General features: G+C 38.8%; 4 protein-coding genes and 2 long non-coding RNA genes across 9 annotated transcripts; 3 read left to right on the top strand and 3 right to left on the bottom strand.

Annotated features, from left to right (window-relative positions):
- Positions 1–28,753: 28,753 nt before the first annotated feature.
- On the bottom strand, positions 28,754–60,791 carry AP3S1 (adaptor related protein complex 3 subunit sigma 1). Of its 3 annotated transcripts, none has more exons than XM_064641154.1 (7): positions 60,498–60,790; positions 59,257–59,293; positions 57,860–57,951; positions 55,355–55,466; positions 47,293–47,364; positions 39,165–39,272; positions 28,754–30,053 (listed from the first exon to the last, which is right to left on the bottom strand). In XM_064641154.1, the coding sequence occupies exons 2-7, from the start codon at positions 59,272–59,274 to the stop codon at positions 29,925–29,927; spliced, it is 531 nt and encodes a 176-aa protein (XP_064497224.1). In that variant the 5' UTR covers positions 59,275–59,293; positions 60,498–60,790; the 3' UTR covers positions 28,754–29,924. The 3 variants fall into 3 exon arrangements, with proteins under 3 accessions (XP_064497224.1, XP_064497227.1, XP_064497225.1); XM_064641155.1 differs by lacking the exon at positions 59,257–59,293 and adding an exon at positions 36,255–36,296 and having other exon boundaries at positions 29,939–30,053; positions 60,498–60,791; XM_064641157.1 differs by lacking the exon at positions 59,257–59,293 and having other exon boundaries at positions 60,498–60,788.
- A 38-nt stretch (positions 60,792–60,829) lies between these two features.
- Positions 60,830–63,522, top strand: ATG12 (autophagy related 12). Its single transcript, XM_064641158.1, has 4 exons — positions 60,830–61,028; positions 61,172–61,308; positions 62,677–62,739; positions 63,092–63,522. The coding sequence occupies exons 1-4, from the start codon at positions 60,854–60,856 to the stop codon at positions 63,149–63,151; spliced, it is 435 nt and encodes a 144-aa protein (XP_064497228.1). The 5' UTR covers positions 60,830–60,853; the 3' UTR covers positions 63,152–63,522.
- An 8,737-nt stretch (positions 63,523–72,259) lies between these two features.
- CDO1 (cysteine dioxygenase type 1) lies at positions 72,260–82,059 on the top strand. The gene is made up of 5 exons (XM_064641153.1): positions 72,260–72,523; positions 74,774–74,851; positions 76,323–76,480; positions 78,926–79,095; positions 81,306–82,059. Exons 1-5 carry the CDS (start codon positions 72,345–72,347, stop codon positions 81,333–81,335), a joined length of 615 nt encoding a protein of 204 aa, XP_064497223.1. The 5' UTR covers positions 72,260–72,344; the 3' UTR covers positions 81,336–82,059.
- A 5,601-nt stretch (positions 82,060–87,660) lies between these two features.
- On the bottom strand, positions 87,661–109,263 carry LOC135406751 (uncharacterized). 2 transcript variants are annotated; one of them, XR_010426458.1, is made up of 6 exons: positions 107,441–109,263; positions 98,847–98,944; positions 93,297–93,409; positions 90,250–90,351; positions 89,464–89,597; positions 87,661–88,075 (listed from the first exon to the last, which is right to left on the bottom strand). It is a non-coding gene; the product is annotated as an uncharacterized LOC135406751 (long non-coding RNA). The 2 variants fall into 2 exon arrangements; XR_010426459.1 differs by lacking the exon at positions 98,847–98,944 and having other exon boundaries at positions 107,441–109,261.
- Positions 109,264–112,617: 3,354 nt separating this feature from the next.
- Positions 112,618–118,532, bottom strand: LOC135406752 (uncharacterized). The gene is made up of 3 exons (XR_010426460.1): positions 117,554–118,532; positions 115,833–115,953; positions 112,618–115,263 (listed from the first exon to the last, which is right to left on the bottom strand). It is a non-coding gene; the product is annotated as an uncharacterized LOC135406752 (long non-coding RNA).
- Positions 118,533–118,608: 76 nt separating this feature from the next.
- TMED7 (transmembrane p24 trafficking protein 7) lies at positions 118,609–126,433 on the top strand. Its single transcript, XM_064641152.1, has 3 exons — positions 118,609–118,925; positions 121,148–121,393; positions 123,509–126,433. The coding sequence occupies exons 1-3, from the start codon at positions 118,758–118,760 to the stop codon at positions 123,743–123,745; spliced, it is 651 nt and encodes a 216-aa protein (XP_064497222.1). The 5' UTR covers positions 118,609–118,757; the 3' UTR covers positions 123,746–126,433.
- The last annotated feature ends 3,650 nt before the right edge of the window (positions 126,434–130,083 follow it).

The following is a 130,083-nucleotide window of genomic DNA, read 5'->3' as shown; positions in this document are numbered from 1 at the left end:
AATATTAAAACCAAGGCATTTCATTCCATGCCTGTGAAAACAAGCAGAATCACTCAGTGATAAGCCTGTAAGTAGTGCAGACCCCATGGAAAGGTTGCCCTTATTAACAGTGCAGGATATGTTTTAAAGTTTACAGTTCATATCTATAAAACAGTTTATTTTCTCTTGTTTTCAATGGAGAATTCAAACTTGCTCCTTTCCTCCAATAACACACAATAAACCCACAATAGTTATAACTTAGAATAAATGTTTTAAGAAGTGTTGTTTAACTACTTTTTCCCATAAAATAATTTATATCTCACAAAGTAACTGATGGGTGAAGGCATCCTTCTCCTGGTTGTAACATACATACCAGGAAATGTTAGACATGGGAAAATAGTTTGCATCCAGTACTAAATGTGAGTAGCTTCTAATGCAAATATTACAGTTCATCCCTTCTGCTGAACTTAGTTGCAAAGTTAAGACATCTGAATGACATGCTCCTGGAGATGAAGAGGCAGGAGGTCCTGGGCCGGGACAGGTACCCTGGCCACAGAAAGTCAGGCACAATTTTTATTCGGGCCATAGCACAGATAAAATCCTGACCTTGGACAGAAAGAGGAGGCTTGTATCTAAGTCAGAAGAAGGCTCTGGTACATATATGATGGTAGAAACAAATCACCTGTTATAAAAGAAGTCAGACAGCTCTGTTGCTTTGAAGGACACCAAAGCATCTGGCAAACTTTATTATCTTGGTATAGGCAATGGGGTCTGCCATACTCACTAGTTGTTCAAAGTCCTATTGATGTCCACTAAATTTTGAACAATAGAAAAAGATTACGTATGGCAGCATGGGATCTACTATCCATTCAGGTGCAGTGAGGTAAACAGCACTTCATGTAGCAGCTGGCCAGGAAGTTTGACATGATATTTCAAAGAGCAAAATATTATAGTAACCCTTCTTTAAACTTTTTCAAGATTTTTCAGGTTAATAGTATTGCTTTCATTAAAAATATTGTGATATCATCATAAATCATACGTATTGAATGCCAAGAAAAAGGAAAATAATGTGTTTAAGCCATGCAAAGTAATTTTTATGTTGAAAGATGTTTCCCTAAATCACATTACTAGTCATTTGTTCAATCTAATTTGAGAAGTTCTGAGTGATAGCACGTATAGCAATTCCAGCAATCAGTCAAGCATTCCTGAAACTTTGTTTACAACTCCTATAGAATTGTCAGTGGATTTAAAGTTTACAAGCTATCATAGTAACAACTGAATATGGATCTGGACTTGTATTGACATGACTGTTCTAACTGGCCAGTACAGGGCAATACAGAAAGGCAATGTGGATAAGACTTCCAATTTAAAATGGCCAAATTTGACTAAACATTGGAATATCATCAAAAAGCATGATATTGAAAACTCAGATTAACAGTTTGGAGTGAGATGTCATTGCGTGGTGGTCACTGTGTGAGCAAATAAAGTGCTTTCACCATAGCAAGTTCTGCATCTAATTAAAAAGTTGTATGTAGGGAAGCCTGCTTGAAATGTTACCATTACTGTTAATGATGTCTGATCTATAATTGAATATATATATATATATATATACATAAAAATGAATATTTTTCACCTGTGCTTTAATTAAAGCATGTTCCTTGGTGTTTCAGACTGACAGGCCACTTATAATCCTCTGTCTGGAAGGCAAGGAAATCATGCACAAATTTGTTTGTAAATTTTGCTCTGGTTTGATGGACCAGCTGTGAGCTGTTTGCCATGGCCTCGCTGACTGCCTCTGTGGAGCTGTGATCAATGCAATGGTACAGCAAGAGGTAGGTAGCAGCAACAGCTCTCACCACTGGAGAAAACACAGCAACTGGGACAAAACAAAGCTATTTTTTTGAGTACTTCTGCTTGTGAAAGATAACAGAGTAGTCCCTAAATGGTATGGGTAAAATGGAAGAGTGATTAATCATAAAACTTGGGGTTAACAAAATGATCAGTGAGCACAGAGCTGCTGAAGACTCCCTCCAAAGAGGGAGCAAAGAAGCTAAAGCAGCCTGCAGCCCTGTTTGAAGGTATGGTATGTGGGATAACCACCTCCTTCTCAGGGATGGTCAGGAAAGCATCTCCAGGGAACATGAGAAGATCCACAGAACAGTATGAAAACTAACCAAGAATTAAGCACATCAGACATGAAAACCAGTAACCAGAATATGAGCAGGAGATGACAGTCAAGGAGGCTGCAGTTTTATAAGAAATATTTTGTATAGTGGGTAATTCTATCAGTTGACTTTGAAGCTGTGGCAGGTAAATAGGACTGATAAACTAAGTCTTGCTACTGAGGACGTGTGGGAAATAAATGTATCACATTTTCACCAGTTTGCTTAGCAAGAAAAAACCCTACTGTAACAATGCACTCTTAATTGGCATGAAGTTTTGAAAGAAAATTTTTGAGGATTTAATAAGAAAAGGATGAATGTAGGCATTTGCACAGAACAAAACTTTGCTCTAGACATCATTTTACTTTTTCTCTTGTGAAATTACATGTTTTCTGATTGTTACTACACTTAAAACAACTTAAATATCAGCTTTTTCCAAATATGCCAACATTTTTAGGCTTGTGCTCAATCGGGCTGTATGGAAGTGGTTAGTAGACATTTTCAAAGCTGTTGGCCCTCTTTATTATGTGTTTTACAAGCTTTCAGATACCTATCATTTTTCTGAGAGTTTCACTGAAATTAACCAGGAATGCAGAATTTGTCTCCTGAGTGCTTTTCATACTGAGAATTATCAGCTCTCTAGGAGGAATATCAAGTAAAAGTTTGAAGAATTCATGTATGGAGATACTGTAAACTTTTTCTCACCCATAGAGTTGGACCAACAGAGTTGGATCAAGGATCTCCTCTCATTTCATCTGATTTTTTTGCAAGTAGGGCTCTTGGATGGTATGCAAACCTAAGATTGCAACAGCCAAGTACAGGAAATGCTTCACAAAGCTTACTTCAGCCCTAGAGGGGCGCTGAAAGGGAAATAACCTTTGTGCATCCAGCTTGCTCTCCTGTTACCATGAGAAGGATAGCAGAAGAGAAAGCAATGGCTTTTCCTGCTGGAAGTAACCTCCTCATCTGCACTAGGCAGGTGCCAGCCAGCCCAGCTGCCCAGAGCAGTGGGCAGTGCTCAGTCTTAGTCAGGACTTTTGAAGCCAGGGGCACCTTGTGCACTCCAACCACTGATGGGCATTCAGTCCAGGACACCAGAAGAGAGAGGTCCAGGGCACTACAGCTATTCCAAAATTAAATCCCTGGAAATGCACATGCTTTGAGGACTGGGCCCTCTGTATCAACTCCTTTGCTCAACAGATCCACTTCTTTAGGGTCACTATATCTGTAAATCCCAACTTAATCTTTCTTGGTCAGCTGTCCTAGGAAACTGCCAGCTTTTTCTGTGCTGGGAGTTAGCTCTGCAACAGAGCATTATTATTGCATATCTACAGCAAGCTCAACTGGATCATCATCTTAAAAAAAAATAATTATACTTCACATACTGAAATATTGTTTTGTCTGTCCTCTTAGTTCATAAACTATTTGCCACATTTTATGATGTGTCAGATTTTCAAAAATTACTGAGAAATGAGGACAGTTGTTTCCTCACATTTTTTTTCCTATTCAAATCTTCATTAAACTAGTCAGACTACTAGCTGAAGACTGCTGGTGAGAATTCACATGCTGGTAGAGACCTAAACACTCAAGACTTCAACAGATTTAAAGCTTACAGGTTGTCTTTATCCCTAGATTCTGGGTATCATATTTTGCAAGATATACTTCTTGAAGAAGTTCACAAAACACTCTCCACTTCCTTACTGGTCCAACAAACCTGTGTTTCACTGAAGAATGTGGCTACATGTCAACTTGTGATCAAATTGGCCAGAGCTCTGTACATCCCTGCAGACCTTAGACAGCCTGTCTTCCAGGGCCTCTTTCTGGCAGCCCTTTGGCAGAAATGTACTACAGTTTGAGCCTGATTTATTAATAGAATAAAACAGGTCTCTAGTTTAACCCTCTAGTATCTTGTTCTAGCACCTCAGAACATAGTACCCATTTAGAATTCTTGTCTTGGTGCAGCTTGCAATCCCAGTACAGTTCTCCATTTCTACTTCCCAGGTTTGCTCTGACAAACCCTAAATCTGATCTCATCTCCAAATGCTCTGATCCAATCAGACGATTAAAAAAAAAGGAAAAGAAAAAACCCCAAACTTTTCTGAAGCCTGCATGATTAGCTGCAAAAGAGTTTCAGTATTTTTGGCAAATCTCTGTACTTTGACATGTAACTTGTCTTAAGAAAACATGTATCATGGTCATGGAAGTGTCTCAAAATATATGAATTATAATTCATAAATCTTTTGTGTGGATGGACCCATGGAGGGAATGTACCCTGTGCTCTCATCCAAATCAGTTTTCTACAAAGAATGTGACGTAGAATAGGAAATAGGATGTCCCTACTCACAACAGGATAGGAATACATTTTTCACTTAAAATGAATGTGTGTAAAATAATAATGCCGCTGGCTACTAGACCCTGTCTTTAGTGCAGAAAAGATCATAACAGAATAAAGGATGTGGATGAGCCTCTGAATGGCTCCTTCTATTAATGAAAAAAACAACCAACCAACCAAAAAAGTCCCAAACCAAACAAATAAAAAACCCCAACACAACACTTCTGTTCATTTGTATGCGTTTGAAAAGCTACAGTTACAAAAGCCAGATGTTCTTGCAGGACTAATGACATAGTAGATGCCTCTGAGGATAGCTCAGTGACAATAATATAGTGGGGAAAATATTTCTGATCTTTCTTTTTCTAGAGTTGCGTGGGACTGCAGGCTGATCCATGTCACCAGTGCCTAAGTGTGCTGTGATGGTTTTTTGAGGTGATACGGGAAAAGTCTTAGGAGAGCACAGTCAGGATGCACTTCTGAGGAAGATGGCAATACTGATACAAGGAACAGTGAGAGGACGACTCCCAGCTGATGGCAAGGTGAAGAAATGGCAGAAAGCCACAGGGCCTAGAAGGCAACAGGCTGTACCATTAGTTTATTCAGGGGATAATTTCTGACTGATTGAAGTTAAGTTGCCGGAATGCTAGTTTTATGTCAAAGTCAAGATGGGGAACTTGTGCCATTATGGTAAATCTAAGCCATGAAATTACCAAATCTCTATGAGGGACAGAGGGACACGTCACCAAATTCTTCATGTCTGCTACAGGGGTGATAGAAGCAGAGTCTCCATGCCAAAAAAATACCACAACTGAGACATGACTGAAAACTAAGGCAAGTTCAACCTGAGAAAGTTTGAGTGCACACAACGTATGTTACTAGTTTGACATCAATAAAGTAGATTGACATCAATAAAGTAGAGAAATGGGCTGCTAGCCACATTCTTCACTGAAATTAGCAAATCTAGCTTCGAGGTAAGAAAAGAGGGAAGCGTAGCAGGTAGATAAACAAAAACAAATACCAAGGAAAAAGCAAGAGGATCCTGGAAAAGCATTTAAAGCTTCAGGCTATGAGAAGCTCGATGCTGACATTGGAGAAGAGCTTGGTTTTGTAGTGTCAGCCACTCAAAAGAAGGGGGGCCCTGCAATTCTTCCTTCCCACTGCCTGGCAAGCATTTGAGATGAACTGCTGTGATGACTGGACCTCACACAGTGAGCCATTCAGACAGGTTTTAGAAAATTTTGTTCTTCGACTTGGCATAGAGAAACAGAAGCTGTTCCACAACAAACTGAACAAGCCACCTGTCTTTCTCTCCCACATCTGTCTACATCATGCCCCAGTATTACTTGTTAAATTGCCAGCTAGTGACTTCTGGGAAATCACATAATCCACTCAGCTACTTGGACAGAAAAATGCTTGATGTATTTTTGATGAACTTTAGTCCTTAAGACTCTTGTCCCGTAGTTGTCCCAAACTGGTTTCATTCATATCTTGAAGGAATTCTTTGGCTCACTATACTTCCTTTACCACTCTGGTTCATATTGACTCAGAGTCATCTTTAAATACCAGCACATCACTAGACCTCACTTTTTCCCATGGATTCATTGCTAGCATCATGCACCACCCTTATCCTTACATCAGTCACACCTGGTTCTGGATGGACAACTGCACAGATCATGTATTTTCTTACAGTTTGAGAAGATCATGTTCTCTCCCAACAGCATCACTCTAATACCTAGATCTAGCAAAGTACAAGGCAAAATTAAGAGGATGGATGGAGGCCTTTCCAGGGAGGCTCCAGTACTGTGACAAAAGAAAGGGCTCTTGCATAAGAACAATAATGGACAACAATAGGACATATGCACATATTTTCAGTTCCTTTCCCTAACATTATGAATGGGTCTTAATTGTCTTCCCTGGGGTCACTTCTCATAGGAATGAAGGAAGTATGATCACAACTGCAATTTTAATCAGAACTTAAAACCTGAACCCCACAAGATCCATGTTCTACTCCCTGCAGAAGAAATAAACCTCAAAGCCCAAGCAGATGTCCAGCATATCTGGATTATCATGGGCTCACTTACAAAAGGGAAATTTTAAATAACTTTTGTTCTAGGAACCTCATGGGAAGCTACTGGAAGTTTTTCAAGCAAGCTCAGCTTTTATTACCAAACCCACACCCATTTTACGCATGTTCCAAATAGTGTCCAGGATGAACAGTCTATGCTTTGTAGCGTTTCCTCTTCTGAAGTAACAAACCCTCCTGGTTTTGATTACTCCTTTCAAGCACCTCTTCAATCCATCAACTCATTTAATATTCCCTCAGTCCCTCATTGCATGACTTCTTCCCTTACCATGTGCACAAAATAGTGTATAAGCCAACAAAATATGAACTCTGAAGTGTTTCTTTCTGTAATAGAACAAAGTGTTCCCTTTTCCTTTCAGTTGACTACTGTTCCATACTCTCCTTCAGCTGATGCCACCTCAGAAGTTATAAACAGACACTTCTCAGCAAAGGTTCTCAATAAAGATGAAGCCCAGCATAGACAGTACATGGAACATCTTGAGTTTATAGCTACCTTGAGCCTTGGTAGGGTATTTTTCCATAAATCAAGGCATTTCAAAATACAGAGAAATGAGTAACAAGGAAAGCAAAAGTACAAAAACACAGAATAATTTCAGCATGAATGATGGAAGTCAAGAGAATAATTCCAGGGCTGTCAAAAAATGACACTAGCACTGGACTTCTACTGCAGCAAACTTTGGAAACCACTGTGTAGTGTAATATTACACACATTTTGCTGATTCCCCTTTTACTTTCTCTGCATCTTGATTAGACAGAGATAACATATTTCAAATGACACACAGCATGTAATTGGGACGACCTTATTTTGCATGGATTACATTAAAGCATATTCAGCAAACATTTCCCCCAGCTATGGCAAAAGTGAAGGCTGAGACATCTCACCTATATTGAACAAAGAGACCTTTTTTTTCTTACGTTCATTTAGTATATCCCATTTACTCCATCAGATTAACTTCTGTTCTTTACTGATAGGCAAGAACAGTATGGACTTTGTAAAGGATGAAGAAGCACTGGTCAAAATAATCACTTCAAGTTCTATTCATCCCTTTTGTCCACCACTTTTCTCACTTTAGCATGCTGCTAACATGGAGTTAGGCCCTGAGAACTTGTTTAGGCAGACAGCTCATTATGAACACTTCATAGGCACCATTTGGGATTCACAAAACTCATAGCTGGAGCTGACGAATCATGATAACATCATCCAGAAGACATACTCTGAAAAACTCTGTTTTCCTTTTCTGGTTTCCTTCACTGGTGTGATACAGGGTGGACTAGCCATTATAAACGTTTCTTGAACTCCCAGGATGGTTGACTTTGCAAAACATAAATAACTCCAAATACAAACTTTGACCCTTCTAACAGATCTGGTTCTATTCTCCTTCATTCTTACTCCTCTTTTCATGTTTTTGTTGTTTAGGCTGTGAGTAGTTTCTTAAAGTTGGATACAAACAACAATACAGTAGAACCTAAACCTTCACAACAATCTGTCCAATCTAATTCAAAATAAACAGAAACCTCACATGTTGAACCCTATCATCCTGTCTTCATTAAGATTTGGGAAGCACAAAAGGCAGATCTCTTATCAATGAGTCCTTTATGCAGGTCTCTGGATCATAATTCCTGTTTGATGCTGTCATAAGATGCAGAGTGGGTGCAGGCCAGTCAGGAAATTAGTATGGACAGCAATGTGATTAATTTGGTGTTATATGGGTGTACAGTAATTAACTACTACTTCTCTGGGCCAGAAAGGTGCTGTCAAGTATAAAAAGCAACTCAGAGTACAGTGGACAACACACCTTCCAAAGAAAGAGCTGTCTCATCTTACGCCTTCCATTACCTCTTCAGTACCTGCCTCTCCTGATATGTCTTCTCTCCCTTTAGTAAAGCAAACTTAGTGATTAAGTTCCCCTTAAATTCTTTAATGAACACCACATTACAGTTGTTTAGTCCATTCTCAGTTTCTTTATGTCCTCATGATCACATTTGGTACGTTATGGGATTAATCCTATTGCTACAGAATCTTCTACAATAATAATTAGTTTTTCAAAGGAATATTAGGGGAAATATCCCAAAATAAATTTGTTGAACCAAATGCAGCTACTCAGGACTCCATCTCAAAACCAGAATATATTCACTGCATATATTCACTTTTTGGGGGGGTTATGTCTCAAACTGGGAATATTTTCAAAGTTTGTTAACACAACGGTATTTATTAAAAAAATCAAGTGAGCCAAATCCCTGGCATTATGCCACTTTTGTTATACTGCGTAATCATTCTTTTCCTTCTCTCACATAATAGATACTTCAGTTGCATAAATGTATTTTATTGTATCATAAAATGGCAGTCTGGGATTGCTTCAAATATCTTAATGATTCCTTGTTGCGGGTCGTATGTAGCAGAAATAATAAAGTTTGGAGTGTATCCCAGGAATTATCTCAGCACTCTTCCCAAACTCATTGTGTCAACCCTAAACAAAGTGATGTGATCATAATAGGCAAAAGCTAAAGATTTCACCATGGGGAACAGTGACTTCATTTAATATCATGACTGTCCTTCTGAAACTAGCAGACAAGCTAACTTTTGCCAAATAATTGTGTTTATTGTTAATGCCATCTCTCTTGCTGTGCTGTATCCCTTACTACCATTAGAAAGGGTTGATTCAAGAAGGTTGCCAATACCCCAGCACATACAGCTCAATTAATCCACTGCTACCACTGCACAGGAAAGATAGGGCCAAGCTGTAAATTCTCCTAGAGGAGACATCTTCCACAGCCATCAGTTTTCCTTGCCTGAACTCTCATTAGAGTGTTGTTGATACACCCAGTACCAAAAAGCAGCTCAAAATTTTTATCATCAAAGTATCTACCTAGCAACTGTGAAATAATGATACTAACCAGCAGCCTGAAGGAAACGACAGGTCACAGAAACCAAAGTGAGCCTATTGCCCCATGAACCATTAAACCTGCCAGATGCAAATGCCTCACATGCAGAAATCTGAGGGCACCCAGTATGGCTGGTGTAGTGGTTTGTCACACCAACACTGCCACTGCCACAACTGTTGTGTCAAACAAAGAAGCATTCCTGAAATCAGCAGAAGGTGAAAGAGACACTGTGGTGGGAACTGACTAAGAAATTCAGATTTCAAAAGAAGTATGGGATGAAGGCATAGCAAAGTATGAACGTTATATGGCAAAGGAAGGCATCCACATATCTCTAATTGAGGAATGTCATAGATATTGCCAACTGAGACAGCACAAATTTCTGACGACCCCTTTTCAAAAGTTTGGCATCACACTGCTGTAAGTATATATACATTGTTACTTCTCTGCTGGCTGATACTGAAATAGATCTTATGATAGCTTTAAAAAATGTCACATCTTTTGCACAAACTTTACTATTAGAAAAAATATTGAATGTGAACATACACAGCTGGTTACAGGCAGTTACAGATTCTCTTATTCTGTATTGTAAGTACTGTCAGCAAAGTGATTTTGTTTGCAATTGAGAAGAAAGATGCAGACAAGCAGCACAACATTTCTGGAATTTGTAAGTTAAAAACAATAATTCAAGGAATGGTCCAAATAATCAGAGAGCTGGAACAATAGAGTTCCAAAAGGAGGGGTAGAAATAAAAGAGGAAATTCTGAACATCTGCTTGCTTACTTATATGTTTTAATGTTTGTAGAAAGATTGATGCCTCAAAACCAAAAGAGAAACCAGCAAAGGTCTAATGTTACATCTTTTACAGTAAAGGTTTCATGTAAATACACACATCTCTAGTTAAACTAGAAAGTCTTTGTGGTTGTTTCCAAAAGTATCTTTTGTCTAAAATTGATTACAACAAAATGACTGCAGTAACAGAAAATGCACAAATAGAGCTAAGTAAGCACCCAGCCATACAGAAAGGACCAGCCCCTTCAACAGCCTCAGGAATCAGATCTCGACCATGCAATTCACTGGAACCATCTGATGAAAAGAAGAAAAGCTGTGCAAGAGGACAAATTGCTGCAGTTCAGCATAATAGGTAAGTACCAAACAACCCAGCAACAGAGATTGCAAATAGCAAAATAATACCAGAGCCTTACATCCAGCATGCTGGTATCATAGCTGCTTCTTCTTGTCTATTTTTTTTTAATTCAGTTGTTTCTTTACTTACTCTCAAGAGCCTCTCAAAACTGAGATGGTATACTCAAGGCTGAATCTTCAGCTTTACTCTCACCCACTGTAGATAAAAGTTCATGGGTACTGCTGTTAGTCAGCACACTTACTAAGGCAAATCTTTCTACATAGCAGTGGTAGAATATGTGTATATCTTCAGTGACAAAGAGGAAATATAAATTTTGGTGAAAAATATGAAAGCAACACGAGTTAATATGAAGCAAAACATTGCAAAAGTATCAGACTGTATAATTTCAAAATCATTTTAATTTTTAAGTGTGTTTTTAATGCTCACATTTTAATTTTATATAGTCATATTATCTGATATAATATCAATTATGAAACAGTGAACAACAATTAAATACCTGAACATAATTTCCTAACTCCTGAAATTAATTTACTGAGTAAAATTTAATATACTTATTATCAAAATATCTACAGTAATTCTAATAAAATAATTTTGAACAGTTATATAATAAAATGATTACTTAAAATATATATACTATAAAGATAAGGAAAAATATCTAAAAAGCTCTAAATTCAAAGTGAAGCATTTAGAGTTCAGCAAAGACCCTTCAACTAAAGTGAAAAGAAAAATATGTAGAAATGCTGGAAATTTTTCACAAATTGGATTTCTTGCTGCAGCTTATTCCATGCTTTCTGGGGATGTGAGACACACAAGCAAGAATGTCACTGTGTGACTTCTGGTACATTAGCAAATCTTCAGCTCTGTGGAAGGTGCAATTTCATCTTACATGTCTCTAGTGGCAGAACTGTTTTTAAAATTTCATGTCTTCCTTCAGTCTTGACTATTTATTCCTGCCTCCATACAGCTGTGCACCCCCTCCTGCGCTGAGCCAAAGTTCTGGTCTGTGAGAGCAAAAGGAAAGAACATGAACCCCCCTCTGTCTCCTTAAAGAGGAAATACAGAGAGTGGAAGAAGGGAAGCAGCGATGAAGTAGTAATTGCCTCCCACTCATATTTAATGAATTACCTGCTTCTCTAAAGTCCATGTAAATATTGTCAATGCCTGTGCAGCATCATTTTCTGAGTAACAGTATAGCATGGTACTCTTCCCACTTAAAATCCAGACCTTCAAGGGCTGACAGGCTAGAGCAAACCCTAGGTTAGCATAACAAAACTGGATTCTTAACACAAATATTGGGATAAAGCCAAATTACTGCAAATGATACAATTTTGCCTTCTAAATTTTGTGTTTAGATTCTTTTAAATTAATGAATTAATGATGTGCATGGAAGCTACACCCATTTCTAGGCAGCATCGACTGAAGTAGGCACTTGTCTGTTATAAAAACATTAAAACAAAGAAAGCATCCTCAGAGGAGCCAATGGGAAAGGCACCAAATCACCTTTTTCTCAGTCACATCAATATTACAATTCCTTCTAAGCCCAGAAAAGTCAAGAGAAAAATACTATCCCCCACCTTTGAGGTTTTTGGCTGGAGGAACACCCCATAAATTATCATTGATTCTCAACTTATTGTACGCTCTTGCAGACCCTACAATGAATACTTCATGTCAAAGAGGTTTATATAGTCCTAAGATTTCTAAGGCAAAGGTAATAAGCGTTAAGACCTCTCCTCAGACCCTTTCTCAACTGAAGAAACATGGTGTAATGGAAGGATGTTTATTTTTCAATTGAAGTCACTGTAAGATAAAAAACTTTATCCCATTGCAGATATAACAGAGAATGGAAAATGTAAACCATCTGTATGTGGAAAAAATGGAAAGGATTTATGGAACTGTTGGAAAGGCTTCTGCACAATCTATAGGCCATAGCAAGCTTTTGTTTTTGATTGAGAGACAGGATATAGTGAAACAGCCACAGACTCTCTCTGTGCTTGAAAACACTTGGTCCCAGAACTATACTTTTTAGTGTTTTACCACTTTAGCATTTATCATCTTAAGCTGTTTAACAGAGAGAACTTCACCCAGTCTTAGTTACATTTAAATAAACCAGCTGCATGCCCAAACTTCTCAGAAAGATTATACAGCATATACTGCCACAGGAGCATCCCAAATGGCCCATTGTTTGGCTCTCTACATATTAAATTGTTGTTGCTTAAAACAGACATCAGCCCATTTCTAAATGTGAAGACTTAGAAAACACCTGAAAATTGTTCCAGTAAAATATGTGATATAGTTCATCAGGTTCATTCAGCTGTCATACCAAGAAAGACAGGAGGTCCCTTTGGGTTTAGTGATCCCACAGTTAATTTATCTTGGTTTGACAAGTGAGAGTAAGATGTGGTCTTAGCTGTAGGAGCTTTGGCAAACAGGGTACCGTGGGAATAGAGAGCTTTGGAGAGAAAGCTTAGTCCAAGATTTGCAATCTTTTATTGTTATTCAGTAACCAATAAAGCCAAACACATCAAAACATAGTTAAGCTACACAGTTATAGGGCACAGGCCAGCAATTCTTTTCTATGCTTAAAGGTCATGGAAAAGCAGAGATACTGTTTGAGGATGTATTGGCATGCTTCAAATCCTATAAAAAGCTGAGAAGCAGCACAAGGTTGTTGTCTTAAATTACCCTTTCACACTTTCTATACTGCACCTGTTGCTGCAACTCCTCTCAGGAGGCTCTTTTTGTTTCCACTTCATCTTGTGGCTTATCTGTCTTACACTTGCCCTTTTTAATGGATTGCTGAGACAGGAGAAGGGAGGCAGGAGACTTTAGCACAATCAGTCAGCACAGAATCTCAGACTTGTGAGCAATCTGAAAGTCCATCATGCACGAATGACAAAACCTAGGTGTAGACTTTATAAAGGAGTAATGTCATGTTATGGTAAAATCTATCTGTTCTGAAGAGCATTTTATGACACAGACAGAGGCAGTAGCTGCCTCTCTCCAGGCAGGTAAGGAAAGGTAATTATGAGTAGGAACAATAGCTAAAGGCTACTAAAACTACTGAAAAATAATGAGTAGAAGTAACAACTAGAGACTACCAAAACTACAAACTACTAAAGGCTACTAAAATGGCACAGTGGACATGGATGGTCCATTAATTTTTCAAAGACAGATGAACTTTTTGTATTTGATACAAAAGGGAAGAGAGTAAAATGGAGGGGCTGAGGATCAGGAAAAACAAACAGAATTTTTCACCTGCACACAGTAGCAGACTTTGCTGTAGTCTTATTCAGAGAGTGAATCAAGTATTTTAGTTGAAATAAGTAGATACTTAATTTTCTTCAAAATAAATAGATAGATATTTAATTCTGCATAATTTTGAACTTCTTTGATGGCAAAGGGCTGTCTATATAAGTAACTTTGTCATCAAAAATGGTAAGCAACTGAATCAGAAACACATTTTATCTATACCAGCTGTATCATCAATTATTAAGTCATTTTGTGAGCTGTAAGAAAAGCATAATTTTTAATCTTTTGAGTTAGTTATTTTTATGTTTACATTATATGGAACTTACTTCTACTGAATAATTTATACTCTCGGATCCAGTTAAAATAGCCACTTTTCAAAGCATACAGTCTTGTTTCTTGAAATTTTAATATAATTGCCTTAGTCACATGAAGAGAGCTCTCCCAATGTGATCAACATGAAAAGACCTCCTGAGAGTAATCAAGTCACAGCACTTACAGTGATGTGGATTATATAAAGCATACAAGTAAAGTTTTAAGTCCTAGCAAGAAACAGTAGAAAGGACCTAAAATGAACCATTGCCTTATATGAGAATCCAAAGCGAAAGAAAAATTACAGATGATGGGAGTAAATAAATTCATATAAGAAGTATCAGGATTAGTATTCATGTAAGGGTTAAAATACACTTCTCTTTTTCCTCTGTAGATGAAGATCTCATGATAATAACATATTCAATGTGGTTATGGCATCAGAACTCCCATAAACGCAATCTATTAGAATTTTAAAAAAAAATTACTTCAATGTTCATTTATTAAAATACAGTTGGCACGGCTGAGTGAAGCAAACAAATAAAACTTCCCAAACACTAAATACGTTTATCCAATTCTAAATAATAGTCTTCTGGGAAGTCAGAAAGATTTGGTTACTCTATTAAACAGTTCAAAATTTTTGAGAAAAAAGCCTGTAGAGCTTGAATTTTGTTCTTTATACATCATATAATTAAGACTAAGGAACTAAGAGCAGACACTGAGTCCATTTACCAATTTATAGATGAACCCTCCAGTTCAATGACATGAGGTGGTAGTCTTTTGGCTTTTATGCTAAACTTCATACCTATTGAATTGCCATTGAAAAACTCTACTAGATTAATATTTTTTTGAATTTATTTGAGTTTCTATACCACAATCATTACATGCCATCTAGATGTTTCAAATAGCTAATGTTATATTTTTCAGTGCTAAATGGCAGATATTCCTACTAGTATTATCCAGCATATCTGTCCTTGGGAGAAAGATTTTTCAGTTTCTCCTTCTCACTTTTGAATAAGTTGATCCATTTCAGCCTGCATGACAAAACCAGACATCTCAAAGATATTTAAATATCCACATTATGTATCTACAGAGAGAGAAAATAGAATCCAGTATTCTTGCCGACAGAACTGCTATACCCTTTGGCATGGGGTGGCAGGCCATCCATCCCATGTGCTTTGACTGGCCCCTTGGCATGTGGCACTGCCTGGCTCATTAGCTCATTCCAAACTGTAGCTCGTATTTCTCCCCTTACCTCAGACACAGGGGATGGAAAAAGAGCCAAGAATATAGAGGTGAGTCTGAACTGGAAACGCTGTTAGCACAGGAAGATCTCAAGTTACTGAGATGCATATCTCATGGGATAGTGGAAGGGAAATTGGCTTATTCCAGGGAGTGGTGTTGGATAGCAGAGTGCACAGATTTGAAGGAAATCAGGCTTCACTAGTTCTGCTGCTCATGGAATAACTTGTCTTTCCTACTGTTTTACTTGTCATGTTTCAGCAAGCGTATGGAACGTCACTACTCTAATAGCATTTTCAGAACTGGTAAAATATTTCGGAACTGCATTCTAATATAGGTTGTCTTCTTCTATAGACTGAATACTGCTGCTCAAAAGTGATGCTTTGCTAAATGCTTGGATAAGAATGGGTGATCATTCCAGTTCCAGGAGGCAATACACATGTCCAGCTGTGTGGGAAGTAGGAGGCAAACACATTTACAAATCCCAAATAAGGAAGGCTTCAGCTGAAAAAAATGTCACTGTTGCAGCATGTAAGTGCCTCCCCACTACTAAAAAACCCCAAAGAGATAATTTCTCTCTTTTGCAGTCATTCATTTACTTCTATTTAACAGGAAAACTAAGATTATTGTGCACCTGTCTGCATCCCTCTTGCAACTAGAATAAATTGTTTTAGATTTATTCATATTAATTTAGGACTAGAAATACCAGTACACCTTTACCCTGCTCAAAATCCAATGTACTCACATGACACTCTGATCAACCTACGTTTTTTTGCCTTCACAACTGTCAGTCAGCTTGGCAAGGGAACAAACCTCAAGTCAGGATGCTTAGGGAACCCTGAAAAGCACCAGGTAGTAGCTGCCTCAGGGTATGCAGCACCTTCAAGAATCACTTGTTTTGGTCTTGCCAGTGAGTGGTTAACAAGGGTATACTCAGCCATGTGATATGCTCAGGAAAACACATTCACCCAGGCATTGGTTGCTGGGCTTTTTTTTAACACTTAATCCTTGTTTCTTTCCTCAGCATTCTCTAGTGATTATCTTCCCATGCATTATCTTGCTTTGGTGGATAGACTTTCAGAAGCCTGGCTCTCTAAATTCACTGGAGAAACTGGGCCATGAAATCCAGGTGGCAGAAAGGCACACCAAACCTCTCTCCTTGTTTTAAATCATGTTTGACATTTTGTTTTTTCTGAACTCTGGAAACAATCCAAGTAAGTAGGTGGATGGAGCGCTGCAGTTCCTTACATTAAGGCAGAGCCTATCGTTATTTCATTTATCTACAGCTGGGCAGATTACACACAGGGATTTTTCTTTGTGTGAAGGAAAGAATTTCAATTTAGATTGCTTCTCTGAGACCTTTACTGTTTGGAAACAAACTGCTCCCAGAAAAAATATCACCAAAAGCAGAAGTCCAAAGCTATTTAATGAACCTTGGCTTATGACAACAGTATTTAGGTGTTCAAATGGCTTTTAAATATGGTCTTATGGACCTTCTTGTCTTTGCACACACAGCCATATTTTGAACCACTTAGGAATGTTATGATTTGTGGTTTGATATGGTCTGTGGTTTCAAAATGATGCTGAGCTTGTCATTGAGGTTACCCTGGAGAGACAGACAGATATGTTTAGATCATTCTTCACCAGTCTTTGCTAATCTTTGCACTTTTTAGAGGAGTTTGTGCAAACTGTAACATCTAAGAGGCTTCCAGAATCACAGAGGTCTCAAAAGAATACTAAAAAGTAAAAAAATGCATGGAACAACACTGGTAAATTTGATCATGGGATTCAGCCCCTTATCCTGCTTTTGAGACCCTTCATGAAACTTGCATAACCCCTTACTCAGTCAAAAAATTACTCAGTTAAATAAAGCCTCACAGCAAGATCTAGCTTTTAGTTTCCATTGTTCCTGTCACAGTCCTATGCACTGAGGTGCAAGAATGTCAAGGAAGCTGGTTTTTGCTCAGCCTTAGAAACATAATTTGCAGGTTTATTGGTTTCTTTCCCAATGTGCAGCTATACAGACTTATGGCTTCCACTGATTCTAAGTGGAGCCCCAAATGGGAAAAGTTCAGCTCTATATTTTGTTAAAACTAGAGTGATTTTTTTGAAACACGCATTCTCTCTGGATTTCCTGATCCCGCCATTTCCTGGTACCAAGGACTAAGGAAGAAAAAACCGCAGATTGTATAAAGTGGCAAAATCAATAGTCTGGCTTGTAACCTCTCCCTACAACCCTCATAACTTAATTTAAGTTGAAGGGATATGAAGAATAATATAAAGATATGTTTTAGATAAACAAATAATGGTAACTATAAATACAGGTACCTTTCTCCCTGTATAACATTAACTGCCACCTGAAATAATCTTCTCTACCTTTTGAAAATATTAAATTTTTGCTATTGCATTATAAAGAAAATAAAAATATTCCATTTCTATTAGTTTGAGATGTTAAATACAGAAAAAAAATCATCTTCTATAGAGGTTTAAATACAAGTTAGATGAATGTGTTGGATGTTGCATGTTTTCAAACAGAGAAAAACCGTGCAAATTAAGTAAAGGTCAAATTTCTTGTGGTTGAACCCATGAAGTAAACACAGAACATATTTTGTTTGTTTGGATCTTGGGGGAACAAACTGTTTTTATGGTGGAGTAGTTATATTACACTAAAGTAAGCACTGTAATGTATTGCATTTCAAAATCACATATTTATAAAATAGGGAATGTACTGACAACCAACATAATCAGTCTCAATCACAATCACAAAAACTGGAAAAAAATTTGAAGAGTGAAAACTTGAAAAAAACACACCTTTATTTTCTAAATACTAACATACAAGGAAATAATATATAACAAGGAAAAACCTTCACTATGGGCTGATGTGAATCATTAGGATCTAATAGTGAAAAATTGTTTATCATACATAAGTCTGATTCAGACTGTTCATTCAAAATGGCTACATTTGAAACATCTTGTCTTGCTAAACCCCAGTAACCTCCTCATGATCCAGGTCTTAATGATGCCGTATTTTACCTTAACTCCTGCATTTGCCTTTTCCTAGGAAAATGTATGATAAAAATAAACATTGTAAGTCATCTTTAGTGAATACAACTTGGCAGGTATTGTCTAAGTTTTACTACTAAAATTAAGGAAGATAGTATCAAGACAACTGCAGTTCAGAAGTGTTTAAGAGGAGTGCCTGCAAACTTTTCCAACTTTGAAAACTGTTCCTGTTCCATTCAAGGAGAAACACAAGATTTTTCAAGAGTTCCTGCAAAGAAACAGGGAGTGAGAAGTTCAGAGTACAGAATAACATTTTGTTATTAGAACTACTGCTTGAGTGCAGGACATCACCTGTCCATGCACCAGTGGTGCTTTGGTAGTTCCTTTGGTTTTAAGCAATAATTGCATGCAGTGAAAACTGTCAGCAAAAATTCCTGTCAACTCTGATTCACTCCTTAACAGCTTTGGTCACAACTAAGCACCTCTTTACAAAACTCTTATTTTATAAAACTCTTATTTTGCAAAATTCATAATCTGTTGAATCGACACTGCTCTCTCCAGATAAACAAACTGCTCTGTATTGATTTACAAGTGGTTACATTTGGGAATTACTACGTGGTAGGTCATTGTGACATTTCTAAGTAAACAATGATGTCGAGCATGAAAATACTAGCCTCTGATTGTAATCCACTGAAACATGAGATGGACCTTAATATTCCTAAAGGAGGAGCAACTTAAGCTGATTAGTTGTAGGGATACAAATAAACACAGTGTGTTTCTAATTACATCAGTGAGTCACAATAGAGTTGAGGTTAATAAGATAGTTTTGTGCGCCTGAAGTTCTACAACCTCTTCAAAAAACAGTTGCTTGTTGTTCTTCCTTTCCCCAAGCACAGCCGATCACAGAGCAGCATTCGCTGATCAGCACAGCTGGGATAGTTCAGGTCACAATCCTGAATGTCTCTTACATGAGGACATTTACACTGTCACTGCAAAGCACTACCCAAGGAAGTAACACAGTCCTTGCTGGATGTGCCAAGGGGTATGACTGCTTGACTGTGGCAGAGCTTAACAAGTATACTACTAAATAAGTAGATCTGAAAACATCCCACCTGCTCAGATCACCTTAAACTCAAAAATATTTAAAAATTTTTTCAAGGCTATTGTCATAACGAAAAGGACAGACAAGAGAACATATTTAAATAAAACCAAAACTTTAAAACAGAAACCCGAGGGATTTAAGTATAATGGTCTTTGCTACCTCTTATGGGTGGATTTTTTGCATGCTATTACTTCTTCATTAGGCGTAAATGAATTTTCAGACTAGAAATGCACTTTAGACAGCAAGAACTCTAACTTTCTGAGTGCCTTACTTTTGTAAGATTCTGTTCAGTAAAAAATACAGGAAAGAGAAGAGAGGTTACTTAAATTAGAAGTTTTGTGGAGGTACTTTTTTTTTTTTTACAGGCATGAGGAGGGGTTGTTGCTTTAAGATGCAGAGAAATGATGATAAATTAATTACGACAGTTGGGATTATTCCTAGGTCACCATGCAATGGTACTCTATGTTTACACTGCAGAGGTGCCTTGATGAAACTGCCAGGTAAGGCTATAATTTATTCATCTTGAAAAAAGTACTTTTTCACAGTTATAAAAAGAGTTTAGAGAAGTAGTAGAAAAAGTAATTACTGTACTTCTATCTATCTATCGATCTAACTAATCTCCCTCTTAAATCCATTCCTCCACACTTAGAGACAACTGAGAAATGCCACAAGTTAATGAATTTCCAGTATACATCCAAACCCATTTTCCTCCATATGCATCAGCAATAACTCCTAGAGCCCTTCTTTGATTCACATTCCTCTCTCTGCTAGTCCCTCCACCCAAGAAGTTTCATAACCAGAAAGGCATATGCAATACCATTTAACTGTAAGTTTATACTAAAACAATGCACAAATAAAAACAACACAATTTTTACATATTCACTCCAAGGCTAAGAAGCTTTATAGCTCCCATTTGGACATGTATACTTTGGCAAATACGCTAGCATAACTCATGCAAATTCTCTAACATGAATAAAATTGATTTTATTCTATGGCAATTACTTTGTTCACAAAACAGAATAAATGTGTGTTTGGTATTAAGATTTCATTTGTGGTGGAAAAGTCTATCCACCTGGAGAAGACATTTCAGAGCGGTCTGAAAATTTTCCCCATAATTTTCCCGAGGGGCTTGATAGGATCCATATTGTTCATCCAGTCAAATGACTCTGCAGCAAAGTCACAGCCCTTCCTGAATTTCTCATCTAGCAGTCCTCTAACAAACTTCACCTCATGCCACAAAGTCTTACAGCAGCATTTTTATTCCTACCCTCCCATCCTACATTTGTGAGTCATCTGGTTTTTTTCTTCCCTTCCTGTCCTTGTCAAGAAACTCCCCTTTTCAGTTTCTACTCCAATCCTGAAGTTTACTATTTCTTTCATTTGAATCCATTAAACTAATGGATTGTGTCAAAAATAAACTCTTGTCTGATTCCCAGGCAAGGAAGCTCAATGGTTCTCATGCAGAAACACTGGAGTTACAGTTGCCTCTCCAGCTAAAGCTGGATGAGAGCTGCAGCTCCCCATGTGTGCTGTGAGCCAGTGACTCAGAGGGTCTTCCCACACGTGAAGCTGTGGACCCTAGCTGTCCATTGGACCACCTATAAACCAATGCCTCACTTGAACTGCCTCCCCCAAACCCTCATCTGCTAAATCTATAATAACAATAATACTGATCATAATGCTGCTGCCGCTGATAGTAATCCTATCTCTACAAAAACCCTGAATGAGGGAATAGATTTTTTTTTTATATATACTGAAACTAAGAAGGGGAAAAGAGAACAATTTTGTTAAGGCAAAGGAAATACATAGTGTAATAATTAACTTGGGGACAAAACAAAATCATATTATACTGCATTTGCACTGGGCCCATGCTGAAACTCTATGTGCTGAACAGATCTTTGTTTGGCCATTAAATGTCACTGAAACTCCCAAACCTTTGGCACAATATTTAAATGTAATAAAAAGACTAAATAAGTGAAAAGCCACTAGCATGTCTTCTGGTGATGGACTGTCTCCCTTTTCTTTACTGTTCTCTGTAACTTGAAACATCCTGCATTCAGCCTCCCTGCTGCTGTCTAGACACAGCCCTGCTTTTGCCATCCACTGTGGGGTGGGTCTGCAGCCAGAAGCAACAGTAGCACATCCTCAGCCCTTGCAGGACTCTCATACACATGAATGTTGAAGGGCTCATTGGAGACTGCAGTTTCTTTAGCTCTTCTAAACAATTCAGGTGCTAATGTTCCACTTATCTCCAGCTAATGAAGATACAATCCACAGGACTAGCCTGGGAGGAAGTGAGTGAAGTGCCTCCACTTTGAAAATTCACTTATAATTCTTGTCATCTCCATTAGCAATTACAGCCCTTTTGAATGGTGCAATCTTCCCAACATATCTGAATTGCTATTTGGAATTTCGTTGATAAAAAGTGATGAGGAAGAAATGATGAGTGGAAAGAACAAGGAGAGACATTTGGAATTATGGAAGCGTGTCCTCCTAAGAACAGGTATGACTGCCACAGTGTACATCAAACAGTGAGTGGATGTTATACACCACTACAGTCAAGCTCAGAGAAGAAGATATAACAGATGAATTGCTAAATACACCTCTGAAGTATGAAACAACTGGTTATTCTCATTTTTGCTTTCTATCAAAAGGCTTTGTGTTGCTTATATTCTTAGAAATCTAAATAATATCTAAAAATTTGAAAAAAATGGATGCCAAGCAAACTAAATGACTGTGGAATATTATTCATTCTTTTGGTGAGCAGGAGAGAAATTTTCTGAAAAGGAAGCATCGCTTTGGAATTCCAGATTCCTGGCACTGAAATTAACATACATGCTGAAGGAATCCAACCCTCTGCTCCTTTTAGCCTGTCATTTACTTAATAGGTAGTACTGCTAGAATGGGGCTAGGAGAAAGGGGTGACTATTACCATCACACACCTTGAATATTCACTCCACCAGCAGCCCTATTACTGTTTTGCATAAGAAAGTGCACAAACAAATACTTTCTTATGTTCACAAACACTGCTATGTGTATATATATATACTACATAGCACTTACTAAGAAACAGCAAGTCTTCTCTTTTCTCATATTCAAATCCATTTGCTTTTTGTCTTTCTTTGTTAGTGATTCCTCATGACCCACGCTGCCTTTAGATAAATGTTTGTCAGAAAAGTAAAATTAGACTAACCAGCACTGTCAGAAAAAACACACATATTTTAGCAGTTTAAAACTCACTGCCTTTGACTTTACCCCAAAAAAGATCTGTTTTTGCAATGGCTTGTCTGTTTTCATGTAAGTATCAGTTAACTCAATAAATTATTTCTCAATTCTGTCACATTTTTATCCTCAGATTATAAAACTACCTGTTTAGCTTCTTCTTTTACAACCTCCCTTATACTTTGTTTTCCTTACAGCTCTTCTCTTGGGTAGCATCCTTTTTAAGCTGCTCTGCAAACTACCAATTTCTTTTGCCCAAGCCCTCTCCACAATATTTCTCTCATGGAAAACCTAAGTGAGATTTAGCAGGAAGCCTTTCACTATGCATAGTTAGGAATGAATTTAAAATAATTACTTCATGCATGATGCAAAGTCCTATTGAGTTACTATCCTACTACCTTGTCTTCTCTCATCCTACTAACTCTCTTACTATTTTCTGGGGTTTGGTTGGGATAGACTTGATTTTCTTCATGGTAGCACATATGGTGCCATGTTTTAGCAAACAAAACCACATACCCTTGTTTCAGCTATTGCTGAGCAGTGCTGCCACAGCACCAAGCAAGGTCTTTTCTAACACCCCACTTTTCTGATACCACCCCACTTCCAGCAGGCTGGGAGTGCCCAAGGGACTGGGAGGGGACACAGCCAGGCCATGTGTTAATTCATACTGTGCTAACCCACAGAGTTTGGATATAAATATTCTAGTAAACTGCAACCTAACAAACTGAAAAGATATATAATGGCATTAAACTACTTAAGCGAGCTGTAACAGATTCCACAGAACTTAAAATTTCCTGAGCCAAGGAGGCTCATTTAATGGGTAATACTTGGAAGCTTCTTGGAATCTGTTGCACTGATGCCAGGAGGGAAAGGATGACTACTATTTCTTAGCTTGCTTCTGATTTCCTGCGTGACTCTAAATTGTAAAATGCTCTCTCTGTTCTTACCTGCTGATTTTTTTCCTAAAGATCATCTCAGTAATAACACCTCTTACCGAAGAGCTGCAATTCAGGCCTTTTGTGTAGCCTCACACGACCTAGGACAATTGTAACACCTCAAGAGGCTTCCTCAGATTTTCAGTCCTATACTACAAACTCAAGCTTATCCATTGGCAAGAGGCTCTTGCACTAACTTTCTTTCTCCTTCCTTTGCCTGCACTATGACTCCAGCAAACAGGTCCACATAAGGCCTTGTCTCTAACCAACAGTCACCTGTCCTTGATTTTAAAGGACCAAGGGAAATCTGAGCCAGGATGCAGATGCCTGTATATACATAGTTGTATACAGCAACATATTCACAGAATCATAGAATGGTTGGGGTTGGAAGGGACCATAAAGATCATCTATTTCCAACCCTCCTGCCATGGGCAGGGACACCTTTCACTAAACCAGATTGCTCAGAGCTCCATCCAAGCTGGCCTTAAACACTTCCAGGGATGGGGCATCCACAACTTCTCTGGGAAACTTGTTTCAGTGCCTCACCACCCTCACAGCACAGAATTTTTTCCTAATATGTAATCTAAACCTACTGTCTTTCAGTTTGAATCTATATGTTGCGAGGGCAAGCACATCCTAAATGAGTGCTCAATCCTTTGAAGAGGGACAGCAGCCAGGATGTGCCCTGCTGGACTTTGCTGGAGGTATCTGTGATGATACCCACCCTGAAAACACACAAAAGACAGACACACAGACAGCCCTCGCTGTTGCAACAGACTTTGTACAGAGATGCAGGCAGGCAATGACACGAGATGTCAGAGTGTCTCAGGAATAAAAGGAATTATGAGTTTTGTCCTAGGGTGATCCAAACAATTTCGGACATGAGTTGAAACAGCACCTAACTTGGGAATGGGATGGCCTTTGCTTGTAGGGATTTCTAATATGGGAAAACAGCAAGAAATGGACATTGTCACTCTGGTGGGAAGGAAGCCATAAGAAAAGTAAGGAGAAGCAGTTCTGTAGGGCAGAAAGAGGAACTCAAACAAAGAATGAAAGGAACTAATGTTGCCAATAGGTAAAAATGTTATAATATTGTAGCTAGCAGCAAGGACACATGGCCTGAATGAACAATTACAGTCAACTGCGTAAAAGGTATAAAAAGCTTACTGAAATAATTAATAAATGTCTTTGGTCTCACCATCATGTGAAGTCCACGTCCCTAATCACCACGTTTGCTACTCTGACACATATCAGCAAAGCAAATGCCTTTACAATAATAAAGGCTATTTCAAGTTTTGCTTCTCTCTTTTGCAGATGGCTTGGTCAAACTTGTTTGGATGAGACTTTAGTGGAGATGCAGGTGTCACGTGCCATGGCTACACCAATGGCAGAAGTTTTTTAGGTGCACACACAGACTACTGATCATGCAGATACACTACCAAACACCCGGGTTATGCAGTTAACCCTGCAATCATCTGAAGCTGTGAAATTCAACTTGTGTCCCACAGCAACTCTGCTGGCCGAGTGCTGAAAATGCTCAGAGAAGAGGGCCTGTGGATTGGTCTGTGAAATCTAACAGAAAACAGTGAGACCACAGACTTGTCCATCAAGAAGCTCATCACAGTCATCATTACTGGCCTGTTTTTATATCCAGATCTGGTAAAATGCTTATAGCCCTGTTCAGAAAGAATCTGGAGAGGAATTTGCTCCACTCTTTCTGCAGTCCTGGCTGGCTGGACAGCAGAGCCAGCTCAGAACAGGACACCAAAGGCCTGGTGTGCTGCTCAGTTTCAGAAGATCCAAACTGGGCAGGAAACCAGTGGAATATGTTCACAAGTGTGCCTGTCAATCTGCCTCATGGGATCAATGCTGGATCAACTCAAATGTCCCCAGACTCCAGTCACAGGCATAAAAAGAGAGGTTGTCTCAACCTCCACTTCCTCCCAAGTCAGACCACACTCCTACTGTGTCACAAGGCCAAAACCTCTGCAGACAAGAAATTTGGCTGCTAAACTGACATTGCAGTGAGACTACCTTTGTGTTTTCACCCACAGGTTGGAAGCAAAACCATTACCACAGTATTTTGAGGTAATCACTGAACACCAAAAACTGCAGGGACAGATCATTTCCCTTAATGGAGAAAGGAAGAGAGATTTATGATTTATTATGATAATCATAACTGTAAATAACAAAGGATTATTTTTTGTGAAATTACTTGTTCACCTTTAGTCAAGTTTTGGCAGTACTTGGCTGCTTTTCTTCCTCCCAGTAAAAAACTACGAATACTCTCTGCAAAAATTGAGAAGTATATTTTCTGCAAGACTTAGGCTCTGTTTAATAGCTACAAACAGACAATTATTTGATGTTAATTGACAATTTAATTTCCAGTTCCTTCAGTACACCCTACTAGCCAAGTTCCCATTCAGCTATTAGAGGCCTAAGTAAAACTCAGGACTAATTTTAGCATTTATTGGAATGTGCTACTAGAAAGAAAAGGTCAAATGTGTACTCACAGTAAAGCAGCACCAATTCCTGTCAAGCAGAATGAATCACAGCAGCAACATCTGTTTAAGAGGGAGAATTTTGTATACACTTGCAACGTAAAATATTCCCTTTTCCTAAAATATATTCAAAACAGTGGTTCACTATCCAGGGAGGAGAGGAGACACAGCACCTGTACTGTCTGTGCTGCTGATACCACAGACAGCATTCCCTGCCAACATGAAACACTTACCCTTTAACAAAAAAAGAGTCAAAAGATTTTTTCAGCAGTACTTACTGCCCCTGCCCCAGTAGGAAAACTAGCTGTTCTGTTTCAAGTCTATGGAGGCAGATGAGATGCCTACTCACCCTACTGAAATTTTATCCTTTCTGCTGTTTCTATTTGTTCAGAAAAATCCATCTTGCAGTTCTAAGAGATGCCTAGAGTTAGGAAAAAATGGCTTTCAGTGATTCATTTACACATGCAGGTACCCTGATAACCACCATTTAAAAGGCAGCCTCTATGGAAGTAGAGTATTGCAAATTAGTTGCTTGTCTTCTGCAGCTGAAATATGACCCAAGATGACCTTTTCTCCTTTTAAACAACATCCAGTGCAAATGACTGATGTTATATATATCTACATACATATCATATATGTATATACACACACAAATACATACATGCTAAGCATGTTTTTTTTCTTTTATAAAAGCACTAAAAATATCTAAATTTATAATCAAGAGCTTAATTATTTAGAGCCCACAGCATATTTCCATTTTAAAAACTAGCAGTAGATAAGAGGAAACTGATGAAATAGGAGAAAGAATTCAAAAGGCACATCATTCTCATGTAGGTGAAGAACAAAAGCAGATCAGCATTGTGGCAAGCCTATAAATATTTGAATATAACACAAGACAAGCCCTAAAAGATAAAGAATACCATTTTCATAATTTTTATCAATCAAGTATCTCATCTTCCTCTGTTAGGCTTTATTTCAAGGCCCAGCAGTGTCAAATGACATGGTAAGAGGACAATATCTCTCCTGTCAGACTAACGACACTCCCCCGGCACAGGTTCAGATACACTCAGGAAGCCCAAACTGTCATATCATCTCTGTTTACCTAGGGAAAAAGTGCTTTTTACCTAAGGAAAAGAGGTTTTCTGTATGGTGCACCTCTTCTGAGGGTGAGAGAGAGTTTCACTTTGAAAGGAGTGCTATTTTACTGTGAAAAATCTGATAAAGCATTTCTTCCCATGCAAGGATTTTCTTAGTAAGGAAGCAACAGCTGTAAGCTACAGCCTCACAATTAAATACTTGCTGGCTTGTCACAAACAGAGAAGCTCCTTGAAAAGTTCTGTGTAGATGGAAGGGATGTCCAGAGAAGAATCTTTTCTGGCAGAAGACGTGTCAGGTTGGAGAAAAGTAGCACAGACAACAGTAACAAACCCCACAAAACTAAAACAAAAGAGTTTAAAGTGGTCATGTAATTGTTAAAAGCAAAGACCCAGTTCTCTAAAATGAATGACAGCCTGGCCATTGACACATGAGAAGTGAGAAATTAACCTGAAACATGCTTCATGTCAAGATGCAGACATATTTTCTTTAAGACTTTGGAAGTTTGATTCAAATAAAACCAGAAAATATTTCTCTACAAGGAATGTAAAATGTCTAAAATACATAAGCTTACAAATTTGAAAATGAACCAGAGGGAAAAAAGTGAGACAAAAAAATTGAGGACTTCGAAGACTTTCCAAAATTGTGAGGTCCTTTCACGAATAGCCCAAAGAACATTCTGTAGGTCAGAGCACCAAATGTTTCAAAATTTCCCATTTATCCTTTGGCAGTAGAACTAACTAAATCCTCACACAGGGAACAATGAGGAAAATTTTCAACATCTTTACTTTGAATGTCACATGGTCCATGCATTAACAAGAAAAACAAAACTTGGCAAAAGCAGGTGAAATTATAACTTCCAGATTTGTACTAGGTAAGCTGTCTAACTTGGGAATAGTAAATACCTCATAGCTGAAAAAAAAAAGGCTGTGTGTTTAGTTCTCTCAATTTCTTCAGCAGAAATGATAGAGGCAGTTTATTAATTATACCCCACCTGAATTGTCTGAAGCTTCAAACTAAGAAAGCTGACACAGAAGAATAAATATTCATTTCAAGAGGTATGGAAAGAGCAACTCTGTTTTCAAAAACATTTTAAAAACAGTTTGTTTTTATATGTTACTTGATGCATTCTAAATGCAATACAAAGAATACATAAGAAGTTGTTCCCCACCACCACCCCTGCCTTAAGAAAAACATTAAAATTCCTTGGATTGTATCATATTTTCTAATTAAAAAATAATTTTTCTTTCTTTTTCTCTGTCAAATGCTCCCAAAGGGCACCAATGTTAGTTACTATGTGATTCATAGTGATGTGATTCAAAGTTTATCTCATGGTCTTTGTCTTAACATTCAACTGAAAAGAACACTTGGTTACATCAAATCCAAATTTCTGAAGTTATGCAAGACTTCTCAGACTAGTCCTGAAATGTGTAGTCCTTGATACAATATTACTGTATTTTTATATACAGTATTAATGGAATACTTTTTTTGAGGAAAAAAAAGGCTTTAGAGGAATTCTTAAATATCCCAATGATACTTTTATTATTATTTTAAACAGACTTGTACATCACACAGAGCTTAAGAGCATGATTATAAAAAACAATCACTATCCCCCTTTATGTTTTTTAAATCACAGAAGAGTTTAAGAGCTGAGTAACTTACACAGAGGTGATAGCACTTAGATTTCTCTGAGGTCTTCACAATACTATGTATCTCATAAATCTAATTCGTGAAGTAGAGAATCACAAAGGTCACCAGGCAGAGAAGCCTTAATAAAGTATCCCCATTTATCTTTCCAAAGTGCCTTTCCTTATCCCATTATTTGACAGACTCACATTTACAGATCTGAGCTGCCCAATCTCTTCAGCCCATTCTGTGCTTCTCAAAACACACAGAGCAACCACAGAGGCCCTTTTTCCCAAAACAAAGTAAGACCATCAGGGAAAGTCTATCAGACTGTGTAAGTATCAACATCTATATGTAAACAGAAGTAATTAGATCTTCAGTAAAGGCAGTTTCTTCCTTCAGAATAATAACAAACAGCTTTTGTGAGAAATGTAAAGAGCCAATATGTTCAACTCAATACCCCTGTGTAAGCCCTTCAGAGATAAACTACAACATTAATGCCTGCTACAACAGTATTTATATATAGGCAATTGGCTCCATGAAAAGGAAATATGTGTTTTATTGCAAACAGTAGACTTCAGACAAATAGGTATTTAGAAGTCCAGTTTGTTATGATTTTATTTAAACAAAACATGACTTTAACGTTTTCATGCAACATTTGCACTTAAGTCTTAAATAATCATGACAAACAGAAGTAGTTAAAGAATGCACTAATTATAGACCTTGGTGAATATACAAAAAAACCTCAGTATTATAGGTTATACAAAGTAAAGAACATCTTGAATACTTCCCCAAAATACTGCAGCAGCTGAGACACAGTGATATGCCTTAAAAGGGCATAGGAATGTAATTTAGAAATCACATGAGACCTACCCCTTTCCTTTAATTTTACAAACAAGACAAAAGCAACATTCAACTCCACACACTGATTTTTCAGATTATATCTATGCAGTACCTTGAGTTTTATCCAAATAGTAAAAGTTAGACACATTTATTAGTAAACAATTATGCGGTAAATCTCTATTACATTTCTTCCTTGGTATTACCTGGAATAGTCATGTTATTTAAAAGTGGGCAGGTTTGGTACTTTTATACTGATGTCACCGATATTAATATTTCTTGGGATCTCTGGCAGATTCATATTCTTTACAGCTGAAACAGCCCGGGCTGGAGCTCCTGCTAAACCAGCCTGTATATAAAGTGAGGAAAAATGCAAGTCAGGAAGGTTGGTCACAAGAAGATTCACTAGCAATATAAGTAGACAACTAACTTTTCAAGTAATTCCATGGTAACACAGTTAGAAAGACCAGATGGTAATTGTGTTTGGAATGAAATGGGTTACTTGGAAATATTAAACCAGAAAGAGAAAACAGTTCACATATTCCTTTTTATATGGTAAAACATGTAATGTCAACTTGATGGAAAAGTATGAAGGGGAGGAATAGGAGGCTTAACAAAGCACAATGTAATGTGCACGTTCTAGAACAGACAATCTTGATGTTGGATGTCCAATGTGCTGTCTGCCTCTTACCTATTCTAAAAGTTAACGTTTCACTGTTGACTAACATTGGTTACAGGTTCAGAATATGTGACCTCAAAGTAACAAGGTGCTGAATGTCAGTTGAATCAATGACTATATATATATATATACACACACACAAACACACACACACACATATATACATATGTAAAAGGTATTTCAAAGTGGCTTAGTCAAAGATGAAAAGGATAAACACCCTGTATTTGTGGGTGATAAAAGGCGTGCTGACAGATCATTTCTACAAACCAACTAGAATGATCTGCTGTCCCACAGTATCTAGTTATACACTAAAACATCTGCAGCCCTCAGGCACACTTGAACATTACATAACAACCTGGTTATGCCTGGTTATGCCAGTTAATGAAACTATTAAATTAAATTAAATAGTACTTATTTCTTATTAAATCCCTCTACCATATGTAGTCTCCCTTCATGCAAAGCTAGAGCCTTTCTGTATAAACACGCAAGCTTTACAATATAGAATTATTGACTTCCACTCAGTTCTCTTTCAGATAAAGTCACTGCCAGGTTTACATACTAGCATATCTTACAAAATGCTAACAATTCATAGCTCAGAGGTCTTAAGACATAAAGAAAATTATCCTTCCTTATTGCTTCAGAAGAACACCTCTCCAAAACCTTGTTATTTTAAGCGCTACTAGAAAAAGGCCAAATAGTGTTACTGTATTTGACGTGAAAAAAAGATAATATTAATTTTAAGTATGGAAATGTTTCCCCTACAAGTTTAGATTCTCTGTGCATTTATAATTAGCTGTGTGGTTTTACTTCAGGCTTGCCATAAAAGTGTAAAAATAATTTTTGTTCTTGCAAGAAAAAAGAACCGTGGAAGATTTTAAAAACCAAGCTCTTATTTGCAGAAAAAACAGTATATTCCAAATTATGTGAATATGTAGAAAGAATTAACTTTTATTTTGGTATTTTAAAAGTAGGATTAATAATATTCAAAAAATAATAAAAACCGCAACACGATTTACAGAACTACTACAGTTTTAGAGTGTGGCATCTTGCAGGTCCAGAAAAAGGAGCAATCCACAAGAAACAAAGCAACATGCTAGAAACTGTTAAAAAAAACCAAACTAAACTTGTATAAATGAAAGGTTTTCATTAAAAATTTGTCAGAAACTAAAGAAACCAGTGCATTTGCAGAGAAAATAATTCTGAACAAGAAATACAGCAAAACAAGAAGAAAAACTTAGAGAAGGTTGTGTCATATTTGGTTATTGAAAAGTGTTGGTAGATGGTTACTGCTCAAAGTATAACCTTTTCTGATCCTTGCTTTTCATTGAAATTCATTGGAATTACATGATAAAATTACTGAGGAGTACACTTGACTTCAATGGTGTCCACCTAGACTACTGCTCAGAAGGAGACAAACATCCCATACACTTCTCAGATAACAACTCTACTTTTTGAAGGCTGTCCAAAAAAATATTTTCTTCCTTTTACTGCTCTGAGAAATAAATGTAAGGTCAAGTTGACGTAATATTTCCACTTAAAATCCTACCTACTGTTCTTCTTTCTCCCTTCAAAAACATAACCCATAGTCAAAATAAAACCGATTAAAATTTCTTATTTTGAACTAAACCTTTTGTATCACGTAGAAAGGCTAAAGCATCACAGATCCCTAGATCTTGGTCACAGGAGGATTCCCAGTACCGGGAACAGAGACCAGAAAGCCATGAGTCATCTATTAACAACATCTCCCCTGCCAAACACTCCTCTATGAGACATGCCAAAGTTGCGAAAAGCATGTGGGTGTAGCGGAGAAAGCTCAGGAAACTTACATCTCTAATGTAATCAAATACTCTCACTTTGGCCATGACAGAATCCAAGTTAGCAGTTCTCAGAAGCCCAGACTAAGTTAAACTAAAAAGGTGCAAAAAAGTATTTTCAAAGCCTCTTTTTCCTTGGTTTCCCTTATCGTCATCAAGTCGATCAAGTAGTTCACTTCAGAGACTCTTTCAATTGCAGTATCTTCATGAAGGGGAAAATCTGGCCCTAACAGAAGTAGTATTAAGAAATACAAGTATCCAAAACCTGTATCCCTGAACCTGCAATATCTTATAGGAGCAGTATTAGATATTGCAATTTCTTGCTATTTATTAAAAAACAGTGCAGAAGGCATGAAGCTGCTCAACACTGTCCTTTCATATTTGAGAACTTGAAAATACTAACTTCAAATCAAGATGTAACTACCAGTGAAGTTTTATTAGATAAAACAATAAATGCTTTTAATCTTTTAAATTCTATATTCAGTAACTGGAGAAAAGTTATTTAAGCAAAATCAAAAGTGGGGCAATGTAAACTGTTTTCCATTGAGAAGATGAAAATACTAATAAAAAGCAATGAATTATACAATTTATAACTGAAACAATGGGAAATCGGAAAAATATCATAAGTGATGGACATGGTCCACACAAACAGGCATGGTTGGCAACTCAAAAGAGAGATGCCTTCTGGGTGACTAGGATGGAGATTCCTTACCCTAATTTAATGAAAGTTATTTATTCTTAATAGACAAATAACAGTTTTAGTATAACTGGTCATCATTTTTACCTACCTGCAGCTATCCTCTTTATACAGACTTACAGTCCCTGCCTCCTGCCCCAATGGCATAGGATACAATGGAGACACAATTGAGAATTATTTAAAATACCACAATTGACATGACCATTGCCCTTCCACCCCCCTATACAGTCACAACTTCCAATAGTCATTTTTCATGAGGACCATTCTGGAACAGGATCAGCATACATCCCTGCCAAAACTGCTACAAGTGTCAGATTACCTCTTTCTTTGACAGTAAGATTGTCTTTCACTATCATATGCTGGAGTAAAGATTTTCAAACTATTACATTCTCTTCTCTTGTACTTCTCTGTATTAAGTGAGTATGTAGAACAGTGTATATATAATATGCACAGCAGAATGCTATTTAGCACAATTAATACAACCCTGTCAAACACAATACAGTATTTCCAAGAGAGAGCAAACAGTTCATAAAAAATGTCTAATGGATAAAAAGACTGAAAAGTACTTGCACTCCCAAGATGGATAACTAATACAATTCAAATGCTACTTTATCTGAACTCCTTAGCATTCCTTTTTAGCCTGTCTAACAGTGAACTAGTATGCAGTTCTTCCATTTACTTATCATTTCTTGTACACAAAGTGAACTGTATTTACAAACACAAGTGTACTACAAGAAGTACTTCCAGCCCTCTGTGCCTTCTAAGAGTTTTCTAGAGGTACCTGATTAAAAGAGTTCACTGTTAACACTGAACTCAACAAGCTTCAACTGTCTTTCTTAACACATAATTCAGCAGGTAAGTTGGTAAGGTGTAAAGAAAAAAATCTGTTTCACTTGAATAAAACCAAAACATGTAGCAAGCTTTAAACGTGCAGTGAATGTCACAGAGAGCAAATGACTGAAGCAAGTGAAAATGAAACTTCTTAACACATATTAATGAAATTTCAGAAATACAAAACAAATTGCATACAGCTGGTATTACAATAAGCCAATACATCACATTTTTGCTGCAGCTGCTTTGTACTCTCAATTTAATTTGTTAGTGAAGGTTGTGCTTTTATGTTGAAATGCTGCACGTTAAAATGTCAAGTTCCATTACTGCAAAAAACGCTTGTAAACATGTTCATACACTTTTAAAGTGAAAAAGCAATAACATATACGCAAAAAATGATGCCATTTTATAGACTGAAACAGACATATTTAATAACAGAACTTTTACTATACTGGTCCTGGGCTATCAAGTGAGCTGTCATTAATTTACTTAGTTCATTGTTAATCACTATAGAAATCAATTTTCTTTGTTCTTATCATCATCCTTTCTCATAACGTCCCACAGATAACTTCATATAAAAGTGAACCCAGCAACCTTGTTTTACTCTTTAAAAATAAATTCAGGTCATTTGGGAAAAGTATTGCACATCACAAACACTGTTAATATGCACATACAAATTAAAAAAAATATTCAAACTGTCATCCCAAATAACTCTACACAAAGCTAGCTATCACTAATATATAAGAATACACAGCCTACTGGAAAACAAAATAATGAAGGCTAACACTTTGCACAACAAGCCACCCTTTTCCAGACATTTTGGAGGTACCAGGACCTCTCTGCTGCTGATGCTTCAGAGCAATGCTTCTTTTCAGAACAAGTATGACTTCAAAGCAGCAGGGTTATGAAATCATGAAAGGATGCAATACATAATATAAAGGAATGATCATGTCCCCTGCTTATGAGGTTAAATAAATGAACATAATTAGAGAAAAACCAAAATGAAGTCTGCAAGTATATCAAAATGAGGCCAAACAGATAAGAAGACTTAAGACATACTCTTAGAAATTTTAAGCACTTGAATCACAAAAAGAGTAATGGATGGGAATGATTAATTATTTCTTTGTTTGTTTTTCATTGCCAGACCCAAAAATAAAACCAGAATATGTGTGAGCAAAACAGAAAAAGAAAACTAGCTTTGCACAAAGAAAAAAAAACAAAAAAGAAACCAAACCAAAATCTTGGAATCAAGCTCCCTAGTGTTACCAACGAAATACAGACTATATGTTAGAAGTGTTGATGTATTAGGCAAAAAAAGATCACGTGCTTGATTTTCTTCATGTGCTGTAGCATACTTCAAAATTATGCTGTAGCGTACTACCCAAAACTACTTTTAACTAATGCTTTTACAACTCAGTGTCACTAAATCCAATTACAGAATTATATTTGTTGAATTTTAAAGGTATTTCAGTACTTTATCCTAAAAAGATCACATAAAAAGTAAAGAGCAAAGCTATTCATAAATTACATAAACTTCATCTGCTTAAGATTCCACCTATTTAAAATACCTGCAGTTTGAATACACATATACTTAAAATGAGTGGAAATTAATTTTGAAGTACTGCCATTAACACTGACTGACATTCAAACTGTTGAGCTGAACTTAATGTTTCAAACAACAAAGGACAAATGACAATGACCATAAACTGAACTTCAAACATATATTTTCCTCCTTTTTATGTTCCTTGTTAATATTCATGTTCATGACTACAGTTACCAAGATATCTTGGAGCAAAATCCAGTGATTCAGCTTATAACAACAGCAAATGTACATCTGAAGTTGAGTACATGCTGACGGTTGTTCTCATTATGTTTGATACACTTAAGGTTGGATAATCAACTTTGGTATGTCTATGTCATCTTTACAAATTGCACTGATAATTTTATTCTCTATGTATAAAACTATTGGGTTTGTTGGTTTTGGGGAGGTAAGGGTTAATGTTTCCTTCATTTGAAGGTTATTCTGAAACTTCTCTTTGCAAGCAGGTAAAAGTTCTTTGTTTTCACTTGGAAATACTAAATGGTTAAGCAAAAGAGTTCACATTATTTATTTTAGATTATCAGTGACAAGACTGTCCCAATGACAAAGCTATGTCATCGTATCATAATTTTGTTATTTGTGTGTTCAATTTTTATTGAGATTAATTTTGCAGGGTTTTTGGTTAATATTCACACAAGTTCATACTCCTTTGTTTCTTAAACAATGATACAAAGAAAAGTTAAATTCTAAAATGCAGGAAGAGAAACAAAATAAAAAATATGATGTCAATGGAAAGCTAGTAAAATACACTATAGCCAATAAAAAGATGAGGGAACTACAAGAAACTAGCACAAAAAGTAGGCTACAAGGACTAATATGGGTATTTTTACACATAATTTTTGAGTCTGGCCTACATAATTTATTGCCTTTGACATCATTTTGCTTTCCCTTTTTGTTAAAAGTACATTTTTTCTAAAAGTCAGCAATACCTTTGTCTACCTGTCCTGTCTGGGAGACTGAAAGATAAAGGTCTGTAAGAGAGAAGAATGGAAAGAGCTAGAAAAGATCAGGAGGTTCGGAAAAAATGAGGCCCAACTTAAAAGTCTAAATCACACACGGTTGAATACTCCAAATAGAGAAGAGGTAGCCCAGGTTTACCTACAATACTTCCAGAAGCTCTGAATAAAATCCCAATGACCCCTCTCCCAAAAAATTCCCTCCCTTTACACAACAATCCTTTGGTTCTAGAAGGATTGACCAGAAACCCATTCAGAGATAAATACTAAACTGAAAGGCAGGGAAATGCAATTAAGACAAGATTTCTCAGGGCAGAAATAGTTTCCTTTGTAGCCCATCCAAGCAATATAAGAGCTGAATCACAAATCAAAGCTAGGGACTCCCTTATAGTGGTTTAAATAATTAATCTCTGTTGAAAACATTAACAAATTCTTTGAGCTGATAACTTTGCTCAAATATATGTGAATTTATTAAATACATTCAGTCTTCTTCACTAAATTCGAACTGAAAGCCTAATTAGAAATCTAGTGCATAACTAAACAAATACCTAATGTCAAATGGCTAAATTCTGTATATTACTGGAAGCCAGGTGAGCACAATAAAAACTGAAATATTTCTTAAAATGCAACTCAGTTACAACTTTATTAGTTTCATTACTTCAGCTATAAAAGAAAAGGCAAATTACTCTTGAAGTAGCTGCTTTATGAATGCAATAACTATGATGGAGGTCTAAAAGCCAAAGAGACTAAAGCGACAGTTCTGTAGCACAGGAGGCACTCCTATAAACTACAGACTACATCAATAATTTCTAAATTTTAAAAATAATCCGTTTTTTTAAATTAAAGAAAACTAAGAAGATCCACTAGTTTTGATTTCTTAGTGACCAGCATTCAAAATTATTAAGTTATTACTGAGTTTGATTTACATGGATTTACTTGTATCTTGAAAATATGTGTTCAGGAAAGACATACCGGAAAATTTACTATCTTGATCAAAAAGAGAAAAGGAAAAGAAATAGCAATCAGGAAATTTCTGTGGATACATATGAAACAAATGATTAATGATCTGAAGAAATAGTTACCAGGTATTGTGATGTATCTCAGCATTACAGTAACTGTTAAATTTGAAAAGAAACAGTCACTGAACTAAGAAAAAAAAAAGTATTTGTTGTGAGCAGCCTGTGAAATGTTCTACTCCATCCCAGTCACCAAGTGTTTAAATTTATCACTGCTACTTCTTTACCTTCTATAATTCATTGCTGAGTGTAAAAGAACAAGTTGCTATTTGCTTTATATACATTCCGAGTTGAAGATGGTTTTTTTATATCTTGAACCACCTATTTTTATACTAAAAGTATTTTAAAAGAATGACTTACTGATGAATAATAGTAAATAGCAAAGTATTGCAGCTGGCTGCACTGAACTGATGTGTTTCAGATGACCAGTCAGAGACTCGGCTACAGTTGATTTGGTAACAGAATTCACATAATTAAGAGCTTTTGGGTAAAACCAATATGTACATAATACATGGTAGGACATAGCTGCTCAGTGAGTTCAGCTTTTGGGAACACTATGCTACTTTTCCATCAAATAAAAAAAATGTATTCAGAAGTTATTCAAATATAGTACAAATTTATGAGGATAACTCCAAATTTGAAAAAAATATTAAAATGAACATTTTGGACATCTTCAAAAATCTACAGTGCAGTACTTCCAGATGCATATTGTTTTTCGCATATTGTTGTCCTGTTCTTGGATACAATTTGGAAGTTGTGCAAAACAGACAATTAATTGTATGAAAAAAACTTCAGGTGGCACAGTGTGAGACTGCAGAATTAGGAGAACAGTACGCACAGTACCAGAAAAAAAGCTGAAGAATTCATTTCTGTGCTGCATTTCAGTTAAAACTGAAGGAAGTTCTCTGGGTCATCTCCTAAAATGTCATTTAGTTCATATTTATGCCATCTGCAAAATTTCAGTCTACTGAGCTGACTTCAACTTTAGAAACAGTCTCCAATTCAAGCAAAGATTTGTTGAGAAATTTTAATATTATGCTTTGAAAATCTGATGATGTGTTCTTCTGTGGAATTACTCTCATCAATAAGAATCAAACACAGACTTAGCTAAGAGGTACTAGCAGTATTTTGGCTTATAAGGCATGTCTGGTGATGTTAAAGGAACAATAATATTCTGTGTCATAATTAAAGTCATTCTAAAATCCTTTCTTAGTCTAAGTGTCTTTCCTAAACACAGGTTCAACAATTTTTGAATTGAAAAGGGTTTCCCACAACTTACGTGAGCTCCCTCACTCAGACCATTACAGGCATATAGAGAATATAATTTTCTCACTCACTGAACACCAAAGATTCAGACTGCCAAAATTGCAGAATTCGTATTTACTTTAAAGGGTCTAAAACTGGGCTTTAAATTCTATCTAGTCCATTTCGGCCTGATTTACTTTTTTTGTGTTGCAGTATTACCGTTGTCATTTATTTCAGGTGCTCAAAACATACTCGCAGACAGTAGTCTTTGTAGACACTTTGTAGACCTTTATCTAATTTTATTTTGTTAGAGTCAGTAGTCCAGCATAGTATACATGTTGGAAATAAAAGGGTTTCTGCGAGACAACTACAGAAGTATCTCAATAGCAATGGCACACAATGCTATTAGATACAAATAGCAAAAACTAATCAGCAGTGAGTCTAAGCAATTATTACTTATGATGAAAGGTACAACATCCTCAGATACTGCGTAAATTTCTGACATTATAAGCAAGCAGTTTATACTACGTAGTTTGCTAGTGAAGGACAAATAGCATTTTATAGCATGCAGTTACTACAACCACGTTTACAGTTTACAAACTACACAGTGCATCGCTCTTACCTCAGATTTCTCCAGTTTATTTTGAGCATCAATTTGAGTGACAATTTCATTCATGTTGGTCTCCAAAACCATTCCACCCATGACCATTTCAGCCAATATATTATGGACCTAAAAGAGACCAAAAGAGAATTTAAAAATGCAAGACATCCTCCAGATGTTATTCTGGAGAGAATAACATCTCTCCAGATTGTAGATCTCTTCAATCTGGAGAGATGTTATTCAGATTCCTCAATGCAGGAAAACATATATTCTGTAAATCACTTAATTAATGTTAGCAATTAATTTTAAACCATTTGGGAACAAAGCTCACAACTTAATTTTCCTTTCTCCAGTACCTTGTTTGCTCATATCTCTGTTACGGACTCATCTTCTACACCATTTCACTTATCAACGCCAGAAGAAACTTTCACATTCCTCTTTCTTTCAGTTCCTGTTTTCTATCCAATGATTATGGACATAAATTCTAATTAGCATCAATAGCAGTAATACTCCTAGGGAGCAGGTTCTACAAGATTAAATTAATTACTCACAAGTAGAGGCGTAAAAACTACTTCGGGCTACACCTGCAAAAGAAGAGAAATGATGCTCACCCACCATGGGTACCAAGATTAGTCTTGGAAGTAGAACTGACATTCCTGAGCTACACCAGAAATATGGAGACTTCAGCATCTCGGACTAAGACTGACAGCTAGACCTTGAACTGAAGGACCACATAAACCAGCTGAGGACAATAAAGAAATGGGTATGTTCAAATATGGGAACTATTATAAAATATATACACGAAAAAAGGCATTGGTTTTTTCATTAACCAAAAAGTTAACAATAACCACTAATGGCATTTAGAAGACAACACATCTCTACCATTCATGATGGTCACAAAGTTTGGCACAAAGTATCTACAGTAAGTACACGTTATGCATGACGGTTCAGAGAACAACTCTGATGATGTAACCTATCTGATGAATTTTGTTCTATGAGGAGGCACACATAAACTCAAGAAGCAGTCAAGCTTAAGCAATAAAAACTAGATTCAGAGCTCCCTTTCAGTGTAAACTATTCCACGATTCTAAGAATTAAAAATGTGAACTGTAATAATAAAAAAAAGAGGCTTCTTGAGCACATAGACCACAGACAATAAAAGTAAGGTTGCAGCCCAACTGCAACAACAGATCAAGGCAACCACTTCTTGACAACCAAGAGAAAGAATTGGATTTACATGTTCAAGTAAGCATCTCACCAAGGCATCAGTTCCCCTTAGTGTAAACTCTGAAAGAAGTCTGCAACATGCCAGCAAACTACAGATTAAGAAGGAACTGATATGGGAGCACTCTCTGCAGACAAAAAAGGGGTAGAAGGCAAACTTCAGGTTTCCAGCCAGCTGTAGCGCTGATGCCATAACTATATAAAACTGCAGCATACTGTTGTCAACATTCAGCCCTCAGCAGTTATTGATGCTATCCTTATTATGATGGATGCAGTGAAGAAGGAGAACGAATATAATTCTGAATACAGCTTCTCACAAATAAATTTGCTCATAATTGAGACTGCATATGCAGATTTACAAATACTACATGAAAACAACAGCAGGAATATAATTCTTTTTCCTAAAATATACTCCTTCACAGAGGAAATCTTAGTATTTATCTATCAAAACATTAAGAAAATACGCTCCTTAATCTTCTTAGTCATAAAGAAACATTACTGCCTAGCAGTTCTTCTGATATTTCACAGTCTTTCATATTCCAGAAGATATATACCATAACATTTGCCTTTCCATCATCCAAGTTGCTTTAAAAAATGAAAACTGAAATTTCTAATTATGCTTTGAAATTATGAAATTATGCTTGGTTAGGAAAGCCAAAGGACTGATAGAAGTAAATCTGACCAACAAAACCAAGGTTAACAAAAAAAGCTTCTGTAGGTACACTGGTGATAAAAGACAGACTAGGGAAAATGTGGGTACTCTCAGGAAGGATATAGGAGACCTAGTTAGCCAGGATGTAAATGACTTTTTTGCCTCAGTCTTCACCAGCCAATAGTCAAGCCACACAACCCAAGTTGCAGAGAGTGGAAGCAGGGACCAGGAGAATGAAGAACTGCAGACTGCAGGAGAACACTGGATCGAAGAGCATTTAAGGAAACTGAAGGCGCAGAAGTCCATGGGACCTGACAAGATACATCAACAGATCCTGAGGAAACTGGCTAAGACACTATCCATCATATTTGAGAAGTCATGGCAGTCCAGTGAACTTGCCACCAACTGAAAAACGAGAAACTTAACCTCCATTTTCAAGAAGGGAAGTAAGGAAGATCTAGGGAACAGGCCACTCAGTCTTACCTCAGTGCCTGGCAAAACCACGGAGCTGATCCTCCTGGAAACTATGCTAAGGCTCACAGAAAATACCGAGGTGATTGGTGACAGGCTTCACTGATGACAAATCATGCCTGACAAATTTGGTGGCCTTCTATGACAGGATCACAGAGACTGTGGATGAAGAAAGAGTGGCTGACCTCATCTACCTGGACTTGTGCAAGGCATTTGACACTGTCCCACACAACATCCTTGTCTCTAAACCAGAGACACGGAGTTGACATCTGGACCACTCAATGGATACGGAAAAAACTGGAAGCTCACACTCAGAGAGTTGCAGCAGCTCCATGTCCAAGTGGAGACCATTGATGAGAGGCTTCCTTAGAGAACCCTGGGACTGGTGCTGCTAAATATCTTTGTCAGTGACATGGGCAGTGGGATGGAGTGCACCCTCAGCAAGTTCACTGATGACACAAGGCTGTGTGGTGCCATCAACATGCTGGAGGGAAGGGATGATGCTGGAGGGACCTGGACAGGCCTGAGAGGTGGGTCTGAGTGAACCTCATGAAGTTCAACAAGGTCAAGTACAACATCCTGCACCTGGGTCTCGGCAGTCCTGAGCAGAAGTACAGTCTGGGCAGAGAATGGACCAAGACCAGCCCTGGGGACAAGGACTTGGGAGTGTTGATGGATGAGAAGCTTAACAAGAGCCAGCAATGTGCATTTGCAGCCCAGAAAATCAACCCCGTCCTGGGCTGCGTCAAAAGCTGTGTGGCCAGCATGTCAAGGGAAGTGATTCTGACACTCTGCTCTGTTCTTGTGAGACCCCAGTTGAATACTGCATCCAGCTCTGGGGCCCCCAGGACAAGAAAGATGTAGACCTGTTGGAACAAGTCGAGAAGAGTCGCAATGATGATTAGAGGGCTGGAAGACCTCTGCTATGAGGAAAGGCTGAGAGTTGTTCAGCCTGGAGAAGAGAAGGCTCTAGGGAGAACTTCCTGAAGACTTCCACTACCTAGAGGAGTCCCACAAAAAAGCTGAAGAGGGACTTTACACAGAATATATAGCAATAGGACAAGAAGGAATGGCTTTTAGACAAGAGAAGGCAGATAGGATATCTGGAGAAAATTCTTTACTGTGAAGATGATGAGGCACTGGGACAGGTTGCCCAAAGAAGTTGTGAGTGCCCTGGCTCTGGAAGTATTCAGATTTGTGTGTGCAGATTTGAGCAACTTGGTCTAGTGGAAGGTGTCCCTGTCCATGGCAGGGGGGTTAGAACTATTGGATCTTAAAGGTCCATTCCAACTGAAACCATTCTATGATTCTATGATTATGCATACTAGAAAAACTTTATTCTAGTTTATTATCTATTTTCAGTGATTCACCAGTGGAGACTTAAAAAAAATCTTAACAGTAGTACTTATCCTATACAAATTCTCTGCTTCCAAATATCTCCAACTTAAGGATTTCTGAAACACAGACTGCTTGCTGCTTCTTGGTATAGTACTGCATTTTATAACTTCAGTTAGAATTTTTTCTTTGGTTAACATATCTAATTACCTTTGAATCTACTTAAAATATTCTTGGTATCTATGATAAAATGGAACAGTGACATTCTATAATTTAGTTATCAACCACAAAAAAATATTTTCTTTGTTTCAAACTTCCTGAGATTTTATCTGATATCCACTGCTCTTTATTTCTGACACAGTTGTTCATTTTCTTCAGGCTTGTTCTGGCTCTCCAACACCTTTCTTCTACATACTTCTTGCTTCTCTGACTCCAATATCTTGAATATTTAACTTTTTCCTCCATGCAAACTCTTTCATACTTTGGATCATACTTTCCCTATATTTTTTCACACTTTTAGTATGCAATATTGAAGACTAATACATAGTATTTAAAAATGTTTAAAGCATGGATTGCTTTAAAGAAGTTTAACCATTTTCTTTGTATTGCCCCATTTTTCTTTTAAAGGGAGAAGAATGTTTTCTAAATAACAGTATATAATTAATTATATTTGTTAATCTGTATATCACAGCTATGACCAATAATGTTATGTAACTATTGTAATCCTTTGACTTCCTTCTCTTAAATACATAAGTTTGCTCATATATGAGCAGCAGCAAGACAAAAATTTTTAATATTAACTGGTTTTTCTTTATTTTTTCATTGTAAATACATAATTAGCAAATACACATCACTTTCTTTTTTTCTTATTGAAAAAAATCACTAATTATTTTCCTAAACAAAAAAATCTGAACTAAAAAAGCATTAAGTGACAACGAAGTGCAAAATACACTTCAACAGTCTATTCCAAACAGTGTTTAAGTGAAAAACTGAAGGCACAGGGAATAGACCTCATATTACAAAAGAGATCTGACAGTTGAGAACATCAACTTTTCAAAATCTGAAATTGCTCTTTTGTAATAAAAATTTTGAGGTGTTTTTACAAAAATCAAGAGAACTTCCTATTTGTGTTCCACGTATTCTCTAAAACCATAAACACATATTCTAGCAAACAGGGGGCAGGAATGCATCAAGAAAAACTCTCCAGGAAAATTTAGCAAACACATTTTCTTGTCTTCAAGCAATTTGATTCACTGGGTTCACTGTTCTGGTCAGATAATAAACTCTTGGAAGAGATTGCGATACTCCCAGGGATATTTCAATAGACGCCAAAAAACTTGTGGAAAAATAAAAGTATTTCCTTACATCCCTAACTGAATGTATTCTATTATTTTAGTTGTAAAATATTCTTAGGATAGCTTTCTATGGATGCCTTTTCCATCAGAATGCATTGCACTCCTGGACTCAGTGTAGGAATCAGTACAGGACTGAAATAAATGTCCTCCTCCCCTTCTGGAAAATGCCTTGCTCCAGCTATGACAAGTTGGTTTGTTTCCTTGTAATACAGATGATTTTTAAAGACAATCCAAATTGTTTCTATGTGCAAACTACACTCCCCAACACCCCAAATCCTCCTCTGCTATAGCACATTAGAAACACTATCTCATTCCCACCTATATTCCACTCTTCAGATGAACTTCTAGTACTATACCAATATTCCTTGCATAAGCATCTCTCTTGACCCCAGTTTACTACAAGCCATCACTGGATCCTGTACAATGATAAAGGTCTGATGAAGGTAAATGTTTTCTTATAGAAATACCAAATAAAACACTACTAGAGAGGCAACAGCTGTTGAGACTACATAGTTTAACTCTTTCACATGCCACATCATTTTTTTACAGGAAAGGTACTCCTTGGTGTTTAGGCAGCTCTAGCAAGAGAATTGCAAGAAAGCCACCTTCTACAGCTCCATCAAGAACTGAAAACACAGAAAAATTCTTAGCCAAATCAGCTAGCCAATCCTCACCTTTCTCAATACCAGACCACTCAAAACACAAAGATTTGAAAGGTTTCACCCCAAAAAGCTCCCACATTACTCCATTACAAGTAAGATTCTGTCTAGACCAAACATGCAGCAGCATTTGCTGTTTCCCCCCTTTGCACACTTGAAGTACATTAACACTAGGGCACAAATATCTGATGAAAGAAAGTTAATGTGTCGTAACTCAGAAGGCTCAATCAATGCATTTTGCTTCTTGACTGCTTCAGTAGTTTAAAGAAAATTTAATACTATAATTTCATTCTCACACATACATCTTCCTGTTTTGTTCTCAGACCTACAAGAACATTGATGAACTTAAACTAGAGGAAAAAAAAGAAAGCATAGAGACAACATCAGATTAGTTACAACTGCACAACTAATGCTATTGTAGAGCTGGTAGCAGCCTTGCCTTACAACAGATGTTCAGCTCTCTTTATTTTTCACTGTATTCAGTACAGTATTCTTTTGTTGATCTATGATCAAGTAAAAAAATCACTGCCCTGGTTAACGTGATGCTCAAAATTTTTTTAACTCAAGGTTTCAGTGATCCTTTGTTGTGGAATTGGATTACTTTGACTAAAATATCTAACTATTATTTAGGGCTCGCATTTTTCTCAGAGTTTGAAAATTCTAGTCTAAACATTTAATAGGATTCTCAGGCAGATTTTTAGATTTTAGTAAATCAAATTTTTAGTAAAATGAAACCGTTAAAATTCTTCCATTTGACAAATAAAATTTCAAGAAGGAAATACCATCTCACACCCAACAGAAAGTAAAATATTCTTCAAGAAATGTAATATTTTGAAGCACCTAAGTTCTCTATGTTTCTTCTCTAAAATGTAAAAGATCACTGTGTTAAGAAATAATCCTGAATGAAACATGTTACAAAGCAACAGTTTGGAGTACATATCAACCAAAGTATCCTTCAGCTAAAGACTAAACTCTTCCCCACAAAACAACTACAGTATTTTTGTTCTTTAAGCTCCAAGGCTCACATATATAAGCCACCAATAAATTGTTTTGTATTTTAATTTGCCATTTTGGAAATATCCAACATGTTCCAGTCAGACTAGAAATCCTAATGACTTTCCATTAGCGATGTATCAGTTCAAACAGTAACTGAAGGTCACATGCATTTCTCTACCTGGTCAAGGTACAAGTGTTTCTTCCAAAAGGAGTTTCTGATTTTGAAACAGAGTCAGTTTGAAATGGCCATTTCAGACATTTGATTTGGTACAATTTTTATTCTACTTTTTCTATCTTAATTTTCATTGACATCTTTTGCTGTTGATGCAAAAAGATGTTCACAGATGGGGAAAGGTGAATGCACTGAAAGCAATGGCAGGCACAAAATGCAACTGAAAGAATAAATACTATATATTCCATTCTCAGCATTTTAGATATTACACCAAGAGATGTCAAAGTTCTTTTAAATGAAAGATTACTATAGTAACAGCATTTCTCAAAACTAGATTAATAAATAAAACATTCCTTATAGATGGGAACATTCAAATAAGATCTTCCAAATATTTAGAAACAAAGACAAAGTCTGTTTGAGATTTGGAACAGAAAGATCCACACAGCATTTAAGCTACATAATCATAGTATATGAAAGGCAAGCGACAACCTTAACTGGAAAACCTGTAATAACTTCAGTTCTGCATTATGAAATACCTAACCATAAACAAAATAGAATACATTATTTCTTGAAACTAATCCTACTCTAAGAATATTCAGATGTCTTGGATTTTACAACTTAATGTGCAATATTATTATGCAAATCTCCCACATTATTTTATTGTTCCTCAGAAAGACATGTTCCACTGGTTCCACTGCAGCTTTCAAACAATAAAAATAATATTTTAACAGAAATGGTCTAGATTTCACTGATAAATAAATCACAGAATAGTTAAGGTTGGAAAAGATCTCCAAGACCATTGAGTCCAACCTTTGATAGACCACTACCATGTCAAATAAACCACAGCATGAAGTACCACATCCAGTCGTTTCATGAACACCTCCAGGCATGGTGATTGCACCACTTCCCCAGGCAGCCCATTCCAATGCTTGACTACCCTTTCAGTGAAGAAATTCTTCCTCATGTCCAGCCTACACCTCTCCTGCAACAGCTTGAAGCCATTTCCTCTTGTCCTGTCACTTGCTGCCTGGGAGAAGAGGCTGAGCCCCACCTTGCTACAAGCTCCTTTCAGGTAGTAGTAAACAGCAATGAGGTCCCCCCAAGCCTCCTTTTCTCCAGGCTAAACTCCACCCTCCGCAGCTGTTCCTCATAAAACTTACTCTCTAGACCCTTCACCAGCTTCATTGAGATCTCAGGAAAGTATAATCACTGCAGTTTCATACCAAATATCACCTGAACCAAACGTTTTACTTGACAAAAATATTACAGGAGGTCATCACAGTACCTTGTCTACATGGAAAATTAAATCCAGTTCACAGACATTTTCAAAACATTTGTCTAGTGTTTCCACAAATACCTGCAAAGAAAAAAAAAAAGCCAGAGGTCAAGCTTTAACAAAAATTCAATAATTTCATTAAGTATGAGGTTTGAGAAAAGCAAGTACAGAAATTAAACAAAGGTCAGATTTTAAGGCATTAAAAGCATCTAAAGAAATTATGTGGTTAACATTATTATGTCAACAGGATGTTATCTATGTAGAGGTCACAACTGTACACACAAGCCAGTTTATGTTAATACTTTGCTAAAACTCATCCAGTTTTAAAAAAGTTACATCTTGAAAAAACAGTAACATCACCTATTCTACAATTTTCTCAGCTAAGATTCAAAGCACCCTTTTCATTAGAACCCAACTATTAAGCAAAAAAAAAAATAAAAAAATCAGCTTTTCTATTACTGTTACTATTTTTAGCAATTACTACCTTGCAGGCATCTCCCAGTTAACCAGACTACTGCTAACTTTTGCTACACAGCCATGTGCAATGCAAACTGTCAGCATCATGCAAGTTTGTCAACATTACTGCTTCCAGCAGTACAGCAGCTTTCACTTGACTCAGACTCATTGAATTCAGGGTGGACCAAGGAAAAAGGCAGCTGTCTTAATGTCACATCTGCTGATCCTGTCAGGCACAAATTTAGAAAAGTCTAGCAGTTTATAACCCCTCCCTGAATCTATAATATAAGAGGACAAAGCAGAAAAATCAGAGCAGCTGCTGAACTCCAGCCACTGATGTTCCCTGCCAGATATGGACTGTACACTACCTTGCTGTACACTAACAGGTTCTCTGGTACTCATGTTTGCCTGTTCTGACACCAAGAGCACCACAGTATCCAATTAGACCAGATAATGAAATGATGATTGTACATGCATTTCTTAAGCTCTGGAATGCCAATCACCATGTGCTTGTGGTGAGTGCTGACAAAGACTCCAGTCTTAGACAGGTATAAGCACAGCTCCCTTTATGCATGGGATAACTCCTACAGACACAGATGCATTAACCCTCTCTAAGTTTGAGTTCGAGGGCTTAGGGCCTTCAAAGTTAAAAAGAATTTCTGTAAGAATTTACTGACCATTTATTAATGACAAATAGATAAGTTGCAACTTGTTGGAGATTTTAATCTCAGTTTTATATGTTTCAGAACCATTTTCTCACAATAAGCATTTAATATTATTTATTAAGCCGTCACTGTATGCAGGGGTTTTTTTCAATTCTAAACCCAAACCCTAAAGCAGCAATATGGAGGATAAACACCTAATTTTGATTCTTTATTCAACATGATATATTAATCCCATCTTAGTATCTGAGATGAACCAGATTTCAAACTGCCTAGGCCCAGAGAAATAGGAGTGAGAAGCCATGTTCTGACATAGATCACAAATTCATTTAGGTTGGAAACAATCCCTAAGATAAATTAGTCAAACAGTTAATCCAGCACTGCCAAATACAGTTCTAAACCATGTCCCTAAGCACCACCTCTAAATGTTTTTTGAACACTTCCAGTAATGGTGACTCCATCACTTCCCTGAGCAGCCCATTTCCATGCCTGACCACCCCTTCAGGGAAGAAATTTTTCCTAATACCCAACCTAAACCTCCCCTGGCACTATTTGAGGCTGTTTCCTCTTGTCCTATCACTTCTTCCTTGGGAAAAGAAACAGACCTCTCTGTTTCATGTAGTTCTAGAGTTCTAGAGTAATAAGATCTCCCCAATCCTCTTTCTTTTCCATGCTAAACTCACCCAGCTCCCTCAGCAACTCCTCGTAAGACTTGAAGTCCAGACCCTTTGTCATCTCCATTGCCTTTCTGTGGACTTGCTCCAGCACCTCAATGCTCACCTTGTAGTGAGAGGCCAAAACTGAACACAAGATTCCAAGGTGTGGGCTCACCAGTGCCAAGTACAGGGGGACGATCTCTGGGCACACTATTGCTGACCCAAGCCAGCCTTTGGCCTTCTTGGCTACCTGGGCACACTGTTGATTCATGGTCAGCTGCTGTTGGCCAGCACTCCCTGGTCCTTTTCTGCCAGGCAGCTTTCTAGCCACTCTTCCCCCAGTCTGTGGTGCTGCAGGGGAATGTTGTGGTCCAAAGGTAGGATCCAGCACTTGATCTTGGCCCATCAATCCAGCCAGTCCAGACCCCTCTGCAGAGCCTTCCTACCCTCCAGCAGATCAACATTCCCAACCAACTCAGGGTCACCTGCAAACTGGCTGAGCGAGCACTCGATCCCCTCGTCCAGATCACTGAGCCCTGGGGAACACTACTTGTGACCAGATGCCAGTAGGATGTAACTCCATTCAACACCATTCTTTGTGGATAAAGGTCTGTTTCTACAGATATGTATTTATGTCTACAGACCCAGTGAAATGGGTTTACTTGACATAAGCTATTCCCAGCTGTCTACCTGGCATATCCATAAAGATTACTTTTACATCTGAATCCCTAATTCTCAGATCCTGCTTATACTGTAAAAGAGAAGAGGATCACACCCTGCTGTTACTATTACTACTATTATTGATGTCCATTTTAAAGTCAAAGTACATGCATTTAGAAAAAGGACTATTACTTAATATCAAAATACAAATCTGTAATTTAAAACTAGGAACATGGAGCATATTCAGAAGCAGACTCAAGACAATAAGGTTTGCTGACAAGTTAACTAAGTAAATGAGTATGCTTCTGTTAAATTATACTGAAGCTAAGCAAAGCAGATTTTTTCTTAAAGAATTTGTTAATTTGTTGTGGTAATAACAATCTTCGATAAAGAAGGGATGTGAGGAAACAGAAAAACTTATATGTTAAGCAGAACAACTACATATTTGACAACCATGTGCAGCAAGACAAATGAGCAAAGATGTTCTCTTACTTTCCTTGTACCTTAGGAGACTGCAATTACAAGGACAGTGCTGTTTGATATTAGCTGCAAGGAGAAGTATGGAAACAGAGTGTAAATTAAATGCTTCCTCCAGTGGTTTTAGTTACAAGACCTACCAGCTTGACACTATTTTTGAAAGAAAATATTCCTCATATATATCCCCAAGTTTGCACATGAATTCACATACTCTGACTTCAACATCTGTCTAGCTCCTTGGAAAACAAAGGAACATATTAAAAACAAAAACAACTCAGAAGTCCTAAAAAAAGCTCCCCACAGATACCTGTATTTAGTAGCAGCATGCATGCTCACGCATCAACATCACAAAAGTTTTATTTTTCTGACCTTCTTCCAGTAACTAGGGCTTCTATAACAACACTTGATTCATAGTTACAATGGCTACTTTTAAACCTTTACCTATTACATAGCAACACCATCTCATACTGAACGAACTCTCAGATCTCTGCTTGCAATGCATGACCAGCAATGCACAACAAACGCTTTTTAATCTAAGCGAGGAAATCAGCTGGCACTGAGTATTCTTCAGAGAGATTTTTCACTGGCTAAGAATTTCCCATGGAAACTTTGGAAACTCTCTCAATCTTCCATTCAAAATGGAGAGTTCAGAGTAATGCCAGTAGTGACAACGTTTACATCTGTTATGAATAACTGGTCTTTTAAAGTGTTAGTCTGTAAGGTGAAACAGATTTTTTTACACTAACATCCTTGGCCTATTTTAAGATGTCTTCAATTATCAAGACGGTAAATAAAATTAGAGCCACTTTCCTCATAATTTTAGTTGAGTCAAATGAATCGCATGCTATGGCAAGCAGTGATAGAATTTCAGTACTTTAGTAATCACTTCAGATGCTGTAGACTTGTAGATCAATAATCAAAAGAGAAAACATATCAATTGTTCTGGGACACACGTACCTTCCACACACATCAGTTCAGATGCACCTTGTAATGTTATTGGAACGGTAACATAAATAAATGAGTCAAATAGGAAAATAAGGATGCACACACAATGAATTACTAGCTCCCCCTTGTGCTTCATTTTTGAAACTATAATCTTTTACAGTTCAAAGAAAAACTCATGTGCATCTCCATGTAAGTAAACAGAAAAAAAAGGGGAGAAAAAAAAAAAAAGAAAAACCCTACACCAACAAAACACCAAATCGTTATTGGATATATACAAGCCAGGAGTGCTCTCTATTTGGCAATATGTCAAAACATAAAACACCACCTTTACAATAAAGGGCTTGTTTTTATGATAAGTAACACAACAAAGGAATAAAAAATACAATAAAATGGGAAGATAACAAAGCTAGCAGAAAAATCAGAAAATTCAATCAATTAAATGTATCTGGGAATAGAAAATGTCAAATATCAAAAGCAAGTACAAAGGATGAACTAAAAACAACAGGGGTGAATCATATCAAGATTATCCCCTCCTTCTTCCTTAGCTAAACAGAAACGGCAAATTTGAGGACAGAATTAATCCAATCTGCCCATGATGAGTTCTCATCCCAGTCATATGCCTCTCCCTCTTTTATTTAACTAGCACAAAAAGCAGCATATCTGGGCAGGATGCTTTGTCTTTAAGAACTGAGAAAAACATCTTATATGAATTGCACTTCATGCATCTTACTGAACAACATTATTATGCAAGATTCTACAGAAATTTTCACGGAAGACTGATCTCACAGACACTGCTGTTTGTCTTCACAGCCTCATGTCTTCAAAGTACAGCAACTGGCCAAGACACTCAGAAATTCTTAGAGCTGACATAAGTTTTTGGGTCCATAAGATAGTTAGGTAAATGTAATGTAAAAATGTAATAGTAAATGTCCCTCAGTTTTTCCTCATGGCAGTCTACAGCTAGTTATATTTTCCTATGTATTTTATTTCCATGCACTAAAACCTTATACTTCACAGGCTAACACAAAAGAGTCTGAAATAGCTACAACTCATGACATAATTTACACTGACTCCAAAAGACTGCAAAACAAGCATAGCAGAGATGCTGACCTATCTCCCAAACCAATGAAGCAAAAAACAATAAAAAGAAAATTCTGTTTATATTAAAAAAAAACAAAGTAAATGGACAAAAAATAACAATATGAATTTGCCTTATGTGTTCAAACACAGATATACAAGTTGAACACAGTATCAAATCTGAGGCAGTCTATGATTTGTAAGGCATACAGCATATTCATTAAGCCCAAGTCAAGACAACTAACCTGTGAAACAGCTCTGACCTAATGGTGATACAACTGGCCTTCACAGAAGTATCTTAAGTATTACAACTTTATTGAATATTGAAATTATACGAAAATTACTTCATGATGAAAAGAGCTGCAGACTGTCATATGTAGCCTAATCTACTATGGATTTATTCTGTTTACAAGACATAAAACTCTTAAGTGCTATACTGATTTCTAGGTTCATATCACCAGCTTATTTTCCATCACAAACTGGTCCTCTACATATCTACTTATTTAAACAATTCATTATATGTATGATTCATAAAAAAGTCCAGATGTGTTACCTGTGTTGTCTCTGAACTACAATAAACAAAGATGTCCCGACAAAAAACAAACAAAGCTTATTTGCTTGAGTGGATGTGTATGTGTATATACTGCCAGTCTGCATTGCACATGGGGTTGAGATGTAATAATAAACTTTCTGAGGGCACTTTTCCAGTGTAAGATACATTTAATTCTGATGGCTATTGCTAAGAGGATTAAACAGATACTTCTTGTGAGCCAGACTGAAAATTGAAAACGTTTAACTAATCTCTGTATACTTTACCCTATAATTGAATGGTTGAATTACCATGATTTAGGAACACTGAACAGCTACAGGTACTGCAGTGAAACTGTATGATTTATAAACAAAATCATGCAGATTAGAAAAACAAAGTATTTATACAAATAGAAATAGTATTTTTCTTATTTCATCCTGTAGGCAATTATACTGGCATGTAATTAAACACTGGGGCATTTATGGAAAAAATGTGAAATACAAAGACTACAAGATTAAAATCTATCAAAATATTTTTGGCACAATAAGTAATACAGTTTAGAGAAAAGTTTAAATTCTCCCTTATTCAGACAGTTTGAGGGCCATGCAACTATAGGTAGCAGTAAGCACAAGCAATATGTTTCAACACCTAAAAGTACAATTTAGGTTACTCTGTGTATATATGAACATGCCTCTTTTCAATGTTCATAGATATTTTTGCACTTCCAAGAAAGAAGACACTGTTCAACTCTGTATGACAAACTGCTGGGAACAGGTACTGCCACTGAGTACCTTACTTGGCAACTTCGCACTGTTCAGACATTGCAGAATGATCAAAGACGGTACAGAAAAGGTTTCCTTCCCCCCTACCCCCACAGGCACCCTTCTGGATCTATTGTCCAAAAGAACAACACTGGAAAGCTGTTCTGAACACTAATAGGTGACTGTGAGAAGCTATTCAGCTCCAAGAAAGGTCTGCAGAGGGAACTGTGTTAGCCTTTGAGGCTAACAGTAAAGTTATCAATAGACACATGCCCATGTCCCAGAATATCACAGATTTTACTAATGTAATAAATCTATTCTCTTGAAAGGTTTAACAGTAAGTGAACCATACACATAAATAACTGAGACCCATTTGTGTAATGACATACATCACTTCATGCTGTGAAACTATTTTTTGCCACATCTGAGTACACTAACGATCATCACTGAAATTGTTTACATGCAAGTTTTAAGCTGAAAAATTGCTGGTTTAGTCAGAGCTCTCTTGACCTGAGAGTGTTCGTATTACCAGACACAATTTTTCTTACTGATACAGACATATTTAGCAGTTTAAATCATATATGAGAGCTTTGCAGAAGACATTGTATTTGAGGAGTTAGTGATGTTGAACAGCCATGTCTGCTCTACTGGGCCTGTATTTTATTAATGTAATCTATAATATATAATGTCCTTCAGAATGATAAACTCTAGCGGATCAAAGAATGGCATGTATTGATCCTGACCAAGAAACTGTTGCATATTTAAGAGTTAGTGACACACATAACACAACATAAATAGGCACAGGTCTGTCCTGTGCTACACAAATTCCTTGGCTAAGGAATAAACTCAGCCAGTTCACTGTGACAGAGGAGCCTGCAGGCAGCTCCCACTTGGTACCAGTGATCGTGACACTTCAGTGGCCTTGCCTGTACCTCAAAGTGCAGCAAGAAGTTGTCCTGAGAAAATCCTTTAGGAAGAGTTGTTTTCCTGGGAGGAAATTATATAATTGCTCAAAGGTCCAAAAAAGGAAGAGCTTCTCTCCATGCACAGGATCTGCTCGGCAAAGCACACAACTGGAAAATCCACCTGGGCTCCGCTGTGTGCTACCTGAGCACAGAATCCCCAGCATCTGAAGGGGTGTAAGATTTACTATCTACATTCATCTTATTCTGTTTTATTAAGCAATTATTAAGCCATCTGTATCATTGAGCCTTTCTTAGTGAGATACAGAAAGAACCTGTATGAGCCTTCTTTTCCTGATCAACCCCCACTACCCACTTCAAGCCCCCAGTGCAGAACACACACCTAGGGGATCATTTGCACTCCCTTTCCAAGGTGTATCTGCGAAAACCTCATAAGCCACAAGGAAAGTTTCATCCAAAGACATTTTGGATGTGTTTATCCATTATACATTTGTACTGAATATTTATCTATCTATCTGTGCGTGTGTGTGTCTCTGACTGTGTATATACAAACACATATACATATGGGGCTTTATGTATCAAGGTTCTCATAGTCTACACTTGTCTAGCAAATGTTTGATCTGCACCATCAGATGCAGCCAAAACAAGGCCTTGAAAAGCTAAGGTAATAAATAGCTCCTGATTGTGTTCAGCAGGTTCCAAAGTTTTCTTACTTTCTCATCAACCTGGAAAACACCTTTTTCAATGCCCAGAAATCTGCAAATAATCTAAAAGTAATACTCAGCACTTCAGGTATGGTTTAAGTGTGAAAGTGACCTTCACTTCCAAATATTACAAAAAAAGGCATGGCTAAATATTTAAGTTCTAAGGTACTTCAAAGCTAAGAAAAAAAACCCCAAAACCACAAAGCAGCAAAAAACCTTACTTGTATGAGGTCTAAAATACCCAGCTCACTTTCTGAAGAATCCACACAGAAGACAAAGTACAAGGTGGCATAGTGTCGATAAATTAGTTTGTTATCAGATCCACCTATTAATCTAAACAGGAAAGAAAAAAGGAAAGCTGAGTTAGCATCTCAGGATAAGCTGGGCAAATCCTCACAGTTATTTCAGTTAACAGAAGTCCTATTGTTAAAGCCTGGACCATTCCCAAGTCCAACTACATCACAACTACTTTTATTTTGTGATATAATTCCAAACAACAGTTACATTTACCACACAAACACAGTTATTGTTACCCATATGGATAACATAAATATAAGAACCTTTTTATTAAAATCAATTAATGCAGATCATAAACAGGTATTAAATGGACTTCCATTCCACACTAGCAGGCACTGTCCAATGATTAATCTGCTTTACAGATTAACAGAGTGTATGCCTATGAATCTTTCCCTACCCTTCTCAGAGTAGCATCAACAGAAAAAGAAAACTATAATGGAGATTGGCATTTGGATTACAGAAAAAGCCTTAAACTGGGTTTATGATCGACTTAATAACCAAGAACATGTAACACTTGTGCTATAAAATGTTTCATAAGAAATAAGACTGTACTATAACCAATATTTTATGATGCAATGTTACAGCCACAGAAACAATTATGTTTTTATGGACTCACTAACTGTCAAGTCACTGAACAAGAAGAGGTCTTAAAGAGGTATGTTCTTCCACTCTTCTGCTACAGCCTTCCCAAAAAAGGCACTTAAATAGGAGATCTACATCAGTTCACTGACATTTGTTTTGAGCTGTATGAGGCCTGGTCATATAGAAATGAAAACATTTTTTTAGGCTGAACCTACATGGCCATGAACATCATAATTACTCCTTAATTCTGTACCAGAAATGAATCACTGGTACCATAACTCATCCCTTTACTTTCTGTCTCTATCATAGGGAAAGAATATAAATAAATAAATAAAAATAAAATAAAAAGAGCAATAAATCTTACAGATCATTTTGCTTATGCATATTAATGCTTGGCAGGGAGTGGGAGTGGGGGCAATAAAGGGAAGGGAAACCCTTCATTCCTGAAGAGCAGAAACTATGTTTACTTATCAGACAAAAATATTACAAATAAATAGAGAAGTGGAAAGAAATGGCAATTAAAGTTTCCTCTTTTATGACTTATTTACCCAATTCTTTCATATACTTCAGTACACACAGTTCTACATACAAACTGTTGCAGCCTCTGGGTAAACTGCAAACTATAAAGTGATCCCTGTCCCCATAGAAAAAAAAAAAACCCTGAAAAAATATACTGAAATTGTAACCCTAGCATTGAGCAGTAGGAGGAAAGCCAGATCTGTGTTCTGTCTCAGTTTATTTTTGTTGAGCAGCTATGATTTTTTTAAAAAGCTCCAAATGGCTTCTTTCACTTACAGAATTCAAGCCAGCATGTTTCCAACTTGAAATCATCTCCAAGAACCTAATGATAGAGTCACCATATCAATGACTGAATAGTTAGGAAAGAACAATTTCAAACTAGAATCATCTTGATCAAGAAAAAAAGACATCATAGCTGACATGCTACAGCTAAGCATCCAACTGACTCCACACACAGAAAATCTAGGCATCAGCTGACTAACTTTTTGTAACCATAAATTTCCATAACCAGAATATTTAACAGACTATGATAATGTCTGTCACACACTGGAGACCATAAGCTTTCTCCACCAATTGTGACCCCTTTTCCTAGAAGGTGGCTTTTAAACTATTTACTCTTGATGATTAATAAATAACTCAAAATAAAACACATCTTCATTTCAGAATTTCTTCACTTCGACTAAAGCAAGACCACTTTCAAAAAACCACCTAGATGATTCAAGAAGGAATATTTAGTGTCTGTCTTCTAGAAACAGAACACATAAGTCTGGCTTTCCTCCTAGCTTGCTTTTCCTATATTAATTAAAAGTCTTGGTTGAAGTTGTACTAGTTAACACACAGAAAACCTATTTTTTTCTTCCTGGTTTATATAGCAAGCCCAAACACTGATAAAAAGGCTAAGGAACCCTACTATCAGAGGCTGTCCACTCAAATTTTACGAGTTCAAGCCAAATCGCCAGATCCAAAATATTTTCATTTTCTCAGTGGGTATGGCAAAGGCCAATGCCTCTTAAAATGAGACCAGAAATCTCTAGCTTGATTATAGGGAAACATCATCTATTTGTTCCTTCCCCATCTTTGTGTCTGAAACAATCATGGCACTAGATACAGCACTAGAAAAAGAGTATTTTTATTGCCTAACACATTTGGATACATATACCTATGCTTCAGTTACTAAAGAAGATGTACAGCTGGTGCATCAGTCTTTGTGTATTAAAAAATGTGACATGGCATTTACATTACAGCTGTAAAAAGTTATATTACAATCAGCAGTAATAATACTTGAAAGCCAGTAAGTATTGGGTATTTATTTCAAACTTTATACTTACAGTCCTCCTTCTAGAAAATTACAGACATTTTCATCACGTTTCGATACTAAATGGAAAGTTTCTCTGATAATTTGTTGCTGTGTATCTTCACTCTAAGAAAAAAAACATACTTTGCTAAAAAGGATTGACAAGGCACAGCACACGTGGCTAATAAACAGAACACAAAGTGTATCAGCAGCTTCAAGCTATCTACCCCTGAAGGTTCAAATCTGCCAGTTAACAAGTTGCATATTGCTTTTGTCATTTCAACACCAAAAGCCATAGTTACAACTTGCAGAAGAATGTATTACTGAGAAACAACTGTGGAAAAGTGATTGTTTTTAAGAAACTTCCTTAAAAAATTCATCAAAAAGTAGTTTCTTCAAGTAAAATGGAAGCCTTCTCAAGTATTCTGAATTTTTTGTATCTCAGTCTAAGCAGCTACAGACATGCTTTGAAACTACTTTCGCCCATAAACAGAGAGGAAAACAAAGTTTCCAAAGCTTGAAGGGCATGGGGAAGTGAAAAATTCCACAATACAAAACTCTTTCCGAAGTAGCTTAAAATACAAGGGCATCATGAAAAATAGGTTCTCCTAAGACATGAACTTAACTGTCAACAAATCAGAAACATCACTTCTGAGTCGGAGTTGTTCTGACTCTTCAGAAAGTTATTTTTAACTTTGAAATTACAGCCACATGTCTATATTTTGAAAGATAAAATGACGGTACATGTATCTTCCTACTTAACTGCCATAAATTATTATTTTGCTACCTAACTGCAAAATATTATTAACTTAATATCATGCAGTTTCCATTCTCTTATATATCAGGTAAAAGAGTTACACATATTTTATAAGTTTTGGTATCATGAAGTAAACAAATACTTCTTTCACAGATCTGACCAAATAAATCTGTCTAGAAAGCAGGAGACACTTCCACTTGTTGTAAAAAAGTTGAGATTTGCCTCCAATACTGGTTCAATTAACACTAAAGAATGAACAAGTTTAAAAGAGCCATAAATAAATCTGTCTTATTGAAATCACACACAAAAACATAAACAAGACAATTGTACCTGTTTCTGTGCACCACAAAGCTTTAGGGAAATCATTTAATCTCATAATTTCTTAATTTCATTTGCTATTCACATTTTCAAAATTTCAAAGCATTCTGTTTATACAGACACGTTACCCCACTCTAAGCATTTAGAATTTGTTCAAAGCCCACTTATGAAAATAATAGAGCAGAATGGTTTTACAAGAAAAATCTAGTATCCTCTGGCCATTTATTCCTCTCTTCCCCTGCTTCTTCTCCCTTCCTGGTCTTCTGAGTACACAACAGTAACAAAAGACAGAAAGAGGCAATTGCATTCGAATGAAAATGAGAATGGAAATAATTTACATATTAATACAAGTTTACCTTTCCAAAGTCTTTCATCTGTGAATTTAATTGTTAGCTGCACATTGGGGGAGGGGAGGAAGAAGAAAGAAAAGGGGAAAAAAAGAAACTTATTAAGTTACTGTAGCTCTGCAATTGAAGTTATCAAGAACAGAGCAGGGACACAAGAGAATGCTTATCTTTATGTGCAGGTGAGAATATTCCATTCTAATTTTTAAATTAGAAATGGAAAACTAAAGACATCTACTTGGCAACTCAGAAAAAAGAAAATAAGTTCACAAAGCTCTATTAAAATTTCCCAGTATTGGCTAAGAAGAAGGGATCAAATTCAGTCATTAATAGGAATGACCTGTATCAGTTCCTCTCCTTCAATTCAAAGCCTGTGTAAACTGAAGTGAGTCAGTCATAATTTCTGCTCTGAGGTGCAGAAGTAAGATCCATCTGTTCCAAAAAACTGTGACTTCTGCAATAGCCAGAATTGCAAGAAAGTGACCACAAATCCAAGTAATTGCACTACTGAAAAATAATAATTTGCTTATATAACTCTCAGAAGCACCAGTTGTTCTCTTGCGTTTCAATGATCAAGGTCAGACCACGCAGATTTTAGCCTATTTGCAGAATGCTCAAAACACTACCTTAAAATCTCTTATCCTTGAACCAAATCTCTTTTCCTTGAACTAAATCAACAGTTTCCACATTGTTTCTCAGTTCCCTGAGGCTGCACTTTCTTTTTATTCAGATCAAGTGATTTGTGCTGCATTTTCAGAGCTGCTCTGCTACTTACTTTCTCCCACGCAGAAGAATATTATTTTCTATTTTATCACATTTTCGTGTCAACTGTATTATTACAGTATAGTTACACTGAGAGTTTCCAAAGGAAAAGGTTCTGCCTCCTGAACCTGTGAGTCCCAATAAACTCATCTCAGGTTCTGAGCCCTCTGCAACAGCACAGTCCTACAGCACATGAGGCTGAAAACACAGCCGCGTTCAGAACAGCAGCTCAGAGCCAGGTCTGCTGCCGGACTAAACTCCCTCCCTTCATCTTTAGAGCTACTGAAGGGCAATTCCCAGTGGGAACACCACAGGCTAGGGGAACAGCTTTCCTCGAAGCCTCGTTCACCCGGTCTCAGCACCTCCACTTCCCCCTGGCGCTGCCCCGGGCCCAGCGCAGCCAGCAGGGCCGGGCCGGCCCAGGTGTCCCGGTGTGCGATCCCTGCCCGCCCCGCCCCGCCCGGCCCGGCCCTGCCCTGCCCTGCCCGTACATAGCGCTGGTAGAACTTGGAGAGCCGCGGCTTGCCGTGGTTGTTGAAGATGAGGATGGCTTTGATCATGGTGGGGCGGCGGCGGCGGCGGCGGGGGCCGGGCCTGCTGCGCAGTGCTGTGTCCCCCTCCCTTCCTATTCCTCCTCCTCCTCTCCTTCCTTCTTTTTTTCCTCCTCCTTCCTCTTCCCACGTCTCCGTGGGGGGTCGCGCGCACACCACGTGCCGAGCGGGGCGCGGCCGCTGCCGGCGGGACGGCTCGCGCCGCACGTGACGCGCCCGGCGTTCCCACGTGACGGGAAAGGCAGTGGCGTGTCGTCACTTCCCGCCGCCCGCGGAGGCGGAGCTGCGGCCCCATCATGGCGGAAGCGGAGGAGCAGCAGCCGCAGCCTGCCGCGCCGCAGAGCGGCGGCCGCAGTGACGGCGGGGAGGAGGCCGCGGAGGGCGGAGCGGCGGCGGGGGCCGCCGAGCCGGGACCGCCCGCGGCCGGGTCGCCGGGCACCGAGGAGCCCGCGGGCGACGCGAAGAAGAAAAGTAATGGGGCGGGGGGGCTGCCGGCGGGGCGGGCGCGCGCGATGACGGGCGGGCGCGCCAGCCAATAGGCGACGGGGGGCGGGCGGAGCGGGCCAATGGGCGGTGTTGGGGGCGGGCCCTGGTCTGACGCCCCTTCCCCGCAGTTGACGTGCTGCTGAAGGCCGTGGGCGACACCCCCATCATGAAGACCAAGAAGTGGGCGGTGGAACGGACCCGCACCATCCAGGGCCTCGTGGACTTCATCAAGAAGTTCCTCAAGCTGATGGCCTCCGAGCAGCTGGTACGGGCGGGCGCCGGGCGGGAGCTGTCATATCTTGCAGGGACACTGTTGGAATTCCAGGCTGCAGCTTCCAGCAGGAAGCTTTTAGGAGGCACACCAGGAGAACTATCCCAAGTGTAGCACTGAGGGGAGCTGTGGCAGTGCAGCTTGGGTGTGCTCAGCTTCTGCCGGGCAGAGTTGTGTGGCCGCTGGGCAGTGCTGCGTCTCAGGGAAACATTTTTTGTGCACACTGCACCTGTGGAAGTTGGGTACACGGATGTGGTATTTGGGAAAAAGTCCAAAGTGTTTGAGATTAACCTTCTAAATATGAATGTATGTTTCCTTCAAAACTTACATCTCAAACAGTTTAGTTACTGTCATAGGATGATTTGTCTTTTCAAATGGGTAGCTGGGAAGTGCTCACAGATAGGCAGCAGATTGCCAGTATTATGTATGGGTTGCCTCCCATGGAACCCTTCACAAGTTCAAGTGACCTTGTGATAATGTTGGAAGAGCTGGAAATACAATTGCACAACTTTTGTTGTTTTACTCTTAACATTTATAAACTTCAAAGTTTTAATTTAAGATATGAGGTTAAAGCTAGATTCATTAAAGTAGCCAACTAAAGTGTAGATGAAATCATTCTGTTCTTAGTCTGCAGAGTCTTATTTAAGTATATAGCCATAAAGGATTTCACTAGCCTTCTCTTTCACCTGAAAGTCTTGCTGGGTTTCCCTTTCCCAGGGCTTAGTATCTCAGAGAAAAGTGATAGTTCAGGAATTAACTGTTCATGGATATTCTCAACAATTTGATTCAGTAACTGTGATCTCATTTCTTGGGGGGAAAAAAAAAAAAAAAGGAGTACATAGCCTTCCTGTGTGGTTTCAGGAGCAAAGCCATAGGAATTTTATAGCAGTTATTTGGGAATAGCACATGAGGCCTCACTACCCATTGCCACCTCGCACTGCAGAGGATGTTTCTGACACTGTGAAGTCTCTACTATATGTGTAAATGCATTTGGAGTAGGAAGTGAGAAGGATGACCTGAAAAAAGAATAAAATAATTCTAATTGACCAAATCTGGAATAGTGTGAATGGTTTGGATGCTTGAAATAGGAGTAAGAACTAAGCCAATGAGTTCACTTTGTGCTTCTGTATGGGAGGCTAATGGGTCAATTTGCAGGAAAAGGAAGTCAGCATGCTTACTTTGACTTGATCTGGTTGGCCAGACAGAGGTGACTCCTGGAAGTCACATTGCCCCTCCACGCTGAAGTGAAGATACTAATTGGTAGTGTGCTGTAAAGGTTGTAAAAGAATACAGAATGTTTCTTCTGTATTCCCTATGAGATGTATGTGAGATCTCCATCTCTTCTCTTTTGTTTTGTTGCAGTTCATATATGTAAACCAGTCTTTTGCTCCATCTCCAGACCAAGAAGTTGGGACCCTCTATGAGGTGACTTTCATCTTAAATAACCTTTCCAAATATGTTTAGCAAGATTTATCTGTATACTTCTGGCACTTGAAATCTGTTACTGCCCTTAGCAGTAATAGTTTGCATTTAATATAGTGTAGTTGATATTCACAGATCTGTATGAATGCAATCTAAAGAGATGTGGCTTCACACAGCCTCTGGAAATGCATTCTTTCACATGCAGTATGTTGTCATGCCTACTGTTATGATGGAGAGCTTTCTTACCAGTAACAATATTCCATGACACGTTTTACCTGATGGGAGGGGTTTTGCTTCATGTATATGCTAGCCCATGAATAAATGTAACAGCTCATGTTTTTGTGTTTTCTTGCAGTGTTTTGGAAGTGATGGCAAGCTAGTACTGCATTATTGCAAAACTCAGGCATGGGGATGAACAACAGGCAATAGAGTTGTTCAGATATTCTCTTCAAAAATGGAAGAAGGACTGTCTTAAACTCAACCTGTAAACACATGGCAAGAAGGATTTTTGTGTTTATGCCTGTGCCTGTATGATGCAGGTGAATAGCATAAGCAAAGAGCTGCGTTGGCTGTCTGATCATGTGGCTTCTTTCTGATGTGCATCTGAGGTGCAGAAGAAACACCTGCAATCTGTAGAGTAGAGCCAGCTCTCTTGCTGCTGACTTCTTAATTGCTGTATCTGAAGGGAAGCTATTTCAGTTGTCTGGAGGACTGGCTGGATGCCTCTGTATGTATGCTGTACTGAAGATAAAAGTACCTTTTTTATTAAAAGTGATGTCTGTTGTACATATGGCCTGGGATTCAGTTTGCTTCTGACATGTGTGTCTGTTTTGTGCGTTCTGAATATGCATTATCTCGTGTCATTTCAAGACAGTATTTTGATTTTTTTTTCTCATGATGTGTAGGTATTGGTATACAGTCTAACTACTTCACTCTGTGCCTTCATACTGCTGGTAGTGTCAGTACCTTATTTACATGGCACAGGATAAGAATAGGCCTCAAAATACTTTCCTCCCACACAAATTGTGTAGTGATTTATTGAAGCCTGAATGCTTCAGCAGCTGTTAAGGTGTTTCTTCTGATACTGTTTAATGACTTGCATCTTTAGTTAAATGATGCAACTAGCTATTGCATCTTCAGTTCACGGACAAATAGACATGAGGTGCTAAAAACCTACTCTATATATTCTCATTTTGATTGGTGTAATTTTCGTGTTTCACCAGATGCATGGTCCACCAACAAAACAGAGTGCACTTTACATCCTTTTGCTAAGTCATGACAAAGAGGGGTGGTTGGGGGTTTGTGTCATCATGGAGAGGTCTTGGTACCTTGACTAAGGTACTGACCTTTGCTTTTGTTTGTTGGAGGGTTTGGGTATGAGAGATGGGGGTTTTGTGGGTTTATTTTAAATGTCTGTATTACAGTCTTTAATGTTTGTTTAAGCTGAACTAAATTAAATGTTAGTTGTTTTCTTGCATAATGTTCTTATGGTGGATAAGTTTTGGTCCCTGACGTAATCCAGTTCTTCAGCACATACAGACAAAACAGCCTGTCCCAGTTTAAAGGGTGTTTTTACAGTAGTCTTGAACTGTTCACTGCTATTTCATACATATGTGGCTCTGCAACCTGTGTATTGGATTTTTTCTACCCTCAGAGGACTTGGGGAGAACTAATACTCAGCTTACCTTCCCGATGTTGCTGCAGTTTGCGTGCAGCATGCCATGTGTGCCACAGTTACACAGACACATGCCCTGAATCCTTGCTGTGTGAATACCTCAATATATTTTACCATGCTTTAAGTGAAAAACCTGGATTCACTGGGTTAAGCTAACAAGGCAGAATTGGCTGTAAACTTAAAACTTCAAATAATCCATATTTTTGCTTGCTCATCACCTGGATCTCATGAATCTCCATCTATTTAAGAGAATTATTGCAGAGGTAAGCACTCTGATTCTGCCTTGTGGAGGAAATTGCCTGCTCAGGTACTGTAAGGCCAGCACAACCTTGCCGGCCACTAGAGGGTACACAAGGACAAAGGTATTTGCATCGTTTTTCCTAGATTTTTTTGTTTCAATCTTTTTCGTAGCATGTCCACTTGCTGTCCTTACAAATATAAGTAGTCTGTTCTCCCATGTGACCATATGTTTACCTAAGATAAGCTACTAGTCTGGTTCTCTTTGAAGAATGTTCTATTGGTACCTTTCACCTCACTTGATCTTAACAAATGAAACTACTGATAAACTGCAAATTTACTCTTCAGAAGTGATGCAACAAGGTTGGTTTGTGTGTGTGTATTTGGTTGGTTGGTTTGTGTGTATCTAGGGAGGTTGTGTTTTGGTTTGGTTTTAAAATAATAAAAACACATTAAGATCCTGAAATGAAGGCGAACTGTATGTCATTGTATCATGCCAGCTAAAGGTAGAACATTGTGATTTATGTTGAATCTGTAGATAATTTTTATTCTCTGAAGTTGAATAAAAAAAAAATCGTTTACCAGAATTCCTTGAAATGTCATAGTCCAGTAACATGAAAGCCACAGTAATGGTTTGGATTTCTTTTGTTCACCACATGCATTTTTGGACCTGAATAACTTACTCATGAAGATTTGAATTATTCATTTATTTAAGATTCGTCTTGTTCCTCAAGTAATACTTATTTATTACTGTTTGCTCCAGCATTTTTTCTGCTCTTAATTTTTCTCCAATCCCAACTAATTATTTCTTTGCCCCTAGTTTACCAGTATACAGTGTCTAATCCAGCTCTTGCTTTCTGTTTCCTCAATGCTCTTAAGTGGCTGCCTTTATTCTGTTCCTTCTAATGACTACCAGTTTCACTTCTACTAATTTCCCCCATCTAACTTCTGTACCTTCTTTACAGAGACAGTCCTGCTTTTTGCCACTTTTCTGTGTAGTTTTGTACCTTCTTTCATTGGGGAGGTAGTCAGTGCTTGTTTGTGTCTGGTAGCTCTTTAAGGACCATGGGCTCGCTCTGCCTGGACTTAGGGTGTGACTGTTTTAAGTGGCAGAAACTTCTCCTTGTTCATAATTTTAAATAACAGAATAGACTGCAAATATGTCAAGTAGAAAATGTCTTGAGTGAACAAATAAGTGATTCCCAGTAAGTTGCTTGTAGAATTTGCAAAAGACAACAGTTGCAAAATATATGTTAAATCTCACCTTTTAAAAAGTGACATTATAGCATCTAAAATCACAGATGATCCTGAAATTCTTATATCTTTAAAAATAGTATTTCCAGTAAATTGGAAACATGAAAATCTAAAGTAGAACATGAACTGTATCTAGTATGAGCAAAAGTGGTGACTATCCTTTAAGTGATCTCAATTGCTAGAGTGGGAGAAAAATGATATCAAAGTAAGGGCTGACTCTCGGACAAGTCTGTGAGAGTTGTACAAGACAAAAAGAAGTGTAGATTTACTCAGTATAGTGTTCCACCCAAAGATGCTACAGCACTGAACTGCCAATATTTGTAATATAGTTTAATTCACTTGATTTTCTGTAATTGAATTAACAGAAAGGGCAAATTGGGAATATTCAGTAAATAGATTAATTTTTAAAGACTGAGAAGTAAATAAAGTATTGTAGAAGAAAATGTTTATACTGTTTTTAGCAAAGACTTCACAACATCCTGATACTAAATAATAGTGTTATGCAAAATTCAGTTATCCTGTTTCAAGTTAATAATCACCAGGTTCATAGAATAGATTGGGTTGGAAAAGACCTCCGAGATCATCAAGTCCAACCCCTGATCCAACTCCAATTACTATATCATGGCACTAAGGGCCACGTCCAGTCTCTTTTTAAAAACCCCCAGGGACAGTGAATCCACCACCTCTCTGGGTAGACCGTTCCAATGCCTGATAACCCTCTCTGTAGGGTTCAAAGGGTTCAAACCCTTTAAACTGGGAGGCATTATTTATGTGTACTATTGTAATGGTTTAGAGACTAGCATTAATTATAAAATTGTAATTTGTAGCTTGAACTAAAAAGCACATGGAAAATGTGAAGGAGCCGAATGAAACTAAAGTTACCTCAGGAATGAAATGATAAAATACATATGTCACCTATGTACATACTGAGCAAATGTCATCTTTCAAGTCTCCAAAAACTACTGCTAAGACTTTAACAGAGGATATGTCTGTGTTAATTAACCCCACAACATAATCTTGAATGTACTGATCTACGGTAAATTCAAGGTTGTGGGTTGGAAATTCACACATCCATTCTTCAAAACTCCTTCTCAACTCCAAAGTGGCTTCTGTTAACCCATTCTTGCTGTTCATGCTCATTTTGCAGATCAAATTCTGCCATTTTTTGCACAAGTTTTTGGCTTATGTTGTTCTTGACCACCCTGAAGTCAGAGTTACTGTTCAGGGATGTTGTACAAAGATTTTTCAAGGCATTATCATACTACATTTTCATCCTGGAGATGAGAGAAAAAAAGGTGCAAAAATGCCTTGGTTTCATGATGATTATGACTACTACGAGCTTGTATAAAATGCAACATGCATTAAAAGATAAGAAGTGTTTTCAGCATAGTTTTATATTGGATCATCAAGAGAAGAAAAACACTTGACAAGAAAACATGTAAAATATGTTTCTTATTTGCAGAGACCATACTTCAGCTTTGCTAGCACCATATTTAATGTTCCAAGGCTAAACATTGTAAAAATTTACAGATTTTTCTTGTCCCTGCTTTGCTCTTGCTTCAATAGCCATAATGCCATGAGATGTCAGGTGCACCTCACTGTATTTTAGTCAGAAGTCCTTTGAAGCTAAAATATCTAGAGACAAAAACTCATTTAGAGATTGTTTCATCCTAAAATGGAAGGTTAAGAAAGGTTGAATGAATCAGCTGTTGACTTAGGAGAGACCAAAATAAGTATGTTAAAGGCTTAATGTCAAGCCTGTCACACTACATCCATGTCACTAGACTTGGTAGTGCCAGATTTTCTGGGGCACTGTGACTCAGTCATCTGTACAGTTAGTTGTTAGAACAGTTGCTGGCACAGATTTTGGCCTGTGCACAGTTCAAGAGTTGGCAAGGTACCACTTCTGGTGGGCACTTTGGACGTGATCAGCCTGCTGTGGAGCTTAAAAGGTAAATAATGTGGATGTGAACTGTCCTTTGCAAGCTGGCCTCTGTGCCAGGGATCAGTCCTTGGGGTACTTGTTGCTAGGTACACAGTGCTGATTTCAGATGGGATTTGATCCCTGCTATACACATTGAGAAAAATTAAACTTTGGGAAGAAAAACAACTGTCACTCTTAAAACTTCAAGAGCAATCTAGGAACTTTTTTTGAATGGTTCTCCAGTTTTCTTCCATGCAGTTGTCTCTAAATGCCTACCAATAGCTACATTCAGCAATGTTTTTTGTTAAGGATGCAGATTATAGGTGGTGATGAAGCACTACCTGTACATCTCAATTCACTCATACTTTTCTTTATTAAAAGTGGATGATGAACATTATTTAATAAAATTTAAAAAAATAGTGCAAGAGTCTTAGTCACCTTGCTTTGTATCATCCTATGGAATAATTCCACATGCAAATTGTTTATATATGTCTGTGTATCAATTAGACTTGAGACAATACAGTGTTAAAATATAATTCCATTGAGGGCCTAATCTTAAAAAAATGGAGGTCAGAGTTACATATTCCAATTGCAAAAATCCATTGCAAGTATATGACATGAAAGCAAACAAAAATGTCTTTCCCTCAAACTCAGTTTGGTAACAGAACTAATAACCCTAGCAACCCTTGGGAACTAAAACGTTTTAAGAGCCCTTCCACTCTGAAACAGGAAACCTCAAAGGAAAAAAGGGCTCCAAACAGAACTATACGATAAATATTGCCAATGCAGTGAAGGCTAGCCAGCACTTTAAATTTCTCATATAAATATCACAAATTGAAAGAAACAGTAACTTATTTTCAAGTGTTTTTCTCATGGAGAGAAATGTCAATATTTTATATTTTATTTATAGCTGTGCATTGTGCACTAATGTCCCGCCAAAAGTGAATCAAACTGATTTCTTCCAAGAGTCAAGAGTCCTTTCTGTGCTGTGTGGTTTAATACTTTGCAGCTCTTCACTGCATTGTTTGGTTTGTTGTTTTTTATTTTTTTACTTTAGCAGTGCACATGCCTTTTAGTAGTTGTAGGTATTTTCAGTGCATGGCATGAGTTTGTATGTGGTGTCCTCATTTCAGTCATGGATTACTGCATGTTTTTAGTCTGATGATGTTTCACTGCATGCTATTTGATAACGGTTTGTTCTCAAGCTTTTCTTGAGAATTGCTGTGCGTGCAGCAGCTTCTCATGCAAGATCTGTAAAGTGCTGAGGGATCAGTCTCACTTTCCAGGTTATATGACTGAGGAACAGCTGCACTGCTACATTGAATCGTGACTACTCAGAGTCATGTGGCCTCCAACCTTGCACTACAGTGGCTGATCCAGATTTTCTCTTTAAAAAACCGTCCCTACAATCATAAAAAAACTTAGGTGAATGGGGACTAAATAAAGGAATGATTTAGTAAAAGGGTAAAAGCCACTCTATCTGGAGGAGGAGACTTAAATACTCATTATTGGATTGAAGTGCTATTATCTGGCCAGGCTAACAGACCAAAGAGACACGGCATAGTTGCTTGCCGCAAGAGTCTGGTCATTCAGAGACTTTGGATCCCACCTTCAACCAGCCCACAACTTTTGTTTGGAATTACAAGATGTATAATAAAGTCTTCAGTCACAAGCTACATGTTTGGGCCCAATACATGGTGCAAAGTTTTTAATGCTAGGGTTCATTAATTCCATCAATCTTAATTGAAGATTTTCCTCAATAAAGCATGAGAAAAACCTGTTTTTTCTCCTCTCCAATAGGAGATGATGTGCCAGTGTGTGTTTGGGTGCTTCACCTGGGAAGTCTGTCTTGGGGTTAGATGTCATGCCCAATGATTGCTAGATCTGCTTACACCTGTCTTCTGGGTAACGGTGGGGTGGTTTGGCATTTGTACATAAAGCAAAGGTTTTGTAGTTAAAGCCCAAACTCCCATTTTCCAAGACAAGGTTTTAATAGGACAGTTAAGAAATACCTGCAATAGTTAATTTCTACAGGGCTAACAGTATATGATTTCCAGCAATAAAAGTGCATAAAATCCTACAAACTCCTTTATAATGTGAAAATAAGTTCCATGCTGTGTGGATTACAATGCTCTCTTCTTATTTTAAATTTTCAGTGACTGCTGTATGTGCTCAGATCCTTGTGCCATTTCTGTCAATAGGTTATTAGCAAAAACAAAAGCTGGAGAGACATGAATATTGTTCCTTTTGGTGTTCATGCAGTCAAGTAATCAACTCCTATAGAAGTTTTGAGAATCAACAAGTAATGTTGAATGATTCAAAATGAAAACCTAAACACTTTTGAATAGGAGCAAATAACAGTTTCTGTTACTACTAGAGAAATTTGATGTTTTGGTAATCAAGGAAAAAACTTTGACAAATAGTACAGAAGTATAGATGAGCTGTAATAAACAGCATCAGTTTGAAACTGCAATAAGCAGATCCAGCCTGCTCCCTTAGTTGTAACAGCAGAAGATATAAAACGTCCTTTTGCTTTTACAAGTGGTATTTGACAGCATCACTAATGATCCCATCAATGTTGTGGCAAAGGAATTGAAGTACTGAGGCTTCAGGGATTAACAGGAGAGGCATAATTCTCTTTTTCCCCCTGGATCTATGTACCAGGGAAATAGCACCAAGCACATAAGCAGGGATGTATTATAACTCCTGAAAAATAATTTACATCAGAATATCAGAATAAAAAAAATATTTGAAAATGTACCTCACGTTTCATTTCAGAACCCATTTTGGTGATCCTTACAACAACTTACTCTTGTAAGACATTTTATTCCTTTTGAGTGGTGCTTCTGACAACCACCAAAATAATATGAATTCTGCCTTTGAAAAAAATTACATAGGATATTTCACACTAATTCTAACTCTTGGCAAAAAAAGCTGTTTTAATGGTGCTGTATGGGACTACTCAGGCAAGTACTGAAAAACGTGCTACTTGCCAATACAATGTTTTGATACCACCAACCACTAGCTAAATTAGACCTGAGGCAAATTTCACTAAGAAATAAAGGAATCATTCTTAACTGTGGGTTTGAACAAGTTACCAAGGGAGGTGATGCATTTCTTCATTACATCCATTTGTCCCAGGAAGACTGGATGTTTCCTCCTTTAACCACACATTAGCTGCTGAGATCAATTGCAGGGTATCCTGGTTGCTTTTCAGAGATTTTGGGTAGTCTTAGGTTCTCTCAGACCTTTGAAAATTTGCTTGAAATCATCACAGTTGTCTTTCTCTCTCTCTCTCTCTCTCTCACACACACACACCCCCTTATAAGGTGGGGTCTGATTTCTGTGTGCCCGGAGAGGTCCTTGAGTGATAGCTGACAGTGGACCTATTCAGTACATTCAGTCACATTCAGTGTGCTAGATCCCAGCCCCATTTAAAACTGGAAAAGTATTCCTGACTGCAGTGAAGCCAGAAATTCATCCAGCCTCTCATGTTATATCTACTCTATTAATGGTCCTTCTTTTTGTCACACCTACTTCATATACAGGTCAGGGAAAGAGGAGGGAAAACACTAGAAATCCTTCAGTGTAACTGTAAGGGAAATCATGAGCTGCTGGTGTTGTGAGAACCTTTAAGCCTCAGAGCTACAGCAACTCACACCACCAATCTGCTTACTTCCAGCTCCACTATCATCAGGCAGACCTAAAGAGCTGAACCATTTTTTATTTCTTTTTTTTTTTTTATAGAAAGAAAAGATGGATTTTCTTAAAATACAGTTCTATGGTATATAGTGAATTCTGTTGCCCGAATTCGTGACTAACTAACATTCTATTAAGTGGGAAGGAAGATGGCTGGCATGGCATCTGCTTGCTCTGCTGCCAGTATATATGTTTGACAAAGTGAGGAGTGCAAGGACCGTCTGTTGTCTTAGCATGGCCTGTTTCTAGATGTCACTCTGACTGCTAGTGGTCACGGCAGCTCTAAATGTGATTCCAGAGTGCCCTGGCTTTCAAGAAACAGCACTTTCAACGGGCAGGCTCTCTGTGGGAAACCTCCGGCAGCAATTTTCTGTGTGATTCAAATAGCTGTGTGTCTTGTTTTGCTTTTCAATAGAGCTCCTAGATGTATTGTTCAAATCAACCTGTGGTATAAGCAATGGAGGCAGCGGCAGGCTTTGTAAGCCGCAGACCTTGTCGAGAAGGGATGAAGAGGCCTGGCAGGGACAGGGGGAGATGCTTTCCGCCCAGCAGCGACAGCTCTTTCTCCCGTTCCTCCTGCCGGGGACACCGGAGCGCCGGGCGCCCGCCCCGCTCGCTCGGGCAGCACCGCGGGCAGCCACCCCCGGCTGCCCCCGCCCGCCGGGGTCGGCGGCCGCGCTCCCGGGGACGGGCTCGCTGGCCACGGGCCCGCCCGCCGGGGCGGTGTAGGCTCCCGCCGTGCCTCCCGGCGCATAAAGGCAGGCGGCGGGGGCCGGGCAGGGGCAGCGGCTGGCGGCGGCACGGCAGCGACCGGCGGCGATGGAGCAGCCGGTGCAGACCGAGACGTGGAAGGCGCAGAGCCTGGAGGAGCTGGTCCGCATCCTCCACAAGATATTCGCCGAGGACAAAGTCAGCGTGGAGGAGGTGCAGGCGCTGATGGAGTCGTACGAGAGCAACCCCGAGGAGTGGCTGAAATACGCCAAATTCGACCAGTACAGGTACAGAACAGCACGGAACACGGAGACCCCCGGCCGCGCAAGCGGTGCCGGCGGCGGGGCTGAGCCGCGAACGGGCACCGGGGACCGCCGTGACGCAGGGCGCACACCCCCAGCCGACAGCCCCTCCGAGGGGGCGAAGGGCAGAGGCCCCGGGGCGGGGGGCCGGGGGGCACAAGCCGGAGCCGGGAGGCGACGGGGGCGGGGAGCGGGCGGGGCGGCCGCGGCCAATGGCGGCACCGGCGGCACGGCCGGGCGGCGGCACCGGGACCCCGCACCGGGACCCCGCACCGGGCACCCGGCCCTGCACCGGCCCCGGCGGCCCCCGGCCGCGGTTCTGCCCGAGACACCGCCGGGGCGCGGCGCCGCTCCGGCCGCGGGGATGTCCCGAGGGAGAAAGAGAAGCTTGCCTAAGCAACCAAAATAGACGAATAAATATATACATAAATAAAGAGGGGGAAAGAGCCCAGGAGAAGCACATCGGCGGCGCGGGTGTTGCGCGGATGCTGGGGAGGGGGCGCAGTGACCCGCGCAAAGCGGGTGTTGGGTGTCCGTGGCTGCATGTCCTGCCTTACCACGGGGTTGTGCCGCCGGCCCCCGTGCTCCGGTCTCGTCCTTCTGCGGCGTAGTGCAGGTCGAGACTTTTTGCTGCTCGCCGGTAGGAAGGAAAATACACATTAGGGTTTTAACTCGCTCCTGCTTTGTTAACAACTGATTTATTCCTGTCATTGTTGACTTCTCTGTCTTAAACGACAAGATAAATGCATTTTATTCGAGTGTTTCCTTAAAAAAAAGAAGGAACAAAAAAGAAAAAGAAAAAACTATCCAGCAACCAAAAGCCAAACATATCCCCCACACCCCAAAACTTTTTCTTTTTAACCCTGCTATTATGCAAACATCATTCTGGCTTGACTTTTCTTTAGCCTCCTTTCACCTCGTTTTGGCCATCCTCCATTCAGGACAAATCATGAAATTTGTAACAGAACATAGGAAACTAAGCATCAGGAAAATAAAGTGTGTTAACATTAGAAGAATGCATGGTAACCTTTTATTTATTTATTTAGTTATTTATTTATTTATTTAGTTAGTTATTTATTTATAGCCAGCCAGATCTTATGTTCTGACATCATAATAAAAAGATACCTACCTGATACATACACAGATTGTGGATGCAGTGAGAGGCAGCATACAGACATAGATGTTATGCTTTGGAAGTAGTTTATTGTGAGTAAAATAGAGGTGGTCTTATGGGGATGCTAATTTGAAAGCATTCAGCTGACATCAGTGCACTTTCTGTGTGCCCTTGCTTGCATCTTTCAGGAGAGGCTGAGGTGTCCCATCATCCACATAAATATTTTCTTTATTTGGCAAAGTAAAGAGCAAATAGTCAGGACTACAGCCAAATTGAAATTTGAAGGTCCCACGGGGTTACTTGTACCATATCAGCTAGAAGCATCAGCCCCAGATCAAAAGAGCCACACTGTGTAAAGTAATGCATAGAGCAAGATCCCAGTTCTTTATCCAGTGACCTTTTCAATAGAACAAGATGAGCAGCAGCTCAAGGGAGGATTGCAGGAGAGAAAAAAGGAACAAGCATAAGATTTTTTTTTAAAAGAAATTTTGCTATGATAAACTTAGTTTAGAAGTAGATACTGGCAAAAGTTCCCTCACAGGTGCTTTATCCACACAAAAATGCTACAGTACAAGAAAGGGAACTTTCAGGAACAGAGTGAGAGGACCATGTACAGGAAGCCTAACATCTTCATTCTTTGGTTTTTTTGGCTTTGTACAAAAGAGTGCTGTGTAACAGAAGGAAAGCCAAGAATATCGGAAAAGGAGCTGCAGAAGAATGTAACTATGTATTTTTCTTGTTTCATTGCAGTCCTCTGTTTCTAATTATAAGCCAGCTGCTGAAGTGACTTCATTCAATAACTATTTTGATTTGATCCTGTCTACCACTCTAGTCTCAGACTCACAGTTCCCAAACTCCAGTCATCTATGTAATGCAAAAGAAATATAATTCTAAAATATTAGATATCTACTTCTTTCTCCTTCCTAGAAAAACAACGCTTACCAAAAAAAAAAAAAAGTTAGAAATACAATTTCATTTTTTTCTAAATAAAAATTGGATTTCAAGAACAAAAAAGAAAAGGGATTTTTATATGTCACAACCTTCTTTCATAAATTTATTTGTATAATTTTGTCTTTTATAGGCATATCAGTACATTAAAAAGCAAACACTTTGTATTTCAGGTACACAAGAAATCTTGTGGACAATGGAAATGGAAAGTTCAACTTGATGATCTTGTGTTGGGGTGAAGGGCATGGCAGGTTTGTATTCAAAGACTATGGTTTTAGCAAACATATAAATCCACCATGTCTTTCACTGTCATACTTGGCTTTCTTCAGGTTCATATATCCCATCTCCTTCTTCAAAACAGACCATACTGCTGATGTGGCCTCCTGAGTTGTGTACACAGACTGTAACTTGGTTGTGTAGTCCTACACAGTGTGAGGAGGGTCTTTCATGGAGTGTTTGCTAAAGCAAAATAGGGAACAACAAAATTTGTGTGTTTTGACTGGATATTCTTACCTCTAAATAGAAAAACTAAGGAGATGTTGGAACACTTTTTTGTTTGCTGCAATTGAACATTTACAGTATTCTTTAGGGGATGCCATATCGTCATACTCAGAGTGATACAGGAACCGAGCCCACCACCTCTACTCCTTCTGGGCTATTCCCATAAAGCCTGTAATTTGTGTCAAACAGTGTTTGAGTTGGATGAGAATTTGCTAGAGCTAGACCGAGACCATAAATTGTTATTGCTTCCTAAATGAAAAGGATCAGATTTTCTCATGGTCTGTGGAAGGACCACGACAACGTGGCATTTGTAAACTGTTCTGTGCCTAAAGCAAGCTCTGGTCTCTTGGCATCTCAGTTTGTAACAAATGCTGTTGTTTGTTTACCAGAAACAGTAATGTACGAGTACGAGTTTTTGATTGAAACTCATTCCAGGAGGATCAAATTCCCCCTTCTCCCTTGCCCCTGATGACTGATGAGCTCTCCCTTTGTCATAATCCCATTGATTTCTATAACAGTCAGTACAATATTTAAAGAAAAGAAAAGCCAAAACCACACTACATATCTAGTCCTTATATAGTCTCCAAATGCAGTAATTAAAACACAATTCAGAGCAAGAAGACAGATCAAGTAAGCAAACAAAACAGATCCTGTTGGTTTTTCATGTCTTGCCAGGAAAATAAACAGGTCAGTGTAGCTGGTTGTACTTAGTACTATCAGAGTGAGAAGTACCGCATTTTTTTCTTCAGCAATGCCTGTGCACCCCAGCAGTAAAGAGACCATAGAAATTAAGCAGAATTAGCTCATTTCTTCCTGTTTTTGGAGCAAATATCAGGTATACTTGCAAGTTTATACCAGCCTCTGCCTGGAATCATGGTGGACGCATCATTTTGTTTCTTGGTGCAGAAGAGTTTCTGAATTTCTGAAGAAATTTTCTGTCCTACTCCTTCCCTAGACTTTCTTTGTATTTCTCTGTGTCAAAGTCTTGGTTTGATCAATATCTGGCTATTCTTCTAATCCTGCTGTATGCGAGCTTATCTCAATACCTTTCTAAAGTAGCAGTTTTAAGTAGGCATACCTTAATGCATGACTCCTGTGCAATGGAATTTCATTCTAAGGCTTCTGTCTAAGTACAATGTGCTATGTCATCTGTCTTGTTTGTTGTACTGAAATTAAATAAGCATATCACACTGAGTTTGGTTATTCTTTTTACATATATAGCAGCATCCATGATCACACTGACTCACACTGCTTTATGAAGATCCTCCAGGGAAATCTAAAGGAGACTCTGTTTCAATGGCCTGAAAAAAAAGGGAATGGTGAAATGACTAAGAAATCTGAACGGGTTTTGAGGGACAATCAATGTGCCTACATTAATGGTAAGCTATTAAGCTTGTTTTGACAACTACCTACCATGAGTCCTATTCCTAAAAGAAGAGTTCATCTGCTCTCTAGTCTCCTACCTTTAACAGTATAATACTTTCTGAACAGTTTAAGATTGTGACTCTCTAGATTCTTCACAAACCTGTATTTAGATTCAGTAAAACATCCGCAACAAAAATGTTCTTTTAACTCACTCTTAAGACATTGCAGTAATTGCCTGATTCTCTAATATGCTGGATATCTCCTCTAGACAAATCAGCCTTTCAGCACCATGCTTCTAATGACTAAAACTGCTTGTAAACAAAGACCTTGAATAGTATTTTCTAAGATATAAGAGAACCAAAGTTTAGATAGCTTAATCACCTTGCTTTTTTCCAAAGAAATAAACCTCTTGCACAGTCATGGAAAATCTATGTCAATAATGTAAAACCTGTCTATGAAATAAATGGATCAGCCACGAGCAGAGGCCCCCATTCTCAGTGCTACTTCTTGTCCAAATCAACAAAAGACTGAAGTGCAGTGTCAGCAGAATTGAAATTCCCAATCTACAAAAAATTGTCTGATTACACAGGTGTTGAGAATGACGAGGACACCACCAGTAAGACTGCCTAGGTTCCTAAATCCATGCCATCACATGTATCTGTAGCTATTACCACTCTGTGTTATGCTGGAGGTCAACCTGGAGTAGCCATCTGGGTGTAATGTATTCTGGTGCTATGAAAGACACTGCACATCATGCTGAACAGCAATGAGTTTGACAGAACAAAGGTCAAGCACCAGCAAAGTGGGTCATCTGCCTTTTATGTCATGGGTTAAACATTGGAGGACACACCTGGTGGGGCTGAGCTTGGGAACTTCCCAGCTGGAGGAAGCCTCATGTTGGATTATGAAGTTAGCCAGGGTAAGGCACTGGGGAAGAAAGACTGGTGTTCTGCAGCCCTCTGTTGAAGGTATGCCACATTAAGTGGCACAAAATCAATAGGGCAGGAAACACAAAAAGGATCTTGACACATCTGCTGATGTTCCCATTCCAGGGACAGGGGTTCTCAAATGCCATCAGGTTTTCTTACCTATGCAGTTCTTTTCAGTGCAAACAACCGCACACTGAGTGCATCTGATCCAAAACTTCCTTGGTTGTTTTTAAAATTTCATATTCAGTTCTCTAAGGCAGTTTGGATCTCTGCCATGTTTCATAACAGATGTTTTGGTTTAAACATAATGTGTTAAACAAGCAGAAGGAAAATACTGACAGTGTGTTGATCACCATAACTACATCAGTAGTAAATGTCTTCACGTTTCTATTGCATGCTTCTAACTTAAATGTTAGAACTCACTAAACTCTGTTTATTTGGGTTCTGGAATGATGAGCACAGATTTAGGACTTCCCCACACACACACACACTGCATCCTCTATAAATAAAGTATGTTAACAACACTTAGGTCTTACCTTTCAAATGTAGTGTTCAGAGTGTACTCATGACTCTCAGGGTATCATGCCTATGTTGCACAATATAGGTCTAGGTATTACATAAAAAATTCAAGTACAAAAGCCTGAGTTGTTTTTACAGCACGATCATAAACTTAAATTCAAAGTTTCTTTTAAGGAACTCAAAAACTCCACTTCAGTGTAGAATGGACATGGTTTGTTTCATGGATGTGATTTTTCATACCTTACATTTCTATGTAATAGCTTGATTTCTACTCCACCAATGCAGTAACCACACAATATACAGTGCCTTGTTTTGCTATGTCTTCATTTATGTTTACTATTCAGTTATGATTGGAAGTATGGCAGTCACTACTAATTTGTCACCTTATTCAAAAAAAAACAAACAAATTTAAAGATTGTTCTCCAACCCAATAAACTGAGAGGATTAATTAGGAAACAGATGCCTGTAGTAGAAGACAACTATACCCCTGTCCATAAGTCCATGTCGCAAATGCATGCAGCTGATTCTTACTGTGACTGATATTCTTCTTACTTAGGTAAGGATTAGCAATACAAAGGCTTTTTCCCCATAAAATGTCTTCCTAATTTTTAGAAACACAAACCTTCCTGCTTCTGAAGCATCTATATCAACAGCTTTCCTAGGGTAAATGAACTGGAAGTCCCTTGGAAATGAGAGCTAGAAAATTACTGACAGTATGGTCTTCCTTACGCTTCTTGGGATTCCTATTGGCCTTTATCCTGTGATGGATAATCCAGAAATTGTATGAACTGTGGGAGGCAGTAACTCATTTGGAATTATTAGTATATTTAGAAATCTGTGCTAGAGAACAGGAGTCAAATTCCCTGTAGTGAGTTACTTGTTACCCATAAAAGTGCGGGCATGCCTAATTGCTCATGACTTTCAGTTTAGAAAGCATTTTTCCAGGCAATTAAGGTCTCCTTAGATCTTCCTGCTAATACAGTTTCTTGTTCCATGCCCTGGCTGGCGTAGACTCCATCGGCCTGCACCGTGTGGAGAACATAAGCCACACAGAGACTGCTGTTAGCCTGCACTTGTACAGCCCACCCTTTGACACCTGTAACACCTTCGATCAGAGGACTGGACACAAGCACAAAGTCACGATGACTTTCTACAGCCAGTATGGGGAAAGGACTGTCTGTGTAAGTATGAGATAACATGCTATTCATCTAGAACTGGGCTCTGAGCCCCTGCAAGGACAGTGCCAGGGGCTGCCCTCTCGCCTGCACAGGGCAGGGCCCCAGTGCCTCAGGACAGGCAGGATGTCTGGCAGCTCTGCCCTTCCTGGGGGAGCACCATTTAGGACCAGCATAAAATCTGTTTCCAAGTACAGCTTGATTTGTCTATTTGCACTTCTCTTGTGTGTAGTTCTCTGCTTTGTAGCTTACCTCCTCTTCGTCATCAGATCAGTTCTGAGCAGAGAGGAGGATTAATGAGAAGTTTGCTGCTAGCTAAGCATCTTCAGGCAAATGACGGTAAATGCAACCTAGTCAATGGAAAACTGTGAAGTAGCTATGTTGTTTTGGACAGCTTTAGTCAGGTGTAACATTTCCTGACTAAATTGCTCTGCCAAAGGTGAAGCATCACATTTCAAGTCAGAGGTTTTAAATCTGGTAGCTTACTGTAAAGTAAAGAATTCTCTAATAAATTTAATTATTTAAAATCACAGCTTTCACACAGTAAGACTCGTTCTGAAACGGAGAGGAGGCTGGTTTTTGTCTGCATTCTTGGGCAATGGCATGAAATTTTATTTGGATAGGAAAGAAATCTTAAGGTTATTTTTAGGGTGACCAAGCAAGGACATCTGGGAGAGGTTAATAGGATTCCTTTCAGCACTATTCCATGCATTGGGAAATATAACTACTTATATATGGAAAAAGGACTGATTCCTGATGTTCAGCCACAGAGGTTCAAAGACTGTTTTGTTAGATACTGAACACTTTCATCTTCCATTGAATCCAGAAATTCAGGGCTCAGGATCTTCCTAGAGTGAGTCCTTAGTAAGATCCAGTTAAACTTTTATATAGTTAACAAGTATGATGTAATTTATTTCTTTGAAGTCTGTCACATCACCGAACAGCTGAAACACAAATTTTGACCTTCCAGAGTTTGAAAGGTCTTTGAGAAAGTAAACTTGAATTTATAATTCAGATTTTAAAGAGTAATTATTGTGGAAAAATGTTGAACAAAACTAATGCAAGGATTTAGTGTTTGCTTTCTTTTTAAGTCTTTATTGAATACGAAGTATGTAAGATAGTAAGTGAGACTAGGTGTTTTAACTTGGACTGTTTTCCTGCTCTGATCTTAACCCTCTGGCACTGTTTGTACCTTTTGTGGGAAACTGGATCTGGCTTACAGGAAAGAGGTAAATACTAATCATTGAGTCTCTTTCATGAGTTCCTGTAAATGGAATTCCAGTACGGGTGAAAGTGGTAGCAAGGCTGGGCCATGTCACCGCCTGAAATGACTTCATTCTACAAAACTCTTCTAGTCTCAGTTACTTGGTTTCTGGAAAGCTGACTGGAAAAGCAAATTTTCTTCTGATTTTCTTCTGCTTCCCAGATCACAAAAGGATAGAGGAAGACAGAGAGCTTTAAATTAAAAAATACCAGGAGACTAATGTAATGTATATATTGTATAATGTGTAATGTATAATGTGTATCTTTTATGAGTGAGAAGATCTGCCTAACTAAAGCATATTCATTGCTTCCTCTTTGTCTTAATTATTTTGCGGGTAAAACACAAGGGTAAATCCCTAGTGACTTCTGGCCATGATTAAGTCTTGATTAACTAGCTCTCCAGTAAATACATAATAAGTTATATAGGCCTAATAATAAAAATAGTATGTGTGTCAAAGGACTTGCCCAGAGAAGTAACTGCACGATTCAGGTACAAACCATGAGAATACCAATAGGAAAGTTCACTGAGGTACAACTGATTTTGTTGACTTCCATGTCTCAGCACATCAGTCCCTGCTGCCAGGAATTTTGCTGGGGGGAGGTAGTATATCTTTTTGCAACCTGTCTTCCAAGCTGTACATTAAAGCAGTTTCTGTCAAAATGAAGTAGAGTAGACTATCTGGGAGAGAACACAGCCTGAAGGAGGAAGCACTCCTCAGCAGTCCCTTCTGTCCTGGGCTTACTCATGGTCACACAGAGCCAGCCAATGGACAGGGTGATTCTGTCAGGCACATACTGCCTTTCACAAAACTCTGACAAGAAGAACTGAAAATAAATGCTGTAAGTATTTTAAGGTCCTGAGCTACTCTGGAAACAAAGGTCCATGATGAGACTGTGAAATAGGTGGTGACTATCTCTTTCCCTGAAATAACAACCTCTCTCTTTCCTTTTAGGCAACAGCAGTGCCACAGGAGAACAACTGAGAAGCACCAGCATGCATTTGCATAAGACCTGCTGAATCTTTAACCAGGGACAGAAGACTTGCATGGCTAAGGTCGACAGCCAGATATATTTTGATACCTTGTACATTGAAGAGTACAGTAGGGAAGCTTCCAGGCCACCTGCAGTTTCCTCAAGCAAATGCCGATTATGGGACACTAAGCTCACTAGTGCCATAAACTACTTCAGAGGTTAGATGCCTTGTCTTAGGCTCCTGTCAGAATTAAGTAGTTTGTTTTCTAATTCTAGCCTCTTTTTAACTGCACTTTTGATATCACACTGAGAATATCAGAAATAGGATTTTTAAACATCATCTGACACTTCTCAATAGATCTATGGGTATTTATGCTCTCAATGTAATTAGTAACTATATAAACTTCTAAGCTTCCAGTCACTTGTACCTATGTACACTAGATACAACTAACAGTAGCTTTTTGTTTAATTAAGTCTTTTATGTTTTAATGCTCTAGGCCATCTCGATAGTTTTGTGCATATTTTATTTTTATTTTTTACAGTTTAATTTTTCAGATCTTGTTTTAAATAGAAGCAGAGAAGTGCTTCATGCACAGTGATTTTCAAAATTGATTGCACAGAGATTTGGCTTTTAACAAGACTAATCATACTTAGTTCAGCTAATATCCAGTTCCCAAAGTATTCTGTATAGTTAATGAAGAAGAAAACTGAAATAAAACTGGATTTGTGCACAGATTTCAGAGTTTCAGCATTTTTCTCCTGGTGACTAAAATATTTATCACACTTTACCAAAACCCACATTCCTCATGAACATCTAGATCTTTTCCAAGCAAAACACTATTAGAAAATACTTAAAAAAGCTGTGAGTATTTCAACCATGCAAGGAATCCTGATTCCAATTAAATTGGTGGAAGTTCTGCCACTGAGTTTGCTGATGCTTAATTTTATCCTCCAGATTTAGTCAGAAGGAAAGAACCATCTTGAAAGGAGCTAACTCTAGTTAAACAAATCAAAATCAGCAGAGCTGCCTGCACTGAGGCCATCCCATTCCTTTAATGCAGCTAATAGCATGTGGCAAGTAGAGAATTCTTGTAGTCTTATAGGTGACTGCTGGTTACTCAGACAGCACTTTAAATTTTAGCAGTATTGGTTTTAGGTGAATCACCCTTCTGTATTGACAAACCCAGAAAATATTTACTTTATGAGACCCCATTTCCAAGGAGGTTGTGCCAAATTTTCAAGAAATATTTGAGCAGTGTAACTGTTTTGGATGAACCTATGCCTTATTGTGAGAGTGCCACAGCATCAGAGATGAGCTGAGACTGGCAGTCCAGCTCATGCAGGGTTTCTTACAGCAGGTTTCTCAGGACTACATCTAACTGGGCCCTGAGTATCTACAAGGACTGAGGCACTGCAGGCTATTTTGGCAAACCCTTCCAGTGTTTTACCACCGTCTTAGTTAAAAAGCCTTATGTTTAGTTGCCCCCCTTGCCTCTTGTTCTCCTCACCCTTCCCACAGAAAATTAGCAGTTTCATTTAACTAACTTCAAATATAGCATATTCATCAGGTTTTTGCTTACTAGGAAATATTAGAGAACAAACTCAATAGCTTGTAGACCACATGTTCAGTCAGGTGAGGGGCATGGAAAGATGAGAGAGACAGCCAAGAAGCACAGCAGTGATGACTGCAGCTAGCTGTACCATAGATACTAGTATTCCAGCTAGCCACACATACACCTAGCAAGTGAAGCAGAGAAAACACAGGCAGAAATGATAACAAAAATCTACCCAAGTTGTCCCAAACACTGTTTAGCTATTGTAAACATGCATTTCATAGGATAATACAGGAATTTCAGCATTTCAGAAGAAGGTACCTTCCCAGTACTTATGTCCTCCATTCCAGAAACACATGGGGGGTAGCCTGCCCAACATAAAGTGTTCAAATACAGGAAACCTCAAGAGTAATGTCTAATCGGTTCCAGAGTCCACAGAACACCCACCACCTTTGCTACTTCCTATAGGCTAGCCATATGTCATATGCAAGGGAAAGGATGACAACAGGGGCTCCTCAGGAATGGAAATGTTACCCCTGTCTGTGTGGCTGTGAGAAGGACTAGATTCACTGAAATTTTAGGGTGTGTTCTGGGAGGGTTTCACATACATATAACCAGCAAGTCAGTAGCTCTTTTCCTCCACATACTAAGATGTGGGATCTTTAATGTCTTCAACAGGACTTGTTGCTCAGAGAGAGTCCTTTGCTGAATAAACACAGTTTTTTAATGTTCTTGTAGATAATTGAGCCTAGAGTTACTTTGTGTCTAACTCAATATAAAATCTTGGCATGCACAAATCAGTTCAATTTGTTATTTAAGCCTGGGTGACAGCTGAGTCTCTTGATGCATTGTTCATCATCGTCCATTGTCAATGTATAGAGGAACACACCACAATCAAAATCCACCCTATATGTAACTCCTCTTCCATTACAGTTTTTTTTCATCAAACCACAACGATACAAGATGTGCTATTCACTAGCTAATCCCTATAATTATTTTTTCACACTCCTTTCATGACCAAGTGAGAGCTGTTTTGCAAGAATAGAGCCTCTCCGAGGGTAAAAGAGGTGACCTGCCACAGTGACTCTATTTGCAGAGATGAGCAGAACGAATCAAGCAGAAGGTCAGTGCTTTTCAACCATACTATATGCTCTGCTCTTGCCAGTTTAGCTCATGAAAGACTTTGCTGTCCTTGAATGTTAGTCTTATGTTCCGTGAATGGAGAGTAGCTCCATCCGCTCTGTTTGGTAAAGGCAGCAAAAACACCATGGAGCAGCTCTTCGAGACTATTCATGTCACTTGTAGCTCCTATGAAGCTTTTTTCAGTAATTTTATCTCAAATCTTTGAATCCTGTGGGTACTTAATACTATATGGTATTTCTTCAGGGATGAATGGCCACCAAAATAGGGACAGACAAACTCTTGTGATGTAGTTGATCTTTCACATATATCACAGAAGAGACATCTCAGGGTTTTTTTAACAAGTAATGAAACGTCTTGTGCGTTTTCCAGATCTGTTTCGTCTTTGCTTTTACTCTCCAATTCACTAAAAACTTTTGGTACAGACAGATGAGGGCATTATTTTCTCTTAAAACTTAACTTCTTGACATCTAAGGTGTACCTTCTTCCTGTCTCATTGCAGGCTGAGAGGAACACATAATATTAAAATCAACTCTATTTGCGCTTCACTTCCCAGAAGGAAAAATTTCTGTTCTGAACCACCAAGATAAAGTGTATATGCTGTTCACTGACTCCTGCTTAGGTTTATTTTTCATGCCTATTCTACTCTTTCAGGCCCCCGTGCTCTCCCCCAGGTTTAGTTTAGCTAATTGGTTTAGCTATGGCCAGTGGTGGTGCAGAACATTTTAAAACATGATGATTACATGTGAATTATTGTATTTCTTATGAGATGAAACTTCATTAATCTGCTTCTTTAATTCATAAAGATTAGAGGAATGACATAAGAGGATTGTGTGGCACATGCTACTCTTATCTGGCCAGTTTCCCTGAGATTCCCATGAATCTAGCTAGCATGAGAAAAACATATTCCCTGACCAGAAAGCAAAGCTTCTGCTGCAAAAGACAGCTACATCCTGTTCTTTGCTAATAGTCAGAATTCAGATTCAGACCCTCGGTATCTGTGGGTTTTCATTTTTGTTTGTTTTTTTTAAGTCACATTGTGAATGCAAAATGTTTGATTTTCATTGTAAGTCACTTACAAGGCCAGTTCTGAGAGCCACAGCCGGAAAAATAAACTTCCTCTTTTCTCCCCAGCTGAAAAAATGTCCCTGCAACACATTACCTGTTTGCAATGAGCACTTGATCAAATAAGATTGCTGAAAAATGCTTCTTCCCATGTTTAAATCTGAAGGCAGGTATACAGCTTTGCCCTTAAGAGAATTGCAAAACAGTTGTGTGAGTGCTTGGAGCCAGGTGCAGAGACCTCTTGTTGATCACTCTCTCAGTGCCTGGCCCTGAAAGTGCACGTCCCAAGCATAAGGACAGGCGACTCTGAGGAGCAGAAACAGCTCTGGACATTAAAGAACTACTTCTGTAAATGCTGAGGGTCTGTTACTACTGCAAAGATCAAGTTCATTTGAGTTCTGTTTACATGTGGTTATAGAAGGTATGGTTTGAACCTTTCACTGAACTATTGAAAAAAACCTACTGGGAGGCACTCAGACCTATGGCATATAGCTATTCCTCTGTCATAACCAGGGCTCTGAATGGGCCTCGGATTGCTGTTATGAGAATATTTACCAAGCATATTCATAGGGAGAAAACCAGTGTCTGTAAAAGCTTGCTTCGAGGGAAATGTGGACAATTAGTCCTATTTAAACTCAGAGGCTGGAGGAAGCCTTATCATCTTTTTGGGCTAGATCTTTATCTAATATAGGTTGGAACAGCAATGCTGTTGTTAGCCGACTTGCAATGTTTTACACTGGTTGAATCAGCCTTTACTGGTGAGTGCTTGATTCTGGTTACATTTATCACCTGAGACTTCAAGCTGTGTCCCTTCCTAAACATTGTTACTGATGAGTGAAAAGGTACTGCTTGGGAAAAGATTTCACAGCCAGTGTTTCACGTTCAGGAGTCTCCAGACAACAGGCAAGTGTGAGAGGAAAATCTTCATCCTGCATCACTGTATTAGTTAAAACAAACAGCACGCCTCTCTGCTTTTGCACTTCACGTTGTTGCTTCATGCAATATAAACACAGATTAAGGAGGTCCTTTAATTTGTTGTACCTACTTTGGGGGTTTGATGCCTTGCAAAAATAAAAACCTTGGGTTGGCCCCCGCTCTGTTGGCATAAAGCACTTGAAAAAAACCAGCTTAAGTCATCTTAAGTTTAAGACTCCCAAACTTGGCATTTTTGTTGACACAGTAGTTAAAGCATTCTGCAAAGGAGTGCAATACTCCAATTATAAAATTTCTCAAACCAGGTAGGAAAACAACTCAAGGTTCTCTATGAAACTGAATTACATGAAGTACAAAAATGTAAATTATTGTTGCCTTTTCATATGCAATGTCATATGAAATATGAATATCATTCACTCCATTCCTCTATGACTCATGAAAGCATGTTATAGATATTAGAATTTGAATCAGAAAGAATTAGAGAGAATTAGACTGTGAATCATGAAGTGAACTAAATTTTGCCCAAGTAATTTGTATAGCCTCAATTGCTTCAGCATCAGAGCTCCTAAAAATATTTATTCCTACTGTATCAAGTCTATGACAGATGAGTAATATCAAGTCCTTTAATTATAAGGGAACTGAGGCAAAGAGAAATTGGTGACTCTGTCAGACAGGGCAGTTAGCACTACAAAATATTTGAAAGTCCATGCTAGTTTCCCAGTCATTTAGCTCATCTGTATTTCTGTAGCTGCCTGAAAAAAATATCATCTTCCACGGAGAGCTAAAATATAAGGAGAGTAAATGCTCTTAATAGAGCATGCATGTCTATGAAGACAGGCTGAGAAAGTTTGGGCTGTTCAGCCTGGAGAAGAGAAGGTTGCATAGAGACCTCACAGATACCTTCCAGTATCCGAAAAGAGCCTACAGGGAACCTGAAGAGGGACTCTTCATGAGGAATTGTCCTGATAGGACAAGGGAACAGCTTCAAACTGAGAGAAGGTTTAGATTAGAGGAAGAAATTCTTTACTGTGAGGGTGGTGAGGCACTGGCACAAGTTGTCCAGAGATGCTGTGGATGCCCCATTCCTGGCAGTGCTTAAGACCAGGTTGGACAGGGCTTTGAGTAAGCTGGTTTAGTGAGAGACGTCCCTGCCCACAGCAGCAGAGTTGGAAAGAGGTGATCTTTAAAGTCTCTTCCAATCTATGCCATTCTATGATTTTGCAATGTATCATTCAGTTACCTCACACTTCTGTTGTAAGGCTATATAGTTGAACTAAGACCTAAAAATATTAAGTGTGTCTTTATGGGGAAAGCTCTCTTGAAAGAAATAGCATTAGATATTTTGTAGGAATCTTTGACTCTGAAGTCACAACCACCACATCCAATAAAAGCATCTTTCATAATCAAAAAGTCCCAAACTTGTGCAGGTCTTTTCCACAGAGTTGAAAATGATACAAAAAAAATGGAAAATTCTTTCCATAGACTCACAGTAAAATAAAGGTGGGGTTTTGGAAACCAGTTAGTTCTAAACAAAACAAGATCAAATATCAACTTGTCTTTGGAATTCCTTTTTTTACACCTGTAGAACAGCTAGTAACAGGATCCCAAGTATATGGGTGAGTAATGGAGTCACTGTAACATTAAATGTTTACCTTAATTATAAGGCATTTATTTGAAACAGTTGTTGCTCTCTAGCTGTAGGGGATATTCACATTGTCATTTGAAAAAACTCAAGCAATTTGCAAATAAACTGCATTTTCACAGTTATCATTAGCTTGGATTTGCTATCTCTGCTGTGAGCCAGAGATACTATATGACAAAGAGATTTCAAAGCTCAGGCTTTGCAATAGACTGCAGGCTCACTGGGATTAACTGTGTGAAGACATTTGTACAGTTCAGTGAGGAGCAATCAGGACCAAGACTCACCAGTGGTTTAAAATGTACAGGCACAGCAGTTGTTACCTTCAGCTGACCACACACTTTTCAAAGGCTGGAGCCTCAAAGAAGGTTGGAGGTGTTTCTGAGCCACCACAGTCTGCAACTTCGCACAGCAAGGCACACTGAAATTAGTGCCAGATGTGCTACATGAAGATTAATAAATCATCAGAGTTCACGAGGAGCTACACATACTTTTAGCTGTTCTTGCTGCAAGGTAGAAAGTGTGCCAATAAGGTAACACTCCATAAACAGTGAAGCACCAACCATTTCAACTTTCAATCTCCTCCATCTGATTTAGGATGGGAAGAAAGAAAACATTTTGAAGTTGTACTAGGTATACTCACCAACATGACAACTTGGAACTAATAGTGGTTGTTTTAACCCTCTACACAGATGCTATGACTTTGTTGTTAAATAAATACAGGCTTGAAAGCAGCTTCATGACACTAATGAAAAGCAGGAGCACATTAGTTCAGCAAACAGGTATTCCTGTGTACTATGCCATACTCTGGGTTCATGGAAATTATTCTCTGTATTTAAACAAGAGAATTTAAATAGCCCTGCATGAGGGACCATGCAGCAAAGAAGGAAAGATGATGACCTTGGATCAAGCAGTCTTACTGGCAGTAGTCATGAGGTTCTAAGACCAGAGTAGCTTACACAAACCAGATCTCAAATGAATATTTTATAGAAATCTTCAATCAACTCACAGCCTTTGGTTCCTAAGAGAACAAAAGATCTCCATATGCAAGATTCCCTTGAGGACTCTGGTGAAAGATCTGGAATTATTGATTGGTTAAAGGGCAATGATTTAGCAGTTTGAAGCAGTGCTGACTTCTCAGTATTATTACTACTAAGGTATTGTGATGCAAATAGCTTATACCAAACATTAAGAGTGATGAGAAGAGATTTATTTTAGTTTAATAAGTACGTGAAGTTCCTATTAGGGGCCAAAGTACAGGGCCTTGCCTGCTAGGGTGGAGATGTCATAGGTTATAGGAGCAAGTATTGCCATCTTATTTGAATGAATCCTGGGTATATGTGGACTAGTTCTTTTTTGCTGATTGATAGAGACCTGTTGCCGCACGCTCATTGGAGCACTATCCTGGGGTACACGGTGGGGTCTTAGATGCTTTTGGGGTGCTGCAGCTCTGTTGGCATTTGTCCTAAGCAGAGTCTTTACTAGCTACCTGTGTGTTGACACAGGACCTCGCAAGCCAGCTGACTTCTCATGTTACCACTGTCTCTTCCAGATATGTCAGTAGTTTCCATGGTCTCATCCTTTGGCATCACATTTCCAGATGAGGCACAGGGAAGGTAATTAACTTACAGACAATCACGATGGGGAGTCTTTTTGATAGGGTGGGTCTTATAACCCCTTTTTATAGTTCATCAATTAGTAAGAATAATGCCCCAGAGACCCATACAAAAGAAAATATTCTTTTCTGCAAGAATCATTAGACCAGCTAGTACAATTAAGAAAGACGGACAAGTTTCAAGCAGATACTACCTCTTTCTTGTATGGAGATAATAAGCACATAGTATTTGATCTCAGGAGAAATGTATGTCTAGGATGGCAATCCATTGGTTTACAGGAAAATTCTTGATGGGGGTGGAATTCTTTTATAGAAAGGTAATATCACCCTGAAGAAAAAAAAAAATAAAAACAATAAAATGGGATTGATAGAAAATTTGCAAAGTAAGAAAATGTCAATTTTCAGAAAAGCTTTTCAGATCAGTTCTTTTATAATAAATCTTGAGTTTTACTATTGATCCCCACAGAAGTAGAATGGGATTCAGTGGTGTTGATGTCTCTCTATCCCAGTGATGTAATGGTGAGTTTTTGAGGTTGTGCATTTGGAAAGAGCAGCACCAATGCACTAATGTTCTTTATATCTCTTAGATTCCCTTCAGCACAGGCAGCTGTGATTTATAAATTCCTGTGAATTCTCATGAGTCTAACAGGAGACAGACTGTTCTTCCAAGAGGTGCCTAGCACCAGAAGTGTGTGGGCTATCTGGGATCCAAGACTCCGTGACTGTTTTTGTGATGTTCTGGCTCCAAACCCCTTGTTTTCTTTATTTTCCAATTACTTTTCATTGCAGGGCACAATGTTAGTTCATCTCACAGGAATTTGTTTACTGTTTTCCACTATTTCAAGCCTCTTTCCTGGTTAGTTTTCAACTTGGAAATTACCTTTTTCCACACAGACACATTTTTTTCCCCCTAAAGTTCTGATTAGATACTATTTTTTCTCACTTTTTGCCTTACTCCGGTAAGCAACATTAATACTCACCAAAGAACACTAGTTGGCTTGCAGCTGTATTTTTCACTATGGTTCAAGGTCTTCTGAAGTTGAGGGTGTCTTCTTTGCTGGATGCTGGCCAGTAATAACACACTTGAGTAAAAGCAGGGAAAATAACCCAGGCATTTTAAAGCGCACTCTTAATCTGATTTTATTTCCTCCTTTCTGCCCCTCTTTCCATTTTGTTTTTACTCCTTTTTCTTTTCTGTGTTATGTTCTCTCTCGCTCATCCCCACCCCCTCCTGCCCTAATGATATTTTGTATGCATTGTGGGCTACAGTTAGGAGAGGGAATTTGATTTTGTGGTGAAGCTCTAACGAAGCAAGAGTGGGACATTTAAGTGGGTAGGCAAAACAACACATTCAGTATGGAAAATATATAGATGTATAGATTTTTCTTCGACTTCTACCATACTATTTTCAAACATCTTCAAACTATATCTTTTTTTTAGGGCTTAAATGTACAAAATAAATGTACCAAAATTGTAAGATTAATTGTTTTGCCTGTCTCTCCTAGTCCATGGTGCTTACATCAAGGCTAATAGGCATTTGCACATTAGAGGATTCTGTTTCCTTAGTGATCTCATACAAGCATTAAATCTAATTCCTTCCTTTAAGTCAAATAGTTAGGATGCTGAGGTTACAATTGGGGCATTGAAGGAGGAGGATATTGAGACAACAAAGAAGTTGGCATTTCATAATGAAAAGTCACCATAACCTGCAAGATGTTTTCTTGGGAGTCCTTTTAATTCTTACAACCAAAATCTCAAAAGTCTCATATTGCTAAGGGAAAAAAGAAGAAGGAATTCAAGAGCCAGATCTGCTGTCTGTGCAAACAAAATGCCCAGCACCTTCTGGAGGAGCCCTGGGAGAAATGCCGTGCTGTACTGATGATGTATCATCACACTACTATGAGCATGATGGAGTAGAGAAGTGGAACCATGCCCTGCATTGCCAGAACAGCTCCAGGTTAAGTGTAACATAAATCCTAGCAGGCAACAGGAAAGGCTCTGCTGATACCTTGCACAGTAGCAGCTGGAAGACACTACAGTTACAATTGGCTTCTACTCTAAGACTGGTTTTCTTAAGATCTGAGTGCTTCTCTATTTCAGTAGTAAAATATTTTAAATTGTAATACCATTTAAAACAGAGAACATATTATTTCACACTGTAATACGCAATATCCACTCCACAGAAATTTAAAAACTGTTTCATAATATGCATACACTTCAGATTAATTTAACATTTTGCCTTGGCTCTACTAATTTTCTACTTTCTAAGTGTCATTTACTTTCTAAATATATAAACTGGATTAAACTGATTAGTCACAGAGAGGCAAATTGGGAGCATTCTGAGAGGTAATTTTTCCTGTTCTAAGAATATAATCAAATAGCGCATCCCAAAGGAGTGAGAAAGATTCTTTGAATTTTTTTATTTTTTTTTTTTAATAAAGATAATTACAGTGAGAGATGTACTAGTTTAGGACAGGTTGCCATATGCAGCCAACTGTATCTGTGTGTATATAAACCAACCAACTCCCAATAATTGTATCTGAATCTCTGTGTACAGTCTGTGGGAGACGAGAATTACTTGTTCAAGAACTAGATTTAAAATAGCATTTCATGTCTGTCTGCCTTCACAAGATGCACAGAAGGATGGCCAGCACTTGAGCAGGTGTCCTGTGTGCTTCTGCTAGAAGGGTTAGAGTTGCCCTGTACTTCATACCCTGCATTGCTAAGAGAAGAGAGCCTGGGGCTTTAACTCATGCTGTGTGCCAGAGCCTGCACTTCATTCAGTCACATTGCTAAGGGACAGCTAAGACAGAGAGTGGAATGAAAACCATGATGTTCTGTAAGGAGAAAACTCATTGATGTCATGGCAGGCACAGAGGAAGTAGACAGTGCAAAGCAAATTCAAGGCAGTAGGCATCTCAAAAGGGAAAATATTTCTCCCTTTGGTGGAAAAAGGGCTGGAGAACTGTTCTTGTACTTTTTTCTTGGATCCAACAGGAAGTGTTCAGTTCCCAGATTGCTTGCTGTTCTTTAAACTTGTGCACTGTAGTTGAGGTGACATGCTTGACTTAAATCCATCCATCAGTTTCTTCTCCTGCAGCTTTAATGTCTGGTTTCTTAGCATATCTCTTATTCCTTCAGAGGTACTTTCTTGTGCTCAGAATATTTAAGCTACACTTTGATAAATACCTGAGGTTTTTATATTTTGTACAGCAAATCACTGATTTGGTTTCCACTGACCTTCATTTCCTTGGAACGACATTAATTTCAAGTTCTGTATCTTCACTTAAACATGAAATGCATTAGTCGGTGATATGATAGTTTGAGTTCTACTTTATTACACTTAGGTGGAGATGGTGAAATCAAATGGTTATATTGACCTGAGCTCAAGTTTGGATTCAGTTCTGACCTTCGACACACACAGAGTTCCTGCTGATTACAATGAAAGTTAGACATACCTAGCCAAGGCTCAGCATTTGGCCCTCACTCAGAATGTGTATTAGGTTTTGCTTTTCTCTAGATGTAGAGGTAATGTCAAAAACACTGTCTATTTGAAACTTGTTTTCTTCTGGTTGTCTAAAGTGAGGTGTCTTTTCCCATCATCTGATCCCAACCTAAAATCACAAAGCTAACCGCTAGTTTTGCCAGCTGTAGTTCTCCCAGCTTGCCAGTACTTTTGCATCAATGATGAGGACATCACCTCATCAGGTCACATCACCTTGTTGACACAAAGATATGCCTTTGCAATGCAGCCCAGGGATGACACAGGTGACACACTGTTTCACAAGCAGAAGATTACGTCAGTTCTTATAGGAAATTCCCCCTAGCCAGGCACCTCACGAAAAACAGTGGTTTAGCTGTTTAGATGGTACTTAGGTGTGTTTATACAGACACTGTTAAACTAATTTAGCAATAACACATTTCAAACTACCACCTTGCACAATGGAAAAAAAATGCTGAAAACAGCTAAAAGGAATGTTAGTTTGAATGGTCTCAACAGAACTGGCCAAAATTTTTTAGCACTTACTTTAGTGTCATTCCAATAGAGTGCATAGAAAGTTGAAGGTGAACAGAGCTTTCTCATTCCGGTTCCAGTCAAAGACACAGCAAGAAGTTTCCTATACTGGGAGCTTACCGTTTCTGAAGATAAAAAGAGAGAAAACTCTGAGAAAAAGGAAGAGTTACTATATAGTTGCTGAGACAAAAGCCTTAGGCAAAGAAAGAAGAATGACTTGCTCAAAGCTACCAGAGGTTGTGGTGTTCTGAAGACCTTCACTCACTGCTTCTGGACAAAATAGTATTTTTCCACTCAAGTTTTGCTCCTTGGGGTAGCATTTAGCACTGTGCATGGCAGAGTAAAAATACAAATAATAACAAATAGAAGTAGTTCAGATCAGCTTGTGGTTTATGTCTACCCACTGTGTGTCTATGTCTCCCACGATGCAGGTGAAAATAGCTGTCCAGAAGGATAATTTAGATCAACTTTTAAGTAGTTCTAGAAACAGAACTGGAACAGACATGGGAAAGAAGGGAATCACATTTACTGGCAAAAAGAGACTAGGAGAGTTTGGATGAAGTGCTAAGACAGCCTTTCTCACCTGACCACAGCTACTGCTGTGCTGAAAGCACCACAGAAAGGTCCGTGTAACATATTGTAATGCTTGTGACACAACCCACAGTGTGCTGATAAAACAGGTATGCAGTTCTGAAGCCATTTTATGCAGTTTACTATGAATTTTTAAGACTGTTGTACTGAGTTAGGTGGTGTGCTTCTAATGTTAGAATAGTCCTTTCCTGTAGCAACCTAGAAACCAAGTTTTGGAATAGCCTGAATTCCAAAAAATCTTGGGGAAAACTGAAATTGAAAGAATGTTGGTGCTTATACGTAAGGATTTAGATACGTATATATAAGACTTAGATGCATATAAAGTAGAAAGTGAGGATTGTAAGGCACTATCATTTAAGGAGGTAGGGCTGGAAGAAGCTTCCTTGTATATAGAGGGGAAAATTTCCTTTCTGAATTCTTAAGAAGTTTTATGGGGTGGATTTTTTTATTTTGTCTTGGCATACTTCATGTGCACAGGTGTTACCAGAGTGATGACTGCACAACTTCAGGTAAAGTTCTCATTTTATTCTGGTAGGATCATTTTCCTGGTTTTCCTCTGGAAGCAATTAAAACTGTTCTCCTTTATAAGATTTGCTGGTTCAAGTTTGGGCACCCAGAGAACAAAATATCACACAAGTTTTTGTCAAAATGCTGGATTGGAAATCCATATTTATGAGCAGCTTGCTATTCTCTTTTTGCTGCTTCTCTCACCTTTTTACTGTCTTTTTGTCTTTTTTAAAATAATCATGTTTATATTTCTGTCAATTCAATTATTCAACATTTATTTGACGTGTCAGAATATTTGGAAACATTAAATTAGATAAATGGTCTCATACCAAAGAAACAATTGAAATGCTAATGTAGACGTAGATCCTTCAATCCTGATATATTCTTATATGGGAGAATATTAGGGCTGGCTCTGTCTTGCTTGCTGTATGAGCAATAAAAAAGCCCATCTCTGAAATGGAAACACTTCTAAGTATCTTGGCCCATATAAATGCCAAGTTGTTTCCATCTCTTTGAAACACAAAGTCCAGCATGTTTGTCTTGCAATACTCAGGTGAGTGTTTTCATAGAATAACAGAATCATCAAGCCTGGCACTGTCACTGTAACCCCTAAACCACATCATCCAGTGCCAGATCCAGACACATCTTAAACACCTCCAGGGATGGTGACTCTACCACCTCCCTGAACAACCTATTCCAATGTCTGAACACTGCAACAGTGAAATTTTTTTCTAATCTGGATCTCCCTTGTCCCAGCTTAAGGCCATTTCCTCTTGTCCTCTACTGCAGGCACAGTAGAAGAGACCAGCCCCCACCTCACCACAACTTCCTTTCAGGTACTTGTAGAGTGATGAAGTCCCCCCTGAGCCTTCTCAAGATTCACATTTTAAAATGGTAAATTTAAAAATGAAAGCTCAAAATATTAGAAAAAGATAAAAGTTTCACAGAAACCTTGTGCAATTACTTGTAGTAGACAATTCTGTGTAAAAACTGTTTAAAAATGTATTCCTTTTTGTTAGAAGATATAAAACCTAAAATAGGTGCCTACTTTGTCTGGGGTTTTGTCTTGTTTTCTTTTTCTTATATAGAAAACAAGGTCTTACTACCTAACAAGGGATATTTCTTCAACTTTTCTTTTTTTCTACCATAGAATTTTTAAGCTTAAGAACAGCCAGCATTTTTAACTTTGTCCTTCTTTCATTGTTCTTTCATTGAACTGATGTGGGAGGAAACAAAACATCTAGCAGAAACTAACAACCTCTCTGTTAGATGGCATGAGGACGAGAATGGTGGAAATACCTACTCTGAGCGCAAGGGTCAGAGTTGGACTCTGTAGCAATAAACACAAGGAGAGAACTGGAAACAATAATTATTTTTCTTACTTGCCTGGCTTTCTGAGACCCAGTAATCTTTCAACAAAAGACCTTTTAGATATGTAGATATTTGGGATTGAGGGAGAGGTGTTTAATTTCACCATCAGCTCCTTCCAGCCAAAGCTACAATTCAGCGGCTTTCACCATCATGCAGAAGAAGAGTTGTCAACCAGCAGTTAAATACTGACATGAATAGTGCCTTTGTAAATATTTCTGTTCTGCCTTTGAAAGCACACAAGCCAAAACAAAAAAATCTTTTGACAACGTGCGAAAAACAAAACTGAAATGCTTCAACAGCCTTTGGAGCTAGAAAGTTGGCCAAATAAACTCTTAAAAATTGAATGCCCTTTGTCAGGCAGAGGAAAGTTTGTGGTCTGAGAGTTGACCATCAGGCAGTCCAGCAGTGCAGCAGCGTGTCTCAGAAAAGCATTTCTTAGCTGTGTCAGTTCATTGGTTGCATTTTTATTTCCAATCATAAATTTACATTCATTCACAATCATGAAGCATTTGCAGTCATTGTCATATTCATCTTGAGTAGTTTTCCCTATTAAAAGCATTAGCAAGACACTGAGTTTCCAGATCTTCAGTCAGATTTGATACATTCTAAGTTCTGCCAAATAATCCCCAAGTTGAGTGATTTTCTTACCTGGAAGAATAAGGATTTGAGTCTGTGTTGTTTCCTTTTTAAAATTCTGAATGCACTTCGTGTCACAGACTCAGCCTGACTCTTTGGTAGCACCAGAAGAAAGCATTAGGTAAGTCAGGCTTAGATAAAGTATTTTTTTGTGTGATTAAGTTACATAAGCTTATCTCTGACTTTAAATACAGGAAGGTTTTGAACTATTCAAAATTGGTGAAATGCTGGACAGCTTCTGAGATGTTTTGCTTGTTCTCCATGGCTGGTTGCACTGAAGTTGTTAGTCCTGCAGCAAAGTCTTTCCAAGTGTGAAGTGCAGAGAGTAGAGGTGGAGTCAAAGAAAGAGAAGCAGTTTTTCTAAGAGGCAGTAGGAAATCAAGAGCCTCCCTCACATACAGAAAGAAAATATTTTTCATATATGTAAGTTTATAATCATGTGTATTGCATAGTGTCATGGACATGTATTGCAGAAAACATTGCAGGCAGTGATTAACTATAGAGCATTGTGACTGAAGTGGAGCAGTTATCTGGAGATGTACAAACACAGGTGCAAAACTGAATATTCAGACTTCTTTAGATTACAGGGCACATAGGCCAAAGCCGGCAATTTATCTACTGTTTTTATTCTAAATTGTACTAGATTTTAACTTTCAGCAGGGATGGCAGGAAAATTACCTCATCCAGTATCTGGCAGACTCAAGAGCAGCACCACTGCTCAATCTGCTCAGAGGCTGCTGGGAGTCCAAATTCTCTTATGAAAATAAAATCCAAGAGTTTGTGTCCTACCTCTTTGTGGGAAAGTTGGGGGTTTTTTACAGGATAAACTGTGTCATGCTCACATACAACAATCTGGGGATGTTTTTTTTCAGTCATCTCGCATCTTATGCATAATAGTTAATGCTCTTTGGAAGGGCATGTCTATATTAGAATTGTTATGTTTTCAGCAGTTACTTAAAGTTAGATCAATAGTTCCCTCCAGACAGTCATTGCTATGTCATTCTGCACAGATTTACAGCTTAATTAACCTGTGTCTTTATCTGTAGGTCATCCAAGATCAGTTCAGCTGACTGTAATCTTCCACTTACATTTTAAAATTCAACTAGTCCTGGTAAAATTCCACTTTATGTGTACTCAACAATATTTATATTAGAGCAGTACAGTTGCCTGCTTCCAGGTGCTCTTGGTAGGAAGGTCTTCAATTCTTTGGTCACTGGGAAAAGAAAGAAATTCCCTGACATGCCAAGACCTAGCAGCATTGGTAATGCAAGAGAAGGATAGAAGCCAAGGGTCTTTGTAAAATGGGGAACAGGAAAGGCACCTAAGTAACTGCAGGTACGAAGGAGGGATCTCTTTCCCAAACAGAAAGAGATTCTTCCAGGTAGATTCTTTTACAACATAACAACCTTCATTCACTTAGAAATAGGATCTGGAAATCTAAGATACAAATGTGAATCTTTAGATGGAGAACTAGTATGCAGCTTCCGCTGAGGGCAATACTGTTAGTCAGAATGCAGGCTGGGATAAACTTCCTTAAAATTATGAGGTATGACCCATGTTCTCAGTTTAAAGCAGATAAATGCCAGATTCCTTAAACAGGAAGAAGCAAATATAAACTTTGAGGTAGAAATAATTTCCAAATGCTGCCTGAGTTGAGAAGATATGCATGTAGATAGATGGAGGGATACACACAGAAACATCTAGCATCCAAAGGGAAGCCTAAAGTGTAGGGTTCTGGCTCACGTTCTGTGGAGCTCTGTGGGATGAAGCTATTGTTTCCCATGGCACCAGCAATACTTCCAGCCTGCTCTTGTTAATGTAGTGAAATTGGAGGCTTACAATGAAGAGCAGAAAATAACTAGGTGAATCTTGTTATTTATCCTGGTGTAGTATTCTTATTGTGGTCACTAAAAACCTACCTTTAAATTTTGAATTTGCAGTCAGTGCTTATAGCAAAATACATTTTTTTCTAGACTTTCCTCTAGAATGTGTAGTTATTTCGTCCACTAAAGTCAATGAAGTAACAGTGACCTAAGTCATCTGAGCTTTAATCCTGCCTGTGGCTGGAAGCCCAGTGTTTCCCTCCCATGCTTTGCAGTAGCAAAAGAAAAAACATTAGAGAGAAGTTACACTTCTGTTTTGAATTAGAGACCATTTCTTTGTTTTGCTTTGGTGTTTGGTTTTTTCCAATTATTAGTGTATTTATGAATTAGTCAACACCTACCAAAGGTGATATTCCAGCTAAAATGATAACTGAATATCAGAAGATCATTTGGGCTGTGCCTATATTGACAAGTAAGGTAACACAGTAGGAGCGGATCTATAAGATAGAACAATTGATGTTGAGGACTGGGTATTCCACAATATATTAATGTCAGATTGATTCTGGTCTGACCTGTAAACAGAAGACTCATTGGCTGGAGCACTCCAGGGGCATACCTTCTGCGTTAGAGTTACCTGCAGGTAATCCAGATAATATGCTTCAAGGCCTCTCTGCAGCATGGTAAGTGGGAAAAGTCAGGAGGTTTGCTTCAAAGTTTTGCTTCTCAACTCACCTAAAATTCAATGTAGAAAGATGGCTTACCTCTCTCTCCGAAAGACAGGCCATCAGTTTTTCATACTGCAGTAAGTGCAGTCTGGGAATGATCTTGCAAGTTCTTCCCTTGTTAAAAGTCTTCCTACTGGATTATAGGTAAACTTGCTTGCAAAAGAATTGTTTCTGAGCTGAATTAAAGATACCTGTTGTATACCATTGGCTACAGTATTGTCATGGCACTCTACTGAGGCTTGCCAGAGAACAGCTGTTTTCTATTTTTGATGTGTAGTGAAAAGGAGACAGATAAGGCAGAAAAATTCAGAGGGGGCGGTAACAGCTTAGAATTTGTGCTCTCTTCTTCAGGCAAGGTGCCTGATTCACAGAACTTGAAATTGGACCTAGGCAAGCTCCCTGAGGCAATACAGACACAAATGCTAAAGTGATTTGAATTCTCAAAGAACTGACTAATACTTTTTTACCTGGAGAGGAAATTACTGAGATATAAGACTCACTACTGAAGTTTTAAACCTATTGAGTTATATATACATAATCTCATTTTTGATGTGCCCAAATGACCAAGGTCACTTTATTTTTCACAAAGCAATAACTCCACAAATCAGAGGACAGAAAAAAGATATTGATTTGAAGTCATTAAAGCAATTAATCAGTATGTTTATTTGATAATAATGCTTCCTGGAATAAGTCTGAAACCACTGTTAGCATCAGTGTCACAGCTGGGGAAAGCATTTTCCGGAGGGTAGCCAGAGGTGGCCCTGACAACTGCTCTGAATTGTCATGTTGCACATTCCATGGTTTAAACAGTAATTTATTTTGCAATCCCTACATCATCAATTCTGGGATGTTTGTCCATAATGTTTAATGTTTAGAGAGGTCAATATTTAAAGAGATCTGTTTTCAGCAAATAAAACCTCTAGGTTCCCTGAAAGTTAATATGTCACACACTCTGATGGTGATACAGAGCAAGAATTGTCACCGACAAAGTGTCAGTGCCTCTGTGAACACAAGAAATTATGATGCCAAGTGAACCACCAGTGAGAAAGACTATTTAAGACTTCTGACGCAGTTTCTGAGTGTCTTAGTAAAGTTCACCAGAGCATAAAGGAAAGACTCCATTTATTAATCCTATTCAAGACATGCAGGGGAACAAAAAAGTGTGAATAGTACAAAACAGCTACATAGGATTTGCCAACGTGAGGAAATGAACGTCCCTGCTGCTCTGCCTTCTTCTGCAAGCCAGCGTGGGAAAAAACAGCCATGTGTTTTGGCAGACTGTGCAATGCACTGTTCCTCTCAGTAATGCCTGTAAGAGTTTCCACAATATCTTCCTGTAGGATCTCTGCCTTGAAGTAGCATCGTCATGCTTGGCATCGAGGTTCCCAAATTGATGCTGGCACAACCCAAGTAGCAAATTTAAGGGTTGTGTTGCCTACAGGGGAAGATGTTGGCATTAAAAGCTGTTACCGTAGGCACTGAAATCATGGTGTACATGGCTGTATGGTATTACAAGCAAAGAAGTAAAGGGCTGGTGGAATCCTTTCACATGCTGGTGACCTGAGGTTAGCAGGCTTTGCCTCTGCTAACCCTGCTGCCTCTAGATCACCCCCTTTGCCTGACTTTCTGCTTTCTGCTGCAAAGGTCTGTGGCAGCAATGCTGGGAAGCACAAACTGCCCTCCCTCTCCCTCCACGTAGAGTTCTGAGCAAGAGGAGGACTGCTGCCTTAAACAGCAAATAAGTAAAAGACCTCTGAGCAAAATCCATAGTGATCAGAATCACAAAGATACTTTTGCACCTATTCATTGAAACTGTTACAAACACTAGTGAGAGCTTATGAATTCATACCATTCATCATATACATATATATATACACACACACATAAATATATACACATATATAATATTTTAATCTGACTTAGGGAAACTCACACCTACACGCAAAAATAAATTCCTTCCACCAATTTGGAAATGCAGCCTTTAAATCTAAAACTACTTTGGTTGAAGCATCATGTTAAACACCTTGATGTGGTGTATTTGATTTGCATACACAAATTAAACAATAAACAGTCTTATAATTTTAATTTTTCTCACTTTTTAGAAGATGTGACCACTTGTGTCCAGATACTCTAAGCAGTTCTGACATTTCTGGGAAAAGGGGAGATATTAAAAAAATACTGCCTCTTAATAAGGAAGGTTTGTGTTTCAAGCTGAAAAGATAACTCAATTCCTGAAAATCACATCTGATAACAGCTTTCCTAGGTAATAAGTATATACAATTTTTTGTGTGTAAAGAGAGGACAAAATACAGTTTAACACTTCTAAGTACCACTTTTAATGAAATGGAGGTTATGGTTTGTTTCCTCAACCTCACCTTTGGAAGTTAGATCCTCCATAGTCACTCAAGACATTCATAATTTCTTGTAAATAGAAAAGAGAAACAAACACGATTTTTAAAATCTCCTGATTACTCAGGTCTCTACACTCTGTTCCTCTGCTCTCTCTGTCTCCAGACCCAAAAATGCTGTGAAGTCAAGGCAAACCGCCAAGAATTTCACACCCAGTGCTGAACTGGCATAGAGTCAAAGGTTGCTAGTTGCATTTGGATGCCAAAACATTAGCACTGCTCTCACTATTAGCTTTTACATGTCCTTTTACAGAACTAGATACTTTGCAATCTTTGCCTCTTCTATAAGCTTTCATTTCTTGCTTTTCCAAGTTTTGCTTGAGCACTAATCTTGCTGCTGCTAAGAAAGCATCTTATATACCGAAATACTCCTCTTCAGTAGCAATTATTGACGGATGTCTCTCTTCTGCAATAGGAAGCATCAAGTGTTGCCTGCCCTGGATACCTCAGCACTATCAGCTCAATGCTGCTCAAGCCTGTTCTTTGGTCCACATTTGCCAGTCAGCCAAACTGAGTCGATCCCCAAAGCCCAACTGATGGGCTGCCTCAGCCTAAGCTCCACGGGTGTATTTGGAGGGGGACTGACTGCCCTTTCTTAGAGCTCCAAAACACATCCAAACTTCTACTCAGAAATTGAACATGTTAAGTGCAATACTGCCCTGTCAGTGTTACCCCAAGCCTGACCCTCATTAACACTGTATGAATGCACTCAGTGACTAATCACCACAATCAAAACCAAGGCTGTACCAGCTGAGATCTGTCCTTAATCCCTGGTCACAACTAATGTCTACCCTCAGAAGGTACCATACCGGTACAGTAAAAGGTCTGACCCATAACTTGCAAGCATATTTTTGGGACATAGACTTTTATCTATCATATAATCAGACACCAATATGCAACCAATAAATCACAAACTTCACTTGAGGCTCAGAAATGTTCCCACAACTCAGAGGGAGTCATCATCATCATCATGGCTAGGCTTCACATACGAATTAGAGGGAGTATTCATGTGTTAAATGCTTTGGGATCTGTCACACAAGGCTATGAGCTCCCAAATCTGCCTGAAGTCCCTTTCTTTTATGAACACATATGTGTACCAAAGCACCTGAAAAAACAGCAGATTGTCACCCTTACAATATGTGATATTATGACACTTTATTCCAAGGCTCTTTCTCTGGGAAAAGCAAGGACTCCAATCACAGAAAACTTGATGTAACATTATTTTTTGATGGATGTTCAAGTGGCTGGCAGAAGCAACCAGTACAACTGAGCAGATGTCTTCTTGCACCAGGCAGAGTTAACTACAGCATGGGGGGAAAACCACTGCAGCCTATGGGGAAGTATTTAACCTCTGCTCCCCTGTGCAATTCTCAGCAACACAGTAGAAGGAACACACACTACAATTAATGATTCACGTATTTATAACCCAATCCTCTTGACCTTTGTTAGCCAAAACACCTCAGTAAACCAATCTCTACACTTAAATTTCTTGTAACAACTGTGAATATGGCAAATATTTAGAAAAAAATTAGGGCTGGCAGGATATTTGTTTTGGGTTTTTACAGTAACAAAAAGCAGGAATACAGAAATGGTCAGATGAAGTTAAACAATAAGACAGGTGGTAACTGCTAAAAACAGAATGCAAAAAGCTGTTTTGCTTATGTTGCACACTTCAATTTTACAATGATAACAAATTGCTTGTTTATCTCATCCAAGAAACTGTTTCCTCATTTCATGTTACAGCAAAAAGCTGACTAGGTGAAAATGGTTGATCAGTAATTTTGAGGATTATAGCTAAATCATTGCACTGGTTTCAAGTTAATGGTCTGTAAAAGAAATCATTACTTCTGCAGCAAATCTTTGGACAGAACACAGTATTTTTACTATTTCCAATTCTTAAGATGGCAGGCACATCCTAAAGGAATATTTAAAATATATACACAATCTTTTCAATTGCTACTTCTTTTGGCTTTATCCACACATTGAAATGAAGAAAATCTGAAAGTAAATTTTATGCCCTTTAAACAAAGGCAAGGTTCCTTTTCTGAGTATATCCCACTAAATCTGTGAAATCTGTGAAGCTCCTGCAGCTTGTAACTAGCGTTTTGTCTTAAGGCAGCCATTCATACTTCCTATTCTGCAGTAACATGTAGCATATGGATAATTCAGGAGCCTATTTGTGTTAGACTAGCAAGGGAAGCCCATACATAGAAGCAAAGTTACTAGGAAAAATAGTGCATCTCTTACTCTCACGAGCTCAACGCTTTGTTAGTGCCAGTGAAGAAATTTCTGCCTACTCTCAGCATGCTGCTTTACAGGCCGAAAGTAAATCACTATTCATAAGCACTGTGGATTCCTTAAGCTCCACCTATTATCTCTAGCTGTCAGATCAAAGCTTTTAACTGAGTAAACCAATTTATGCTTCTGTATTTGAGTCAAATGTGCTTGATTGTGCATAACCTGCTCACAAAAAAAGGTGCTTAATCAGCATAAATGCATGCTTTGTGCATAAGAGCCCAGCATTTCACTGGACGCAAACGAAACAAAACAGAGTTTTAGCTGGGGAAAATGGCTGTTGTCCAGATCACCAGCAGTTTGGAAGGTTGTTTCTGTGTGGACACATTAGGTGCATCTGGAGCACCATAAGGCAATAACTGCTGGATGACATTGGATCCATATGGCTGCAGAAGGGGTCAGAAAATTAATTAGAGAGGTTTTAAATGGGAATGGAAGGATGCTTATTATTACACTCTGAAACTGTAACATATAAACACCGAGTGTGGGAACTTGCTCAGCAACCACTCAGAAGTAAAGGGATACCACTGTGACTTCCTATGCAGAGACACAATAAAGATAAGTGTTTGTGTCCCCTCTGAGATTTTTCTTATGATAATTCGTCATTGAAGACAAATAACAATTATTCGACAAAACAAACAAACAACTCCACGCCCCTCACCTCCAACATTTTAAATAACCTACCAAAGCTTATTTTGCTCTTCCAAAATCAATTTTTGTTCTTTCCTATTGTGAACTCACTACTTCTTTTGTTTTTCATTCTCAGGACTCACAAAGTAAAGAAGTCCTTAATTTCTGAAGTGAAATAATGCAGAATTTTAGCTAATTTACAAACAAACTTTGCAGCTTCCCTCAAGCCTGATGCTCTAGGACACAAAGATCTAGTGTTCTTCACTTTCAGGATTGAGAAGGAGAAAAGAGAAGGAAGGAAAAACTCTCTTTAATTTTACCTGTGTATTACTTGTGTATTTTCTCAAGTAGAAGGTAAAGAATGTAATCTAACGGGCTACAAAACCCTTTTCTTTGACTTTAATTGGCTGGTAGAGGTGAAGTTATAATACAGGTGACCCTTCATTTGACAAATAGATAAAACAAAGTTTGAGTTAAGGCTCTTAGCAAGCCTGAGTCTCAGTGTTGTTCTCCAATCTATCCCTGCAATGCTGTTAACTCCTGCTTTGTAACCCCAATGAACTGATTTCATTTGCAGCCTGGATTTCACCCACAGCTTGCTGAATCACTGTTTTGGGCTTTTTGGTATACTATAGAACAAATTAAAAGACATCTTATTTAAGCGCACCATAAAATCACTGCTCCAGGCCACTTTGCTTTATTAGAAATGAGCAATGCAGGATCCTCCTTTGCCCAAAGTCACAATGTCTGATTACATCCATCTCCCAGATTTTCATTAGTATTTCCATTTTGCAAAGCAAGCATAAACCTTCTCAGTTTGGCACAGATGCAAATGACCCAGCAATTGCAACCACAAATGTCCCATTACATAACTGCATATGCTTCCTATTTTAATCAGTGTGGCAAATGACTAGTTGTATAAATGTGTAACTTAAAACCTGATATGAAAACACGATAGAGACACCTTCACTTTTGAGAGGCCACTATCCTCCACCTGAATATATCACGTTCTTGTCCCAGTGACATGCTACCTACTTATCTGGTTCACCTTTTTGCTCTCCAAGAAATGTGCTGACTTGTAACATTTGTGCCCTACTGTAAAAGTAAGAGAGGACAGAATGCGAGGCCCTCAGTTGGGTGACTTGTGCAGGTGCACAGATGTTCAGGTTGCTGCATTACAGGTATCATGTATCAATCCACAGTAAACTTTAGCTATCTCCACACTCGAGTGCATGATCCTTTCGGACTGGGAGGAACTGACCTTACAGTGAAAGAATTAGCTATTTCTAAAGAAAAAAAAGTTTATTTTGTCTACTTGTATTCCTTTATTTTCTCAGACAGATGATTTCAGGATTAAGGATTTTCCTCTATTCTCTGTGTAACACTGATAAAATAAAAAAGTCTTGTTGAGGACTATCATCCTGGATTACTCATCCCCTTAAGTTATGACAAACATCCTGAATAGATGAGCATAAGGAGGAAGTGCAAATCCATCCTTTGACATACACACTAAATTAAGAATGATCAACAACTAGCAACAATCTACAGAGACATAGCAATACCTTTGAAAAGGAAAAGCACATACATATGGGGGGGGGGAATGAGTAATTTTATAAACGTTCCCTCTCTAATTTGTAAACTTTTTGTTATAAAAAGTATTACTCACAGTCTCAGTTTTATTTTTATTGTTTGTCCAAGCCTAAAGCTACTTCAAGAAAGATGCTTTCCTTCTAGGAAGGAAACAGAGGCTTCTTGTTTTCTCATTTTCTTTCACTTTCTGCAGTCTCTAGTATATTAAAAATGTACAAAAGCAAATTCATTTGTGAATGAAGGATTCTACCTATTCTGTTTGTCACCAGAACCACATGCATTGGTGTCCAGACTTGCAGACTGCAGTAATGATGATTACTATAATTTTTGCAGATACAGCCCTAGAATTTAAAGTCTTCACCAGTTAGTAATAATGTCAACCCAGAAACATAAATTCTAACCTAGAAAAATGAGGAGAATATATACTATAAGCAACCAAATTCCAGGGGAAAAAAAGCATATGAACTCATTGGAAGCTCCTTACAGCTTTATTTTACAAAATTCTTTAACATCAACATCAATATTTTGCAGTATGATATAGGTACAATTTTTAAAGTCCTCTGGAATTAAAATGCAGCTGCATGTGACTTTCAAAAATGGAAGTGGTATTCTAAATTAATCCCTTGAATTCCTTGAAATTCTTTATTTTCTCTGTAATGTTTCTTGACGTCAGCTTTCAGTTTCATCTAATGTAGAAAAAACCCTTGTCAAAATCCTGCTGGTACTTTGGTAAGTGAATAGGCAAGTTTAAACCACGTTAAAACATTAATCCAGAACTTTCTTTTTATTTCTGTATACAAATTTAATTATTACATATTTGTTACAACGTAGACAGATTCAGTTTATCTTACCTTTGTATTGAAGATGTGTCACAATATCCTAACTTGTAAAAGCTGAAAAATGAAGAACTGCAGTCCCTGGCACCAAAAAGATCAATAAGCATTCAAAAATGTAGAATAAATAAATACCTGTCCTACGAAAGTGACTTTTGCTACCACCCCATCTTCAATAGTATCCTAACCTTTCGTCTTCCACTCATAAGCTAATTTAATTTGAAGCAAACACTTATATTCTTGGTCTTGCTTCCCTCCTACAGCCACTTTAAAATTCTCCCCTATCTGCTTTAAAATGCCCATAACACACCAGGTAAAGTCTGTTAGATTATCTGTTTGCCACTTTCTCTAACAAAACAAATTAACCCTTTCCACTGAAAGAACCTATGAGCTTCTGGGACACAAAGTATGTTGTAAAATTATCAAGTCACTACAAGAATCTTTTGAAGGCAGCCATGGCTATACGTATAATTTTACAGACTGGCACAAACATATCATCTTTCCAAGTCTGTGATTAAGTGCCAGGCAGCATCAAAGGTTTCCATACGTAATTTAAAACACAGGCATGGAGTTCTCTCTGGTTTCATAGTCCATACTGGTATAAAACCTGTTATCTATTAACTTAGTGATAGCTCCCTGTCTTACACGATTGTGATAAGTCCCATGGGCTTTACAGAATCCTCTATAGAGAAAAATAAGAAATACTGCAAGTTAGGTGGATTATTTAAGCAAATATTTTGAAAATACTTTTACAAGGGCCAGATGAGACGATAACCCTAGAAATTACAGGAAGTGGAAACAGAAAATATGAGTCTGGAATAGAAACCTTAAGAGGAAGAAAGAGAGTAGGTTTTACTGTCCACCAGTGTTACTATTTCCCTGTGTCCAAGATACAGTAAAGAATGGCAACAACAACAGTCAATCCATAAAAGCATGACATCATCCTGGTTACTTCTTTCTTTCAAAAAAAAATTTGTCTCAGTTGCCTGGTGGATGTCCTCATTCATCCTAAAGCATTAGTTTTTATGACAGGACTTGCATTACTGTTTTATTCTAACAGAATGGGAGACAAGCAGCAGATGCTGGTTGTAATATCACTCCTAATATCAGATGTTTCTGTACTTCCTCACAAGTGTTTGTCTTCCACATGGCTGACAGCTGAATTCTGTTCAAAAAGGACGATTAAGGCTGCAATAGGTACAAAGCCAAGTTTCCTTTTGAATTCTTTTCTTCTTCCCGCTGTGCCTCATGTGGCTGGCAGAGCTTTTCCATCGTGGAACAGGGGTTGCTGGAAGTGCATTCTTCTTTAGCAGACAGGCTTTTGTTCAGTTTTGACTCCAGGCTTCCAGCCCAAACTCTTGAGCAATCTGCACTGAGAAACCTCTGTGTGTCTGTGGTAAGATTTTTTTTTAGAGTTTTCTAGTCTGAGCCAATTTGTAGTACAGAGAACCATTTTCTGAAAGACTGTGTTCTGTGTTCTTCATTGTCAGCCTTGTGCTAGCACATTCACTGAGATTTACATCACATTAGGCTTTAGATTTAAATGCAGATAAAATTGTTCTTAGGTTTATATTTCTTTATGCAGACTAATTGTGGAACAAATCAGGGAGGCATACTGTATTCTCGTCTCTTAATTAATTAATCCTTCACTTATTTTTCTATACAAATGGGTGAAAAAATGGTGTTTAAATATTAAATTTTTCTTTCTGAAAAAGGAACACATGATTCAACAGCTTATTTTCTGTCACAATCATAATTTCATCATATGAAATCCAAGGTTACTCTGTGCTCTAAAATAGTCAGCACGTTCCTCATCTTTTTGTGGACACGCAAGGGGTCAAATAATTTTGTGGGTTTTCCTGCTCCTTTTCCACTTCTCTTGTTACCACTTCCAGAAGTCAGTATCTGCAATGTCTTCGCACAAGTCTACAGACTGAGACGCTTTAGAACCAAGATTTTTTGGATGCACCCATATCAGCATAACGTTCGTGGAGCATTTTGTGTAACTGTTGAAAGAGTGTCTGCCTTTCATTTTATTAGTGACAATGGTAGACAACCACTCCTGTTTGTTAATTAATAGTTATCATCACTTCTCACCCAAGTTCAAAGCATTTCTAGCCAGCCTTCACCTAACAGCTGCTTTAGTTGAATGTTTTGATGAATCGTATAAAATTGTGTGTGACTTTTGCTGCAATACGCACTTTACAGATCCTTTGCTGCTTTTCCAGCTAAAAAGAGAGGAGTGAGGACTACAAAGAGTTTCCATATTTCTTAATCTATCTGTAAGTCCCAAAATGCACATTCATGTCTCTTCCACAGAATGGCAAGGAAATTTTACAACAGCTACAAGCTCCTGGGTAGCAGGTTTGTTTTTATTATTTTCAATTCCACCTAAGATGTTGGCTTTCTTCCTTAAACTTGTTTTTTCCATCATTATCCCACTTCAAGAAATCCATCTGCCTCTGACTCTCCCTCTCCACACTGCTACTTGGTTTTTTTGTCCTGAAATTGTTTAATGGGTGACCTTTGCCTAGACTTAATCTGTTACAAATTGCCACATCCAGACTTGGACTCCCATTTTTAAATACCTTGACAATATATTGCTTTTCCAGATGCTTCTATTTTCTGTAAGAATACATGAATGTATCAATATCTCAAATATCTTAAAAGCACCAAAGCATACCGAACAAGCGAGAAAAGCCACAAAACAGAACTCCAGTTGATTCATGGTGAACCTGATTATTTGCTTCTCAAGTTATTAACAACACTGTTTCTGTTTTGGCTATGACTAAGATGAAATGTAGCAATTCCATTTGGTTTACAATACTGAGGATACAAAAGATAATAATGCTTACCTGGTATCTTTTAAGCTTTTGATATCTTGTGTTCTTTTATCCAAGATTAAGACATGTTTTTTGAATCAACAGGCTGCTCTGGGGTATCAGACAGGGTTCCAGATGGATATCTTTGTTCATTTACATGAACTTCTGTGTTGCTTCCCTTGGGAAAATATAAAGAGTCACATATTTATAAGACCCCATAATGCTAAAGGCCTTATTTGTTCAATTGACTGATGCTTATAATTACAGCATGACAGAAGGTAACAGACCAACATATTCATTTTTAGTGCATAATTACACCCTGAGCAAGAATAGTCGGAATTACTATGAATGGGGAAGAACCATGCAGCTATATTATAGAAAAGAAAAATAGAATGGTTTCAGTTGGAAGGGATATTGAGAATACTCTAGTTCTACTTTTCCTGTCATGCAAAGGAAAACTTTCTACTAGGGCCAGGTTTCTCAAAGGCCCCATCCAACCTGGCCTCAAACACTTGCAGAGATGGGGCATCCACAGCTTCTCCAGGAAATCTGTTTCAGCGTCTCACCACCCTCACAGTAAAGAATTTCTTCCCAATATCCAATCTAAACACATCCCTTTCATTCAAAGTCATTTCCCCTTGTCCTATCACTACATGTTATCTTTAAAAGTCCCCCTCCAGCTCTCTTTAGGGCCCCTTTTGGTACTGGAAGGCCATTAGAAAAATCTTTTCTGAGCCTTTTCTTCTCCAGGCTGAACAATCCTAATGCTTTCAGTCTGTTGTCACAGGAGAGGGCTCTATTCCTCTGATCATTTTTGTGGACTCCCTCTGGACCATGTCTTTCCTCTGCTGAGAATCCCAGAGCTGGATGAGCACTCCAGGTGGGGTCTCAGAGACAGAAGTGGGCAGAGAGACAGAATTACATCCCCTGACCTGCTGGCCACACAGCTTTTGATGCAGCCCAGGGTGGGGTTTGATTTTCTGGGCTGTGAGCACCCATTGTCCACTCATGTCCAGCTTCTCATCCACCAACAACCCCAATTCTTTCACACTACGGCTGTTCTTGATCCATTCTCTGCCCAGACTGTACTTCTGCTCAGGACTGCTGAGACCCAGGTGCAGGATGTTGTACTTGACCTTGTTGAACTTCACGAGGTTCACTCAGACCCACCTCTCAGGCCTGTCCAGGTCCCTCCAGCATCATCCCTTCCCTCCAGCATGTTGATGGCACCACACAGCCTTGTGTCGTCAGTGAACTTGCTGAGGGTGCACTCCATCCCACTGCCCATGTCACTGACAAAGATATTTAGCAGCACCAGTCCCAGGGTTCCCTGAGCAAGCCTCTCATCAATGGTCTCCACTTGGACATGGAGCTGCTGCAACTCTCTGAGTGTGAGCTTCCAGTTTTTTCCATATCCATCGAGTGGTCGAGATGTCAACTCCGTGTCTCTGGTTTAGAGACAAGGATGTTGTGTGGGACAGTGTCAAATGCCTTGCACAAATCCAGGTAGATGAGGTCAGCCACTCTTTCTTCATCCACAGTCTCTGTAATCCTATCATAGAAGGCCACCAAACTTGTCAGGCATGATTTGTCATCAGTGAAGCCTGTCACCAATCACCTCGGTATTTTCTGTGAGCCTTAGCATAGTTTCCAGGAGGATCAGCTCCGTGGTTTTGCCAGGCACTGAGTGGCCTGTAGTTCCCTGGACCTTTCTAACTTCCCTTCCTTAGTTTCCTTTTTTAAAACAGGGGTTATATTTCCCCCTTTCCAGTCAGTGGGAACTTCACTGGACTGCCATGACTTCTTAAATATGATGGATAGTGGCTTAGCTACTTCCTTCATCAGTTCCCTCAGGACCCAAATAAGCATCTGATTGGGTCCCACAGATTTATGCACCTTGAGGTTCCTTAGATGTTCTTGATCTTCTCCTACAGTGTGCCTCTTCATTCTCCCAATCCCTGCCTTTACATTCTACAATTTGGGTGGTGTGATTGGAGAACTTACTGGTGAAGAAAGAGGCAAAAAAGTCATTGAGTACCGTAGCCTTCTCCATCTCCTTGCTAACTAGGTCTACTGTTTCCTTCTGGAGATGGCTCTCATTTTCTCTAGTCTTCCTATTATCACTAGTGTACCTATAGAGGCTTTTTTTGTTGCCCTTGATGTCCCTGGAGAGATTTAATTCTGTCAGGGATTTAGCTTTCCTAATCTAATCCCTGGATACCTGGACAATTCATCTGTATTTTTCCCAGGCTACCTGTCCTGGCTCCAATCCTATGTAGGCTTCCTTTTAGGGTTTGAATTTATCTGGGAGCTCCATGTTCATCCATGCAGGCCTCCTGACATTTTTGCCTGACATCCTCTTCTTTGGAATGCATCATTCCTGAGCCTGAAGGAGGTGAATCTTGAATATTAGCCAGTTTTTCTGGACCCTTCTTCCTTCCAGGGCTTTAACCCATGGCACTCTAACAAGCAGGTCTCTGAAGAGGCCAAGCCAGCTCTCCTGAAGTCCAGGGCAGTGAGCTTGCTGTACTCCCTCCTTGCTGCCCTAAGGATCTCAAATTCCACAATTTCATGGTCACTGCAGCCAAGGCTGTCCTTGAGCTTCACATCCCCCACCAGCCCCTCCTTGTTGGTGAGAACAAGGTCCAGCACAGCAACTCTCCTTGCTGGCTTCTCTATCACTTGGAGAAGAAAATTATCATGAAAGCATTCCAGGAACCTCCTGGGTTGCTTAATTCCTGGCTGTGTTGTCCTTCCAATAAATATTGGGGTGGTTGAAGTTCCCCATGAGGTGCAGGGCTTGTGATCATGAGGTCATTCCTATCTGTCTGTAGATGACTCATGTCACCTGTCCCTCCCCTCCCTTTAATCCTGACCCACAAGCTCTCAGTCAGCTCCTCATCCACCCCCAGGCAGAGCTCCATGCACTCCAACTGGTAATTGACATAGAAGGTGACACCTCCTCCTCGTCTCCCCTGCCTCTTTTCTTAAATAGGAATATATAAAATACATAGAATTATTTTTTTCTTGACCGTGTTCTTGGCCTTTAAAACATGTCCATTATTAGGAAGCACGAATATTGTTTAAAATGTTTTGAAACAGTTTCTGTACAGAGCGATGTATTTTATTAGACCGACTACGTATAAGTGTACAGATAGTAAGTGTTGTCATGGTTTAACCCCAAGTGGCCACTCAGTCCCCTATAGCCGCTTGTTTCCTCCCACCAAATGCGATAAGGGAGAGAATTGGAAGGGTAAAAGCAAGAAAGCTTGTGGCTTGAGATACAGACAGTCTAATAGGCAAAGCAAAAGCCACACATGCAAGCAAAGCAAAACAAGGAAATAATTCACTCCTTCCCATGGGCAGGCAGGTGTTCAGCCAGCTCCAGGAAAGCCAAGCTTCATCATGGATAAGGGTGACTTGGGACTACAAATGCTATCTCTCTAAATATCCCTCTCTTCCTTCTTCATCCCCCAGCTTTATAAGCTGAGCATGACGCCATATAGTATGGAATACCCCTTGGGTCAGCTGGGGTCAGCTGTTCTGGCTGTGTCCCCTTACCAGCTCCTTGTGTGCCCCCAATCCACTTGCTGCTGGGGTGGAGTGAAGAGCAGAAAAGGCCTTGGCTTTGCATAAGTACTGCTCAGCAGCAAGGAAAACATTCCTGAATTATCAACACAGTTTCCAGGACAAGTCCCAAACCCATCCCCATACTAGATACTGTGAAGAAAATTAACTCCATCACAGCCCAAATCAGCATGGATGTTTTATAGCATATTGTAAATACCATAAATCTAAGTGAATAAAAGTGCACATATGAAAGAACAAGTCTTTCTTTAATTAGGTAAAGTGTAACAGGATTATCAAAATTCAGCCATGACTTCAGAAAAAAAAATAAACCAAAACAAAAGGTGAGCCACTGGGAGGAGTGCTTTCAGAAGGATGTCTGGAATCTTCAGATTCTTCATGTAAAATCTGGCCAGGACATCCTTTGATTTTCCTATCTACTTCAGTGCAGTCAGCCTTTCATTGTCTGTTTCTTCCTGGGGTTTTTCACCCCTCCCCGATCTCTCCTCTTCACAAAGTCCACTGAAGTCCAGTCTGTTTTTTAGACAGAAAACAAACAGGAACTGGTCTTTCACATACCCTGAGCGCTCTAAGTCCTAATGAAACTGAAACCATTGGGATGGTCCTACTGTCTCACTCCAGCTCTGTATGCTGTGTAACAGGGCTGATGAAGGCACCTGTCTCTGGAGACGATTGGGAGCTGTTGATGTTAACCAAAGATGAGATTGCTGAGAGCAGGTTACATTTGCCATGGATGTCAGAACACAGAATACAGAAATATCAGACATTTCTCATGGAGTAACATTTCTTCATTTCCTATGGAGCAGCTTTTGCAGCTCCCCGCTCAGAAGTGCTTGTAAGCCTCACTGCTGGAGAGTCCTGGAATCTGAAGTGTGGCTTCCCTGCTGAACTGTAAGCCTAACCAATGGGGAAGCCTTGGGTATTGTAGCTCATTCAGTTGAGCTATGTCAACATAATGTAAGGTTGAGATTGCCACTATTTTACTTTAAACTTTTTTAGCTTTCTGATGTCCATTTATCACTGAATTGAAAGAGTTCATTTTAAAGTAAGAAAAACCTAGGCACAGGATATACTTTAACCAAAAACTGAGAAGAGCAAAGGAAAGGGGTAATGATTTTAAACTGAAAGAGGGTAGATTTAGACTATAAATAAGAAAGAAGATTTTTACAATGAAGGTGGTGAAACACTGGCATAGGTTGCCTAGAGAACTGGGAGGTGCCCCATCTCTGGAAACACTCAAGGTCAGGTTGGACAGGGCTCCGAGCAACCTGATTTAGTTGAATATGTCCCTGCTTAATGCCAGGGGGTGGACTAAATGACCTTTAAAGTTGCCATTCAAGCCAAACCGTTCTATGACCCTGTGGTTCTATGAAAGTTGTGGTGACCAAGCGCTCCCTCTTGTGTGTTACAGGAAGAGCAGAAGGTCCATGCCTGCGTAAGTCTTGTCTTGGGCAGTGCAACGTGGGCGGCCCCACTGAATTAAAAAAAAAAAGGAAAAGACTTCTTATCTGTCTGACGCTCTTACTTACAAATATTTTAAAAAGACATTGAAAATCAAAGGACTGTGTTTTCATGAATACAGATTCACAAATTCTTCTCTTCAGTAAGACTTAGAACTGACTCCACAAGAGTGCATTGTGGGGTCTTTCAGATGGTAGCTGGGGTCACAACTTTCCCAATAGTCTCCCTTCTGATTCCATGATGGCCAACTCCCTGTACTGCAGCAGCTCTCAGTCTGTTTCTCTGTGAAGCTGTAAATGTGGAAGTACAGTAAATACTTAATTTTGGGTGCACCTAAATTTGGGTTTCATCTAGAACTTTTACTGGAATGTGTTATTTTCTTGGTGTGTACTGTTTGGATGTGTTTTGGCTTTTATGTAATCAATTAATATGAGCACAGACAGTAGCACGCTGACTTTTTAGACTCAAACAAGCTCACTTCTTGTTCACTGCAGTTTTGAAAACAGGAGAACAGAGGTTAGAAAATGCACTGAACCTTGAAAAAAAGGATAAATTCAAGCAGTTTTCAGGTCTGGTGATTTTTTCCTCCACAGCATGACTTTGCACAAATCACACTGAAACTGTGTGATTAAACTGTGTCAGTATACTTGACTGCCACTCAGTGTTTTTTGCAGGTGCCAGAGTTCTTCAAGGCTGCTTCTGAAAGTACGAAGGAAAGTGAAAAAAAGATTAATTTGTATTATATCCTGACTGGCTTATTTTAGTAATTTTAACCTATCCAAAATTGAGAACTGTCCCGGTAAGTAAAGAGGAATTAAAATCTTGATACCGTGACAGAACAAGGTTTATTATTTATGTAAAATCTGTCAAAACAAGCCCAAAGCAAAGATGTTTAAAACTGAGATACTTAAAATGGTGAAGCTATACCATGAAAGGTAGGTTGAGTAGCAAGATAAAGCCTATTTTGGAATGAACTCTAAGTGAGAATTAAATTAAAATAGTGAAGTGTATTTTTTAACTACTGCACACAACTAGATTTATGGAAATATATGAGGACCACATTGACTAATGAATTTTATGAAAACACGTTTCAAAACTTCTAGTACAGAGGACTGCATATTAAAGGATTGTAAAGGTGAAGAACAGCTTTTTCTGTTTTACTGCTCAAATAACAGGAAATGTTATTTGAGTCATAAGATCTCATTTTCTCTGCTTGAAATTGCAACCATATCTACAACCTCTAATATGGGCAAAAGGTCTCTAACTACCTCAGGAGAAAAGATCTGAAACTTGACTCAGCTACTGAGCAGAGAAGAAGAAACACAGACATCTGAATTCATTCTACTTTGGAAGTTTCTTCAGTCTTTCTGCAGTTGCTTCCACCTATTTCTGAAAAACTGAAACAATAAAATGAATGTTTGTTTTCTTCTAGTCTTTGAGAACTACATTTTAACTTTACACTTAAGGTAAAAAAGATCATTAATAAAATATATCTCTGCATGCAAGTTTTGGAAAAGTTGGAATATAGAATTCTACTTGCAAATATTCTGCCATAATAGAGAAAAATATCATAAAGGTTTTTCTCAGGCAAGAACCACACTGAGAGCATGGGAAACAGAGCATAGTTAAACAGATAGTCCAGTTGGAAAGAAAAACTCTTCATATGACTCCCTCTAAAATATATTTATTGAACTTATTTTGGGTTTAATATTAAAATATTATTTGTGCAGTAACATGATAAAGAAAATGTGATTTTTTTTTTATTTATTTCACAAACAGAATGGTTATACAAGGAGACAGAACAATGAAAACTGGGAAGAATCTGGGAACAGCAACAGCAGAACCAGCAACCTAATCCTTATTTTTTTTTTAATTCCTTGTAAGGATTAGAAATTATTAATCAGCTAACTCAATGAAAACTGTAATGAAATCAACAAGTACAAAGGCATATGTGATGTTTTAAAACAGAAAAGCTCAGCTCTTTAGTGTTTCAAACTAAAATACAGCTCCATGTACTGTTTAGGGAATTGGGTATTGCTGTGACTAGGGTGTGCAAGGAATAAATAAATCAAGCCAGTTTCAAGCTGCGAAAGAAGTACTGAAGTTCATAAGCAGTTCACGTTGCTAATAACTAGTTCTCAATTACTATCATGATCACTACATATACAAAACCATTAGTCCTTAAAAAATCTATCCCAGATGAGCTGCAAGTACACAATGCAGTGGAGTTGATGCCACGCAGTGAGTGCAGACGGCTCCATCCTTGGTGGTCCATGGTCACCAGGATAAGGATAACCAGGCTCGAGAGCTTCTTGCAGGCAGTTGCTTTCTTCACTCAGTTTGTGTTTTATACTCTCTGAGCCCAGCCCAAAAGAAAAGGAAGTGATCTCATTTGTTCTTGCTGACTTATTCTGGGAGTTGGGATGTCTGGGTTTTTGCTTATTTTACAGGTGTCACCAGACACCTTTCTTGTCTGCTCTGCATCTTTCTCCTTCTGTTTTTTGTTTGGTGACAGGTTTCCAATTGTAATTTCTTAGGTAAGCTTCATTTTGCTCATTTAATGAGGCTTTAAAATAGCTGGAAAGAATGAACTAGGAAGCTGTGAGCTGTACAGCATTGTTTCAGTTGCTGTCAAAAATCACAGAGCGAGTCTTCCTGAAACATATTTCTTGCCATATGAAGAAGAAGGTGATTAGGTGACACAGGTTCTATGAGCCTGTAGTCACTGATTTAAGTAAAATGGCTGGAACTGCATCGTATGGCCTAGATATAATCTGCTTTTGACCTGTGTCAGCTATCAGCCAACACTTAAACGCAATCTAAAATAAAACAGTGTGTTTAAATGAAAGCAGCAAACATCTGAGGATTAACTGTAGATGGAAAATCTCTGCTTCAGAGGTGGGGTGGGTCCTTGGTAAAGCATCTCCCATCTCGCTTTAATCCACATCTGCATATCTATCCAAGTCCTCAACATATGAATTTTGGGTACCTCTGTCCTGTGAAATCCACAGTCCTCAAACTGATGCCCAGGTTCCTTACGCAGTGCTGAAGGTGAAAATCACAGGTTTAACAAGCTTACATAAGACTCCTTTTCCAGGGGAGCAAAATGGGACTCCAGATCTACTCCAGATTACAAGATCATGCTCCTGCCTGGGAGATTGGACCCAAATTTTCTTTTCCCTAGTCCATCTCATTTGCCACAGAACTTAACATTAATATAATAAGAATGGGGGTTATTTTTGTGTTATTCCTGTGAATCTGTAAACTGGGAAAGGCTGAGAAAGTTGGGGCTGTCCAGTCTGGAAAAGTGAAGGTTGTGTGGAGACCTTCCAGCATCTGAAGGGGGCTTACAGGGAAGCTGGAGAGGGACTATGCATCAGGAATTGTAGTGACAGTACAAGTTATAAAGGGTACAAATTGAAAGAGGGGAAATTTAGTTTAGATATTAGGAAGAAATTTTTTACTGTGAGGTGGTGAGACACTGAAACAGGTTGCCCAGGAGGTTGCGGATACCCCAACCCTGGCAGTGTTCAAGGCCAAGTCGGACAAGGCCTTGAGCAACCTTACCTAGTGGGAGGTGTCTCTGCCCATGGCAGGGGGCGTTGAGACTAGATGATCTTTAAGATTCTTTCCAATGCCTTAACATTCTATTATTCTGTGATTCTATTTACTGGATTAGAACTTGAAAGCCGATACTGCTGAAGACAGCGTGTGCACTTTGACGGCTGCTTTATCTCTCTGGAGCACTGAACGTTTCAGGATCTGCGAAGCAGAACTCTCCAAATCCCTCCCTCCGTATACTCCGCTTCTCGGAGGGCACCGAGGCCGCTTTTCGCCGCCGCTCGGAGCCCACGATTCCCAGCTTTAGGTCGCCCCAGGTGGGACCCTCGGAACAATTTAACCCGCGGGCACCCGCGCAGCACAGGCAGCAAGCAGCCAGCTGCGACACGTCAGAACCGTGCCGGCCCCCTTTCCCGCCCCTTTCCCGCCCCTTTCCCGCCGGACACACGTCCGCACATCCCGGAACCGCTCCGTGAAGGCGGCGCGGCCGCGCGGGCGCTTCCGGGTGGCAGCTGTGCGTCCCGCCTGGGCCCCTCGGCCACGCCGCGTCCCGCCCGCAGCCCCGCAGCCCCAGCCGCCCCCGCAGCCCCCTCGCCCCTCCGCGCCCCCCTCGCGTCCCCCTTCGCCAGGCGATGCCGCCGCGGGGCTCCCGGGGGCCGCTGCCGCCCTTGCTGCTGGTGGCGGCGCTGGCGGCCTGCGTGGCGCAGGCCTCCGAGATCACCTTCGAGCTGCCCGACAACGCCAAGCAGTGCTTCTACGAGGAGATCGCCCAGGGCACCAAGTGCACCCTCGAGTTCCAGGTACCCGGCCGGGAGGCGCCGCCCCGGGCGCGGGCGCCGCGCTGGCCCCGCTGGGCGCGGCCCCGAGCAGGGGCCACTGCCGGGAGCTCCCACTCGGCTCCGGCATTTAGGGATTATTTGGATCCAGTGAGGAGTTTCCAGCTCAGCTGCGGCGAGGAGGCGTCAGTGTAGTGCAGGGCTGAGTGGGACACGCAGAGCTGGCTCTGAAAACTGGCGGTGTCTTTGCCCTGGTCGCTGCCGTGTCGTGTCCCGCCCCAACAGCGCGGAGAATACCTAAAGCACACCTGACCCACAAGGTGCTGTGAAAGTAATTCCCTTGTGGTTTACGAAGCACCGACGGGATCAGCACAGTACATCTTAAGAGCTGATGCTTCGTATTTCAGAGCACAGTTCAGATTGGGGTTACGTAGTAAACAGTAAAAGGGCGATGGGACAAGGATGCGGTACAGCATCACTGTTTTGATGCCTGTGAGTGTATCTGCGGGGTTGGAGCCTTTCAGTCTGGCACTTTAGCTGATGAAGTCACAGTAAAGCAGCAGCATGAAAGAAAAATAGTCCTTGATGACAGAAATCACAGTTACCTTTGAGGGGTTTTGAAGGGGCTGTGTGATTCTATAGGCTGACTATTCTTGTTGAAGTTCTGCATTTTTTTTCTTTCTCAGTTGCTGCCATATATTGGTTCTTGTTACTCTGTCTTATGTGTTCTAGCTCCTAGGTATCTTTTTCCCTGCCCAAGTGCTTCTTGTCCCTGCTTGTTTCTTCCATGAAGTCTTTTATGTGCAGTACTTTCCCTGCAGTTTTGAATTGGATATCACTGTGCAGATCAGCCTGCTCTTGCCATTTTTTTTGGTGCCCAGAACAGGAGTAGCATCGATAAAAGAAAAGTCTGGATTTGACTAGCCACTGGTAGACTAAAGTGCTGTGTGAATGTCCTTTGACAGTGTGTCTTAAGGGCCGACAGGAGGCACAGGCAAGCTCTGTGGGAAGGAATCCTAGGGCAACTTCAAAGCTCTGGCCAGTCTTTACCACCTCGATGTAAACTGACACTTTCAGGGTGATCTAGCTGAATGCAAGTGACTTTCATGTAATTGGTAAAAAGCACACCCTGGTCAAGTTGGAGATTGTATTTCTGAAATGAAGAGCTATGTTATTGCTTGCCAACTTCATCTTTGTGGAGGAGCTGCTGCTCCAGTTTGTTGTTTCAATTGTATCATTAAAGTCATTATTTTAATAACTTTAATAACTCATCAGTAAACTGATGAGAGTTTAAACAATGCTCAGTGGAGTGGAGTGAAGTGCATATACACAGATACTAAAATATTTCAGTGATTTCTGCACACATATAAAATGAATATGCCTTTAGATATAAGTCTCTTCCTCTTTCAGTATGCTTTATCTTAAAGGTAAAAATTTCTGGAAAGGATAAAGTGTAAAACTGCTACTGTAAGAGTCATCAGAACACCAAGTTGTGAATACCTAAACTCCCTACAGTCTTTCTGTAGAATCCAGGTAGCAATACTCTGTACACCAACAATAATCAAAGCCTCAAACAAACCCTTGCGACCGTGAGGTTTTGAGTCACTTGAAGGCATTATCTGGATATGCTGGTTTTTGGAAGCACTGCTGTGTCCAACTGTGCGGGAAGGAGGCAGCAGGACCCCCAGAACATTTCTCTGCTGAGGAGCAGGCAGGAAGACTGGACAGATTGAAATTCATGTTTTACTGGTTGAACACCATCCCTGCAGTTTAAGGCAGCTGATACAGTTGGGCAGGTACTCTTCTGGCCACACAGAAAGGAGATGTCTTACTGCATGTTAGCAGTCTCAGACAGATGAACTGATTCCATGGACGACTTGTTTATACAGCAAATGATTGACTTGTTACAGTAATGTCTTTGCAGTCCCATTGAGCTTCATCTACTGTAGCCTTTGCTGTTGTCATTTATAACAAAGTAACTAAAATTGCTCTCCGAAGGGTTTGAAAATTCAGTTGACATTACATATGCTGAACCTAAAGCATTTTTTATTATTTTCTGTGTGTCTTCCATAGGAAAATAATTTTGCAGACTTGCTTTGAAAGTTTTTCAGATTAATGCATTATATTGGTAAAGCACCTGTCAAAGCAAAAAGCTTTGCAGTGCCACTTGACAGATGATACTTCTTAGAAGAAATGCATAAATATCCATTTTGCTAAAGAGACCATATCTTGGTTTGTGTTCTCAGGTGATCACTGGAGGTCATTACGATGTTGACTGTCGGCTGGAAGATCCTGATGGTGTTGTATTGTACAAAGAGATGAAGAAACAATATGATAGCTTCACATTTACTGCATCCAGAAACGGAACATACAAATTCTGCTTCAGCAATGAGTTCTCTACTTTCACACACAAAACTGTGTACTTTGATTTCCAAGTTGGAGAAGATCCGCCACTGTTTCCTAGTGAGAACAGAGTAACTGCACTTACCCAGGTAAAATGCTGTTGTGTTTGACAGAAGTTTTTAGGTGGAGACAATTTTTTTTCCAAGTTCAGCTGCATTGGATACCTACATCACTTTTGAAAATAAATGGATTGGAGCTCTTAAAATATTCCAAATTACTACAGATAAGCTTTCTTTGTAAAGATAAGATTTATAGAACACAGGATGGAGCTCAGAAGGGATTGCTAAGTGCTTAAGAGGAAGTTAGGACAGTAACATAAACTTAAGGCCACTATTGTTTGGGGTTTGGGGTTTTTTTTGGTGTTGTTTTGGTTAGTTGGTTGGGGTTTTTTAAGTTTCTAAGGGAACTTCTTTTTAATGCCACAGTTTTGTGCCTCTTGAAATGTGGGTTTTGCAAACTAGATATTGGTGTGGAATAGGGTTTCCAAAATTTCAAGATTTTGGAGAAACTCTGGGAATTGTTTCTGTATTTAAAATAGTAAGAGTTTTTTGGGGAGGAGTACTCGTGTAACTACCATTTTTAAAATGGAGAAGCAAAATAAACAAATTACTAAAGTCATCTGTATTTAGCTGGCTTCTAGATATATGACTTTTATAAGACTACAAAATGTCAGAGCATCATTGTTACTATATTCTCAGAATTTGGCAGTTTTGTACCACCTCTACACAATCTAGATATATCAAAACTTCCTTTGGAACACTTAAGGAATTCCTACACGTCCTTATATTATAACCATCACCAAACCTCACTTTAAGCAGCAATTAAAGAATGCTGGATATGGTCACTGTTGTGCTAGTCTAAACTCAACAGTAGTAATACCACTTCCCAAATACCAGTCTGATTTGAATTCACATCACACAAGGCTTCAGTAACTGAGGTTTGTAACAAGTAGGTGACTTGCTGTGAATTCAGTTACAGCTCATGCCTCTTCCTTCTTGTCACTTTTCTGCACTGCTTCGTTCTGTGTGTTCTGATTCTTGATACTGGATCTCTCCATCTCTTTTCCTTCTTTTTTGAGAAAGTTCTTTTTGCAGTTCTCTTCAGGCTTGTAGTGTGGTCAAATTTGGGCAGCCTTTCATGGGGAGAGTTGAAGGTAAATCCCTAAAACCAGAGTGACTTTGTGTTTAAATCCCTTATGCAAATTAGGAGATTTATACAATGTATCAGTGAGACCAATGGCAAAACTTAGTTTAGAAAAACTCTTCCTGAATTTTGTTGAGAAGAGTATCTTAGACTTGTTGAGACGTGTCTTGAAAGTCATCAGCTTGAAAATACAGTTAGACGCAGATAGAAGTGACCGAGAGTTGTTCTTTGAGGGTGTTAGGTATTGCCTTTTATAATAATTTATGCTGTTTGATTTTCAGAAATACTTATTCTTAACCATAAAACAGAAACCTAAATTGTTACTAGAAATTAAGTATTTTGAGGATCTATTGATTAATCTCTTGAGGAATACTTTTACTTACAGAAGATAAAACTGAAAATGGAAAAGGTCTATATAAAAATTATCTAGGGCTTGGAAAACTGGTAATACTTTTTAAATGAAAAATTACAGTGGAATTGGGCAAGTTGCTAGGTATTTTTATATGAGTATGTTATGGAGCATTTGGGAGCACTTAAAGGTCACAATTGGCCTTCTCTAACCACTTTTTGTATACATGAGTAAGAGAATGGTCTCTTGACAACAGAACAGACGCTGTACAACTTGAGTGAGAATTAAGCAATGAAGAATGTCGTACTTGTGAAACAGAAGCATTCAATGTTTACTGTGTGCATTTAATGTTATAAGCAACTGCTTCTTTTCCTGTGGAATTAAAAGCTGGGGGATCACTGACATTTCTGAAATGTTTTTGATGTTCATTTTGAACCCAAATACATATGAATTTAAAATTTGTTTAACCATTCTCAGAGACTTGCTTTTTATTAGATTGCAATTTTACCTGCTTCTGTACTTAGCAGTGTCACATTCTTGTGTGTAAAGTTTGATCAACATAAGTTAAATTTTTCTATATTTGCACTATTTAGTCTGACATTGGACTGAGTTAATCCTTAGCTTGCAAAGTTACATGACTCCTAATTTTAAGTATCAAAGCACAAAACCACTGCAGGGTTCTTAATTCCATGGTGTGTATTTGTTTCTCCAGATGGAGTCTGCGTGTGTTTCAATTCATGAAGCTTTGAAGTCTGTCATCGACTATCAGACTCATTTCCGCCTGAGGGAAGCGCAGGGCCGCAGCAGAGCAGAGGATTTGAACACAAGGGTGGCCTACTGGTCAATAGGGGAAGCAATCATTCTTCTTGTTGTTAGTATTGGGCAGGTATTTCTCCTTAAAAGCTTCTTCTCGGATAAAAGAACCACAACAACCCGTGTTGGATCGTAACTAGCAGTGGTTCATTGTGTGTTACTCATCTCTAAAGATTAATGGTTCTCCAATTAATTGTAAGTGCAAAGGATCTGAATATATGCAACATTCAAATGTGTATACCCCTCATCTCTTAAAAATCACAAACAGCCCCAAAAACTTAGGAAAGGGACACATGATTTGAAATATTTTTAAAGATACTTTGGAACTTCAGTGTTTTTGATTCCTATACTAAAATATCTGGCAATGTTCAGCTTCTCTTTATTTCTACTGATATTAATCCAGACAGATTTTTATCTGTCTGATAAAAATTTGATTTTTACCAGTAAGATTAACAATCAGCAGTATAACATTTATAAGTAACCCAACAGTCTAGTGTCTGAGAGATGATACATGTGAAAATTTGATTTGATTTTAATTTTCAGGCTGAATGTCTTGGATTTTAAAGAAGAAAATATGATGAACTGTAGTGCACTGTTCTGATTTGCTGTTAAAAAAATAATGCAGTGGTACCCCTTGCTTTTTTGTAAAATTGTCGAAAGATTGGCACTGCATTGTAATGCAAATTCTTCCATCAGCCTGGAAAGTCTCCATCTTCAGAATTTGCTCCATTTTATACTTGATTATGATTGCTTAAACATACATTCTTCTGTAATAAAATAAATGCATTTTCTCTTTTACAGTGTTTTACTAAAGAAATTTTAAGCTGAGACTACTCAGGAAATCCACTTCTGTATACAAAAAAAATCCAAATTTCCAAGTTTATTTAAACAACATGCAATAGAGTAGGGAGTCTTGTAACTTTGTCACTGAAACTGTACAGTTTCTGTACTCAAATATACGGCTGCTGCTTTTCAGATTAAAGACCAGAAGTAGTTTGGTCTGTTAAGCAGCACAGCATGAGCACTGGACGAGGCTGTATTCTGTTAGGCACATAAAAAGCTTTTTACTAAATTTTTTTCCTGTTAAGAGGGCAATTTGATATTGATTCTGCATAGTGCAAGTGCTGTAAATTTTCCTCTGTGTGGTGTACAGAGACATGATGGCCTCATGTGTCTAATTCCCACTCCTTTTTGCTAATGGTCAGGAAATATTCTAAATATTTCAGGTGATTTTTTTTTGTAGAGTTAGAGTTACATTGTTTCCACTGCTCATGTCTTCAGTAGCTTAGGTACTGTAAAGTCCTGTTTTATTTGGTCGTGGAAGGTAGTAAATGTATGTTTGTACCCATAGTTTAAGTTGAGCTGGTCAGAGTAAGGCTAAACTCCTTCAAATGGTTCTGGAGGAATAAGTAGACCAATCAATTCTTAAATGCACACAAACTAAACTAAAGTAAAAAAATCTGTCATGAATTACTAGCTAAATCAAAAGATGCTTCTTGAACAAGTTCTCGGCGAGCAGAGAAAGAGTGCTAAACCCTTATTAGTTGCCTGTATTATTGCTAGCAGAAATTTGAAATTACATATTCAGGTGACACTTGAACAGTCTGAAAAAATGATCTAAGATGACTTGACTTTAAAATCTTGTCATGGCTGAAGAAAATAAAAGTGGCCGTACTCTGTTATGAACTGAACGACTGCTCTTTTAGAAACAGAAGGAAAACCTCAAACAGCTCAAGAGGTATTCAGAAGTTAATGTAGGTAAAATTCAGGGTTACACGTGAAGTTTTGCTCTCCTGTACTGAATTTTAAATACTGCAGTCCCATTTTGGGATTCAGGTTTCCCAGAAATATACTCACTAACATGAGAAAACAAGAGTCTGCTCTTGTCTTGTGATACAAGTCTGTGCCTGCACACAACATTCTTGGTTGTACCTATATGCTTTATTCTTGTGTTTCAGCAGCTGATGTTCAGTACTTCTTGTTCTGCATTGCACACAATAATGAAGCAAGTGGTACGCTCTAGGTGCAAGTGTCAAATGAAAACGTGATTTAGTTTCGATGATGTTCACTGTTATCTTCTGGAGTTTGAATATTAGTTATGTAGCTTTAACCACAACAAAAGCATTTGTATTAAAGCTTGAAACGTGTTGGGTTTTTTTTTTCCACTGAGTTGTTCTGTGTGCTGGCAAAATTGGTAAACAATGGTATAGAACTGGTGATGGTCAGCCATCGCATACATGTCTTTTTATTCTTTCACAATGTTTGAATGTGTGAAGTGGGACTGTTCAGCTCAATATTACTCCCACTGCAGAGGCTTAGTGGACTTGACCTTTGCATTGAAGTTAGGTGTGTGAACCAATGCTCTGGTATCCTGCTGCTTGATATGCAGCAATAGCTTAAAAATGCCTTTATTTTTGTGTTGTTAAAAACATGGCACAAATACACATTTAAACATAGCTGTATATAGTTTTTAAAATAACTGACTGAATAGGATATAATAAAACACACATGCTAACACGCAGTGGGTGAGGAAGTGCATTGTGACTTTTGGTTAAAGCTGCACCTTTTTAATATATGAACACTTTGGTTAATGGTGTGATACTCAAGTAAACACCTTGCGTTAAAGGGGATATAACTGTGTTTTTAATTGCTAAAGCCTCTGGGTTTCGGCTATGCGTTGGATGTTTTCTGTTTACAAAACTTTTTTTCATGTCCTGAAATGTCAGTTCTTTAGTTTGGGGGTGGGGAAAAAAAGTTTAGTTTGAATAAGAGAAAAAGCAGACCCTGTGAATGTTGTATGGGGAAATAAAAATTAATATATGAATGTGGTCTGATTGTTTTGTTTGCATAGGGGATTGGGCAACATTATTCGTCAAAAAAGCTTTGAATCATGATTTGAGTAGTCAACTTGTATTTTAACCTATTACAGTTAATCTACCACCTGAGACTTGATCATCCCTTCTATTGCTGAACATCACGAAGTGTACAGGTTCACTGTTGTTCATAATCAGCTGTGCTTAGCAAGGTAGTGTGGTTCCTGGCTCTTTGCTCACCACATTAGTAATGCAGGCAGCAATATTCATAAATATGTTCCTGTTGAAGTAGAATTCACAGTATTTGCCTACAGATGCCAGGAATTATTTGGGACCTGCTGCATCTTTTCACAGTTCTCTGGATACAAAGTTATGGGGTGAGCTAGAAAAGTGCATGCAATTAGTGTTACCCAATGATGGGATATAAATTTCAAATATGTAGTAACTAAATGTGTGATTGGAGGTACTTTATATTGTGTTGCTTAGTTAAGTTTTAAAAAACAGATACGGTAGGCATCACTGCATTGTGTGGGCACCTTCCAAAATGACTCTTTTCTTGCTGTTTATGTTTCTCCTATGTCAGTTGCTGTACAACCAAAAAATTTCAAGACTATTTATACAGTACTTTGATTAAAAAAAGCTTTTGTCTAGAAATATGGGTAAGTTCTCTTTCAGTGTTATTGTGGTCAAGTAGTTGTCTGGGGCTTTTTTTGGGTGCACAGCACACAGGATTTTAAAGTAGCTTAAGAGAAGTTGTAGTCTGAAGTTCTTTTCCTACTGAAAACTAATAATCCTACAAAAAAGAAAAGTAGAAGAAGTGAAAAGATTAGTCAGTGGATCAGCTGACACACAGGATGATGATGAAAGCTTTTATCAAGGAGGAAGTAGAAATGTACTCTGGACAGCCGCAAATCTAAACAATTTCCTGGACCATCAGGCTGTGTGAGGGCACAACTGCAGCAGGGACACCACAGCCTGGGTTTTGGATGACTTCTGCAACAGCAGCAGTTACTGAAAGCAATTTTTAAAGCCTGACCCTGCAGTTCAGCAGGTTATAACACATTTGTGTGTAGAGAACTGGCATACTGCACCAGCTTGCTCTAGGAGAGGTTCTGTGTTCCATCTGTGAGTGAAGTTCATGATTGAGATGGATCCAGTTTCCCAGCTGGGAATCACAGCTGATACTCTGCATCTCTAAGGGAAAGCCATCTTACTGCGTATTAACAAGAACTCACATTTACACTGTCTAATGCTATTCTGGAGTCATTGCTACTGACTTCAGAGGATTTTGTGTGGATTGACTCTCAAGTGTTATCAAAGTGTGTCTCCTAATCCTTGATGTGTAAACAATTTGTGCCCTTTCGTTTCTCCCTAACTGAGCTCACCACAGGAATGCTCATACTAAATCCCATATACCAGTAAGGGAAGCATCATCTAATGTCAATGATTATTTTAAACTAAGTCTTAGCAATCCTCATTACCTTAATTGAATTATTTCCCTCAGCCACTGAAGTAGGCACTCTGCATTTGCAGCTGATGAGTGCTAATCCTGCTTGATAGTGAGACCATGGAGATGTTTTCTGAAGTGACTGAAATCTTCCAACATCACCTGATTTCTTGCTATTAAAAAAAAAAAAAAGATCCAAGTCCTTTTTCTGAATAGCTCAGTGGAGGAGCCATTCTCTGAGATGATACCAAGAGTTTAACATGGGCCCTAAATAAAATTGTTGTAAAATCTTTCTCTCACATTCCTCCCCTTGACTTCCAGAATCAAGCTCCAGAAAAGCAAGGTTATGCTGTGTGCATACTTAGGGCACTACTGATTTTGACTGAATAAGTGTTGTGAGACGAGGGAAGTGGTGACTCATCTCAGCTTAGGAAACACTCTGGTTACCCAGGAAGTGGTGACTCATCTCAGTTTAGGAAACACTCTGGTTACCCGACAGCAGCAGTGCATAAAAGGTTCATTATTTGTATTAAAAAGTCCATGTTACACACCACAGGGCAAGATCTTATGGAAGCATAAAGTGGTTTTACTTTGCAACACTCCTAAGCAGAACAATTTGACTCGTGCCTTCTCTACTACTTGCTTACAAAAACCAGGACGTGTAAGTGGTCTAGGCAGCATCACTCATACGCAACACTTGATTTTAAGCAAGTGAACTGCTTTGTGTCAATGTTTTATGTTTCTCATTGCTACAGGCTCTTTTGCTGGTGAACTAACAGGAAAGGGAGCAATACAGAGTATGCTGCAGCTTTGTTGCCAGCCTCCTGTTTTCAGGATAGAGGGTCCTCTGCTGATGAGCCATCTGCACTGTGGTTTTACCAGAGTGCAGAAACTGATCTTGACAGGAACACTACATTCCTTAATTTCAGTGCTGATAATTGTGTGTTTGGTTGTCAGTAGAAACCACTGAACAGAACTTCCTAAAGACTTCTGTGATCTGAATCTCTCAGTGTGGGATGCTGTCGAGCTTGGAATGCAGCACATGAAAGGCAATACAGCAGGATGCATCCCTTCAACACCTTGCATTGTTCAGGTACACATTTCATAGCTGAATCTATTTTGTTGGTGTGTTCCTACAAGAAGGATGCCTCCTGCCAGACTGAGCATGATTAGTTATCAGCTGCATATCTGAGAGGTCTCCACTTGATGGGAGCATTCCTGATTTAAGCAGTAACCTTTTTGTTAGGGATAAAATTGGTTCCTATCTGTGTCTTGGACATTCTTTCTGAAATTTATGTACAGGGATTTTCCTGGCACCAAGCAGATTTGTTCAGACCTGCTTGCTGTAAATGAATATTCTTTATAAATTGCCAAAAAGAAAGTATATTGATATATTTGATGTGCAGAATATGAGGAATTGAGAACCAGCATTTTCTTTCTGGAAGAAATCAAACATGAGGAAGAAAGGTTTGGGAACGTTAACGTATTGGTACGAGACCAGCTTTTTTGACACAGCACTGTTTTTTGCTCTGGTGTTGGAAGAACAAAATACCACTGGATGTTAAAGAATTATCTCAACAGGGACAGAAAAAGGTAGTAAGAGAGACAGAAGAGAGGGGGGAAAGGAGGAGGACTGAGGGAGGAAGAAAGGGAAGGAAGGAAAGGAGAGAACAGAGCGGAGAAAGGAGCCCATATGCTGGGTTTGGGAGGCTTGAGGTGTGCCCAGCTTGCTCCCTGTGACCAAGAGGTGCTCTCTCTCCTGCGATACGGTGGCCTTTGCTCACTGCTACTCCCAGCGCAGGTTCACAGCACAATCTGCAAAGAGCAGCTGTTGATTCACACCAGAATCAGCTCTTTCTAATGCATATTGGCACTCCAGTGTTAGGAATTCAATGAAAAATTCCCTGAGGGAACTCGGAAGGAACAAGTGTCAAAGGAACATGTGTCAAAGGTACAAGCTGGAAGAACAGTCGGCTGCTACAGGAAGGGAATGCGAAGAGTAGAGAAAGGTAACAATCAGGAGGTGCGGTAACCTGTGAAATGCTCTGCCTCCCACAAAACCAGTCAGTGTTACACACCCAGCATGACTCTGCAGCTGTGTCTGAGAGGAGACAGACTCAAGCTGCACCAGGGGAGATTTAGATGGGACATTAGTAGGAATTTCTTCACAGAAATTCAGCACAAAAGGCTCCCCGCATTCTGCACAGCCCGCGG

The sequence above is a fragment of the Pseudopipra pipra genome, chromosome Z, assembly GCF_036250125.1.
Source record: "Pseudopipra pipra isolate bDixPip1 chromosome Z, bDixPip1.hap1, whole genome shotgun sequence".
NCBI lineage: Eukaryota > Metazoa > Chordata > Aves > Passeriformes > Pipridae > Pseudopipra > Pseudopipra pipra.
The sequence above is the reverse complement of the archived record's forward strand: the minus strand, read 5'-3'. Positions and strand labels throughout refer to the sequence as shown.

Coding starts and splice junctions, on each gene's coding strand:
- AP3S1 (XM_064641157.1), bottom strand. CDS start 60,566: ATGATCAAAGCCATCCTCATCTTCAACAACCACGGCAAGCCGCGGCTC. Junction 47,365..55,354: donor GTATTTTAGACCTCATACAA/GTAAGGTTTTTT, acceptor TTTTCTTTGCAG/GTATTTGTGGAAACACTAGA. Junction 30,054..39,164: donor ATAAACTGGAGAAATCTGAG/GTAAGAGCGATG, acceptor CTTTATATACAG/GCTGGTTTAGCAGGAGCTCC.
- ATG12 (XM_064641158.1), top strand. CDS start 60,854: ATGGCGGAAGCGGAGGAGCAGCAGCCGCAGCCTGCCGCGCCGCAGAGC. Junction 61,029..61,171: donor GGGCGACGCGAAGAAGAAAA/GTAATGGGGCGG, acceptor CCTTCCCCGCAG/TTGACGTGCTGCTGAAGGCC. Junction 61,309..62,676: donor TGATGGCCTCCGAGCAGCTG/GTACGGGCGGGC, acceptor GTTTTGTTGCAG/TTCATATATGTAAACCAGTC.
- CDO1 (XM_064641153.1), top strand. CDS start 72,345: ATGGAGCAGCCGGTGCAGACCGAGACGTGGAAGGCGCAGAGCCTGGAG. Junction 74,852..76,322: donor TGGGGTGAAGGGCATGGCAG/GTTTGTATTCAA, acceptor TTACATATATAG/CAGCATCCATGATCACACTG. Junction 76,481..78,925: donor TCAATGTGCCTACATTAATG/GTAAGCTATTAA, acceptor TGGCTGGCGTAG/ACTCCATCGGCCTGCACCGT.
- TMED7 (XM_064641152.1), top strand. CDS start 118,758: ATGCCGCCGCGGGGCTCCCGGGGGCCGCTGCCGCCCTTGCTGCTGGTG. Junction 118,926..121,147: donor AGTGCACCCTCGAGTTCCAG/GTACCCGGCCGG, acceptor TTGTGTTCTCAG/GTGATCACTGGAGGTCATTA. Junction 121,394..123,508: donor GAGTAACTGCACTTACCCAG/GTAAAATGCTGT, acceptor TTGTTTCTCCAG/ATGGAGTCTGCGTGTGTTTC.